Source organism: Rhyacophila brunnea, unplaced genomic scaffold (genome assembly GCF_057557595.1).
Source record: "Rhyacophila brunnea isolate RB1 unplaced genomic scaffold, BYU_Rbru_1.0 scaffold_67, whole genome shotgun sequence".
NCBI lineage: Eukaryota > Metazoa > Arthropoda > Insecta > Trichoptera > Rhyacophilidae > Rhyacophila > Rhyacophila brunnea.
In genome coordinates, this window is record NW_028233336.1 from 136203 (window position 1) to 280381 (window position 144179).

General features: G+C 26.0%; 1 protein-coding gene and 1 non-coding gene across 2 annotated transcripts; one reads left to right on the top strand and one right to left on the bottom strand.

The window, feature by feature from the left end:
* The first annotated feature begins 19971 nt into the window (after positions 1-19971).
* LOC147065018 (uncharacterized) lies at positions 19972-113940 on the top strand. The gene is made up of 6 exons (XM_085957352.1): positions 19972-19993; positions 40312-40484; positions 40650-40884; positions 107777-107949; positions 108115-108270; positions 113929-113940. The coding sequence occupies exons 1-6, from the start codon at positions 19972-19974 to the stop codon at positions 113938-113940; spliced, it is 771 nt and encodes a 256-aa protein (XP_085813478.1).
* Positions 113941-131343: 17403 nt separating this feature from the next.
* On the bottom strand, positions 131344-131415 carry TRNAE-UUC (transfer RNA glutamic acid (anticodon UUC)). Its single transcript has one exon. It is a non-coding gene; the product is annotated as a tRNA-Glu (tRNA).
* Positions 131416-144179: the final 12764 nt, after the last annotated feature.

A 144179-nucleotide genomic window follows, 5' to 3' on the forward strand; every position in this document is an offset into this window, starting at 1 on the left:
AACAAAAATTCGTTCTATAGTAATATGATCAAGAGATATAATAAAAGATGAATTTGTGAAAGAAACGAGGATTCCGTATATACTTCTAGATACACATGAAATTATGGTAAACAGGAAGTGTAAATTACTTTTTATAAGATAAACAAGTATGAAAAAAATAATGAATACATGTAACCAAATGCTGAAATTTATAAGAATAACATCTTTTAAAATAGAAACGGAATATTGAGACATATATTATTGCATATTTTCTGCGGTTATCACCACATATACTACGCAGAGTTAACCAAAATGTTAAAGATACGGAAAGCACGCATATTTTGTTAAAACCCCCGATATCAAGTTCATCTTGAAAATGGAATAAATGGAGAAATTGAAAAAAAATTCAGATAAGAAGTGTTACAAAAAACAAAGAGCACCTGTCGATAATTTATGGGGATCATGGAAATTGCGATCTTAGAAATTCGGTTTTTTGTCTTCTGTTGAGTACTGTATAAAATGACTAAAACAAATCGTATTCTTTGCCTATAATCGATAAGTAAACTCGTGTATAAATTTTTTCTATAATAGTTGCGGCATCGGCATTACATCAAATCGCTTTGGATATAATTAGAATTGAAAAAAAATAGCTGTAAGAGGGAACACTTAGAGTTCTTTTATTTGCTTCTGTGTTTAAAACTCACAGATGACATCTAAATACTTATGTTTACGTTCGTGGCATAGAGAACCTAAATACTAGTAAAACCTTCTTTAGACACTATCTTAATACTGTCGAAACCCCAAAAGTGCATAATAAGCCACTCGAAGACATTCTAAGTATACAAAAAAAATGCGGAACTCTTTAAAAAGACAAAAAGACAAGCTTTTATGAGCAAAAAATCCGTTTCTCATATATGAATTCTGCTGTAATATAATACATAGATGGAAATGTGTAAAATTCACCTAAAATACTTGGAAATATGACACCATTTAAAAGTTAAAGAACTTCTGCTCTTTATTAATACATAATCCCAAAATATCTTCTTTGGCATATTTACTCAAAGGTAATATCATGAAAAGCCAGAAGAAAATTTATAAAGTCAAAAGTGAGTGATAGAGCGTTGAATAACTAAAAAAAAAGCAAGCAAGAGCTAAAAAAAGACCTAACTATCAATAGAAAGGATTTTTTCAGCAGATACGAATGCGGCTTATGGCGTTATAGGCGTATTAGTATCACACTTAGATGACCAAGGGTGATAAAAATAGAATGGGTGTTACGATAAGAGTTTTTAAGGGTAAAAAAGCACTATAATATGTCAAGATTGCTGCTAATGCAAATTTAGGATACTAGAAAGCACAAATGTACTTGAAATATACATATGTAATGATATGTGTAAACCTGCACATAATATAGCGGACTTTATTAGCAAATTATTCGCAAGAAAGCAACACAAGTAAAGTCGAAATTATATAAGAAAAAAAAGGCAGTATCAAAATATTTCAAATATGTCAAACCAAAAAACACAAACTTATAGCTAAGAAAGAAACACATCGGGATAAAAATGCACAAGATGCCGAAAGTTTTCTAGAAAAAGTCGAAGTATGCTATAAAATCGGGTATTGTTAAAGACACACATAAAAACAGAGTGAATGAACTTAAATATGAACACCAAATATGTTATTATTTAATTAGCAGAATACTAGGAGAAGCAAGCACCAAGTAAATATTTATCTCTATATATCGCTTTAATCAATGAATGAAAACTTGAATTCTTATCGATAAGAGCATAAAAACGATGGAAAATCATTAGGAGATTTATAGCATATAATCCTGGAATATCGACTAGAATTATTACATAAACCATTAATAATTCAAAGACAGATAGATGAAAGGCTTGGTTAAAATTTATGCTAATATGTATGAATTTTAGTCACTAAGATACGAAGAGATAATAGTTTTGCTAGAAAGAGATTAACAAATACATATATGAATACGTACTAGTTGATAAACTGTAAAGATAAAAGTTGAGCACATCTTTTGGGATGGGAAAAAAAGCTCTTAAAATATATCATTTCAACTAACTATTCTTGCAATATATGATTCATATGAAAAAAAAACAGATACTATCGAAAAAAAGCAGTTTTAGGAAGGCTACTTATTCCATGGACGATATACAAATAAAAAGCGTTAAATTATAGAAATTCAAAAAACAATTATAAATGGGACGCAAAGTATTCCACATTAAAATAGGGCAAGTAAACCAGATTTTACCTCCATATATCTGGAAATATAAGAGCGAATTATTTGAAAGCTATAAATTAATTGGTTCTATGTACCGGATGCTTATAAAAGAGGAGGAAAAGCATACACAAAGGGTTAAATACACCAACGGCTTGTGTAAATTCACAAACGAAATATATTTTAGGCGGCGAGAGGTGGAATATTAAATAAAATCAAATAAAAATAAGCGAGACTATGAACAAATCTAATATACAATGCGTAAAGACATAATAAATACGATTTATATTTTTATCGGTTGTTTATTTGGCTTATTTTATCTGTTTTATATATTTGAATAAAATTTATAGGTTTTAATCAATAAATATATATTTAATCGCTATTTTATATTCAATCACAACCCTGTGCAAAAAATTGTAAATATCACACAAGTATAGTATTACCATTCTACATTTTTGGCATTTTATCATTTTATTTTTGATTGACTAATGTATTTTATCTACAGCATCTATATGAAGACATGGTTTTTTGTAATTACTTTTGTCAAAAAAGAATCCCGGTGTATATAAAAAAAGTTCAAATTCTTTTTTATGATGTTGCTCATAGTTTAATTATTAATAGCATTGATTAAAAAGATTTTAGCCATCTACTTATCGTGGAAACTTCTACATACAAACTTAGAGACAGAAAATTAAAAATTCAAATAATTTTTGCTTATTGTATTCATCTATAAGGAATATATATAAAAAAGTCTTTTATATATTTAAGAATCCAGATATGCATTTTAATACCATCTGAAAAGGTGACTTTATCAAAAAAATGTAATCGCAATATATATATGTTCAGAAACCTATATATCAATGATGTAAATTTCTTATATCTCATTATCTCATATATATTTTTTTACTTATTTATTTGAAAACGAAAATTATTTCGCTATTACGTAAATTGTAAGCATATAATTAGAATATCAATGCTTTTTGACTTCTTACCTGATATTCTTTGCATGAAGCTTGCTATTTTCGTAGGAATAAATTCTAAAACTAATACATTTATGCGGTAAAAAAGACTTTGTTCGGCTTTTCGAAGGCCTGAGGATTTTAATGTTGCATAAAATTTCAATTTGGTTTTTTGATTTTTTACGCACACTCATCAGTAGAAACTCTTTACACAACGCATTTGAAAATTGTACAGCATTACGACATTTTATTTTAAATTTATAATATAAGCCCAATTGATTTGATTGAATGCTAAGCTTATATAGAGAACGACAATAGATCATAAGAATTATATGTAATAGATGTTATAGATTTATAAATAAGTATTTCTACAGTTAAAATTAGATAAATAGCTTCAGAAGCTCTAAAAAGTATAAATTACTTATTATCTTTAAAATATAAATTATTATTTTTGGCTTAAATATTTTTTTATATAAGAAAATTAAAAATTTGAAATATTTTAAAACCTGAATTTAGACTGCTGCTAAATACTATAACTATACAGCTTTTAACCAAGAAAGCGTCTTTAAACGCGTTTTTAGCTGAACGAAATGTTTTCCAATATAAAAATATACGTAATTTTTATTGCAATATTTATGGGGAAAAAATTAAAGTTCATTAAAATTGGGGGAAAAAAACATTTAAAAAGCATCTTTATCGAGGAAATTTCTTTGTTGAGTTTAATAAAAATTCAAGTTCCAAGTAACTTATTTCAGAGAAAATGCATGAGTTGGTAAGCTTCTTCATTTAAAAATATTACATTCTCCAAGTAAATATCTAAAATATAGCATGTTTTCTTACTTATACGCTCTATTCTCTATAATAATTTCGTAAAAATGGCTAGATCAATACTCTCCCAAAACTTTACAAGAAGTAAAAAAAAGAAACAAAATATAGCCAAAATAGGTTTTATATTATGTTTGATATAGATCTTCAAAAACAATGTTAATAAGACAAAATTTTCGTATGTTTAATGAATAAAATATTTTTTAAAGCCATGTTTCATTTAAACGTTTTAGTAAGAAAGATTAAATGTAGAAAACATCATAAATACAATTAATTTTGATATAATAAATATATTATGATTTAGTAATAATTTTCAATGCAAAGTTCACATTTTCGAGAAAGTTACCAAAGTATTTATGGTAGAAAGTTTATCTAAAAAATCGATACCCAACACTTTTACACATCATCTGTGTATGTGGCGGCCTAAATATCTTTGCTAAAAATCGAAAAGAAAAATTACATCAAATCAATCTATTCAACATAATATTAAAAGAATTTACAAGAACAGGGCATAATGTATAAAAAAGACTGGGTATAAAAAGATTAAATTCTAAGTTCTGACAAAAGGTGTACATAAAAGATAAATTCAACATTAATGCATTTAAATATACAAAAAATACATTTTAAATCAGCATAAGGTTGAACCAGACCTCGTACATATGAAAAAATACTAAAAAAATACTAAAAAATTGTAATAAACTTGCTTCTTATAGACTTACTGTCGGTGAACAGCATTTAATTACAGGATTTAGGCTAAGATACTGTTTTTCTTATTTTAAAGAATAGTATAAAATACTATGCACCAACTCTTATTACTCGTTTTTATTAGCTCTGTTATATTTGTTCTATTTGTAAACAGCAAAAATTACCGCTCAGTAACAAAAGATTACGTCGAGCGTGCTCTTATTTTACCAGCATATGTTTTTATTAGGTGAGAATATTTGTATTTTGAAAATATAAACAGCTTCTGACTATCTATTTTAAGAATTATTTAATTGCTCTCAAAAATATAACTTAAAACTCTTAAAATACATTCTATACCGAATTTTATACACTTTTAAGTAATTTTTAAATTTAAATTTTGCCATATTTCACTTAATTTCGTGCATATTTCGCCCTTCTTTTTAGACCGCTCTATTTTAGTATACAATGCAACAGACATATTTGAATATTAAAATGGTATTTTTGCTTGATACTTGGTCATAAAATCTAATATTTTGTGTTTTTAGTAAATTACACAATAGATTAAGCATACTTGGAGAGTTACATCTAGAAGAAACATGGTTTTTTGAATTTATTCATATGATGAAAGGATTCTTAAAGGCATTAAAAATATTTTTTACTCTTAATTAAAAATGTTATATGATGCGTATAATGTATAAATTTATTTGCTTTTTACAATGATAGATAATTATAAATAACGGTATATAAAAAACACAATTTTATGTTTCGCCGAATAATGGGTTACTTATTGAAAATTCATGTTTCATAACTCTTTTTATAAATCAAATAACCATAAAAATCTCCAAAGATCGTGCAATATGCAACTAATTATGTGTACTGTAAATACTGTATATTATTATTTTGGCTGGTTTTATATTCTTTCTTTAGCCCATGCTTTTTTAGGGATATTTTCTTGAAATATAAATTTTTTGCCCCGCTTAAAATCCTTATACCATAAAGAAGAAAATTCTTGTTTTGCTTAATATGAAATTCCCTAATTTTCAAAATGATAAAAAATCCAGTTAAAAAGTATATACAAGCTATGTGATTCGATTTTGTGTTTTATAGTACTCTCAGAGAAGGTCATACATGATATAAATAATATTGATATTTGCAATATATTTCTAAAAATTTTTATGATTTTTTCGCCGTTAAATTTAAATGATTGACCATTTTTATAGATTTTACACCAATGACAGTCTTATTTCTTAGGGTCAATTCATGCTATTTTTACTTTAGTATTGGAAGAATATTATAAAATACATAATCCAAATCAATAATTCTTTTTTTAATTACTTCGACGTTGATTATGGATGAAAATTGAATTTGTATTCGTATTTTTATTATTTATTTTTGTAATCATCACGGACGCAAAAATTATGAATTAAAAGGGGGTGGCAATGGTCGAGATGTGTAAATATTTGGCCTGGAATCTTCAATTAATATGATTATAGATTCAAATAATCGTTTTATATGGCCTTTTTAAAGTTATCAAACTGGTAATTATTCCCGGGCAGATGCAAGAAATACATAAAACATTTTAAAACAGTCCCGTATTAAAAATAAGCTTCAGATTTATTATAAAATACCTGATTTAGATGCTAAGCAACTTAATTTCATTCCTAAATGCGTGTGCAACTAATAAAACTATTTTCATTATTAACGTGTTCTTTATATTGGCGGTACTTCGATGGAAATAGTCAGGGTATGACTTAAAATCCATTTTCATGAAATAATAGTTCAAGAACCATCAAGAAATAACTCATCGAAATTACGATGGAAATATGCAATTATTATGAAATTAGAATGATAAAAGGTTTTAAATATTTATAGATAACCTATAGAAATCTCTAATCAATTGTAAATCGTGCTTTATAGCTAAAATTAAATAAAAATATCCAAAATTAATAAAAATCATGTATATCAATACGGATACTATATATAAATTGACTTCTATAAAGAAGTAAAAAACGGAAAAAAGCTTGAAAAATGATTTTTTGTTGTTTTTGTGAATTGATAAATAATGTTTATATATAATGAAATTGACATTTCTAAATTAAAAAAACTATGATTTTGCTTTGATCTATTTTAAATATAATTTTTGCGTATTTAAGTGTTTTATGATAAAATACATTTAATTATGAATGGAAATACACGTTATGAAGGCAGAATTCGCAAGTAAAAGATAAAAATACAATTTTAATCCTTTCCTTATACATTTACAAGTTCTTCATATATATCAAATTATATAGAATATAAAAGTACTGATGATATGTAGCAAGAATTCAAATATTAAATTTTTTTTGTAGCATTGATATATTTAAATTGACAAAGCTTACTTATTTAATGGCAACTAAATTATCTATGATTTACACAAAAAAGTTTAGACAAAAATCTAAATGGAGAATGAAAACAGATTGATAAAGCATATTTATATGTATACTTATAATTTTGAGGATTTCATTTTTTTAGAAATGAAATTAAAAATATATGATACTCATTATACTATGCTTCAAAATTAAGTGTACCTGTAATAAAAAATTTATTTTTATCCTATTTTTTTTTTAATTTTATAAATATTTGATCTTCGTGCAGCCTAGAAAATTATTTTTAAGACATTAATATTCTGTAACTAAAGTATACACATGTATTCTAGAAAAAGTACAGAAAATCCTGGCGACTCTATAGATTGACCATTAAAAATTTCTATACATAAGCTGATAAGTTGATGTATTATAAAGAAGTTTTATATATTTTTATCCTTGTAAGCATTGGGTATTATATATATATATATTATTTAAATTATCTAATTAGATTTTTCCATGCTTAGTTAGCCGAAAATTCCGATGATTTTAAGTAGCTGTCCGTATTTATTGTTTTCTATCTCATTGTTTCGATAATAATACTATGCTCAAATTCTTTTTTACATAATTATAAGTGTTATTCCATTCCGTAATCATATTATGTGTATATGTGGCAATGCTTTCATAAAATTTAAATGCCCCTTAATGTACAAAATGGAGTTTTAACCTCGCCATCTTAATATAGCAATATTATTGTTCGAGTTTTAAAATTTTTTTATTGCATATATATGTGTATCTTGGTTTTGTGTTTTTCTTTCGAACATTTTTTAGGTTATCTATAAGGCAGACTCGATTTAAATAAGTGTAACTAAATTTTTCTAATTAATTTGAAAAAAAATATATGATCGGGATTCTGATAATTTTGAGGCTTCTCCCATAAAAATCACTCTTTAATGATTAAATCTGCTTTAAATTTGCTTACAGAAAGTATTTTCTAGCCTAAACTTTGAAATTCATAAATAATACTTTATTATGAGCAAACTAAAGCACCCTGGATTACCATAATTTGTCTATGTTTCTAATCATGACTCAGCATTCTTGGAAAAGTGCACAAGTGATTTATTGTTTTAAACTCGTCTTTAACGCGTTTAAAAACAAACTACTCTCAAAATGCTTAATTCTATTAGTTATGAAAAAGTGTGTTAAATTTTGTTTGCCTTTTGATTCAAGCTTCAGATAGTGCGATGAACCAACTCAAAACCCAGTAATTTCTAAAAAAATTTGGATAAAAATATTTATTTCTCTATTTTATGTATAACTATTTCATTTTCTTTCGCAAAAAATACCAATAAGTACTTATCTATGCGGGCACGAATAATGGGGATAATTAAAAAAATATATATTAAAAATATACACAATATCTTAAAGTAGAAAGTACTTTATATGCTTTTTTTGTGGTATAAAATATAGAAAATAGTGATAAATAACAATGAGTCATTTTATTAAATATAGAGAAATTAGATTTAAAAAATTTAAAAATCATTTATTGAGCTTATATGTCCCAGCTGATTTTAAGCGAAAAATAAATTATCTGTTAATATCATCCCGAATTAAAGAACCTTTAGCTGAAAGAACATCATAGATTTTTATGTTCTCATGGTTATTTTGAATATTTCCGAAGTGGCCTGCTCTGAATAAATAGCTATGTATTGTTAAATAGTTTTTTGTTATAAATTTTCATATTTATCGCAATCTCATCTTCCTTATAACACCAAATTAATAAAGAAAAAAATATTTTTGGAAAATGTTGTTGCCGTTGTATTTCGCTAGAAAAAAGTCCTTCTATATTGCATTTCTTATATATTTTGTTACTTTTGTTGTTAATATGTACCAAAAATGTATCTTATTCATTTCTTTGAATTTTTACGCACATATGTGCTTTTTGATTAGATTATTTTCATAGATTTAATGGCTTTTGTTGATTATATTTTTAGATGGTTTATTAAATTTTGTCTTTTATGATTCCAATTTTTCACTTAGCTTTTTATAAATGAATTTTATGAATAAAAATTTATGATTGTTGAATTTTTTCGCTAAAATAAATTTACTTCCATACGGGTAATTCGCTTACAATCAAGATCTTGATATTCTGCTATAATGCAAAATTTAATGGTTATTTTTACGAAATAATTCTTCTGTTGGCTGTATATTTCAGAAATTAGATTTTAAAAATTATTAAATGTGAATTTGACAGTAAAATCTAATTATAAGAATTTTCCAAAGCATTTCTTCGTTTTTTTTGAGATTTGGGTCTCTAGTTCAAAGTTAAAATGCACGAGAACAAAATTTTCGTGTTTTAAAACGAAAATTAGTTATAAATCGATATAAACTACCTTTTCTAAATTTACTTTGTACATAAAATCAGATGCATTAGCTTCATAATATATAGAAAGTGAATTTTATATGATGTATTTCACATTTTTGATAGTATTATATTTGTGAAACATCGTAGTCATAAAATAATTTGGGAGTTTTATGGAAAGAAGAGAATGTATTTTAGGCAATAAAATATGTTAAACGTATCAACACGAAAATTATAGCTGACAAAAAAGTTAAATTTATAGAGTGTTAGTTTTTCAACATATTTTTTTATCGATAATTATAAGCAAAAGAGGTAAAATACAGCGCCTTTATAAAAATTATGCCTTAATTTATAGATTTTAATAAAATAAAATAAAAGCTTTAATAGACACACATCTGTTGTGTTCGTATTTGGCAGAAAAGCAGTTGTAATCTTTCGAAAAAAAGTTGTCATGTAGTGGGTTTAATACCTAAACTAAATCCTAAAATAATTCAAAACTGGAATGAAGTGATTCGTAACCTGATAAATTATTTCTAAGATTTCTATAAAATCAAATGCGTATCATAATTTGTCAAGTATGTGTCAAAAGAAATATTTTTTTCTATGAATTCGAATCTTTTGACACGAACTTGATAGGTTTTTTATACCTTACTTTTTATAATTTTATCATTTTAAAAAAAAATTTAAAAGATGTATAAGTGAATTTTGCTGAAAAGCTTTGTACATAAGATATATGCACCACGTCAAATTATAACGGAACTCCATGTCAATGGGTTTGGATTAAAGAATTTGGTGTAGAGCCTGTGTGAGTAAAACTTAAATGTTAAATCGGTATAATGGATTCAAATTTATAATACAAAAAAAAATATGAAATGACCGTATATTTAAGGTGATTCTGTGTATTTTAAAATTAAGGGTATTCAAAAAAGTTACCAAATTATTTTAATTATACAAAAGGATTTCAAGTAAAAATCTTAAGATTAGTTAAATTTATTAAAAGAGATAATATCTTTAGATCATTTGATTTAAAATTCATATAAAGGGATATAATCAAGGGTTAAAATATATACCATATTTAAATTATCTTTTAGATGCTTTAATTAATAAGTTTAGGTATCTTTGCGAACATTCATATTTGGGCTAGATAATTACATTCTTAAGGGGATTGGAAATCATGTGTTATTTTCCCTGAAATCAAAAAAAATACAAATCTGGTGATTTTAAAATCATTTAGTTCTTAAATAAAATATAATAAGCTAATCAAAACTAGTTTATGCAACTTTTATGCGATTAAAAAAAAATTCGTGCAATATGTCTATAAATAACCAATATTTTATTAGCTGATGAATTTTTATATCATGTAGCCTTTGGTATTTATATGCGTTGAAAAACTTCGCTATTGGGATAAAACGGACTTCTTGCGTTTATTGAAGGAAAATAAAAATGATAGAGCTATCTAAAAATAAATTTGAGAAAAATCAAAAACGATTCGATATAATATATAAATTCTAATCGAATTTACTTTATGTATTTATGTTTTACTTCTATTGTTTTTATGAAGTTCGCTTTTTACTAATAGGAAATATTGCTTAACTGATGCGTCTCTCTGTGGAACTCCCCCAGCACTCATTGTCACCCGTAATCACCGTGGATTGGCCTTTCTCATAGGCGGCAGTCATTATGTGGAGGGAATGAGATTCTTTCTACTGTTCATCGCTAAGAGTTACAAGCTACATCCACACTCTACACTTACCTATATCCTTGCTGAACGGTGCGGAATCTTTGTCATTTTGGAGGCACAGTTCAACGGCTTACACAGCAACCTACTATTTCTCATGGCTTGTCAATGCTTTATGTTTATCTTCTATTGTTCACTGGAAGCCCCCTTGAGTATTTTTCTTTAGAGTAAATTCGTTTCGGAAATTAGTGGGGTGGGTGGAAGTGGAACCCGCGAATCTCACACTGGAGTCCGAATTGTAAACCACTTAACCATACCACCCCTTCGATATAATATATAAAAGATATTTTATATAAAAAAAATACTACTTTTATTTTACCACCATTATATACTATATTCTAATTTTTAAAAAAAATATTTTTTTTTAAATTTATGTTGTGATACTGAATTATTTTTTAAGTAAAAAAGTGCAAATATGACGCTATAATATAATTTTTTTTGTTTAATAATATTTCCAGAATGTTTAAAAAGTAGAGATTTCGATGATTTAAAATCAAGTTATAATTTAAGGGGATATAAAAATCAAAAACCAGTACAATTTATCTTACATTTTAGAGGTTCGGGGTTCAGTGCTATGTTTTATTTATATATTACTAAAATTCTAATTCCAACGACAAAGTACAAACGCTGGAGATAGAAACTATTATAAACCCTAATTCTTAATACTATAAATCTTTTTTTTTATTTTCACCAGGTAAAATTTTTGCTATAATAATCAAAATATATAAAACCAAAGTATTAAAAACAGAAAGTTTGAATATATATTGTAAACATATATTGAAATTTTATTTGCTATAATAGAAATAAAAATATTTATATTTAATATCTTTATTTTTTATGTATTTTTATGTGGATTTATTATCAATAAAAACATTTTTAGAGGCTTAATTATATATAATTAAAACACAGAATTGTATTTTTGAGGGTGCAACAACAATTTTTTATTTTTGTAATATCTGAATTGTTTAGAAAAAATGGACAGTTTTATTCTAATTGCCCTTTAATATTTATATTCAAAGTTTTAATTATTGTTTAATGAAAATTTAGAGATTTAAATATTTTTTTCGCATTATTTTATTTTATACCGTACTGTATTTTTATCATATTATTTAATAGAAGTATAATATACAGTGAAAATCTGCTATTAGTAGAATCTGTTTTGTTTTTATGAAGCAAAAAAACCGATTTCTTTTACTTTATCTCATTTTAAAAATGCGTGAGGTATTGGTAATAATATCTTCACTTTGCAAAAGTGCATATTTTTTATACCATTAAAATTCATGACGGCTTACTCAAAAACTCGAGTAAAGTTTATAAAATCGAAGTTTTTTTAATTTTAACTGCTTATCTCATTTCATTTCTGAATTTTATACCAAAGACCCAATATTATGTAAAATGTTGATCATAAAAAAATTATTTTAGGTAATTATCGAAATTTTTAATATGCAAAAAATTATAGCACATATAAATCTAGATTGAACGTATTTTCTTGCCTTCTATAAATGGATTTTTAAAGCATTAAAATTCTGGGCTTCCAATGTTTTTATAATATTCAGTGGATCTTTTAAGATCTTAACTGAAGAGAAAGTTGTCTTAAGGCTGTCTTTTAATTGTGTGAATTTAGAATCTTTTTGTGCTAAATGTTCAAGGGTCTTGTAATTCATTCTTTACTTCGACTTTTTATAGATTAACCAGTCCTATCTTAGCTTTGATTGGTTATAAGATTATATTTTATTGATAGAGGGATATATCCAGATACAATAAAAGATTTTTTTTGTGGAAAGGGGTTGATAAGACTGAAAATATTACTGTATGAATTGGTTTTCAGATAAAAATTATTTATGATATTCATGTGATTCTTACCGGATAAGAGCCAATTATGTATACTAAATATCTTGATCCCTAAAAACTATTAAAGTGATTTAATATATGCAGATTACTTTACTTATATTATAAATTTACTTAAAGACTATAAATATAGTTAAATAAAATACAATAACATCATACTGAAAAATGATAAAAAAGGTAAATATATTCAATTCGATTATAAATTATAGACATTTTAGCCAATGAATATTACAAAAAAACGGGAAAATACAGTAATTATATGAAAAAAAACAAAAAAATTGTGTAGATTTAAATGTTTATATAAAGAATTTTTAGTACATAAAGAGTGTCACTAAACTTGAGAACTATAAAAACTACTTGTTACCATGCAAAAGAATTTTTATCTGATATATATACATTTATTTAAAAATAATTCCTTTTTTGGCAAATATGGTGGTATCATATGCAATTTTTGCATTTTTTTCATAATAAAATCTTAATAATCGAGTTTTAAAAATATATTGCGAATTTTAGGTTTTGGGATCTAGACCAAACATAAATTTCTTTTTAATTTAAAAAAAATATCAAACACTAAAGCCTTTATAACATGTTAAATTTTGTTATATTCCATAATTACAAGATCCAATATTTTATTCTATGGTAATAATGGTGCTATTTCAAAGAAAAATAAAAGTTTTCGGGTATGTTTAGCTTTTAAATTTTGTTCATCTGCACCTTGCATGAAACTTGAATTTATTGTTTTTTCTGTCACCGGCGATTATTTTATTCATAAATGGCCACTAAATTTTCATAATTTCTTGCGGTTCAATTTTTTTTGAATTATTGGCTGTAAATATTGAATGTCGTTTTTTAAGACTTTTTAATAAATCATATAATATGTTTTTTCAAAATTTTTGATAATATTAAAAAAAAAAATTTTCTATAGTTTTAAATTTAGGGAATAAATTAAACGAATAAAGTTTACTCTCCTGTCATAAAATTAAAATTTACTGTATTTTGTAATTTTTTTCTTTCTATGAAAAATGTTCGACAATAAACCAAAAGAGAAATCTTGGGAAAAGGTTTTATAAAAAATAAGTCAATTCCTTAATCCTTGAAAATATAAGACATTACAGAAATAAATGGGTGTTCTAACTTAAGATAAAATAAATTTGCAATAAAATAGCAAAACAATCAATTTCTGTGTGTCTTATTAGATCTCATATGTTTTTATAAAAATATTTAAAGATCGGACAAAGCCTGCACATATTATTCGTCAATAGAGCACGAACGTAAATAAAAATATCTTTGTAATATAATATTTATAACAAATTTAAAAGGTATCGTAATAATTCAATGTGTAAATATATTATTTAAATCTTCTTAATACAAAAAAAATCATAAAAAAAATTTTCCTCGGTGACTTTTCTTTTTTAAAAATACTTTATACATTTTTTTATTCGTGTTAAAAGATTTTTTATATTAATTTTGTCATTATGAATGTAATTCTGTCGTAAAGACAGAGCAATTTAACACTATGGATATTTTTAAATCACCTAAATGGCAATTTCGAGTGAAAAACTCCCGATATGTTTTATAGTGTAGTGAAATAGAATGGTAAAAAAGGAACACAAGTATAACGATATGTGATATCAAAACACCAATGGAATTATTAGAATAGAAATTGTTAATTAGAAACTATAGAAAATGAACGAAATACCTCTTATTAATTAATTATTGTTGCCAATTTCATATTATACAAATTGTATTTTGAATTAGAAACACCATATGTAGATGCTTCTTGTTCATTTTAGAAATTTAAAGGCTCGAATGTATTTATTATTATAATTTTCAATTTTACATCCTTAGAAAATTTATCTTTTTCCTATATGTTTTAATGCCCGTGTTTTTATATCTTTTATCTTAAATGTAATTATTCCTTTAATATATGAAAAGTCGGTCTTTTATTTCTTATTTACACTCTAATTTTTCTAATTTCCACTTAGTTTTTTTAAATCATAAAATTACCGGAATGCAATACGAAACTAACATTTAACATCCCTTTAGTGATAATAGAACCCGATTTACGGGCACAATTATAAAATTAAATAAATTGATCGATGGGTTGAAATATACCAGGTTGATTTGGTAAGGTTTAATGCATTTCTTCGGCTCATATAAAAAAATGCCCAAAATATAAATATAAATAATTTGTATATCTCTTTTATATCTTTTAATGAGCAAAGTTTTTTTAAATCATTTGTGTTAGACTGTTCATTGATTAATATATTTGGTAGTGTTCATGAATTGAAGAAATTTCAAACTCGCAAATGCGTTATGTCAAAATATTAGTCTATAATTATGTATGTCAGATAGATTGAGGATCTATTTGTTTGATAAGCAAAATAATAACACTTGAAAGTAAAAATGTGAAATTCATATATCCATTCAACATATTTTTTATTTTGCTTTTTTTATCCAAATCAATTAAAAGACATACAAAAAGCGTTTAAAACATAGAGATGAAATAAAACTATATGAGTCTTCGGAGACCTTATTTTTCTCTATTTATTTTTTGCATTTCAGTTTAATTACCGAAATTTTTCTAAAATAGTTCATCAATCGTAATATTCATGTGTTTACATGATTAAACCTTTTTCAATTTATCACTTTATTTTATAACGACCAGTATTTAGAGTTTTCGTAGATAAATGAATAAATAGGATAAAAAATAAGTATTTCGATGAATGAATCCATTGTTTTTATTTTCAAAATTAAAATCCAAGAAAAAAAAACATGTATTCAAGGCATTATTTTACACCTAACCATGAATCTCCACATATTGATCAATTTTCTCAGATTTCTTAAATATCTCGGAAACTTTAACTCCGTTGGGTGCATTTGTTCGTGAAATATTTTCTAAATTTCTATAAAAATTAATGTAGTTCTTTTTGAAATCTCTTTCTTTACATATTTCGTCGCCAAATTCTTTTATTAATCTAAGAATAACACCGTTAGACCACCCGATTCCTATCTGAACTTCATATTCCCCATTTGCACCCTTTTTCTTCGAGTCTTCACAATCATATTTTTCATAAAATAGATTATTATTGCCTTTTTTATCGGTAGAATTCTTGACTATGTCATTATAAAAAGATTGTGCGACATGTAGTGCCATTTGTCTTAAGTTATTTTTAAGCAAAAATTCTATGAAAAATTGTTGGTGTGGAGCCCAAACATTTGGATAATCCCATTGTTGATCCTTGTTTTCCTTTTGACTTTTTGCATTACTCATTGTGTTTAAATCATATTCATCTGATAATGAAGTCGCTTTGGTATCAGTACTACCATTTTCAGGGTCTTCTCGTGAAGGGTCGAAATCAACATTTTTATCATGCCCACTCACGGGGATGCCTCCTTCATATCCAAATAACTCCTTTTTATAAAGATTGAGGATTTCGTAGATAGTTTTATCCCCAGGTGGTTTTATATCAACAATCATCGGCATAACGTTGGAAAAATAAAACCTAGTTTTCGTGTGGGTATTTTTCATGAAATTATAATCATACCAGGAATTTTCATCCCAAAGAACTGCATTTATTGCCGTTTTTCGTTCCTCTGCTTTTTCTTTATAATAATCAGATTTTTGTTTATCATCTAACTTTTCAAACATTTCTCCTAACAAAACTTCATTTTTGTACAAAATTGAATTTAAATCTACAGGTATAATATCATTTGTACAAATGGTATAGATATTTTCACCATCCCTAAAAAACCTTGATGAAAAATCCCATCCCGATTCAGCTGAGGATTTTAAATGAGAGAAAAGATCCTTTTCTATTTCCTTGACTTTATTTCGATATTTTGGATTGAAAACACCAGACTTAATCATTTCTTTAATCTCTGCAATTTCAGATTCATTTTAGATGTACTCGAATGCATCAATATTTTCTAATAATTTTTTCAAAGTGTCCATATCTTCTGTTAAAGATTCAGGCCTTGGATAATTTGATTCGACACAATATATGTTAAGCTTGTATTTTTTCTCTTCGTACTCAAATTCTTTGACTCTTTCCTCCATCCAGAACTTATATTCCGTTTCTAATGCCATTAAAATTCGAGGTAATTCATTTATGAATTCCTCCTTTCTTTTATATTTGAAGTAAAAATCATATATTATTTGTGTAAACATTGGTGGCTGTGATCTTTCCTTGTAATATTCTCTTGTTCCATTTGGAATAAATCCAATCTCTTCAATTAAATCCACAAAATTAAGAATGCTATTATAAACGGTTTTTTCCATTTCACAAGCAAGCATTCCATCATTTATCCAATAACTATCCCAATAGTAAATCTCTCGAAATCTTCCACCGGGAATAACAAACGGATGTTTTAGATAGATGAGGCTCGTTGTAAACCCCCTTTCATTCAGTTTGTCTTGTTTATTTTGTTTATATAATACTTTCCATAGTTGATTCAAGGATTTTACTAAATTCTTTAGTTCATCATTCTGCACATTTTCAAATTCAAAATTCTACATTTCTGTATCGGGAATTTCAGCCGGCTCAAAATCTTGGCCAGCCTTCAAAAAATTATCTGCTAAGAATTTATTAAAAAGTTCTACTGTTTTTGAACAAACACAATCTTTTTCATGACATTCATCACATTCTTTGTTTATATTGGAACAACGATCCCTATTTGGATTCTCTTCTACCGTTAATATTCTTGTATTGATATCATTGCTCGACTCGGGGCTGGCATCTTTGGTTTGTCTTATACTAGCTCGTTGAATATATTTTATTGGTATAACTTTTGGCATCAACAAATCAATCTCTAAATAACACATTTTTTCCACACCATTGATCAATTCTTCAGCGGCTTCTTTTTGTGATGTACTTGGTATTTTCGAAACTAGTTCTTTGAATTTGAAAGTTATTGTATCGAGATCATATTTGCATGCTGTATCAACAAATATCTTTGAATCTTCTTTCTGCATAAAGTACTGCATACAGAAAAGCATTGGCATGTATGTGTATTTAGAATCCGGTTTATTTTTTTCTTCTATCGACATTATGGGTCTTACTATCATTAATATATATAAAAACATTTTATTCTTCATAAAATCACAATTCTCTCTTTATATATTTTTTTACAATCTCCTTTTCCATAAATAAATGTATATCCACTTATCAATCAGAAAAATATTCTTTTGTGAATTTTACGAGAGATGGAAGTGTAAATCAATAATTTAAATAAAAAAGTTCGTATTTTATTCACTAATTAAATATTTTCATTCTAAAATTCAAAAAATAATTATAAAAAATTGCATAGTATAAATCCTTGAGTCTTCAAATAGTTCATTTATTTATTCGAATATGTGGGATTATGATTAGAATCCCGTTATCAATGAAATATAAACTTCAAAGTTCTTCAAATAGATTTATAAATCATAATACTTATAAAGGATTACGAATTCAAAAAAAAAAACTTTAAAATATGTTCATTTTATTGAACGAAATGATTTTATATCACCATTTTTTATATTAGTCTAGAGGCAGTTCGTGTAAAAAACTTAAACTCTGAAATTTATTCGTAAATCGTGTATAATGAGGCACTATAATGGTTTTTTTTATAGAAAATACATAAAGAAGTATAGTGAGAATTTAAAAAAAACCCACCTATTAAATTATACACATCTTCATATTTTCTGTTTTTGATTTTATCAATCGAACCAATGAAAAGAGTACAAATCACTACTTTGTATTTTTTGGGAAAAAATCCCCTTTTATATTGTGTTTTTGAGAATAAGTATTTAAATTATCATGACATATTCATTTAAAAAATAAAAAATATCTAGCCTTTCGTTATACCGCAATAGACTTAAATTTAAATCACAAAAAAATCATTCTTATAGATATAGTTTTTTTGTATAATGAGGTTTAATTTTCAAATATCTCAAATCTTGTAAAGAATCTATAACCGTAATTGGCTTGCTAGCATTTTTCTATAAATTTTCACCTTAGATCCATATCCTACAATTAGAAAATATGTTAATTTCAAATATAAAAGGCTATTGGTATGTCATTAAAAACGAGAAATAATAAATTATTCAAAGCTATTTTGTAGAAACGCGAAAAAGCTATACCCCGTAATATCTTTTTGCATATTTTTACCAACGAAAGTATAAAACCTTTATTAAAACACATAAATTGTAAATTAAATTAATAAAAAGCATTTTTTAATGCTTAAAGACGCTCCCTAAATCCCGCTGTGTCTTTTAAATTTAAATCTTTTTGACGTTTTCTATTTAATTCGCGCTGCCAAAAAAATTTAAGCATTATTTGTAATGTTTATCGAAACATCTACAGTCAAAATACGCCTTCGAAAAAAAGTAGAGAATCAAGCTAAAATATATCAAAAATGGTAAATTAAGGTATCCTATTCATAAATTCAAGCGAAAGCACGTAATTCTGTCGCTGACGTGGTTTACCGTTACATACACTCTGAAATAAATAATTTATACAGAATGAATATTAAAAGAAAAATTACACGTGTTGATTTTTTATAATCAACATAATCAACATAATCTTAATGATTCGAATAGAATATAAATTCAGTAAATTTACCCTTACATTTAAGTGTTACATATAGAGCATCCCTGTATATAACACGCTGGCATTTTAACTAAGCTACATATTTTTAAATGTTCATATTGCAATTTAAAACTTAAATAGTGTATCTATAACTTTTTTCTTTTAAATACAAACATATACAACTATCAGATATAAATATTCAAAAAAACAAATATTTGGTTTATGGTAAATAATCGTATTCGCTATAAAATATTCACGATATAATGATGTGTGTTGTAAATGTTTGTTTCATTCAAATAAAATGTCGAGTGTAAATGCTGTAGGAAAGAAATTCCGCCCACCTCCTCTTTTAATATAAATAAAGATATTAAAAATTGATTTTTTATAGAATTAAATACTCCTATTTACAGATGCAAAAAGATAATGGGGAAATATGACATGAAAGGTAAATTTTTGGGCTAAAAAATATCGCAAGTTGTATATAAGAGTTGAGGATTCCAACAGAAGCTCAAGCATACCAAAAAAATAATAGAATTGTGCTTGGCACGTGAATTTAAAAGTCATGAGGGAAGAAAATTGTAAAGACGATGAAATTAAAAGAATAATTTATTAAATGTGTTTTTTTAGAGGAATTTATAGTTTTGTTCGAGCTAAGAATAAAAAGCTAACTGGAAAAAAAAATATGTGAGTATACATGCAAATTACAGAAAAGCTTCAAATTTCATTTTAATTAACGTGAAATTCTTTATTAACTTGAATTTAAATCATGGATAAAATTAAATCCAAATTTTAAATATGTTTTATTGTGTCATTGCCATGTTTGGTATACTATAGAATAGTTTGTAATCATACAATTCTATTTTAAATGTTTAGAGGTAATTTATTTTCATAGCACCAGTTTTTGTGTTAAACTACAGAAATTCCGTCATTATATATTATTTGCGTTCTAAATAGATGATAACTAAAAATAACTTTGTTCATTGGGCCCATTCAGTAATTTTTTTAGTTAATCTACCAGTTCATCAGTAAGATATAGGAAAATTTGTTGATAAATTTGTAAGATTAAAAAACAACTAAGCATTAGACTACTAAATATATATAAGCATAATTTTTTTAATGCCGTGTTGCTCCTTTTAAAATAAAATTTATTATGGTATTGATTTTTAGTACGAGTTTAAAGTGCTAATTAGATAATCTAAGCACCAGATTTAAGTATACCGATTCCGACTTAAATCAAGAAGAAATTGCTAAAAAATTTGCCGCTTTAATAATTTACAGTAATTTTTATGTGTAGATGATAATTATATTTATTTGTAGATGAAGCTTATTTTAATTTATTTATGGGTTAAGTTTCTTTTTATCGATTTTATCTGTTTAGACGTGTTTAGCGTGTTGGGAATATTGCTCATCCTCTTGATGCGTCTTTTGACACCTTCCTCTGATCCATCTTCATCAACTGCTCTTCTTCTCTCAAATGAGATGAGTTCAAGTGTCTTGCGGAGTGTGAGAGCTTGCATGTATGCTTCTACTTCGTCCGGTATTTTTAACTCCTTAACATATTTTTTATGATATTTTGTGACCACCCCATCCCAAGTCATCACATATGGTATTATTTTATGTGTAGATGATAATTATATTTATGTAAAACGATAATTTCTGGAATATAATATTCGTATGTATTAATTATATAGCATATAAGGGGACTAAAGGATTATATAAGGATATTTAATATTATTCCAAAACCAAAATAAGTTTGCATTAATAATTTTTTGAACTAATACATTAATTTGTGGGATAAATACCCTTACCATTGACTGAAAAAATATATCGCTTATACAGTATAATTCCATCATTTTTACATAGAAACCGATTTTGGTTTAGATAAATGAAAGGGAAAAGCCTTTCTATGCCGTTTGATATTGAATATAATTTCTATTATTAGGTAAAAAGGATCCATTAATCCAAGAATTCCGATAAAATCACGGATTAAAGTTGAAACAAAAAATTCAGTTATGCGATCAGATATGTTTCATAGCATGCTATCTTTTTTATGTAAACACATGAGAAAGAATGAACATCATTTATTCTTAACAAGGTCGTTTTGGTTATGGTATGGAAGAGAAAAGCAAAAAATTCTTGTCTAACAATATTGGAAACATGAAAAAGAGATGTAAAATACGCTAAAGAAATATTTTATTGTTCTTTTATTTTTAATAAATATATTCTTATCGACAAATAGGCTCTAAAATATTATCATATATGATTGCTTTGTTTTTTTTCTTTATTTTTAAAGCATTCTATGTAAAAAATCAAGTAGCAATATTTATAAAATAAAATAATTAATTTAACATTATTCATTATATTTACTATCGATTATAGATATGCTAAATTAAACTTATTGCAATAAATTTGAACAAACAACAGGGGTTAGACTTCGCAAGTATATCAAAAATAGGTTTTATAAGAACATGTGTTTACATAAGAAAAAAATTATACCAGCAAAACCCTTCAGCTCATCATGTATTATTTTCTCTGTAAAGTCTATCATTTGTTATAGTTTTTTTTGATATATTATATTAAATCTTAATAAAATAGATATAATATGAATTTAGTAACTCTAGATTGTTTTTTTATTGATTTTTAGATAATTTTGTATGATATTTTCGTGAAGGATTTTAAAAATTGTTGGGTATGGTTCCTATGTAAATGGCTAGGTCAATTAAATATAAATTAATTATTATAAAATGAAAACAACTAGAATTTAATTATATCAAAATTAAAATATGTTTCATCGATTCTAATTAATTTTATTCCACATGCAAAGATAAATAACGAAAAATTCAAAAGTTTAACCCAGCAAAAATTGCAAAATGTCATAAAAAATGGAGTGAATATCTTATTATGTTTATTTAATTTATTGTATTTAAATAAATCTTAGAAAATTTACCGACATCTCTGTATGATAGCAGGGGATCTGGATATTTAGCATTTATTGTATCTAAAGGTATTTTTAAAAAAGCCCATCCCGAGATCTAAAGATATTTTACCGTAATTAGAGGCTTTTGGTTGAAAACGGAAGAATTTATAAACATCTTTATTGTTAGTTATAATCCTAATTTTTTAGAATTCTTTTTGTTTTATGATGAATATACATCCAACCGAATAAATGGAATGCTATCTCTGAAATATCCGTAATAAAGTGAAAATCAAAACAAGATTTGCTTTTTTATACATAATATATAATATGATTAAATTAACAGATATAATACACAAATATAAGCTTTTATTGGATTTAAAACCCTAGTTGATCAATGAATCTTTACATTTATATAAAAGTTGTATTTAATGCCATATGAATTGGTTCATTTAATACTTTAGATTGCTCTATCAAACATATTTGATTCAAAATTATCTCAGACTCTTCATCTTAACAACATTTCTCGATGATTTTCTTTCTTTCAATTTTTGCTATTCAAGTGTTTTTCTAAATTACATTGCTTGATATTTTTCTTCATTTTGTGCTACTAAGTTAATCCATACATAGATCTTACTTTAAATAAATGATTTTTGTCTTTTTAAACTTGCCTAAAGGTAGCCTACATAATTATTGGTGTATAAAATATCGAGAAACTGGTCTTTATCAAACTGTTTTCTCTGAGTTTCACCATTTTTTAAATTCAAATGGCAACTGTATCTACAAATGTCGAAGTATGAATTTAATTACAACTTTAAAATGTTACAAATAATTTTATTCCATCTAAATCCACCTTAAATTATTTAGAAGACCGTAAAAAAACAATATTTGGTGCTGAAAAATCAGAATATTTTTGAAATCTTAATATATTTTTTCTTTTCTGATTAAATGTGCATTTTATGGTATAAATTTTGTAAGTTATGAAATTTACACTAGTTACCGACTTATTTTCTATAAATAGTTTTATGGGATATTTATTAATGTTTACAGCGTCATGATATGGGATGTTTGAGGCCACAAAAACCAAAGTTGTTTAGAAAGAAGTCTATAATACTATGAAATCAATGGAATATATACAAGCATAGGATTAAAAAATATTTGAGAATTAATAAGCCCAATAAAAAAATGCTTGCACAGAATATTGAAAAGAGAATGTGATGCAAAAAAAAGTATTGATCTGATACATTCTTTAGCGCAATCTATATTTTTGATTCTACAAATACAAGAATGAAAGGTAAAATAACATCAATATACAAAATAACCGATCGGTGCCGATAAAATGCGATTTATATTTTTTGCATAAAAATAATAGTATAATGTCTATTATTTCTTATTTTTTGTTCTTTTTATTTCTGAGAAAATTAATATGTGATCAAAATTTTCTTAAGATGCTGGTGCGTCATCCCTCTCATAATTTTATAAATACCTTAATTTATTCATATAGCTCAAAAAATCTATCTTTATATGCTGTTCTTTAAGAGTTTGATTGGTGGATCCATTCGAAAATAAAATGTGTCTATTAACATTGCATATTTATCAATTCTACAACTAACGCATAGTAATACGATTTCCTATATAGTTTTTTTGTTTTTTTAATAAGTTATTCAATGTAAAAATTACTAAAATTATCATTAATGTGGTAATTGATTGATTTTCATTTTTAATTACGCATTTTTGGGTGCGTTTTTTATTTTTTAATTTATTTTTATTTAGCTATGAAAATACCGGAAAAAGTAACTTTTCATGCAAAACAATTCCATTCTAGACTTAACAAAATGCTCGACTAATTCCTTTGCCGGTTTTATTGGGGTGATTTAGGGTTTTTGACGTCTCAAAAATTTGTTAAGTGTACTTCTCGAAGGTGTATAAAGAAAGACAATATCTTTGGCTGTGTGTCATAAAATAAATCACACCAGCCAATAGTAAAAACATTATTTTCTATTAACTAACCATTTAATATGAAAAAATAAAGAGTACGACTATAATACTTAGGAGAACATTATTCAACAGAGACAACATCTTGAAAATGAATTTTTTTTCAAATATTACCGCTTGCCTAAAAATATTGTATCCGGGACCATCATTGAAATAGCAAATCAAAAATTGAAAACTGCAAAAACCACATTAGTCTGGACGGAAAAGAGGTTCTGCATAAAGAATAATTGATTAACACACCGGAAAATGTATGTACTTTACTTTATGGTATTAATTGTACATCTAATATAATTCGAAGTCCTATTTAACTTATTATTAAGCCAGTGTTTATGATATTTTTAGTTTGGTAGTGTAGTTATTCTATAATAAATGAATTTGGTTATACGCATTTTGCAACAAACCGCTACCGCACTTTTTTTTATATCTACCGAGACACAAATATATAATATTATGAAACAAATGTAGGGTTAAAATCCAATGTTTCAATGGGATATCGAAAAATAAACTAAATTGAGTTATTCTAGTGCTTAATCTACTTATAAGAAATCATAATCTCGACCCTAGAGGTTTTTAGTCGGAAATTTGAGGTCGTAACATATAAACGAGCTTTTTTGAATATTTTATGCAGAAAAAGTGTCTTCAAAAATTGGGTTTTATTAAATTATTTATTTGTTTTTTAAACAAAATCATTAGTATTTGAAAAATAAAAGTAATAGGAAAAGCAAGCCATTTTAATCAAGCCAGCTAATTTTTTCAATTACTATTTCTGTTTTTCAAAGATAACAATTAATTCGAGCTCACCATGTTAGAGGGTTTAAGGAGAATTTATTTAGTTTTTATAAATTTAAATGGGGTATTTGTAAAATAAGATATTTTTGATCAAGTAAAAAATTGTTATCAAAAACATACATTTAAATTCGAATTTACTTTTGGAAGTAAAAAATAATTTGAATTAAGACATATTTTGTGTTTTTTCTCTACTTTTACGGCCTCTAAGATGTAAACAATTCTATTAAAGCCTTTATAATATTTTTAAAAATATTTACTGTAATTTAAACCATACTTAGTCGCTTTACAAGATATAATTCTTTTTTATTTGTTAAAAAATTTGGTTTACATCTTTACGTATTTTTTTTAATATGAGAAATTAAATGAAAGAAGTATAAATTAATGTCTAATCTGTAGGTAATTTATTGTATATTTTTACACTATCATACTTAAATTAAAAAATTTAGTTTATTTGTAATTTACGACTTTATTGGTTTTTTCTAGAATAATATTTCAACCCTGTTATTTACCAGGGCGGAAAATGAATTGAATTCGGATATCACTAAACACAAAAAAATATTTTTGTGTAAAATTATCTATTAAAAATATTTTTACACGAATATTTTGACTTTAATTTTATACAAATAAACATAAGACATTGTAATGAAGCAAACAATGTAATCTGCGTCCATAGTTGAATATTTCATAAAAACCTAGTAAGACTGAGGCTATTAAATTCTGTTTGGCTCATGATATTATTTTATTATGCATAAAAAGACCATCAAATATTGTCAATTCCTATTATTACTACTATAACATGGTCATTTACTGCCAGAATTTTATTTCATATGCTAATTTATATTCGATTGAGAATGCAGATAGAAGTATTTTTATTTCAAATTATTCAGCATGCAAATTTTAATAATCACAAATTTTTCAATTGTGAAACCTTAATACGGTTCATTTAAATTTAAAAGCAAAAAAGTGAAAAGGAGAGTTTGAAAAATATTTCTGTTAAAATAACAATGTAGATAAACTCAATTATTAAGATAAAAAGGACAATATTAAAAGTAAATGATAGTTTAAGTGTATAAATTTAGAATAAGATCATATAAGAAATGTATATTATATTTTTTTGTGTAATTCATTGAACAATGACATATTTTTCCTAGGATTCTTTCCCGTTAATAAGAATTTTGACGTAGTAAGATGTGATAAATAAAAAGTGTTATGAAATGATGAAAATACAATTTCTTTGAAATACAGAAGCTGTTAATTCTTAAAAACCAGATTTTGGTTACGGCATCTAAATTCGAGGGTTATGGTGAATATTTTACAAGGAGTGGATATTTATAAAAAAATCTTGCTACAGCAGGAAAATAGAAAAATTAGTAATAGGAATGTGGTTAGTACACTTAAAAATATACCAAAGGGCGGTAAGGACGAATATAAGATTTTGGAATATTTTTATGAAGTTTTATAAATCTTTATTAACATATTTGTGTGTCAGTTTTCTAGATTTTAGTGCATTTTATAAAATTTTACTATTGTGAATGCAAAATTAAAGAAACCTTACAAGAGATTAAAATATAATTTATTAGTCTCGATCAACCAATTGAATCGATTGAATAAAAATAAAACATGAACCGGCTAGAAAAAGCTATAACTTAAAAATGAGTGCCAAATTTTTCTAGTTCAATTTAAGTATAGTATGCTTCGAAAACAGAATTTTTTTAATGGATTTTTTATAGGAAATTATTTCACTATGAAAATAATATCAAAAATGAATAAAAAAAGAATATAGCCTAAAATTTAATTTACAAGATATTTTTGAGGCTCTGTTCGTAAATATGTGAAAAATACAAACATGTTAAGCATTTTAATGGGTAAAATATAGAGAACAATAGGAATCAAATATAGAATTTTTATATTAAATCTGACTTTTATAGAGCAAAAAAAACTTCAGTCACCTAATTGTCGCTACTTTCTAAATTACGATGTCAATTTGAATTTTTAGGAATAATTAATATTTTCTTTTACGCTTCATTACATATAAAAATTTGTAAACAGTTTTCTGGTCGAATCAAACTTTGAACTTTATATATAAATATGTATAATATTTAAAAATTTTATAAATCTGTTTTTCTGAATTTTCCTGTTATTTGTATAAAATATATTCATAAACCGGATTTTTATGATAATTATAGTAGAAAGATGTTTTCGTTAGTATCTTGAATCTCCATTTTGATTATCCTGCCCTAATAGATAATTTTTTGATATAGTTACTCTTAGAATGCCTCACTTTGACGTGTGCATTAATTATTATTTCTTAACTTATACTGGTTTAGATTCTAGTAAATGCATTTTTTTTATTTCACTGATAAATAATTTTACGAATTTTTATACTTTTTAAGGCTATAAACACTTTTATTTTTATAGCCGAAACATATCGATTTTTTGTATCGAGCTTTTTATATGTTTCCTTCTACTTATTGTATCATGATGTTGCAATGATATTAGAATCAATTATATATTCTCAAAAAAAAATAAAGAAAACTATTTATGGTAATTTCATACTTATGTGCCTTTTTTCTTATATTCCTTGGGGCATTAAAAATCCTAAGTGTTTATTTGGCTGCGATACAATGCCTAAAAGCTTTGTTCTGATGATTTTAATCATATATAAATGCATAATTTTTGAATTTTCTCCTGATGGCGTCACTTTCTCTCAAGAGACGGAATATATAGAAATACAACATAGTCCAATTTTGTGTCCTCATTTATTTTTTGCGATTAAAAGATTTTTTATTATCATTTTTCAAAAATTACTATCCTTCCAATCCCTAGAATCTTATTTAGAGAAGTGCAAATAAGAAAAGGTGGAAAAAATTACTATTAAAAACAATAGTTAAACCTTAGCAGATTTTTTTAGAAAGTAAATTTTTTTGTATAACCTATTAAAATAGAAGAAAAATCGCGAGCAATGTAATTAAATATTACAAAAATAATTAATGTAGACAATAAAAAAAGCCCATATATTAGTGCGTTGTTTCTCGTGATTTTGCACAAAATTGAAATTATTTATCTATTTTTTACGGGTAAAAAAATTATATTGATTATTTCTTTTAATTTTATTCGTAACTAATATGATTCATACAACGCTAATTGAAATGGGGCGTGGGCGAGAAAAAAAAATTCAATCGATACTGGATCTCACTTAAATGTACCCCGCTCAAAAAATCACCGGACCATGGGTCCAAAAAATCGTAAATAGCGTGAGATACATTATGCAAAATAATGTGCATGTTTAGGTTGAAACTCTATATATGGTATTTCTGGAAAAACTGTGATTAACTTGCGGATCATTTTTACTACCTTGAAAGTATTTACATTTTTGCAAACTAAAACAATTAACATTTGAATCAGCATTTATATCTAGGAACTACGAGTGCAACGATTATATTATGTTTCAGGGATGTAACATAAAATATAAAAAATTCACTGAAGATTATGTTAAAAACCTTTATAATGCTTTTAAATTTCGTAAAATGTGACAAATTACTTTAACATTGTATATTTCACCAAGATAATTTCATGATCTGAATCACCTAATATATAAACCTTATGTTAACTTTTTAGAATGGTAAATAAGTAACAGAAAGAAAAATAAATACTATTTATATAACGTATAGACTTACTTGGATCGTAAATACCAGATTTAGTTTTTGATATGAAAATAACGGGGAAAAACATGTTATTTTAATACTTGTAGTCAGTCCAGCTGGATTTTTCAGATCTATTCAAAATGAGCAATCGAAAGCTAAAAATTATGATAAAAGTTAGTGAAATAGCTTAGATCTATTTTCCTAACTTCTTTGTTTTTGGTAAAATACTTGGTTGCTTATATACGATGATTATTATATAAATAATGATTGAACTTCAAATGTATTTTTACTGCTCTATTGAACATTTTTTCTGATTTATAATCCTTAGCGATGAGGTTTTTCAAATTCTATATAAATGAAAAAATATTAATAAGAGGCATATATTTTTTGAATCTGGGTAGGTGCTATATTCCATAATTTAAGAATTTTGCACGAAGTTAAAAACACGATGAAGCAATGTTTTTGAAAATACTGTCGATTTGTCTCTTTTATTGATATTTTTAGCGCGAATCTAAGAAAAATTCATGTCAGATATCTACATATATTTTCGGAAAGAGACTAGTGTTGGATTTCCCAATTTTCAACGTTTTTTTATGAATCTAAAAATATGATTAGACAAATAATCGCATGTATTTTCCACATCGAAGTTAGTGCTTTATTTTATATCTATTAAATTTAATTTTTAAAATATTATCTGTTCATCGGTAACGTTAAGAATATGTTTTAATTTCCGAGTGTAGAGTAGAATCCTAAATATATAAAATTACAATAACAAAATTAACCCATAAACAATTAAATATGACTTATAGGTTAATTTTCTATTATCAAATATATCTATTTAACATGTTCGGCTTATTAGTAATATTGCACAACACCTTGATACATCTTTTGACACCTTCGCCTGATCTATCTTCATCAACTGCTCCTCCTCTCTCAAATGAGATGAGTACAAGAATCTTGTAAGTGTGAGAGCTTGCATGTATGCTTCTACTTTGCCTAATATTTTATACTTCTTAACATTTTTTTTACAAAATTTTGTAACCAATCTATCCCAAGTCATTACATATAGCATACTTCTTGCTTTACATTTGTAAATTAAACCAATTTCATGCGCCAAGATGTCATACTTCCCATATTTTCATTCTCAACTTCTGTTAAGTCGTCAATTCTAGTTGTATCTATTTCAATCAACGTAATCTTCTTACATCAAATTCATAAAGGATCTTTATATGAGGCTTCAACCATTAATTGATCCATCAAGAAATAGAAATGTTCATTTATATGCATGATTAATTTAGAAAATATTTTTTTATGATCTACTGAAGATAAATTGATCGAGATATTTAGCTAAAATGATATTTCCGAAAAATTTAACACATTGTATATTTTTTTATATTATTTGATATATAATTTTTGTTTATGTTGATAAAATGAGATTATATGTAGATTAAACAGTCAATTTTGAAGTTTCTTGCCTGGAAAGCGATTATAGATAACATTATTCTTTTATTATAGGTAAGTACCATCTATCCGCGAAAATTCTCTCTTGATCAGACATTATATAAAATAGTCTCTCTATTAAATGCCTATCTTTTTAGACACCGGATAATAAAATTTAAAAGGCATATTTTTAATGGGATGGATCCAATTTCAATAGGGATTTATTTGTGGTTTATATTTCGACCGGTATTATTTATTCGATTTGTAATTTTTTTTATGAGTCAAATAAAATTTCCACTGCTAAATACATAAAATTTCACTATCTTTTGCAATCTTATCATCTTATAATTCTTCGTTTGTATATTTCCCCCTTTAACGTTAATTAATACATGGTTTTTCCTTTTATTCTATTGTTTAGAATATTTTTCAGAGTCACCTTGTATCTTGGCTCTAAGATATGCAATTGCATTATTATTTGTGTCGGACATGTCATTGCATTTTATGACTTATTATACTTTTATTGTTATGGATTTAACCATTAGTGATAATTTTAATAAAAACCAATTAATTATATAACACGATATCATATAAGGTACCTGAAGGAACTAGATGTCACTAATCAGGTTGAGGCATATATTCAAACCTTAGGATTGAGAAAAATCCTTGAATTAATAGGTCTTGAAAGAAGGAGGGGTATTGAAGAAGAAATTTGGAGAGGAGAAGATAGCCGAAACTATAAATACGCTGTGCGTACAGAGAATCAAGCAAGCTATGCCTGAAAACAAAAACTAAAATTAAGACTATAAATATGGCCCATAAATAATGAATTAATTTATTTAAATTAATTATATATAATTACGTTTAGGGTGGTATGGTATGGTGGTTTACAAGTCTGACCCCTAGGTCAGGGGTCGCGGGTTCCACTTCCACCCACCCCACTATTCTCCGATTTACTCATAAGAAAAATACTCAAGGGGGTGGCCAGTGAACCATAAAGCACTGACAAGCCATGAAAAATAGGAGGTTGCTGTGTAAGCCGTTGAACTGTGCCTTCAGTATGGAAAAAGAACCCACACCGTTCAGCAAGGATATAGGTAAGTGTAGAGTGTGGTTGTAGCTTGTATGCATTAGCGATGAAAAGTAGACATAATCACATTCCCTCCACATAATGATTGCCGCCTTTGAGAAAAGGCTTGATCCACGGTTTTTACGGGTGACAGAAGTACTGGTGGAGTCCCATAGAGAGACGCAGCAGTTAAGCAATAGTTCCTATTAAATAAAGCGAACCACATAAAAAGTAATAGAAGTAAAACATAAATAAATAAAGTAAATTCGATTAGAATTTCTATTAGTAGACCCTTAAAATGATGATATGATGATGATAATAATTATTGCATGCGCTTGTTGCCTATCTCAACAACAGACCACAACTTTTCTCGCCAGACTTTGTTACATTCCTTCTTTTTTGTATTTGCGTTTGGTTCGCTCTTTCTACTGAACCGACTGTCTCGGTGGTTAGAATTCCCATGGAATATTATACTTAAAACCAATATTCTTGTATTTGTATATTCCAGAACTCTAGTTTATTATCTGTAAGTATTTTAGTGGGTATTCCGTGCTTATCTAGTATGAATCTTATATTGCTTTTTCTATTGTTCCTCCACTCTTTTCTGTAATTTTTCTGGTTTCCATCTATTTGGTAAAGTAATCTATAGCGATAAATATATAAGAGCTGCTTGTGTCTTTGGGTATTCTACCAATTAAATTAATCACCCATTTTTCGTCGGGTATTTATGTTAGACCACTCTGTTTTTTGTGTTTCTTCTTGAATCCCGGCTTTACTGCATATTTCACATTTTTCTACAAAAATTAGACATCTTTATATGTACCACTTCAGTTGTGTTTTTTTCTTAGTGTAGAATTAGATGTTATTTGGCGACCCATGTTCTATTAAATTATGATATTGCCTTTCGATTTCCTCCTTTTCAGATGATTTTAGGATAACTTGTTTGGCGAGGTTTATTTTTTCTTTCTTGCTTGGTCTACTTAAGAAATTCGCTATATTCGATCGCCTTTATATATTAGTTTTTAGCTAATTCATGTAGTCTTAGTGCGATATTGATATTCTTCTATTTGTATTCATGGCTGTCTTGATATATTTTAGTGCTTTATGATCTGTTTTTCGTAAAAAGTGCTTTTCTCTTGATTAGTGATCAAATTTAAAATTTCTTTTTTCCCAGACCGATGTTTTTTTGTCTGTTGTAGGTTATAACTTGCTGTGCTTTGATAAACTTCTTACTCTAGAATGAAATATTTTTTATTCATTTGTCATCCAATTGTTATAACAAGGTTCCCATTGCTACATCAGAAGCTCCTTTTTTACGATAAATTCTTTTCCTATCGTGGTTAGGCTCATCTTTTATTGTCTCTATATCTTCTTCAGTTTCTTGAACCCTTATTCTGTCTCTTTTGACCATTCAATTTTCTTCTGACTCTTCATATCATTGCTTTTGGGTAAATCTATCAGAAGATATGCTATGGTCGCGTAACTTTGAATCAAATTGTTGCTGATGTTTGAATATCCTAATAATGAACGTATCTCTCATAGTGTATTTAGTTTTTTAAACTCTCTAATCGCTATGTTTTTTTTGTCAAGCTTTATTATTCTATTTGAAATTATATTTCCTAGAAACCTTACTTCTGTTTTAAAGAACTTGCTTTTCTGTTTGTTGGGAGACATTCTGCCGGTTTTAAAATTTCCTAGAATAACTTCTATATGTTTCTTGTGCTCTTCGGTGTTTTCCGCGAATACTATGATATCGTCTAGATACGAAATCGCGACTATAAAGTATTCCCTTTTTTAAATACAGTATATATAAATAATTGAAATATCATAGACGCTTTGAATATCTCAAAAGGCATTCTTGTATAATCAAAAAGCAAACCTTTTCGGTTAAAAGCTGTTTTCTCATCTTTTTTACATCTTAAGCGATTTGATGATATTCCGTAAACGCATTCATGGTACAAAGATCGTTTCTCTTGCTAGCTTATCAATGATTTCGTCGATTCTAGGCTGCGGATATGTGTTTTTCTTTGTTTTTTCATTTAGTGCCCTATAATCCACGCATAACCGAATTTTTTTCTATAATTCTGGTACTATCACAAAGGGCTTTTTGGGTTATGTAATACTCAGTTTTTTTTCGATAGCCGCATCTACTTTATTTTCTAGATTAACTCGGATTCTGTGGTTTATTTATTAGGTTGGTGCTTGTATTCCTGTATTAACTACGTCTATTTTAATTGTATATAGTCTATTCGGGGTGTAAGTTGTAAATATGCCGGAAAAGCCTTTCTTAATCTCCAGTTATAAGCCAAAAGATATTCTTCTTTATCATTGGCTGCACAAGAGCTGATTTATCCATATTTTTTGTCCCTTTTTATATATTTATATTAACTTAGCATTAACAATTCTGAATTCGTTATAATTTCCTGTGTAATAAGTGATATAGAATGCATTCTTGCTTCTGCTACAAAAGCCTTTTTAATTTACATTCATGATCGCGGATCTTATATGCTATATTGACTATTCAACCCCTAATTTTTATTTCTATATTTTTTTGCTGCTTTTGTTTATTGTTAGTTGGATGTATTTTAGCCTGCTTTTAATCAATATTCTCTGGTAATATCGTAATATCAGCTTCCGTATTAAGGAGTATTTGTGATTTTTTATTGTAGATATAGCCAAATTCGATGAAACTTTTTTCACTTGTTTTTTTAAAATTTGAATTTGTGCAGAAGAAATATATATTTGCTTCATTAGATTCGTTATTATATGTTTCGACCTTTTCAACCTTCTTCTTTTCTGCATAATTCTATCCTTTTTCTTTATATTTTTTTAACACCCATCATTCATCTTTTGCATGGTATTTTCCATGAATATTGCAGTGTTTATCTTATTTCTTGTTTCATGATATTCTTTTACTTTGTAATTTTTCATTTTCGTGCATGCACTTTGCAGCTATGATATTTTTGGATTTTATTTGTATAATCTTGTCAGCCTGTGCTCTCTGCGTCCAGCCATCTCTTTCATATTCTAATGTAATAACTTTCTCTACATACTTGCTGAAACTATAGAAGTTATGAGCGTTACCTGCTATATACAGAATGCGATTCTTATTTCCGGCTGGGGATCTCGGATGGCCCTGTCAATTAAAGCCTGAAGTGACAGAAACAGGCTATCAAATGGATAACCTGCTTCTCTCATCATCTCGAAGAACTTCTCCGACTCTGGGGTGCCATTTTACAGGAATTGGATGGGCTGTTTTAGGGATCTTTATTTTCTAAGGAAACGTTTGCCTAGTTGCTTAAGGATCTTTGATATATAGTTAGTTTTTAATCTCTCGCCTAGTCAAATGGTGTATTTATGAGCGCGGACTAGACTATTCGCCTAAAGGGCTTCTTATTTAGGTGCATAATGTCAGCATGAATTCGGTATTGGATATCTATGTTATGATATTCTCTTGAGGTTCTCCCCGAATGGAGGTACATGCAATGTAATATCTGCTGCTGTCCCGATGTCGTTTCGGTACTGTTAATTACATTGATCCATCGTCTTCTTTTATGGTACTATAATCATATATAATATACGACAATAATGATTTGGATAAATAGAAATCGGCCTGATTAAACGTTAATATAGCTATTGATATTTAATCTGATGCAAATTCAACACCAAGAAAATAACTTAATTTTAAACACACAAGCTAAATACATATTTTAAAAAAATACGGCTAAATGTAAGTTTTTATAATATCGAATATCTTCTTTTAATAGATGTGTTCAAATGTATATCTTATTCCTGCGCTAAATTTATAGTTTTAATTTTAATTTTTGTTCTCAGGCACAGCTTGCTTGATTCTCTGTACGCACGGCGTATTTCTACTTTCGGCTTTATTCTCCTCATCAAAGCCTTCTTCAATACCCCACATTCTTATCAGACCTATTAATTCAAAGGTTATTCACATTCCAAGGTTTGTATATATGCCTCAACCTGGTTTGTGAATCTAGTTCCTTCGGGCACCTTTTATGATATGTTCCCCACACCGTCCCATGTTTTAACATATGGGGTAATTTTTAACTTGTTGATGTAATCAAGTTATAATATTTAATTATAATAAATCAAGTCTCACTAAAATAAAATGACCTATATATTTAAATTATAACCCTGTTGCATGTTTTCTATATCATCTAATGTTTATAATTAGACTCTCATTATACATAAAATTTTATTCTATGATTTTTATAAAGAATTACTATGCATATCAATACACATTTTTATGTACTTTAAAGCCCTTCACTATCTACCATAATAAAAAATTACTTTTTTAATTTTGGTTGACGGTGTGGTGACACGATATCATAGTAGGTACCTGAAGGAACTAGATGTCACGAACCAGGTTAGGGCATATATTCAAACCTTGGGATTGATAAAAACCCTTGAATTAATAGGTCTCGAAAGAAGGAGGGGTATTGAAGAAGACTTTGGAGAGGAGAAGATAGCCGAAAGTATAAATACGCTGTGTGTACAGAGAATCAAGCAAGCTGTGCCTGAGAACAAAAAATATAATTACAACTATAAATATGGCCAATAAATAAAAAAATAAGTGGTACATTAAATTAAAACTAAAAACGATTTCGCCATTAAGTTCTCCAGAATTTGATTTTTATGACATATTAAATAAGATAAAATATATATAATAATCGAATAAATTTCTTTAAAATGAAGTGTGGGACATTTAAGAAATCATGGAAAACACAAAAGAAGCATTAAAAATTCTAAAACGTAATTGTAAATTTAGAATCAAGAATATTTGCCAAATTCTGTATAAGTCACTATTATATGTGAAAAATAAACAATAAAGGTGAAAAACGAACGGCAAGACAAGTACTATAATAGGAAGCGGTACAATTTTCATGATATATGCTAGAAAATAGATGGGCTTCTTTTAATATTTTACAAAAATACTTCTAAAACCAGTTACAGGAATTAAAGTGGTGCTGGATGCTGTTCAAATAGTATTTTAAATGAACTTAGAAATTCAACAATATGTGGAAGCCAAGTAGAAAGAGAGAAAAATAAAATATGGGCTGTATATATAAACCTTGGAGTTTACGATTAAAATAATAGCAAAAGAAAATAAAATCGGGGACATCGAGTTAAAGGTTTATAATTGAAATAGACATATACTGAATACATGAAATTGACGCTAAGAAAATTGACTATAAAGCTTCAAAGGTAAAATATTTCGTAAATTATAAAATCGGCTTCCCTTAAATATACCGATGGGTTGAAATTCCATAAGCTAAATGCAAAAAATTAAAGTTTGAATGCAAAATTGTCAAATAAAGTAAAGATTTTATATATCTAATTAGCTGGTTTTTATATGAACACTACTGAAGGCCGAAATATTGTGTTGAAAATGAGAATAACAGCGAGTTATTTAATTCAAAGGGAAATAAAGGTATTCTTGCAGTAAATAATTCGGAATATTAATTGAAAAGGATATATGTTTGAATTTTTTGCAATGTAAAGGTAATATATAAAATTATTGAATTTTTTCACATTTAATTTGTTATTTATTATTAAAATAGAAACAAACAGCTATAAATTTTTTGGTTTATAATATAAAAAAAAAACCAGAAAACGGTGTTTTCCACCTTTTCATTTAGGCTCAAAATCTGATATATTCACCGAATTTAAATCATTCGCCATTTTAAATACCTTTAAGCAAAAATTTTAAAAATTATCATTAAAATTCATAAGTATCATATTAAAAAAATAATATACCCTTTTCTTTTCTTAAATTTTTATTAATTCATTTTATACACTAAATATCCAACTTTGAATTATAAGTGTAGATTTTGTTACTTAAATACTATATTCCTGCATTTTTTTGATTAAAAACAGAGTATATTGTGCTTACTCAGATCTTTTCTTTGCAAATAAGGTACATTTTGTTGTTCTTGGGAAAAACATGCAATTAAAGATAAATGCTTAATATTTCTAATCATTTCTTTTGCGGCCCATAGATAGCTATATAAAGCAATCATAATCTGATCATATCTTTTTTAAAATGAGAAAACTATATTTCAGCAGAAAAAATGCACAACCACATAAGTGATGCAATTATGTTTGTTATACTACCTTCAAGGCTTTAAAATGTATATAGTGTTCATTCTACGATTAAATTTATTTTATATAATCGTATAAATCCCTCCCGGGAAAAAAAAAGATAACTACTGCTATCAGACTACATCAATTGGGTTGTTGCTTCGAATAAAATTCAAATCATGCTGTTTTTACCTTTTATTACTTACACTTACGTTCAGGAATCAAGTCATTTGTTTTAATTATACATCAAGTGTATGTTTGAGTCTATAAGCTTTCGTTTACTTTAGATCTGCCTACCAGTGTCTACTATATATCTTAAACTAAAACGGCACTGATTGCTTATTGTGTAAGATAACAATGCTTTGCATATAAGAAATTCGAATATTCGATATTTATATTGAGATTTTTGGTTGAAATATCAGACTACACAATCATCACTGCTTTTTATTATAAAATATTAAAAAAATAGGTTTAATTTCAAATAAATTATGAGTTTTATTAAAAGTTTAATCTTATTTAGATTTATAAAATATGAAAAATAAAAATCATAGAAGTTTCACTTTGGTTAGTTAAAAAAATTGAAGTGTTAAGAAACGCGTTATTATTCTATGTATATTAGAAGAAAATGTAATGATTTTGCTTCTTTGAGTAATAATTTAAAAATTAAACTAAAAAAACGTTTAAGTTTAAGCTTAAACTTTTATTACTTTGATACTCTAATCTGGATTTGTTCTGTAATGCTTATCATTTATTAAGCATAAACCAAGAATTAAGAATTATTTATAAGCACATGATTCAATTGAATTTTTTTATAGATATTTAGAAATATCAATATTTTATATCGCTTTAAAATAAATAATTTAAATTTTCTTCTTTGGGATTGAGAAAAACCCTTGAATTAATAGGTCTTGAAAGAAGAAGGGGTATTGAAGAAGACTTTGGAAAGGAGAAGATAGCCTAAAGTATAAATACGCTGTGTGTACAGAGAATCAAGCAAGCAGTGCCTGAGAACAAAAACTAAAATTACGACTATAAAAATAGCCCTTAAATAAAAAAATAATTAGTTTTCTATATTATCTTTACCTCTATTTTAAATATTGGACGAGCTTTTGAAAATATAAAATCCTAACTGTAATGTAAAAAAAATCTCAAGAACAGGTAAAATACAATAGCAAACCCACTTATTTATACATTATTTATGTCCGATAAATGTAAATTTTTTGTTTAAATCCCCGGTTTTCGAACAAAAAATAAAAAAACTTTAGAATTTAATTGGTCGTGCTTTCTTCATGTTTACGTATTTTTTCACGACTTTATTTTTTTTAATATTTAGAATCCTTTTATATATTATTTGTGTCTAAAACGGTTGAGATGTATTAAAAATATATTTAATTAAATTGGAAATTCATTGGGTCAGAGAAAGTCTCCCTTTTTATTGCATAATTAAATTTCAATGAGGTGTCTAAATTATTAATTTTATAATAAGCAGTATTTTTAGAAGATTATATCTATTTTTGTATATTTTTTATATTATATTATATATAACTATAAGATTCAGATATCGATAGTTAATTATAGAAATCATGGCTCTCTTTAAAAAACCACATGATATTTTTTTACTAAATCCCGATATATATTATTTATTTTGCGCCGAGAGGAAGAAATATTATAAATAATAAAGATCTTCTAACAATTTACATATATTAACTCACTTAATTATCAAAAAGGCAGAGTATTTCGTACAAGATACTTATACTATATCAAGTTTTCAAAAAAAGACAATTTTCTTGGTAATTAATATCTTAAAACAAATTTATCGATGGACAATAATCTTTAATTAAAAAAAATTATACTGATCTTATGCATTTAAATTTTTTAAAATTAAAAAATCTTGTATACATACCATATTTAATTTCTCCCTTTTTAGTCCATAACACAAATGGTTCTTTGCCCTAAAAAATTATAGCAATCTAATTAAATTGGAGTTTTTTGACATTTTAAATAAAAATTCATGTATTCTTTCATACGAACCAATTAATTGTATAGAATGATAAGGATAATATTAATATCATATCAGTTTTGCGTAAATAATGCAATTTTAATTTTAAAATAGTTTTTAAATAACCGATAGCAATAGAATGCGGTTTTTTTAGTTTGATATAGAGGCAATTTTCATAATAATATTCGCCTTGATATTTGAAATATTTTATATGAAAATCATAACAAATAAAGTCAATGGAAATTTATTTTCATTTAAAGCTACCAATTATAATAAGAAGCTTTATAATAACATTTGAGTTTAATTAATTTTAGTTTTTATCGTGTAATTATAAAATGTATTTTGCATTCATATTGATTCTTTGTAAAATTATTTTATCATATACACTTGTAGAAATCCTTATATTTTACATAAAATTTTTCACTAAAAATATCACGGGCATTAAATATTTTGAAGTCAATAAATTGAAATTTCACTTCTTATAAACTATATATTTTTGAATTTTTAAATAACTAGAGAGTATTATATCATTGTTTATAGTATATAAAAATGTTAAAATCACCTGTCAAAAATGTAGATTTTTTATTTGGTAATGTGATTAAAACTCGATATGGTATTTGAAAATCACATATATCCGGGCTACAATTGGGTAGATTAAAAAAAAAGAATTTATATGAACCATAATGTGCTTTTAATATGACTTTAAAATGGGAAAATATACATATCAAGCTTAAGAATATAAAAAGAACAACAGATGTTGGACGAACAGACTTTAACATATTAAATGGATGTAATGGTGAAGCTAATCCAGGTGAGTTATTTGCAATCATAGGGCCATCCGGTGGCGGGAAATCAACACTTCTAAATTCACTTGTTGGTAGAGTTACACCCAAGGCGATTACTACTGGAAAAATTACATATAATGGAGTGCCAAGAAACGAAGATACATGGATGAATGAAGCTGGATTTGTTGATCAAGATGACGTTATATACGAAGAATTAACTGTTTTAGACACACTTCGGTATGCCGCAAAATTTAGATTATCATCTAAGCCTTTTAAAAGCGATCAAAAAATTTCTTTCAATCAAATGATAGAGGAAAAAATCGACAATTTGTTGGGCGTATTACATTTAAAACATTGTTGCGAGTCTTTAATGGTGAAAATTTCTGGGGGAGAGAGAAAAAGGGTAATGATAGGAATAGAGCTCATTAGTGATCCGAAAATAATATTCCTTGACGAACCAACGAGTGGCTTGGACTCATCTATAGCTTTTGATGTTTGCAAAGTACTCAAGGACTTGGCAGTAAAGGATAATAAAATCATTATTCTTTCGATTCATCAGCCAAGTTCAAAAATATTTGATCTTTTTGATAAAATTCTTTGTCTTTCAAAAGGAAAAGAAATATACAATGGCGTTATATCCGAGATTGACAATTTTATAGCCGATTCTGGCATGAAAAAAAGACCAGATGTTACTTATCCCGAGTTTTTAATAGAAATGTGTCATACCGGAGCTCGTCATATTAGTAGTTTAACAGAAAAAGATGGCATCTTAAAAAATTGTGTAAAAGAAAACAAAACAAGGGTTTCTTTCGGCTTTAGTTTTTTCCACATTTATATCTTGATTCAAAGACAACTGCAGATTATTTCAAAAAAGAAATTCGCTTTCTTAAAAAGTATTTTAGGCCCATTTCTAATTTACTTGTTTATCTTGTACTTAATTTATGCATTAAAAGAAAAGATCGAAAAAGACGCTGAGCAGATAATCATGAGTTGGGGTCTTAATGCTATAGATTTTACAAAATATAAGCGAATGCGAATTTTAAATCCTTTATTACAATTATTTTCTACAAATTTAAGCCTAGTCATGGTGTTTCCTGCATATTTAAGAGTTTCCGCTTTGAGTTTTCTTGATGTTTTTTTGATTTCAAAGCGAGAAATAGGGGTTGGGACATACACTGTAACGAGTTTTTACTTAGGAATCTTTTTTTTAAATAATATGATTAATAATGTGATGTCTTTCATATTTTTTTGTTTGCTCAGGTATCTTGTACCCGAAATCGCCACGAAGAGTTATTTCGGTAGTTTGCTAGCATCTAACATTTTCGCGACCGTCGTAGGATTATTTTTCGGCTCTGCTTTGTCTAATAAGAAACTTATTATCGGGGTCTTATCAATTTATGGCTTTTTCTGTTTTGTAGTTCCTCCGCTATACTCATATTTTCTACTTATTTTAGAAAAAACAATGCCCGACTTGAAATCATCCTTTTTTCTGCAGAAAGTTATACCTTGTGTTATTTCTACATTTCCAACCTCTCATATTTCAAGTATTTTTAGTTACTTCATAGTGAAAGGTCTGATTGATGAACTTAAGGGACAACGAGAATTTAATTTGGTTATGAATAACTTAAAAATTATTCTCTACACTATTTTAAATTACTTACCAGGCATAGGAGGAAAGCTATGGGTGTTCTTTATATTCATTGTCTTTCTGTTTGTGATGTATTTTATCACCGGAATTTTCCTTCTGGGTAAAAGAATATTACCAGATGTAAGATATGACCTAGAAAAAAAGAATAAGAAAATAGCTTAGGATATATAAATAGAAAGAAAATCATGAATCTTTACTTTTTTTCAAATTTTGCATGCAACTTTTGTTATATCTAAATTATTTTTTGGCAAAAGTATTTTTATGATCTCAAATATAACACATAAAGCATATCATAGTTGAAAATATTTAAATCGATTTTATATAAAAAAGTTTATAATTAAATACAAAAGACTCAAATTTGCACTAAAATCTGAAGGATTTTTTATATAAGCAATTCATTTTTAAAAAAATAAAACTCGATTCTCTGTGAAATATGCATTTATAGTAACGAGAAATAAACTAAAAAATCTAGTATTTTTGGTAAATTCGTGCTCTTGAATATATAGAAAAAATAACCATAAAAAACATACATATTAATACCTGGAAATATCCAGAATTTAATACTGCTAAAAATCAAAGAGAAATATACCACAATAATAAAAAATAAAACACAACCTTTAACTCTCCCCCCAGATCTCTATTTTTGCCCTTAAATTATTAAAAAGGAAAGAATAGTCAATTTAAGGCTTTAAACCCCACATAATCAAAAAATGTGTATAATTATTCCCTCTTTTATATTTAATATTTCCTGTATTTTCAAAAGAAATTTTGTTTTAGAAACTAAAATATGCATAAATAGTGTTGTATTTGCCTAATTTCATCAATAAAATGGATTTAAAAAATCCTTGGTATCATATTTGAAACAATTTTCTGTATGTTTGGATTGTTATATTTAGAATGCTGCGTATTATAGAATTTCAAAATATTGAGCAACTATCTACGTTAAATATATAACTTATTTTTATGTGATTTAGCATTAAGATATTAAGTTTTTTTCTAATTTAGTCAGTACCAGTAATTTATATATTATAGTTATGAAACAAAGAAGCATAGGTTTATTACTTTGTAACATCATTTACATAAAAAATCACGATTTTCTAGATTTCTGAATGAAACTTGTTTTACTTTGGGTGCTTTAAATACTATAAAATGACCTTCTTTTTCTAAAAAATTAGCATTTGACCTGTTAAAAATTAATTTTTTAATCTATAAATATAATATTTGCCTATAAAATCACAGCTCATATCGGGTCGTGTATATTTAAAGTGACTCAAAAAGGCAAATTTCTTTCTATATGTTCATATTCGACTAGAGGCTTCATAAAGGTAAAATTACTTTCGAACCTTTTTGAACAGATTTAGGCACCATTAAATGTTTTAAATTGATTTTTAAAAGCTGATGTATCTAGAATATTATAAAATCATGCTAAGTTTATAGTAGAATTGCATTTCTTCGACATATGCATATTTTAATTTACTATAAATTGAACAAATAGGGCCTTTACCGACATAAACCGAAAATATAAAAAATAAATTTTAGACTGATTATAAATTATTTTAAAAATAACAAATGTTGTTTGTGCAATATTCAACTTAGTTTAAACTTAAATTTTCGGATAAAATGAAAAAAATATAGATACATGAAAGGAAATGCTAAATTATTCAGCAGGTGTAAACCGTGTAAAAATAAATTAAATATTGCCTTTAAATTTATTTACAATATTTTCAGCGATAAAAATCTATTGAATTATTATGAAATGTTATATAAGAATCATTAATTTCTTAATTAAATTCATATTCAGCATATAACAATATGGTATGTATATAAATATGACCAAATACTAGGCTTTTGTATTCTGAATTTTGATTGTATGTAAAGGATGTAGTAATTGGAACATTATTCATTATAATCAAAAGACATAAAAAAATTATACATAAAAATACCGCAAAACAAACGATTATACAGTATGAAATATATTCAACTTTCATGTCAAAGAATATAAAATTACAAAAAATATCAATATCCGATTGACAATTAGACATAAAAAACATAATCAGATGGCATAAATAAAGGTAAATTTTATATCTAAGGGTTATTTTTTTCTTTAACTTTTCATGTTTGCATGCGCAAAACCTTATGTTGACCTGTATTAACCGATCTAATGTATATTCTTATAAGAAAATCGTCCTTAAAGTCTTCCTGAATATATATTCTACTTTCAAGGCTTATAAATTGTGTTTTTCTCAATACTGTTGTTTATGCATGTGCTTCAGCTTCCGTTGTCATCTTGAATTCCTTAATATACAACTTTTGATAAAGGAAAAAATATATAAATAACATATAAAAAAGATGGGATATATAAAACAAGAAAATCCTAGTTTTACAGTGCTGAATATATTTTATTTGTGGAATTGAATAAAATAATAATATTGAATCAACCAAACTCTTAAGTATTGGGGGAAGAAGAGTCATTGAATAAGGTTATAAACATAATGTGGTGAAAAAAGGTAAAAGGCAAATCTATCATAAAAACAATCTTAGGTTCTGATTGAAAAACTACGTATAGCTATATAATAAATTAAATCCAAAATAAAATACTATTTGTGTCAACTGATTAAAATGAAACTTCAATTGAATTAACTCATTGATTAAAATAGGAAAAATAGATATAAAAATCCCCAAGTGACCATAATTTTATACTTATGGAATAAAAGCAAGAAATTATATTAGATGGTAAACACTAAATTTAATTTTGTGATGCATATTTCATTAAAGAAAAAGATTACACCATTGAATTGATATAATATCACTGAATTCAAGATCATTTTAATTTTTTTCATTTATGAAATATTGATTTAATCGATATTCTTGAGATCTTTGTGGCTGATAACATTTTCATTTTTTCCTTGAAATTTATTTAATAGTTAAAACACACAAATCTCGTAAATCAGCGATAATATAATGGATATGTTATCGTTTATTTAGGTTTAATGTTTGAATAAGTATATTTGATTTTTTGATCAATATTTGATCATAATTAGTTAATATAATTATTCTTAAACGACTATTATATTTTAGAAAATATTAATTTAACTAAATTTATGTTATAATTTTTCACAACAATTCTATAACCTTAAAATATTTTGTTTTTATATCCAAATTTGACTTTTGATTTGAATTTAATTTGCAAAATACGTATTTTTTTATCTGCCGGTTTTTATACACCACCCCATCTTTATATGTTTTTATAATCTAGTTTTTTTTATAATTTGTATGTTCTATCATTTACCACTAAAATTTGATATGAGTCCGTTTAAATCCTTTTTCAATATAATTTTTTAGATTGTTTAAATTCCATTTTTTTTGTGAAAATTTTACAAAATTCTATTGTATTTTATTTTTGTAAAATTGCGAATATACCTAAAAAATGATATTATCTTTTAATTAATTAGCTTGGCATATAATGATAATGGCTTGAATATGGGTCTTCCATGTTTCTTTTTTATATTTTTCATAATTCGAATATGCCTTATTTGTTTTAAAACATAATAATATTTCTTAAATTTTGCAGACAAATAAATTCCGCATAATTGTATATCGAAAATATTTGATATATGAAGCAAAATTTTCTATGATAAATTATAATGCAAAAAAAATTGTAAATTATTATTTTAAATCAAAATAACTTTAAAAGCTATAATCTAAAAAGGGGGAGCATTGGGATTTATGTTTTAGAAAAACTACTTACGAACGTATGCGATTTGTATAAAAATCACGCCTAATTACTAAAGACATCAAATATTATATCGCTGTATTTTTAATAACACATTTCAAATTTAAAACTTAAATATGTGATTTGCTCAATGCTACTAATAATAATTGCAGATATGACTAATCCAATCGTGTTTTTTTAATGATTTAGATATACTCTTCACTTATTAACTATTTAAATTAAAGAATTCTTTTTTTTAGCTACAACATCGAATCATAAAATATGAGCGTACATCGGCTTTTGCAATAAAATGATTTCTATAAAAATAGTTTCACAAAAATCTTAACTAAATTCAAGTATATATAGATCTATACATTTATATTTTAAAATGAGTTCCTATAAATAACTTTCTCTGGCAGAAATTAAGTGTCACAAGTGGTTTTTTCTTTTGAAACCTTCATAATATACATTTATAAAAAAATTTGCTCATATATATTTAACAACGGAAGCTTCAAGTATGTGAAACTAATATTTTGTATAAAATAAGCTGTAGCGAACTCTCTTGAATTTTTAATACAATAAAATGCCACACTATCTTGTTACAATTTTTTTATAAAACTTTACCATTTATTATCATCTAAATCTAACAAATTTTGCATTTTAAGCATCTTTAAAGATTATTTTATCCATAGACATCCTCCACCTATCTTCAATCTGCTAAATCCTGTCTAGTAAACTTTCAATAATATGTTAATATTGAATCTTGGCATTAATAAATCTGCATGCTCATATCTTTTTTTACTTAAATAGGAATACAAGTAAAAGTTTTCCAATATGATGTAGTAACACTTGCTTAATTAGATTTGAATAGTATTAAAATGGTTTAAAATATCCGTAAATGCTTGTATTTTGCCATCAAAACCCTTCCAATCATGATTTAGAACGGCAAACGTATTTTAATGATAATATAAGAATTAGACTAAGCAATGTATAGTATTCCTGCTTTTTACATCTGCAATATTATAAGTTTAAAAGAAAAATAGTAAAAAAAACAAGTTTATGGGTCAAACTAGATATAAATATTCTTGTTTCGTTAGCATATGTAAAGATTCATTCTTATTCTAATAAATTAAATTATTTGTAAATTATTCATTACAAGATCGATTTCAAAATAATATCATAATTTAATGTATAAAGTAGAAATTTTTGACTTAAATCTGTTATTCGGGATTTAAAAAGTGATGTCTTTTTTTTGTTTTCTTGTAATTTATTCCATGATTGAAAAGCGCAAATAAAATCCCATAAACTTTTTTTTAAAAAATATATTCGAAAATTTTTTTATCGTAATAAATCCCTTTTTTAAATATGAAAAAACAACAGAGAATTATACATATTATAAAATAATGGTGAAATGCAAATTTCAGCCCTAAGTAAAAAAATACGTCTGAATTCTATGCATTAATTTACTTTTTAAAAAATAGACCAAGTTAAATTTAAATAATCATTAAATAAAAACCAAATGGTATTTATTTATATATAAGATCATTTGAAAAGATTTATTGTAAATATTTATGAATTCTATTTCAAGTGAGTATATTTTCTGGATGGGGGCTATAATATTACTAGCCATACTTATTTACAAAAAGTATTGCAGTCAATACTACACACAGCTGATTTTAGTTTTTTTGCGAAAATTGTAGATAACGAAGACAAATATCCGTCGTTTTTGAAAAATGATTATTAAGCGTGGCTTTCTATAAAACACTAAATTTTAATGTGTTTAGATAAGACAAAAGCGAAATTTTCCATTAAATATCCGTTATTTATAATTATAAAACTAAAATAAAATCCAATTTGAATTTCTTCAATTAGACATCATGAAATACGTCGCAATCCCGAATTTTGGAGCTAGAGAGAAATTTTTTACATAATTTTTGCCAATCGAACCATTAGTTGATATATAAAAATCAATTTCTATTTTATAAACTTTAGTGCATGAAATTTCGATTTTTTATTTTATTTTTACATGGTAAAGCAGAAAAATAACTATATTCTAGTGATGATTTTAATAAATTAAAGGTAGAAACTTTATCATTTAAAATACCTTTAATAATAATATTCACGCAATTTCTTTGTCAATTGATATAGATCACATTTTTTCTCTAAATATTTTCGACTAAAAATTTAATTCAATATTAAAATTGTAATCCTTTTTAAAGTTAAAAAAGAATTTTCATTAACAATTTGTTGTAATATTATACATTTAAATTTTATATTATCGGTTTAACTAGATATTTTAATTCTTACTTTATAAATATTTTTTGAACAAAAGTAAATTTATATTTACACCAATAGTATTGTATCAGATATATCACATTAATATATAATAAAGTAATGCACAATTCGTTTTTATATATGGGGTTGCATTAAAACTGTATTTTTTAAAAAAATGCTAATAGTTTTTTTTAAGTTGTTTGTTATAAAACACCTTATAATTGCTATGGAATACAATTTTCATGCGCTTTATTTCACGCGAATTTTTTTATATCAAACTTCTATACATCATAATACTTTTTGATTTAAATTAGCTCTTTTGCTGCCCTTTTAGAGCCAGATTGCAAATAGAAGAAGTGTCGATTGGGGTTTTATGCATAAAAAATTCCTCTTTCTTAACAATTAAAATATTTATGATCCCAATATTATGCAAAAAAATAAAATTATAATAAAATTACTTTAATTTTCGCCATAAATTTCCTAATTAAACATGTTTATTGATAAAGGTTTTTTAGTTTTCTTTGATTCCGAGCCACAAAGCAAATGCCAGACCATTAAAACTTAGAAATTATATTGTTTATAGAGCTATAATATACTTCTAAAATATACTATTATCGCTACGACAAATTTTTATATTATTTGATTCTAGTTTCAAAATATTTATAAAAGGTTTCTCGTGATTATAAATTATTGTTCTAAGGTACTAAGATACACTTAAAATCTTTGGTTCGGTACCTTTGCATTGTCCAAATATTGGTCTTATATTGTTTTTATGCTTATCTATAAAAAATGACAATAAAAGCACAGCATTTTAACATACAAAATATATTTTTTAAATTTTTTAGAATCTTGAAATTGCATTTATAATACACGAAATAATGCAAATAAATAAATGTAATATTTCTGATGTTTTTAAAAAAACAATATTATAATTTTATTCAAAAAAAAAGCACATAATTATTTTTAGATAAAAGTAATATATAACCTAAAAAAGTGAGATTTTTTTATAAAACCAGCGCAGCAACCTTTAAACTAAAGTTACTTTTGTTTAACCTAAATTCTTAGTTTAAAAACAAAATATGGTGATTTTTGGTTATTTAATTTAATATATATTTTTAGTATAATTAGTAGACATTTTTACTAAAGCCACTATATTATGAATCTTAATATAATTAGCTAAAATATTTATAGATCTTAATTTGCAGGAAATATTTTATTTATGTTTAATTATCACCTAAATTACTCGTATTTTCATCATTTTCTAAATCCAGAACAAATTCATACACACTGTTTCCTTTAACAATAAACCGATCTTGTATTTTTTTAAAAAATACCTGCTTTATTTTATAAGTAATTCCATCATCAAAAGTGCAATGTTTTATTAAATATTCTAAGCAAATTTTCAATTCACCTTTTATTTCGTCTTTTTTGCTTTTTAAATCACTTATTCTATCAAATATTGCCCTGTTAACAATTTCATCGTGATTGTTATGCAAAGTATTTTTTTCATTAAGATGTGTACTGTCATGGTTAGAATAACTATATAAAAGATTTTCATTTTCTATGTTTTGACTCTCTTTAATCTGCAAAGAGCCTTTTGTATGAATAATTTCTGCTTTGTTGTCTTTTGACCACTTATAGTTGTTGTATATCTTGTTTTTTCTGTTTCTTTCGTTTTTCCCCATACGACATCCCTCGCATCGATAATTCCATGTAAATTCCATATTTTCAAATTTTTTTTTAGATCAGTAAAAATATAATTATCATTCACATCAGATCGGGGGGTTATGATTTTCAAGTCTGATTTTTTTGGACTTTGCGCTTGAAAGGATTTGTTTTCAAGCAGAACACTTCGTATGCCTTCATTGTAATCTTGTGAATTCTTTTCAGACCACTGAATACGTTCGGATGCATTGGCATGAATCATAATAGAAATTCCTATTTTTGATTTTTGGAGCAAGTATAAAATTACTTTAATTTTAGAAAATCTAAATTTGTAGTGGCAAAACATCAATTTTTCACATATTACAGAAAAGAGAATTGAGAAATTCATTACATAATCGTATTTTATCAACCTGATATCTTTAGACCGGTTTTTTGTGCTTTCATAAACAATAGAGTTGCGAGATGTAGCTTCCAGATTACATTTGTAATCTCCAAAATAAAACTTAAACTCTTTTCTGCCCGCTAGAAATCTGCAAGGCACATCAAAGCAATTTGAATACTTTAAATAAAAGTCTATGGTGGTTCTGTTATCTATTATAATTTTATCTTCTTCTAAAGGCTCTTCTTTATCAATAGATTCAACATTATTAATTTCACGGGTTTCCAATTTGGTTTTCACTTTCGTGGTTTGATTTTTGCTTATCGGGATGGTATTGAATTTGAGTTAAATTGTTACTTAAGCCTTGATCATCAGAATGTTTCAAAGCATGCATGTACATTATATTGTATATACCAATGATGTATGGAATACTTTTGGGCACATTTAAATCTGTAGAATCTATGTGATTTCCATTAAATTTTGATTTTACGGCAGATACAGATATCTCGCCTGTTTTATTGGATGCAACTTTAGTATTTGTTGCCTTTCTTTTAGTAAACCTAGATAACCAGGAAAGTAATCTTGATAGTAGTGTTCTCGATACTTCATCATTCTAAAAACCTAATTTATACTCATAATCTGATGAAATTGTTCTCTTTTCTACTGTATCAGTGGCTGCTATGTGTTGAATTTCCGGATAATTAAGAGACTTATTTGTTTTTTCTTTATCAATACAAGAGTTATCATGTATTTCAACGGCTGAAAATTCAGAAGGTGTGTTTATTTCAACATGAGTATGCGACATGTATGGTATTTTGGAAGAATACAACTACACCTGAAATTTTTTTATGTATCTTATGCAACAGTCATTAAGAAAATTATATTCCAATTGCATTTTATTGATGAGAGAACAATATTTAAGATAAACTTCCCTTCATTCCTTTCGATCAATAATTTTAAACGTGCTTAAACATTTATAGCAAGCAGTTTCTGTCAAAAATTTCTCTTGATTATCGTATACTTTAAGAATTACATTCATTTCTTTTTGAAGATCTGCTTTCAATTTTTCAATTTTTACGTTAAAATGTGTGATTTCTGCTATGAATTCGCTCTCAACAACGTTTAAAATAGAATTGAATTCTTTGAAAAATACTCTTTGTTGGATATCTAAACCCTCACGGCTGAAGCGTAACTCAGCAATGTGTAAACGACAGCTTATTTCTCTAGCATTTGAAATGAAAAATATTTCAAGCATTTTCAACTGTATTTGATTCTCGAAGAGGTCCGAAACCAAACGATTCTTATAAATAACCAACCTAATGCGACTTTCATAAATGTATGCACATAAACGATCTCGTTTGATCTTATTCTCAAAAATATTTACCAGAATACACATATCTATGCAAAGAAATTCATCCGAAAAATCTTTAGATTTTTATTTTTCAGAAAACCTTACCGTAAAATGCTTTTTGCATAGTTTTAGGTCTAAATATATACAGAAAATATGTGTTTTGAAATCTTCGTCTGGAATTTTTTTCTTAAATGTTTTTAAAGTAACATATGGACAGGAAAGATTTTTACGAATATGTAATCCATGGCGCATCTCTTCTCTTATCGACCACAATAGACTATCTTCAAGTCTCACAGTATCATTATTTTCTAGAAAACTTCCCTTGGTACGATTGTTTTTTATATTTAGCACATTTAAATGCTTAAAATTCTTGTAGTAAATACGAATATTTGCGATTTCTGATCAAAATCTGCTTTCATCACTATCTGGGTCATTGGTACTAATATTATTCATGGTTCTAGGATTTAGTGATGTAGTATCAACCGAAATATTGCTTCTTTTTCAAAATTTTTCTATCTTTTCAATTATAATCAAATGTTTCATTTGTGTGAAGTTACTACTAGTGTTATGATGATTGTTTTGTATATTATTTTCGCTTGAAATAGGATCTCTATTCGTTGTTTGGATTCCTTTTATAAAGTTGAATTTCTAAGTATGGATCGCTCGTTTATACATCTTATCGCTTATTTAGAAAATATTCTATTAATTTAATACTTTATAGATTAAAAATGTAGATTTTTTATGTCCATAAAATGTGAATACGGTGATATTCATCCAATAAAAATTTTTTATCCTTTTTTGATTTGAATCAAGCTCAGATTACAAAATGGTGTCTACGGTATATATATTGTGTATAAATACATGTTTTAAACGATAGGCAAGTATCGATTGATTGTCATCTCACTCAACTTTACATGGCGTTATGAGATCGAAGCTTTAAAAATCACATTCTAATCAGAAATTATTCTCAGTTTTATAACATTTCATGAAAAGAATAACCTACCATCTAGCTGGGATACCGACGGATTTGAGTAATAGATACGCTCAGAAAATCAGCAACTGTGTGTCTATATATTACTCCTAAAAATCCAATAAAGTTTATGTGTTCAAAAATTTTCGGATACATTGAAAGATCGATTTTTGCTTCGAATTATCTTTCTTATCAGGAGAATTTTTAAATTTGTATCTTACATGCATGTTTATTAGAGTTATCTCACTACTGTCCAATAAAATGCATTTACTTAATTTTCTTACTATTGTTCAGAAATTATTGGTTAATCATTATATTTTGAAAAAGTCTGATGATTGGGTAAAATTATGAGTCACTGTTTTTTTGTAGAATTTTTTATTCATTTAAATAAAACCAATTTTCTCATTTTCTTTGGTGGATAATTAGGTTTTGATATTAAATTGTTGTGGAGGAGAATTTCAATATGTAATTTTTTTTGTGCCACATTAGAACATTAGAACCCTATGTTTTGATATAGTTTAAATCCACGCGATTAAATAAAATGAAATTCAAATTTCATAAACGTAAGTGTAATGGAACCATCAAAATTAACAAACCTTTGCTCACAATGAAGTTTTATTGTAATAACCATGCAACATAACATTCTAATTTGTGGAAAAATGGTTTTTCTTCTGGTTGGATATATTTCCAAAGCTTAATTCCAAATTAAATTAATGTTTTTAAATGCTTTCAAATTTTTACAATTTAATTATATTGGCGCTTAAATTACAACTTAATTGATTCTTACAGATTATTTTTGCAAAAAAATGTATAAAAAAACCATTTCTTAAAGTTTTGGATATTTTAATTTATCATCGCAAAATTTCAGTAGGCAAGAGTCAATTTATCAATCATCTTTGATCGAAATTAAAAATTACAAAAATGCTGCAATTTTATATTTATAAGTAAAATATATGATGTAAAAACATCATGTATGAATTATTTTTATTTTTTAGAATCGATTGACCCGATTTGTATCAAAAAAACAAGTATTTACTTATCTTACTTATATTTATAATAGTTTTGTCGACTGTAATAACCATAATATTATTTAAACATGATAGATAAGAATTAATTTATTTTTACTGATACGCCTTTATTTAAATCTTCTGCGATATGCTTTCACCGAGCATCCCATAAAAAATAATATGGATCTTACCCTTACATGTGTAATAAAATATATTTTGCTTGATATTATCTCTTTGATTAAAATATAAGATTTAAATTCATATATTCACAACGTTGAATTTCTTGGATAAAAGTTCATAAGCATTATCTTAAAATAATATAAACGATAACAAAAAGTTAAAAAAATATCAAACTATAAAATTATTGGCCCAAAATCTTTAAAGATTGGGATTGGTTGTTTATACGGTCAAAATAAGAATTATAAGAATCTACACAAATGAAACTAAATTTTATTGGGAAATAAATAAAAATATGCTTCGAATTAGCATAGTTTATTCATATATATGATTATTTTTATATATAATTAATTTTTAGAAGTAATTACCATTCAATGGATCACAAAGGTGATAATTTATGATGAATGCCTGATTATGTGTATTATGGTCCAACTATTATCCTTTATTAGCGTGTGATTTTATTATAATTCTATTATATTCGTTAAAAAATTTATTTAGCATATTAGATGACGTAAATCGCTCACCATTAAAAGTAAACACCCCATAATAATATGAATTTCTTGATAACTCGCACTTGGTTCAAGATTCGATTTCTATTCATATCTTTAAAATCAAGTATGTGTTTAAATGTTGTTTTAATTTTACTGTGGGTTGTACAATAGCGTTTAATTTTACCCTTGCAGCTATGCGGCATTAATTATCCCTGTTGATTTAATAATGGTTTTGCAGGTTGTATATTTGTGCCATCGTCATGTAATTTGAAGCTAATAAGCCTGATATGTGCAGCTAGAAACCGCCGTCAATATAAAATCATTAAATTTTTTAATTTTTGATATTTTATTGATAAATAATAGAGTTTTTTTGTTTGTGTATTTTAAATATCATTTATTGGTAGTTATCGTTAAAATTATGCCTTTAGAATCATTAAGTTATTATTTTAATCAAATATAACGTTATATTTATATAATAAAAGGCTTTATTATTTAATAAATAGGTCTATAAAATGGAACATCTGTTTATTGGATTATTCAATTGCAAAGAATTAATCTATTTTATAACTATTCTCGTAGAATCTTTTAAATATTTTATATGACATTTCAAGCAATAATTTTTGTCGCTCAAAGTTTTTACTGTTTAATGATTTGATTATTCTGCATTATCTTCTTTTCTGTGTATAATTATCGACCTCTTCATTGGTTTGGCTATCCCAGCAAAGAATTATTCAACCATTCAGTCATTTTAGGATTTGATTAAATATCGCTAAAAAACACAAATATTATATTATCTGAGTTTATTTATCTGCTTATTAACTAGAAATTGATTTTATTTTAAATAAACCCTAGGCATATCTTTTAGTTAATTCAACACATTTCTAATATTAAATTAATAATATTTTTTACTTAAAATTATGCGTACCAACTATAAACAATACTTGTTTGTCTATCAATTTTATTATTATTGGAGTTAAATTATTTATTTACGTAATCTCTAATCATTTAATCACCCAATATACATTTTTCAAATTATACAGTTTTTTAGTTGTTCATAAAATTTATATTGGAAGATTATTCAGCAATGAATATTTGTATTTTAGGCTATTTCTTAGACTAATTCCTTCAACTTTTTAATCATATAAGTCATTGTATTATTAAATAGCTTATGCCTAAATTATTTTTGCCCGTGTAGTATATTATTTAGCTAACGAATTTTATAATAATAGCTTTTTGAATAAGTAGATCCTTAGCATATTATTGAAAGTATAAATTATTAATTTTTTATTTATGGGCCATATTTATAGTCGTAATTTAAGTTTTTGTTCTCAGGCACAACTTGCTTGATTCTCTGTACCCACAGCGCATTTATACTTTCGGCTATCTTCTCCTCTCCAAAGTCTTCTTCAATACCCCTCCTTCTTTCGAGACCTATTAATTCAAGGATTTTTCTCAATCTCAAGGTTTGAATATATGCCTCAACCTGGTTCGTGACATCTAGTTACTTTTGAATTTTTTATATGAAGATTTATATTATATTAAACCCTTAATTATATTCAGATCTGATTACGATAAATTAAATGTTCGTGGGCCACATATTATGTTCTTCGTGGGAGATAATAATCAAGATCTAAATAATATAATGTGGATTGAGATATATATTATTTTACCGAATAAAACTTTTATTATATTAACCACTAATTTATGTATAAACCACAACCGAGATTTATCTTGGGATGAAATTAAAAATTTTTCAAATTATTTATGCAGAAATTCATAAATATATTCACTTCTTTAACAAAGTTTTTTGATTATTTAGATATAAATTCTAAATATATGGACATTTCGTGTGTGCTATCATCGCAAGTACAGCTCATATCGTCTTATTTATATTTTCGCTGTAATTATATAGTAGTTTATTATTCAATTTGTATTTTTTTGCGGAATAAAATGCATCGAAACACTATTTATGGCAAAAACTATGATAATGACATCGACAATTTGCAGAAAGAGTCACAATATAGGATTCAAATATTATATAAAAAGTAAATGGTGACAAAATACACAATGTGTAATTAAAAATTACTTGAATAAATTACCAATAGCATTAACACACAGTATAAAAGTAACATATTTTCACTAGTTTTTATAAACACATCTGAAAATTAAAACAAAAACTAAAAATGCTAACATATATGAGGTAATTGTCTTTGGTTGTATTTTTTTTGATACTTACCAATATTTAAAAAACTGAAATTGGTCCGAATTGATACAATGGGAATCCCTGAAACAGAGTAAAAATAAATAATTTATAGGTACAGAATATAAGATAAGACATTTATTATGGTTTTTAAACTTTTTTGTAATTTTTAATCGTATTTAGTCATATTTGGATAGATGTATCACGAAATAAATTTTGCAAAGAATAATCTATTAACGCCTAATTTTCAACACTTACATATGAAAGACCCATAATAGTCTTAAAATTTATATAAACACAATAAATTTCCAAACTACACATATATTTTTCTTTTTTCCATAGATAGTTTTATAGGACCGGAATTATACTAAATTCTGAATTTCAATTATAAGAGTACAAGTAAAAGTTTTATGTCTTATTTATAACTTTTTATTTCGAAATTAATAACTGGTTTTGATCTTTTTAAGTTGTGATTCTGCTTGTTCGGTGTTTAACTATTGTTAAAAAAGAAAATTATATTATTATATAGCTATAAGAACTCTTTTCATAGCCAAAGGCAAAATATCAGCAGTAAAAGGTCAATAAAATTTATAAAACACATTATAATCATTTAAACCTATAAATACCCGAAATAATTTTCGCTTTTTATATAAATTTCATTGTAATTTTAATAAATATAATAGTATATAAATAGAATAAAATTAATGTATTTTTGATAAGGTAAATGATAATCTATGCGTTTTTTATGTTTTTTGTGTCCTCTTTTTTGTTATATTTCTTGTTTTTTAATATTAAACTTGAATTTTACACGACTTTTTTTAAAACTTATTCATTATAGTATGATTAAAGAAATTTAAAAAAACAATCTTAAGATCGATATACAAATAAATGAATTTTAAAGCAATGATATGTAACTTTAGTGAATAAAATGTATTTTAAAACGGTTTTATAGGGAATTAAACTAAAAATTGCATAATAAATTTATCTATTTTCTATAAAAGTATAAAGTCAATTTCTGTATTGTTTCGATAGTCGTGAACTGGATGAGAAAATATAAATAGATAGAATTTCTCAAACTAAGTTTGTGAATGTTCTAAAAAAAATTAAATAATATAATCGTGGAATGCCTATGTAAAAAAAAACTTAAAAAAATCATACGGCTATACTCTTCATGTTCCGTATATAACTTCAAGGCTTTTTTGCACAGACTCATATAAAATAAGAAACCTTTATCGATTGCTTTCTTTTATGAATATACTACGATGATAATTTATTCTTATTTTGTATAAAGGGGGTACAAAGCTTTCATCGCTTCTAATCTTTAATTATTTTGCATCTCTTCTACTTTCACTCTCATATCTGTGTAAATATAATTTTATGTATCTCAAATTTTTTCTCGATATCTTTGGTCAAAATTAAAATTCATTGAAAAAACCCGTAAAATAACTTACGATGCCAAAATCATTAGTGATATTGAATCTATTGGATTAACTCAAATCGATAATTAAGCGCTTTATCTTTATGCGTTCGTTTTTGACGCATAAAATCTAACTTGAGGATTAATTAGAAGAGTTTTAACTATATTAAATTTTTTTTCAACTTAATTTCGTTTAATCTTTTTGAAACAGAATTAATTTTATATAAGATACTGATAAAATTTTGATTTGGTTTTTGAAAATTGGATTTTAGTTCCATAGAATAGAAAATTATGGAAAAAAAAGATAAGCACAATCAAAAAAATCTGGGAATTAATAAGTGTACGAAGACGAAAAGAACTCGCATCGGTAGATCGAGTGCTTAAGATAAATATAAAAATAATTTCTTCTATTATTAATTTATAAAAAACATGGGGAGAGTTCGGAAAATCAGCTTCAGAAGAATATGATAATTTAAATTACTTTTAAAACAAATTAACAGATAATATAATAAATTATGAATTTAATAACCAAAAAAAGTAAAAAAAATAAGTTTTTGTGGCGAATTACTATATATAACTGTGAATCGATACTAAAAAGAAGTGGATAGATACAAGCTAGTTCCTTTAAATAACAAGTTAGTTGAAACACAAAAAATATAAAGCAGATATACCTAATATCTGAATATTTCAACGTATTTTGTACTTTTTATGATGATAAAAAGGTGTTCTTTTATGTATTCGGAATGTTTATATCTATGAAAAAAACATACAGAATTATCGTATATAGCACCAATATTTATTTTCAAAACCATGTGATTTGAAATTAATATTCGATGTCATTATGTGAGATAGAAATTTCATCAATATAGAATTAAGAAATTGGCCTCTACAAAAAGACACTTAAAATCTACGTAAGCGAGCTATTTAGAAATTTCTGTTAAATAGATATGGTGGGTTCTCAAGTTTTAGTAATTATGCATATGCACATATAGATTTGTTGCTGTTGTATTTCATCGAAGAATCTGAACATGTATTGCTTTTTGAATTGTATAGTTCACATTGTGCCCAATATGAATGTATTCTTCAACTTTAAGTCTTTGATTGTAATGCAAAATTTAAACTAGAAAATGGGATTTATACGGCTGTTGGAAATCCTATATTCGAATTGTCGGAATCAGACTCCTGAATGTTTAAAATCATATATGAAATATGCTGTTAAGGGTACAAGATTGGTTATTTATGCATAAAATTGGCTCTAACATACACTTAAGTTCGTTTTTATATTTATTCTATATATTTGGGGTCTGAAATATTCATGGGTTAAATAAAGTTAAAAATGTATCAATATAATTTGCAACAGAATTTAAAAGCAAAACTTATTCGTATACTTTCACTCGATTCCTATTCATTATATAATTGTCGTATATATATAGTACTTTATAATCAAGACCATAAACCAAATCCAACAACTAGTACACAAAATACATGGCGACAGCAGCAGAGAAATAATTTCACCTACTTTCATTCGATTGAGACCACAAAAGAATTTCACAGCATGTCTATTTAATAGAAAATTCGTGTTGTTATTATGCGGAAAAACTGGGAAGTCATATTGCTGTAAAGTCTGTTTAGCGCTTATAAACACAGTATATGGCTTGTTGACGGTAAAACTGAAGTAAAATAGGAATTCACTGATTGTGGTGCCGTGCTAGATATGATACCGCTTTTTCAGCATAAAGAAATCATCATTAAATTATTTTTACAAGGTATCCTAGTTTCGTCGGTGAAGTTCTTTGAAATGATGAGAGGAGCAGGTTAATATCTTGTAATTGGTATATTCCGCTTCGCTTTAGTTGACAAGATATCTTTGATTCCCCGCTGGAAATAATAATTTCTTGATATGTAATACAGGATCTTGCATTATTTCTTCAAGTTTCTGTAAGTCCGCAGAGAAACTAATTTCATTTGCATATAAAAAAGAAAGCTGGATGCAGAGACACATATTGAAAAAACTGGTACATTAATGGATATAAAATATCACAGGGACTTAGCGCATGCTCAAAAAATAAAAAATTAGAAAAATAAGGAATATTAAGAAACAAGAAAGAGGATAAATAAGCGACCTTAATGAAAAAAAGGAACCATACCACTGTTCAATGTTAAGTGCTGATAAAATTCAAGAAACTATATGGCATTGTGCTAAAAACACGAAGGTATAAAAAAGTTAAAAGGGATAATAAGGAATTTTATGGAAAAAAAAAATTTTATACACAAATTCAAATCATTCAAATAAGAGTATAACCTATCTCCTGCATATTGGTTCTATCAAATATAAAAAAATATAGTGCTCCTTTATTACAGGCAGATATCACACTAATACCAGATATCCATAATTCAATTAGGTTCAAATATTCTCAACAACCAAAGAGCAAAATACATAATCAATATGAAATGAAACCATGGGAAGGAACATACAATTCTTTTGCAAGTATACCCAAGAGATAAAAATAAAAAAACGAATTTATGACAGAAACAAGAATTCCGTATACACTACAGGTACACCCGAAATATGGTAAACACGAGGTGTATATTATATGTTACAAGATGTACGAATATGAACTCAATAATTAATACATATAACAAAATGCAGATAATTCAAAGAAGTCCATCTTTTGAGTCAGAAACGAAAGATTGAGATAATATTATACTTCATATTTTCTGCAGATATCACCACATATACTATTCAGAATAAATCGAGATGTTATAGATACAGAAATGCAAGCATATTCTGCTAAAAAAACTTAGATATCAAGTTCATCATGAAAATGAAATAAATGCAGAAATTAAAAAATAATATAGATAGGAAGCCTGACATAACACAAAGAGCACTTGCAGAAGATTTATAGTGATCATGTCGATTGAGAGTTTAAAAATTCTGTTTTTGTATTCTGAATACTGTTTAAAATGGGTAAAAACTCGTGTTATTTGCCTAGAATCGATAATCAAACTGGTGCATAAATTTTATCTATAATAGTTGCAGAATTGGATTTACATTAAATCGCGTTTTATATAATGAAAATTGAAAAAAAAACAGCTAATAGCTAGAAGGGGGAACACTTGGAAAATACTGAACTTCCTTCTGCGTTCAAAACTCGCCGGTGACATCTAAATCTTTTATGTTTACTCATGTGCTGAAAAGAATCTAAATACTAGCAAAACCTTCTTTTGACACTATCTTGTATTCTTCAAAACCTCAGAAGAGCGCCAAAGGCATCCCGAAGACATCTTATATATACAAAAAAAATTGCAAAATGTCTTTAAAAAGACAGAAGCAGGCTTTATGAGTAAAAAAGAAATTAAAATGAAAGAATACTGCCGGAACTTAAATTATTGCATTAAAATGAGTTGAAAGACCTAAAACCTTAGACATATGATATTATTCATGAGTTTATGGACTTTTGCTGTTCATTTATTATTATTTCAATCCTAAAACACCATATTTGATAATCTAATTAAAGGTGATGATATGAAAAGCCAGAAGAAAATATAAAAGGTTAAATGCGGGTGAGAAGCGTTTAAAAACCATAAAAAAAGTCAAAACAACTTATAAATTGGCCTAAATACCAATAGAAAGTTATAGGAATATATAAGGAGGTTTCTGAAGCAGTCATAGGTGAATTAGTTGTAGAGATAGATGACCAAGGGGATAAAAAAAGCTGAGTGCTACAGTAATAAGTTTTTAAAAGTAAAACAAGCATGTACCGCAGAGAAAGGAATCCTATATTATTATTACATTTTATGGGGAAAACACATACGCTAAAAGCAGAACATAAAGCACTACAAAAAATCAAGACAGCTTCGAATGTAAAAGTATGGATACTAGCAGGCAAAATTAGATTTTCAATATACATAATTACTGATATAATATTTGAGTCCAATATAGCGGATTTTTTGAGTAGATCAACAAGAAAGAAAGAAATAATTACACGAGTAAGTCGAACTTAAATAAGAGCAGATCGAAAACATAAAACATTTTTAAATTTCTCAAATTCGAACAAAGAAAAAAAACACTAACTTTCAGCTAAGAAAGAAACACACTGGATTACTATGCACAAATATGTCGAAATTTTTCTAGAAAAAGGCGAAGCTTGATAAAAAACGGGTATCGTTAAAGACCACATAAAAACAGGGCAAATGAACCTAAATATAAACACAAAATAAAATATTCTTTAATTAGCTGAATACTAGAAGACACAAACACGAAGTTAATATTTATCTTTTTAATTCACAATAACTAATGAATGAAAACACGTATTATTATCGATAAGAGTATAGAAACGATGGAAAAGCATTTAAAGGGTTTTTATAATAGAGAATCCTGGAATATTCTCAATAATTATTACATACGCATAAAACTATTCAAAAATAGACAGATTTAGACTTGGTTAAGATTTATGCTAATATGTATAGATTTTAGTCACATAGACACCAAGATATAGTAGATTCGGTAGAAAGAGATTATCAAATGTGCATGAATACTAAAGAAGGTGACAAACTTTGAAGATAAAAGCAGGGCACATCTATTGGAGAGTAAAAAAAAAGCTCTTAAAATATATCTTTTCACTAAACTATTTTTGCAATATATATGATTCATATGAAAAAAATCAGATACGCGAAAAAACAGCAATTTAAGGTAGGATTTTTATTCTATGAGCGGATACAAAGAAAAAGCTTTAAATTTTATAATTTTAAATTAGAAATCATAAAAGAGACACAAAGTATAAAAAATTAAAATAGGGCAATCAGTACTGATTTTAATTTCTTATAATCTGGAAACATAAGAGCAATTTGTTAGAAGTCTATAAAGTAATTGGTTTTATTCACCAGATGCTTATAAAGTAGAAAAAAGTAAACTTATAGGGTTGATAGCACCAACGGCTTGTGAGAATTCACAAACCAAATATATTTTAGGCGGTGAGAGGTTGTATATTAAATAAAATTACCATTTAGCGAAACTATGAACCATCCAAAAAAAATGTACGTAAAAGCCAATATAAAAAAGATTTAAGTTTTTTAAATTTTTTATTTGACTTATTTTATCTGTTTTTTTATGTTTGAAATTAAAATTTATGGGTTTAAATTAACAAATTCAGATTTAATGACTATTTTATATATTATCACAGCCCTGTGCAAAAAAATTGGAAATATAAATAAGCATTGTATTTCCGATTACTATTTTATTTAAAATATATGCATAAAGACATGGTTTTTTGAATTATATTTGTCAAAAAAGAAGCTCGTTATAAATAAAAAATGTTAAAATTCTAATTTTTAATGCTACTCATAGTTCTATGAAAATAGCATTGATCAAAAAAGATTGGAGCTATCTAGTTATCATGGAACCTTCTACATACAAACTAAGAGAAAGGAAAATTAAAAATATAAATGATTTTTACTTACGATAATCAATCTATAAGGAATTTATATAAAAAAGTCTTTTTGTATATATAAGCACTAAGATACGCATTTATATAGTATCAGAAAAAGTGATTTTTTTAAAAAATCCAATTACAAAATCTATCTGTTCAGAAATCTGTATATCAATGATGTAAATCTCCTAATATCTCATCATATTCTATACATTTTTTTACAAATTTATTAGAGAACGACAATTATGTCGCTATTACGTAAGGTTTGATCACATAATTAGAAGATAAAAGCCTTTTTATTTTTTATTTGATATTATTTGTATGTAATCTTGATATTCTTAAGGTTCTAGATACTAACACTCATACATTTATACATTAAAAAATATTTGTTGGGCTTTCTGGAGGCGTGAAGATTTGAATATTTCTTATAATTTCAATTCAATTTTTTGATTTTTTACGCACATTTCCCCAGTAGAAACCAGCATGCAACGCATCAAATCTTGTACAGCATTATGAAATTTTCAGTATAAGCCCAATAATCAAATTGGATGCTAAGCTATTATAGAGAACGGCGATAGATCATGAGAATCATATGTAATAGACGGTATATATATATAAATTAGTATTTCTACATTTTAAAAATAAAAAAAAACTTCAAAGCTTTAAAAAGTTATAATACATTATAATTAATATAACATTTAAAAAATTTTCAATGATCTAATGTAGAGAAAATTTAAATCAACTTATTTATAAAGTATAAATTTTTATTACAAGTTTATATTTTTTTTATATAAGATTTGTAAAAATTCTTTATATTTAAAATCATATTTTTAGGATCAGAATACAATAGGTAAGTAAATACTTAAACTATAGAGCTCGATACTAAGAAAGCGTTTTTTAACGCGTTTTTAGATAAACAAAAGGTTTATCAATATATAAATAAAAATGATTTTTATTGCAATATTTATTAAAAAATCATTAAGGTTCATGAAAACTGGGGCAAAAAAAACATTTATAAAGCATCTTTCTTGATATATTTCTTTTTTAAATTATATTAAAATAAAACTTATAAGGAACTTTTTTCAGATGTAATGCATGAATTAGGATGGTCTATTCCTTTAATAATTTTTCATTATCCAAGAAAGTACGCAAAATATAGCATAGTATTCTACCCGTACGCTATAATCTTAAAAAAATTCCGTAAAAATGGTTAGGTCAAAACTCAGAGTACTTTATAAAAAAAACGAACGAAAAATGAACGAAAAATTAAATTAATCAACAAAAATCAATTTATATTATGTTTGATGAAAATCGCCGTCAAAAAAAATGTTTAAATAACAATATTGCCATATGTTTTTTCGATAAATATATTTTCATTTACCATAACTCATTAAAAAGGTTGAGTAGGAAAATTTTAATGTAGAAACCATCATAAGTACAAAATATTTTGATGTAATAAAATCCAGTAAAATTTTAAGTAATTTTTATAAATTAATAGTTCTCATTTCCCACAAAGTTGCCAAAGTATTAATGTGTAAAGTATATAAAGAAATCAGTAACCAACACTTTTGTATATCATCTGTGTATGCCACAGCCTAAATAACTCCCACAGACAATAAAATAAATCAGATCCAATTAATCTATATAACACAACATCAAAAGAATTTTTAAGGAAAAAAGACAGGATATGAAAAGTTTAAATTTTCTTGTTAAGACAAAAAGGGTACATAAGAAGAAAATGCAAAATTAGTGCATTGAATTGGTCAAAAAACCCAATTTAAGTTATTAAATATTTGCGAAAAACCTTTTCTTATAAACTTACTGCTGCCGAGCAGCATAATATTACGGAGTAAAGGCTGAAAATTTATGATTCTACTATAAAAAAATATACATTAGGAAAACTATCCATCAACTTTTATTCATTGTCTTTTATAAATCTGTTATTTGATCTATTATTAGTAAAAATGATTTAATTACCGCTAATTAGCATAAGATTTCTTGAAGAAACTTTTTTTAATAGACATATGCTACTATTAGAACTAAAGTTTTGAATTATACAAATAAAAACATGCAACTGAGTTTATTTTAAAGATAATATTAAATCGAATCTTCAAAATATTGCTCAGAATTTTTTAAATACATTTTTTTCATAATTTATACTTTTTGTAGTAATTATTAAATTTTAATTTTGCCATATTTTATTTTATTTCGTACATATTTTCTCCCTTCTTTTTAGCCCTTTCAGTTTAGGGCACAATGTAACAGACATATTTGAATATTAAAATGGTATTGTTGCTTGATACTTATACATAAAATGTAATATTTCATGTTTTTAGTGAATTTCACAATAGATTTAGCATACTTTATAAATTATATCTAAAAGAATCATGGTTTTTGAATTTTTTTAATATTAAAAATTATTCAAAAATATTTTTTTGTCCCTTAATGAAAAATGTTATGTGTTTCGTATGGTTTATAAATTTATTTGCCTTACACAATGATAGATAATATAAATAATGCATATAAAAACACAATAATTTTTTTTTGTTGCTGAATATTGGGTTACTTATTGAAGAATCATGTTTCATAACATTTTTTATTAATGTAATATATACAAACATTTGCAAATCTCGTGTCATATTCAGCTAATTCTGACTTATTTAAATATTTAAATTTTAATATTTCGTCAGCTTTTAAAATCTTTCTTTAGCCCATGCCTTCGTTCGTGATATTTTCTCGATATATAAATTTTGTTCCCGTTTTAAATCCCTAAACTATAAAGAATAAAATTCTTGTGTTGCTTAATATTAATGCCCTAATTTATAAAATAATAAAAAGTTCTGATAAATATTATAAATAAGCTTAGCAACTTTGTTATTGTGTTTTATGTGCTCCCAGAGAAGGAAATACGAGATATAAATAATATTAAAACAATGATATTTGCAATGTATCGATTAAATTTTTTCTAAACCTATTTTTTTTTATGATTTTGTCGCTGTTAAATTGAAATGATTGATTATTTTTGAAGGTTTTCGTCAATAACGGTCACAATACTGTGGATCAATTCATTCTATTTTTACTTTTACCATTGGAAGAATAATATAAAATACATGATCAAAATAACTAATTTTCGTATTTTTAATTACTTTGACGTTGATAGTAGATGAAAATCAGATTCATATAATATTTTGTTTATAATCGTTACGGACGCAAAAATTATGAATTATCAGGGGGTGGCGATGATCGATATGTGTAAATATTTAGTCAAGAATCGCCAATTTGTGTGATATAGGATTCGAAGAATCTTTATCTGGGTTTTATATAATTATCAAACTGTTAAGTACTACCGGGCAGAGGCAAGAGATACATCAAACATTTTAAGACAGACCCACTGTAAAAATTACCTTAGAACTATAATAAAAATACCTAGTTTAGGCGCTAAAACAACCTGATTCGATTTCTTTGCGCGTGTAAAAGCAATAAAACCCATTATCATTATTAACTGGATTTTCAATTAGCTTTGTTGTGTATGAATTGTCGGGGTATAATTTGAGATCTTTTTATGAACAATTAGTTTAAGAATCATCAAGAGAAAATCGATCGAAATTACGGTGAAAAATGCAATTATCATGAAATTAGAATTATAAAATGTTGTAAATATTGATAGACAACCTATAGGAGAGCTCTAATCTTATGTGAATCGGGATTTATAGGTAAAACTAAATAAAAATATATAAAATAAATATTAAATCATAGATATCAATACGGCTGCTATATTTAAATTGAATTGTCTGTTTTTTGTAAATTGATATAGCATTTTATAATATAATGAAATCATAAGCTCTAAATTGAATTCATTAAAAAAATTATAATTGTGCTTCAATCTATTTTAAATATATTTTCTGCGCTTTGGAATGTTTTATGATACATTTATTTAATTATAAATAGAAATGCACCATACGAGAGCAAAATAAATGATAAAAATACGATTTTATTTTTTTCTTATACATTTACAAGTTTTTCATATACAAATCAAATTATATAGAATATAAAGTGCAGAAAATATGTAAAAAGGATTCTTCTAGCAGAAAATTGTACAGATTGATTATTTATTTGGTAAAGGCTTACTTGTTTGATGACAACTAAATTATCTGGGATTTTCCAAAAAATATAGAATAAAATTAGATTGATAAAAGATGGTTACAATTGTGTATTTATAATTATTAGGATTTCATTTTTTGGAAATATAATAGAAAATATATGATACTAATAATACTATGCTTTGAAAATGAGTGTGCCTGCACTAAAAAATGTATTTTTATCATAAAAATATTTTGCATTTTATAGGTATTTGATCTTCGTTCAGCCTAGCGAATTATTTTTAAGATATTAATATTCTGTAACTAAAATATACACATGTAGTCTAAAACAGTATAGAAAATCCTTGAGACGCTAAAGATTGACCATAAAAAAATTCTATTCATAAGCTGATAAGTTTATGTGTTATAAAGAAGTCTTTTTATATTTTTATCCGGATAAGCATTAAGTATCATATGTATTAATTTTATGTAAATTATCACTTTAAATTTCTTATTTGTGGTACAAGAACAAATAATAAACAATTTAAATTTTCTTATTAGCTTTTTTCATTTTTAGTTAATCAATAATTTAGATGATTATATAGAGCAAACTGTATATACTCTTCTCTATCTCATTGTTTCGACACTATTACTTTTTACAAATTCTTCTGTACAAAATAATAAGTGTAATTGCCTTCCTTAATAATATTATCTGTGTATATGGCACTGCTTTCATAAAATTTACATACCCCTTAATATAAGGCATGGAGGTTGTAACCTGTTCATTTTATGTGTGGCAATATTCTTGTTCAAGTTTTAAATATTTTTATTGTTTTTATATGTGTATTTTGTTTTCGTGATTTTCCACAAATATTTATACGTTAAATATAGAGAAGATTCGATTTCAATAAGTGTAAAAAAATTTTCTTCTAATAGAAAAGTTATATGATCGCGATTCTGATATTTTTGAGGCTACTTATAAATAAATCACACTTATTTATGCAAATCTGCTTTTCGTGAGCTTACATAATGTATGCTCACAGCTAACCTACACATTTGAAAACCATACTTTATTATGAGCAAAAAATTAATGCCCTTGATTGCCATACTTTATCTATGTTTCTAATTATGACGCAGCATTCTTGGAAAAAAAGTAACCAAGTTATCTATTGTTTAAAATTGTCTTTATCATGTTTAATTACGAACTGCACTCGAAAGGCTTAATTCTATTCTATATAAAACAGTGAGCCAAATTCTGTTTCGATTTTTGATTCTAACTTCAAATATTGTAATGACCAATTCAAACACAGTAAATTTCTGTAAATTCTGAATAAATTTGTATATAATATTTATTTTATTATTTCAACCATTAGTATTTCATTTCCTTTCGTAAAAATACTTAAAAGAACTTATCTATACGGGTACAAATAGCAAGCATAAACTTTAAAAAAAAGCAAGTTTTAATTTAATAACATCTTAATGTTGGAAAGATACTTTATACACTTTTGCGCGGTATAACAAATAGAAAAAACGGAATACATAAAAGTGTGTCATTCTATTAAATACCATGAGATTAGATTTAAATCATTTATCATGCTTATTAAAGCCAGCAACCTTTAAAGGACAAAAATTAAATTCACTATTATTATCATCCCAAAATATATCAAACTTAATTGCCAGAACATCATAGATTATATGATCTCTTAGTTATTTTGAATATTTCAGAAGTTCTCAGCTCTTATACATAGCTCTGCAAGTTAAATTGAATTGTGCTTTATGATTTAAAATATTGAATGTGCATATGATATAAATTTTTATATTTATTATAAGCTTCTCTTCCTTATAACACTATATTGTTAACGAAAAAAAAAAATTCACCAAACTTGCATTTCTGAGTAAATCCAAAGTTGTGTTGCTAATATTTACCAAAAATGTATCTTATCCCTTTCTTTGAATTTTTCTGCGTATATGTGTTTTTGATATTAGATTATTTTTCAAGTTTAATAGCTGTTATTGGTTCATATTTTTGAATTTCTATTTAATTGGCTCTTTTAGTTCCAATAAAGAATTTTTATTTATTTATGGGTTAATTTTCTTTTTATCGATTTTATCTATTTAGACGTGTTCAGCGTGTTGGGAATATTGCACATCCTCTTGATGCGTCTTTTGACACCTTCCTCTGATCTATCTTCATCAACTGCTCTTCTTCTCTCAAATGAGATGAGTTCAAGTGTCTTGCGGAGTGTGAGAGCTTGCATGTATGCTTCTACTTCGTCCGGTATTTTTAACTCCTAACATATTTTTTATGATATTTTGTGACCACCCCATCCCAAGTCATCACATATGGTATAATTCTTGTTTTGCATTTGTACATAAAACCAAGTTCATTTGCCAAGATGTTATATTTCCTATATTTTCCATTCTGTTCCAATAAAGAAAATGTATTTTATTAAATTAATTTTGTGCATAAAAATTTATGATTGATGTGTTTTTTTTGCTAAAATGAATTTACTTCTATACTAGTAGTTTCCTTACAATCCAGATCTTGATATTCTATTTAAATACAAGTCTTAATGGTCATATTTAGGAATAATTCTTCATCGGCGTGTATCCTTTAGAAAAAGGTTTTCTAAAGACTTAATTATAATTGATACGCAAATGTAAAATTGTCAAGGTCTATATCTAGCTTTTTATATAATGCGAAATTAAATAGGCTACCCTGTAAAATCTAATCATAATAATTTTCTTAAGTATTGTTTCGTTTATATATGATTTCAATCTCTAGTTCAAAGTAAAAACACCAGAGAACAATAATTTGTGTTTTAAAAAAGAATATTCGTTCTGCATCGATTATAATACAATTCTAAATTTAGTTCATGCATGAAATCAGAAATAGTTAGTTATATAATATAAATAGTTAATTTTATTAAATACATGCAATATTGTTGATGGTGTGATTTTTGTGCAACATCGCAGTTATAATATAAGTTTGTGTGTTTTATAGAAGGAAGAGACTGAATTATAGGCAATTAATCATGTTTAACTATTAAAACGAGAATTTTAGCTAACAATAAACGCAAATTTTTTTGATATTTAGTGTTTCAACTAATTTTTACATAATAAAAGTTTATATTTCATGCTGTATCGAGAATTGTAATCAAATAAAAGTAAAATTCTGCATCTTTATAAACACTACGCTTTAATTTCTAGATTTAAACAGAATAAAAAAAAACAAAAATTAGACACAGATCTGTTGTATCTTTATTTGGCAAAAAAGGTGTTATAATCTTGCGAAAAAAGGTTTTCGTATATAAGGGGTTTATTTTCTGGACTAAATCATAAAAACAATTCAAACTGGCATATATAACTACAAAACATGATATATTATTCCCATGGTTTCTAGTAATACTAATTTATTCCTTAATTTGTGGTTATGCGACAAAAGAAATATTTTTTGAAATTGAATTTGGATTTTTTGACATTGAACTTTATAGGTTGTTCTTATATTTTTCTTTTGGCCATTTTATCATTATAAAATGTAAAAAATTTTAAATATATATATAAATTGTGTTGAAAACCCGCGTAAGTAAATATATGTACCATGCGAATTATAAGGAACCCCATGTAAATGGGTTTTGGACAAATAATTGTTTGAAGATAGCTTGTGTGAGTAAAACTTAATTGTTAAATCGTTAAAATGTATTCAAATTTTAATTAAAAAAATATATATGAAATGACTGTTCATTTTGGGTAATTCTGTGGATTTCAAACGATTAAAGGTATTCAAAAAATAAACCAAAGTCTTTTTATTAAAAACAGAATTTAGAGTAAAAATCAACAGATTATTTATATTTTTAATTCATATAGAGATATACTCAAGGGTTAAAACATCCACGATATATAAAAACATCTTTTTAAATGTTATAAAGTATAAATTGAGTTTGCTTGCAAATATTCGCAATTGGGCTAAATAATTTTATTCTTATTGGGATTATAAATCGATTTTTTTTTCTTTCCAACGGAATCGAAACTAAAAAGAACAAATATGGTGAGTTTAAAATCATTCAGTAGTAAAAGATTATTACTCAAACTAATAAAAACTAGTAAATGGAACTTTTACGCGTTACAAAAAAAACATTCATGCAATATTTACATAAATAATCTGTGTTTTTTATTAGCTGATGAAAATTTATCGCATATAGAAGTTGGTATTTACATAATATTTTATTTGTATTTAAAAAACTTTACTATTCGAAAAAAAACAGACTTCTGCCGTTAATTAAGGAAAATAAAAATAGTAGCTATTCAAGTGATAAATTTGAAAAAATCAAAACAAAGCTGATCCAATATATAAGGGATCTTTTATAAAAAACAATCAAAAAAATTTTAATTCAATTTTACAACTTCTATCTTTCATATTCTCATTTAAAATTTTTTTTTTCAATTTCAAATTTATGTTGTGATACTGAATTATGTTTTAAGCAGAAAAGTGCAAATATTAAACTATAATATAACTTTTTTTTGTTAATTAAATAACCAGACTGGCAAAAAGAGGAGGTTTCGATGATTTATAATAAAGTTGTAATTTAAGTGGTTATAAAAATCAAATATCTGAATAATTTATCCTATATTCTAAAATTTCGGGGCTCATTACTATGTTTTATTCATTAAGTACCATTATAATTTTAATTCCAACGACATAGTACAAACACTGGCGATATAAATTATGATACATCCTAATTCTTATTAATATAAATCAGATCGTTTCAAATATTAAATCTAAAGTTTGTAATAATATCAAAATATATTACATCAAAGCATTAAAACAAGAAAGTTTGAATATATGGTGTAAACATATATTATAATTTTATTTGATATATTGGAGATAAAAAACCTATACAGTAAATATCTGTATTTTTTATGTATATCTTGTGAATTAATTATCAATACAAAACATTTTTAGAGATTTAATTATAAATATTCAAAACTCGGAATTGTACTTTGAAATTCGCCAAATCTATTCTTTTATTTATTGTTTGTTTTTGTAATATCATAATTTCTTTACAAGAATCGTAATATTCTAGTCTAAATTTGTCTATTAATATTTATTTTCAAGTTTTTGAATATATAATAATATAAAATTCTTTTCTCTGATCATTTTATTTTAAACCTGGCTCAATTTTTATCATATTAATTTGATGAAAGTATAATATATAATGAAAATCTGCTATAAGTAGAATTAGATTTATTTTTAAGAAGCAAAAAAATTCGTTTAAAGTAATTAAATTTTTGTAAAAATGCAAGAGGCATTGATAATAATATTTTCTTCTTGCAAAAGGTGCCAATTTTTAATACCATAAATAAATTCATGGCGACTTACACAAAAATATTGTGCTAACTTTTTTAAAATCAATAATTTTTTACATTAAACTGCTTAATTAATTTTAAATTTTTATATCGAATTCCACCATTATCTAAAATATAAATCACAAAAATTCGATTTTTGGTAATTATCGAAATTTTTAATGTTCAAAAAATATTTAGCATAAAAAATTTCGACTGATCGTGTTTTTTTCTTTTATAAAATTGGTTTTTGAAAATTCAAAATTCTGATCCTCTAATGTTTTCATATTGCTTAGGTCTTCAAGTAAGATGTTCATTGAAAAGAAAGTTACCTAAAGGCTTTCTTCTTTAGTGTGTGAATTCGGTATCGATTTTAATGAGCTATATATTGAAAATCCTGTATTTCATCCCCTACTTCGACTTTTTTTCTAGATTGACTAATTCTATATTGCCTTTGATTAGTTGGCAGATTATATTTTATTAAATAAGCGAAAAATTTAGATACAAAAATAATTTTTTATATAGAAAAGATAGAAAAGACTGGTATTGGTGCTATATGAATAGGTTTCCAGAAAACATTCAATATACTATTCATGTAATTCTTACCGGATTAGTGCCAACTGTATATACTACACATATTCATACCTAAAAAACATCAACGAGCGATTACATATATACAGATGACTTTACTTATTTTATAAATTTTCTTAAAAATTATAATTATAGCTTTATAAATTACAATAACATCATCGCGCTAAATAATAAAAAAGGTAAACTTATAATTCGATATTAAATTATAGGCATTTTACCTAATAAATATCACAAAAAGGCAATAAAAATACAGCGATGATATGAAAAAAATCAAAAAATCGTGTTTATTTATATATTTATCTAAAGAATTTTTAGAGCATAAAAAGTGACACATAACGTGAGAAAATAAAAACTAAATGTTGCCATGCAAAAGAATTTTTATCTGATTCATATACACTTATTTTTAAATAATTTTTTTTTCGGCTAATATGGTGGTATCATATTTAATTTTTGCATTTTTTCCATAATAACACCGTAATAGAGTTTTAAAAATATATTGCGAATTTTAGGTTTCAGGATCTAGACCAAACATGAATTTTCTTTTATATTTATAAAAATCAAATCAAACACTAAAGTCTTAAAATATTTGTTAATGTTTTGTTATATTACATAATTAAAAGATCTAATATTTTTATATGGTAATAATAGTGCTATTTCAAAAAAAACATAATTTTTCGGGTATGTTTTGCTTTTAAAATTTGCTCATCTGCACACTTATATGGAACTTGAATTTATTGTTTTTTATTTCACCGGCGATTATTTTATATATCAATATACTCTAAATTTTACTTTTTTCTTGTAGTTCAATTTTTTTTGATATTATTGGCTGTAAATATAGAATATTGTTTTTTCAAAATTTTTAATATAACATTAAAAAAATAATTTTTTGTATAATTTTAGATCTAGGTAATATATTAAACGAATAGGGCTTTATATACTGTCCCTTATTTGATTTTACTGTGATTGGTGATTCTATTTTATGAAAAATGTTCGACAATAAACCAAAAGAGAAATCTTGGGAAAAGGTTTTATAAAAAATAAGTCAAGTCCTTAATCCTTGAAAATATAAGACATTACATAAATAAATAAGTGTTCTAATCTTAAGATAAAATAAATTTGCAATAAAATAGCAAAACAATCAATTTCTGTGTGTCTTATTAGATCTCATATGTTTTTATAAAAATATTTAAAGATCGGACAAAGCCTGCACATATTATTCGTCAATAGAGCCCGAACGTAAATAAAAATATCTTTGTAATATAATATTTATAACAAATTTAAAAGGTATCGTAATAATTCAATGTGTAAATATATTATTTAAATCTTCTTAATACAAAAAAAATCATAAAAAAAATTTTCCTCGGTGACTTTTCTTTTTTAAAAATACTTTATACATTTTTTTATTCGTGTTAAAAGATTTTTTATATATATTTTGTCATTATGAATGTAATTCTGTCGTAAAGACAGAGCAATTTAACACTATGGATATTTTTAAATCACCTAAATGGCAATTTCCAGTGAAAAACTCCCGATATGTTTTATAGTGTAGTAAAATAGAATGGTAAAAAAGGAACACAAGTATAACGATATGTGATATCAAAACACCAATGGAATTATTAGAATAGAAATTGTTAATTAGAAACTATAGAAAATGAACGAAATACCTCTTATTAATTAATTATTGTTTCCAATTTCATATTATACAAATTGTGTTTTGAATTAGAAACACCATATGTAGATGCTTCTTGTTCATTTTAGAAATTTAAAGGCTCGAATGTATTTATTATTATAATTTTCAATTTTACATCCTTAGAAAATTTATCTTTTTCCTATATGTTTTAATGCCCGTGTTTTTATATCTTTTATCTTAAATGTAATTATTCCTTTAATATATGAAAAGTCGGTCTTTTATTTCTTATTTACACTCTAATTTTTCTAATTTCCACTTGGTTTTTTTAAATCATAAAATTACCGGAATGCAATACGAAACTAACATTTAACATCCCTTTAGTGATAATAGAACCCGATTTATGGGCACAATTTTAAAATTAAATAAATTGATCGATGGGTTGAAATATACCAGGTTAATTTGGTAAGGTTGAATGCATTTCTTCGGCTCATATAAAAAAATGCCCAAAATATAAATATAAATAATTTGTATATCTCTTTTATATCTTTTAATGAGCAAAGTTTTTTTAAATCATTTGTGTTAGACTGTGCATTGATTAATATATTTGGTAGTGTTCATGAATTGAAGAAATTTCAAACTCGCAAATGCGTTATGTCAAAATATTAGTCTATAATTATGTATGTCAGATAGATTGAGGATCTATTTGTTTGATAAGCAAAATAATAACACTTGAAATTAAAAGTGTTAAATTCATATATCCATTCAACATATTTTTTATTTTGCTTTTTTTATCCAAATCAATTAAAAGACATACAAAAAGCGTTTAAAACATAGAGATGAAATAAAACTATATGAGTCTTCGGAGACCTTATTTTTCTCTATTTATTTTTTGCATTTCAGTTTAATTACCGAAATTTTTCTAAAATAGTTCATCAATCGTAATATTCATGTGTTTACATGATTAAACCTTTTTCAATTTATCACTTTATTTTATAACGACCAGTATATAGAGTTTTCGTAGATAAATGAATAAATAGGATAAAAAATAAGTATTTCGATGAATGAATCCATTGTTTTTATTTTCAAAATTAAAATCCAAGAAAAAAAAACATATATTCAAGGCATTATTTTACACCTAACCGGGAATCTCCACATATTGATCAATTTTCTCAGATTTCTTAAATATCTCTGAAACTTTACCTCCGTTGGGTGCATTTGTTCGTGAAGTATTTTCTAGATTTTTATAAAACTCAATGTAGTTCTTTTTGAAATCTCTTTCTTTACATATTTCGTCGCCAAATTCTTTTATTAATCTAAGAATAACACCGTTAGACCACCCGAATCCTATCTGAACTTCATATTCTCCATTCGCACCTTTTTTCTTCGAGTCTTCACAATCATATTTTTCATAAAATAGATTATTATTGCCTTTTTTATCGGTAGAATTCTTGACTATGTCATTATAAAAAGATTGTGCGACATGTAGTGCCATTTGTCTTAAGTTATTTTTAAGCAAAAATTCTATGAAAAATTGTTGGTGTGGAGCCCAAACATTTGGATAATCCCATTGTTGATCCTTGTTTTCCTTTTGACTTTTTGCATTACTCATTGTGTTTAAATCATATTCATCTGATAATGAAGTCGCTTTGGTATCAGTACTACCATTTTCAGGGTCTTCTCGTGAAGGGTCGAAATCAACATTTTTATCATGCCCACTCACGGGGATGCCTCCTTCATATCCAAATAACTCCTTTTTATAAAGATTGAGGATTTCGTAGATAGTTTTATCCCCAGGTGGTTTTATATCAACAATCATCGGCATAACGTTGGAAAAATAAAACCTAGTTTTCGTGTGGGTATTTTTCATGAAATTATAATCATACCAGGAATTTTCATCCCAAAGAACTGCATTTATTGCCGTTTTTCGTTCCTCTGCTTTTTCTTTATAATAATCAGATTTTTGTTTATCATCTAACTTTTCAAACATTTCTCCTAACAAAACTTCATTTTTGTACAAAATTGAATTTAAATCTACAGGTATAATATCATTTGTACAAATGGTATAGATATTTTCACCATCCCTAAAAAACCTTGATGAAAAATCCCATCCCGATTCAGCTGAGGATTTTAAATGAGAGAAAAGATCCTTTTCTATTTCCTTGACTTTATTCCGATATTTTGGATTGAAAACACCAGACTTAATCATTTCTTTAATCTCTGCAATTTCAGATTCATTTTTGATGTACTCGAATGCATCAATATTTTCTAATAATTTTTTCAAAGTGTCCATATCTTCTGTTAAAGATTCAGGCCTTGGATAATTTGATTCGACACAATATATGTTAAGCTTGTATTTTTTCTCTTCGTACTCAAATTCTTTGACTCTTTCCTCCATCCAGAACTTATATTCCGTTTCTAATGCCATTAAAATTCGAGGTAATTCATTTATGAATTCCTCCTTTCTTTTATATTTGAAGTAAAAATCATATACTATTTGTGTAAACATTGGTGGCTGTGATCTTTCCTTGTAATATTCTCTTGTTCCATTTGGAATAAATCCAATCTCTTCAATTAAATCCACAAAATTAAGAATGCTATTATAAACGGTTTTTTCCATTTCACAAGCAAGCATTCCATCATTTATCCAATAACTATCCCAATAGTAAATCTCTCGAAATCTTCCACCGGGAATAACAAACGGATGTTTTAGATAGATGAGGCTCGTTGTAAACCCCCTTTCATTCAGTTTGTCTTGTTTATTTTGTTTATATAATACTTTCCATAGTTGATTCAAGGATTTTACTAAATTCTTTAGTTCATCATTCTGCACATTTTCAAATTCAAAATTGTCCATTTCTGTATCGGGAATTTCAGCCGGCTCAAAATCTTGGCCAGCCTTCAAAAAATTATCTGCTAAGAATTTATTAAAAAGTTCTACTGTTTTTGAACAAACACAATCTTTTTCATGACATTCATCACATTCTTTGTTTATATTGGAACAACGATCCCTATTTGGATTCTCTTCTACCGTTAATATTCTTGTATTGATATCATTGCTCGACTCGGGGCTGGCATCTTTGGTTTGTCTTATACTAGCTCGTTGAATATATTTTATTGGTATAACTTTTGGCATCAACAAATCAATCTCTAAATAACACATTTTTTCCACACCATTGATCAATTCTTCAGCGGCTTCTTTTTGTGATGTACTTGGTATTTTCGAAACTAGTTCTTTGAATTTGAAAGTTATTGTGTCGAGATCATATTTGCATGCTGTATCAACAAATATCTTTGAATCTTCTTTCTGCATAAAGTACTGCATACAGAAAAGCATTGGCATGTATGTGTATTTAGAATCCGGTTTATTTTTTTCTTCTATCGACATTATGGGTCTTACTATCATTAATATGTATAAAAACATTTTATTCTTCATAAAATCTCAATTCTCTTTTTATATATTTTTTTACAATCTCCTTTTCCATAAATAAATGTATATCCACTTATCAATCAGTTATCAATCAGAAAAATATTATTCTGTGAATTTTAAGAGGATGGAAATGTCAATCAATAATTTAAATAAAAAAGTTTGAATTTTATTCACTAATTAAATATTTTCATTTTAAAATTCAAAAAATAATTATAAAAAATTGCATAGTATAAATCCTTGAGTCTTCAAATAGTTCATTTATTTATTCGGATACGTGGGATTATGATGTAATCCCGTTATCAATGAAATATAAACTTCAAAGTTCTTCAAATTAATTTATAAATCATAATACTCATAAAGGATTACGAATTCAAAAAAAAAACTTTAAAATATGTTCATTTTATTGAACGAAATGATTTTATATCACCATTTTTTATATTAGTCTAGAGGAAGTTCGTGTAAAAAACTTAAACTCTGAAATTTATTCGTAAATCGTGTATAATGAGGCACTATAATGGTTTTTTTATAGAAAATAGATAAAGACGTATAGGGAGAATTTTAAAAAAAACCCACCTATTAAATTATACACATCTTCATATTTTCTGTTTTTGATTTTATCAATCGAACCAATGAAAAGAGTACAAATCACTACTTTGTACTTTTTGGGAAAAAATCCCCTTTTATATTGTGTTCTTGAGAATAAGTATTTAAATTATCGAGACATATTCATTTAAAAAATAAAAAATATCTAGCCTTTCATTATACGCCAATAGACTTAAATTTAAATTACAAAAAAATCATTGTTATAGATAAGTTTTTTTGTATAATGAGGTTTAATTTTCAAATATCTTAAATCTTGTGAAAATTATATAACTTTAAATGAACTATAGCATTTTTATATAAACTTTCGCCCTAAGATATACATCCTACAATTAGAAAATATGTTAATTTCAAATATAAAAGGCTATTGGTATGGCATTAAAAACGAGAAATAATAAATTATTCAAAGCGTTTTTGTATGAACGCGAAAAATATATACCACATATATCTTTTTGCATTTTACTATCAACGAAAGTATAAAACCCGTATTAAAACACATAAATTGTACTTAAAATGTGTATAAATGGTTTTTTAATACTTGAAGGCGCACCCAAATCCTTCAGTCTCTTTATAATTTAAACCTTTTTGAGGTTATCTTTAAATTCGCGCAGCCAAAAAAATTTAAGCATCATTTGCTATATTTATGTAAAATATACCTTTCGAAAAAAAAATTATGGATCAAGCTAAAATATCACCAAAAAAAGGTAATTTAGAGTATACTATTCATAACTTAACGTGAAAACATGTAATTCTGACGCTGACAAAATTTACCGTTACATACACTCCGAAATAAATATTACAATCATGATTGAATATAAAAAGAAAAATTTTACGTGTTAATTTTTTTGATAAACTTAATCTTAATTATTCGAAAAGGATATAAATTTAGTAAATTTACCCTTACATTTAAGTTTTATATATAAAGCACCCCTGTATATAACACACTGGCTTTTTAACAAAGCTATATATTTTTCATGCTTCGTATTTTGATTTATAACTTAAATAGTGTATCTATAACGTTTTTCTTATAACTACAAACATATTAAAGTATCAGATATTTATAATCAAAAAAACAAAGATTTGGCCTAAGGTAAATAATAGTATTCGCTATAATAACTGCACTATATAGTGATTTGTGCTATAAACTTTGTTTCATTCAAATAAAAATGACGAGTGTAAATGCTTTTTCAACAAAAATTCGCCCACCTCTTCTTTTAATATTAATAAAGATATTAAACATTGCATTTTTTACTGAATTAAATCCTATAATTTACAGTTACAAATAGAGAATAGTAAAATATAATATGAAAAAGTGTATTTTTAAGTCAAAAATACCGCAAGTCGTATATAAGAGTTGAGGATTCCGATGGAAGCTCAAGCATACTTCAAAATAATAGAATTACGCTTGGCACGTAAATTTAGAAGTCTTGACCGAAGAAATCAACAGAATAGTTTATTAAATATGATTTTTTAAAGGAATATAAAGTTTTGTAGGAGCTAGAATAAAAAGCTAACTGGAAAAATAATTTCTTGTGTATATAAATAAAATTTGAGAACAGTTTAAATTTATTTTTAATTGTCGTGAAATCCTTTATTAACTCGAATTTAGACATTGTGAAAAAACTATATCCAAATTTAAATTTGTTTTATTGTGTCATTACCATGTTTGGTATACTATAGAATTGTAGGTAATCATACAGCTATATATTAAATGTGCGTAGATTATTTATTTCCATTGTACCTATTTCTGTGCGTAACTACAGAAAATTTGTCATTTTTTATATATTTGTGTTCTAAATAGATTTTTTTCTAAAATAAACTTTATTCACAGGACCCTCTGAAATTTTTTAGCTAATATAAAAGTTTATCCAGTAAAATAAAGGACATGTTTTGATATATTTCGAGGTTTAAAAAACAACTAAGCATTAGATTTCTAAAAATATATATAAGCATAATGCTTTTAATGCCGTGCTGCTCCTTTTAAAATATAATTTAATATTTTATTGATTTTTATTGTGATTCAAAGTACTATTACGAAAATCTAAGCATTGGATTTACTAAACCGATTCCGACTTAAATCAAGGAGAAATCGAAAAAAAAATTGCTGATTTAAAAATTTACTGTGATTTTTATCAGTAGATGATAATTATATCTATGTAAAACGGAATTTCTCGAATATAATATTCGTGTGTATTGGTTATATAGTATATAAGGGGTCGAAAGGATTATTTAAGGATATTTAATATTATTTCAAAACCAAAATAAGTTCGAATTATAATTTTTTGCCCTAATACATAAATTTAACAGATAAATACCTTTCCCATTAACTGAAAAATAAATCGCTTATAATTTATAATTCCATCGTTTTTACATAGGAATTGATTTAGGTTTTTATCAATGAAAGGGACAAGCTAATCTATGCCGTTTAATATTGAATATGCTTTCTATTCTTGGGACAAAAAGAATCTTTTAATCCAGAGAAAGCCATGGATTAAAGTTGAAACAAAAAATGCATTTGTGCGATCTGATATGTTTCATAGCATGCTATCTTTTTTTTATAAAAACATATGGTAAAGAATAAACATCATCCATTCGAAAAAGGTTTTTTTGGTTATGGTATGGAAGAGAAAGGTGAAAAATTATCGTCTAACAGAAATGGAATCATATAAAAAAGATGTTAAATACCTAAAATAATATTTTTATATTAGTTTATTTTTTATGCATATATTCTTATCGACAAATAGTCTTTTAAACCTTTTTTAAAAAACACACCATGAATAATAATAATTTTTTTTTATAGGGTCGAAAATAAAATCATATATTATTAAATTACATTTTATTTCTTATTTTCAATGCATTATATGTAAAAAATCTAGTAGCGATGTTTATAAAATAAAACATCAATTAATCTGAATATCTTTCATCATTATATTTACCATCGATTATAAATATGCTAACCTATATTCTAATTTAAATAAATTTCAACAAACAATAGGGGTTAGACTTGCAAGTAATTTCAACATAGATTTTATAAGAATTTTTTATGTTCGTTGGTGCATTTTATTGTTAAATAAACTAATAATACATACATAACGATATGATGAAAAAAAAAATTTAAGTGCATATATACATAAGAAAAGAAAAAAATTTTACTGTTAAAATCCTTCCTCTCATTATGTATTTTTTTCTTCAATAAAGTCCAACATTTGTTTTAGTCTTTTTTCTTTCATTAAATTAGATTTAAATAATATAGATATTATATTGTTTTTAGAATTTGTTGATTATTTTTTATTGATTTTTAGATAATTTTCTTTTTAATTTTTTTTATTTGTCAAGTATTTTAGAAATTGTTGGGTATGGTTCCTATGTAAATGGCCAGGTCAATTAAATTTAAATTTGTTATTAAAAAATTTAAACAACTCGAATTTAATCTAATCAAAATGAAAATATGTTTCATTGATTCTATTGAATTTTATGTGACATGCAAAGATAAATATCGAAAAATTCATTAGTTTAACCTAGCAAAAATTGCTTAGTGGCATAAAAAATGGAGTGAATGTGTTTTTTATGTTTATTCAATTTTTTATATTATAAATAAACCTTACATAATTTACCGGCATCTCCGTATGATAGCAGTTAATCTGGATATTTAGTATTTATTGTATATAAAAGTATTTTTAAAAAAGCCCATCCCAATCCCTAAAATTTTTTAAAGTATTTAGAGGTTTTTAGTTTAAAACGAATGAATGTTCAGACACTTTTATCAATAGTTATGATCATAATTTTTATTGAATTCCTTTGATTTTATGATGAATATAGACCCGACCGAATAAATTGAATGCAATCTCTATTATATCTATCATAAAGTCGAAGTAAACCAATATTTGCTTTTTTTTATACTAAATATAAAATATATTTAAATTTACAGATATAATCTTTGAATATAAGTTTTATTTTTAATCTTAAACCTAGTTGATCAATGAATCTTTACATTTATGAGTTAGTTGGATTTAATGACATATAAAATTGTTCTGGTAATACTTACGATTGCTCCTTCGAACATATTTATTTCAAAATTATTCAAGACTTTTCATCTTTACAACATTTCTCGATACTTTTCTTTCTTTTGATTTCTGCTATTCAAGTTTTTTTTCTAAATTTCATTGCTTGTGATTTTGCTTCATTTTGAGATACTAAGTTCATCAATATCTAGATCTTACTTTTAATAAAATATTTTTGTCTTTTGAAACTCACTTAAAGGTAGCATACACAGAATTATTGGTGTATAAAATATCGGAAATCTGGTCTTTGACAAACTTTTTTCTTGAAGTTTAACCATTTTCTAAATTCAAACGGCAACTGTACCTACAGAATTCCAAATTATAAATTTAATTAGAACCTCAAAATTTTACAAATGATTTTATTCCATCATAATCTACCTTAGATTATCGTGAAAGCCGTAAAATAACAGAATTCGGTGCAGAAAAGGCTGGATATTTTTGAAATATAAATCTATATTCCCTGTCTTCTATAATATGTGTTTTATGGTATAAAGGTGTAAGTTACGAAATTCATTCTACTTACCAACTTTTTTTTCTATAAATGGTTTTATGGGATATTTATTAATTTTTACAGCGTCATGATATGGGATGTTTGAGGCACAACAACCAAAGTTGTATAAAAAGAAGTCTAATATACCATGAAATCTGAGTAATACACAAACATATATCAAAAAATATTTGTGAATGTATAAGCCCATAAAGAAAATTGCTAGCACAGATGTTGCAAAGAGAGTGAGATACAAAAAAATATTGTTCTGATATATTCTATAGCGGAATCTAAATTTTTGATTTCACAAATACAAGAATGATAGGTAAAATAACCGATCGGTGCCGATAAAATACGATTTATATCTTTTAGATAAAAATAATTAGATAGTGTATATTCTTTCTTATTTTTTGTGTCTTTTATTCTGAGAAAATTAATATGTGATCTAATTTTCTTAAAGATGCAGGTGCATCATCCCGCCTATAATTTTACAAATACATTTTTTTATTCTTATAGTTCATTAAATTTATCTATTACGGTGTTCTTTAGGTGTTTAATTGGTGGGTTTATTCGATAATTGAATTTAGCTAATTAACATTGCATATGTATCAATTCTACAATTTACGCATAGATATACAATTTCCTATATGTTTTTTTTTATTCTTTTAATAAGTTATTGAATGTCAAAAAATACTAAAATAAACATTAATGTGGTTTTTGATTGATTTCCGTTTTAAATGACGCATTTTTGGCATGTCTTTTATTTTTTAAATTATTATTTTTAGTTATTAAAATACCAGAAAAAGTAACTTTTGTACGGAACAATTCAATTCTAGACTTAAAAAGATACTCGATCAATTCCTTTGCCGATTTTATTGGGGTTGGATCCATTTCCGAAATACGTTAAGTGTACTTCGCGAAGGTGTAGAAAGAAAGACAATGTCTTTCACTATGTGTCATATAATAAATCACACCACTTAATAGTAAAAACATAATTGTCAATTAACTAACTATCATAAAAATTTTAATATGAAAAAATAAATAGTATAATTAAAATACTATAGAAAACATTCTTCTTCTGAGGCAAGATAAAAAATGAACTATTTAAAAAATATTACCGCTTGCCTAAAAATATCGCTGGTCCAGGAATCATCGTTGAAATTAGCAAATCTAAATTTGGAAAATGCAAAAACCACATTAATCAGTGCGGGAAAGAGGTTTAAGCATAGTTTAATATACCAGAAAACGTATTTACCTTACTTGTATGTTTAAACTGTACGTCTAAGACAATTCAGAGTCCTATTAAACTACATATTAAGCCAGAGCGTATGTTTTTTTTAGTTTATTAGGGCAGTTATTCTATAATAAATTAATTTGGTTACATGCATTCTGCAGTAAACTGCTACAGCACTTTGTTTATCCATTAACCGGGACACAAACGAATGATACCATGGAAAATTAAGAGGTTTAAAATCCAATTTGTCAATGAGATATCGAAAATTAAACGAACTTGACTTATTCTAGTCGTCGATCTGCTTATAAGAAACCATAATGTCGACCCTTTTGGTTCTTAATAAAAATTTAGGTTCATAAGATATAAAAGAGCTATTTTGAATAAGTATTTTGTATATAATATGCAGAAAAGGTATCTTAAAGAAATTGGGTTTTGTTAAATTATTTATTGATTTTTTAACCAAAATCATTAGTATTCGAAAAATAAAAGTAATAGGAAAGGAAAGCCATTTTAATCAAACCAGCTTCTTGTTTTTTAATTAGTAGTTTATATTTTTCAAAATTAACGCTATATTCGAGCTCACCATGTTAGGGGCAATAAGAATTTATTTTTTTTTCTTAAATTTAAATGGGATATTATGTAAAATAAGATATTTTTGATCAAGTGAAAAATTTTTAGCAAAAACGTGCATTTTCATTCGAAATATTTTTTTGCTGTAAATAATATAATAAATTAAGACATATTTTTTTCTGCTTTTACGGGCTCTTCAATATAAAAAAATCCTACTTAAACCTTTATAATAATTAATAAGACATTCACTGTAATTTAAACCTAATTTTATTTGCTTTAAAAGATAGAATTCCTTTTTATTGTTAAAAAAGTTAGTTTGCATGTTTATGTATTTTTTTCTAATATGAGAAATGAAATAAAAGAAGTATAAATTAATGTAAAATCTGTAAGTAATCTACAGAAAAACATTATATCATCATACTTAAATTTAAAAATTTAGTTTATTTGTAATTTAAGACATTACTGGTTTTTCTACAATAATATTTCAACCCTGTTATTTACCAGGGTGAAAAACAAATTGAAATTCGAGATCATTAAACATAAAAAAAAAATTTCATGTAAAATTATCTACTAAAAATCTTTTTAACTTGAATATTTTCTCTATAATTTTATAAATGAAAACATAAGGCATTGTAATAAAACAAACAATGTAATCTATGTACATAGTTGAATATTTCATGTAAACCTAGTAACCCCGAGGCTATTAAAATCCTGTTTGGCTAATTATATTATTCCATTTTGCAATAAAGGACCGAAAAATAACGAACATTTCTATTATTCCTGATATACCATGGCCACTACTACCAAAATTTCATTTCATATGCTCAATATTATATTTGTTTATTAATACAGATAGAAGTATTTTTATTTCAAGTTATTCGGCATGCAAATTTTAATAATCTGAAATTTTGCAACTTAGAATTCTAATTATGCACATTTTGATTTACATACGAAAAGATGACAAAGAAAAATTTGAAAAACTTTTCTATTAAAAAAAATAAAGATAGACTGGATTTTTTCGATAAAAAAGACAATATTAAAAATAAATTATACTTTAAGTGTAGAAATTTGCAATCTGATCATATATGAAATGGATATTATATTTTTTTGTGTAATTCATCAAACAACGACATATTTTCTAGATTCTTGTCTATTAATAAGAATTTTGACGTAGTAAGATGTATTAAATTACAAGTAATATGAAATAATGAAAATAAAATTTCCCTGAAATATAGAAGTTGTTAGTTCTTCAAAACCCAAATATGGTTACGGCATCGAATTTAGGGACATGGTGAATATTTTACAAGAAGTGAATATTTATAAGAAAATATTGCTACTGCAGGAAAATGGAAAAATGTGTAATAGGTATGTAGTTAATACACTTAAAAATATACCAAAAAGCGGTAACAGTTAATATAATATTTTGTAATATGTTTCAGAAGTTTTATGTATCTTTAATATCATATTTGTACGACGGTTTTCAAGATTTTAGTGCATTTTAATAAAATTTATCATTGGGAATGCAAAATTAAAGAAACCTTTAGAAAATTACAATATAGTAAAATGATTCTAATCACCAAGTGATTTGATTGAATAAAAATAAAATATGATGTAGCTATAAGATTTTATAGGTGCAAGTTTTCTTCCCAATTTAAGTATAGTTCGCTTCGAAAACATATGTATTTTTAATTGAATTTTCTATAGCAAATTATTTCACCATGAAAAAAATATTAAATTTGAATATATAATGAAAATAACCTAATATTATATTAACAGCTAAATTTATTAATTTTTTAAGTCTAAAAGATATTTTGGAGGCTCTGTTCGTAAATATGTTAAGCATTTTCATGTGTAAAATATAGAGAACAATAACAATCAAAAATACAACTTTTCTATTTAATCTGACTTTTATGGCGTAAAAAAATATTATGGTCACTCAATTGGTCGCAACTTTCTGAATTACGCTTTTAAATATGTATCTTTAGGAATCATTAATGTTTTCTTTTACGCATCATTACATATAAATATTTGTAAATAGTTTTCCGGTCCAATCACACTTTGCACTCCATTTATAAATATGAATAATATTTAAAATAATAAAAATAAAGTTTTTGTAAATTATCATCTTATTATATATAAAATTATTTATAAAACGGATTTTAATGATAAATATAGTGGAAAGATGTATTCGTTAGTATCTTTAATTTCCTATTGGTTATCCAGCCCCAATAGATAATCTTTTGGTAAGTTAATTTTAGAATGCCTCATTTGAGATGTGCATTAATTATTCTGTTATAAGTTATTACTGATTAAGATTTCAGTAAATAGATTTTTATGGTTTTACAGCTTATGATTTTAAGAATTTTTATACGTTTCAATCTATATAAACTTTTTTTGATATACTATATTTTTATAGTCTAAACATAATGATTTTTTTTGGAGATTTTTATATAGTTCCTTTTGCTTTTTGTATGATGATGTTGAAATGACATTAGAATCAATTATATATTCTTGAAAAAAAGAAAAAAAATATGATTTTTAGTAATTTTATCGAGCTTATGATTTTATCTTTATAAGACTTTTTACTTATATGCCTTGTGGCCTATAAATATCTAAAGTGATTATTTGGCTGTAATACAATGCCTGAAAATTTTTTTCTGATGATTTTAATCATATCTAAATCCTTGATTTTTGAATTTTCTTGATGGCTATACTTATTTTGAAGAGACGAAATAAATAGAAATACACCACTATATTTTAATTTTATATTCTCATTTATGTTTTGTGATAAAAGATTTGAAATTTTTTTGTATTATCAAAGCAAAAGACTTTGAATTTTGATTTTTTAAAAATTACTATCCTCTAATCTATAAAATCTTATTGTGAGAATTGTAAATAAAAAAAGGAGAAAAGGCATCTATGACAAACAATAGTTAAACCATGGCAGATTTTTTTGTTATAACCTTCTAATATTAGAGGGAAACTCGCGAGTAATATATGTTTCATAGTACAAAAAATAATTTACCTCTGTCTAAATTTTTTTAATAGTTTGCCTTCTTTGATTTCAAATCTTTAATTATATATATTTATGCAAGAAAAAAACCTTACAAAAATAATAAATGTCGACAATAAAAAAAGTCCATATATTAAAAGAGTTGTTTCGAGGGATTTTGCACGAAATCGAAAGTATTTATCTATGTTTATGCGGGTATAAAATTCTTTTCATCATTTTGTTTTTCCTTTTGATTTTACACGTATATTATATGATTATTGTAACGTTAATTGAAATGTGTCGTAGTTTGAAAAAAAATCTAAATCGATACTGGATCACAGTTAAATGTACCACGCTCTAAAAATAACTGGGCCATGGGTGCAAAAAATCGAAAATAACGTGGCGTACATCATGCAAATAAATGTGCATGTATGGTATGCAATACTAAATCCTGTATTTCTGTAAAGCTGTGATTAACTGGCGGATCATTTTTACCAACTTGAAAGTATTATTAATTTTTCAAATTAAGCCAATTAACATTGGAATCGGCATTGATATCTAGGTACTATGAGTGCAACCATTAGATTCTATTTCTGGGATAAAATATAGAAAATTCACTGAAGATGACGTTAAAAATCTATATAATGTTTTCAAATATTCAAAATTTGACAAATAGATATAACATTATATATTTCACCAAGATAATTTCATGATCTGAATCACCGAAAATATAAACCATATGATCAAATTTTAGAATGCTAACTAAGTTAAAGAAAGAATAAAATACGATTTAGGGAACATATATACTTACTTGGGTTGAAAATACCAGATTTAGCTTTGAATATGAAAATAACGGGGAAAATCAAGCTATTTTTTATACTTGTAGCCAGTCTAGCAGGATTTACTACATCCATTCAACATTAGTAATTGAAAGCTAAAAATTATGATAAAAGTCAGTGAAATGGCTTAAATTTATTTTCCCAACTTCTTTATCTTTGGTATAATACTTGGTGGCTCATATACGATAATTAGTGTATATTCAATGATTAAACTTCAAATGTATTTATACTGCTCTATCGAACATTTTATAAAATTTCTATCTTTATCGATGAGGTTTTCAAAATTATATATAAATGAAAAAACATTAATAAGAGGTATATATTATTTGAATCTGGGTAGGTGCTGTATTCCACAATTTAAGTATTTTACACGAATTTTAAAATGCGATGGGTTCCATATTTGCTAATATTTTTGAAAATACTTTCGGTGTGTTATATTAATTCATACTTTTAGCCCGAATCTTTGAATATTTTATGTCCGATATTTACATATTTTGTCGGAAAGAGACTAGTGTTGTATTATTCAATTTTTAACGTTTTTTTCTGAATCTAAACACGTGATTAGACAAATACTAGCATTTATTTTCCGTCCTGAAGTTATTGTTTTATTTTTAATCACTTAATTTTAATTTTTTTAATATTATCTGTTCATCAGCAACGTTAAGAATATGTTTAAATTTCCGAGTTTAGAGTAAAATTCTAAATATAAAAAATTACAATTACAGAACTAACCCATAAATAATTAAATATGATTTATGGGTTAAGTTTCTTTTTATCAATGCTATTTTTTTAGACGTATTCAGCCCACCTGGGAATATTGCACAACTCCTTGATGCATCTTTTGACACCTTCCCCGATCTATCTTCATCAACTGCTCTTCTTCTCTCAAATGAGATGAGTACAAGTATCTTGTGGAGTGTGAGAGCTTGCATGTATGCTTCTACTTCGTCTAGGATTTTTAACTTCTTAGCATATTTTATATGGAATTTTGTAATTAATCCATCCCAAGTCATTACATATGGTATTATTCTTGTTTTACATTTGACAATTAAACCAAATTCATTAGCTAAGATGTCAAGATAATTATATTTTTCATTCACAACTTCTGTTAAGTTGTCAAGGTTAGTTATACCTATTTCAATCAACGTAATCATATTATATCAAAATTCATAAAACATCTTTATATAAGGCTTCAACCATTAATTGATAAATCGAGAAATAGAAATGTTCATTTATATGCATAATTCATTTACAAAATGATTTTTTTATGTTCCACTGAAGAAATATTGATCAAGATATTTAGCAAAAAATATATCTCCGAAAAATTTAACACATTATATATTTTTTCTTATGATTTGATAAATAATTTTTGTTTATGCTGATGGAATGAGATTATAATTTTGATTAAACAGTCAATTGTATTGTTTCTTGCCTGAAAATTGATTATAGATAACATTATTCTTTTATTTAAAGCGAGTACCATCTATCCATAAATATTCTCGCCTGATCGGGCATTATATTAAATAGCATCTCCAATGAATGTCTTTTCCTTTTAGATACCGCATAAGAAAATTTAAAAGTGTATTTTTTAACGGGGTAGATCCGATTTTATCAAGGATTTATCCATGGTTTATATTTCGACAACTTTTATTTATTTGATTTTAACTTATTTGTATTATATCAAATAAAATTCTCAACTGCTCTATACATAAGATTTGACTATTTTTTGCTATCTCATAAACTTCTTTCGTATATTTCCTCCTTCAACGCTTATTAATACATGGTTTCTTTCTCTATTCTATTGTTTAGCATATTTTCCAGAGTCGGCTTGTATCTTGACTCTTAGATATGCAATTGCATTATTATTTGTGGTCGGTCATGTAATTACATGTTATGACTTATTAAACTATTATTATTATGCATTTAACTATTGGTGATAATTTTAATTAAAAATTAATTCATTATACATAATTGGGTTTAATATACAAATTTAAAACTGGAATAATACCATATGTAATGACATGGGATGCAGTGGTTGAAAAATTTTATAGAAAATATGCTAAGGAGTTAAAAATCCCGGACGAAGTAAGAGCATGCATGCAATCTCTCACACTCCACAAGACACTTATACTCAACTCATTTGAGAGAAGAAGAGCAGTTAATTAATGAAGATAGATCAGGGGAAGGTGTAAAAAGATGTAACAAGGATTTTTGAAATATTCCCAGTGGAATGAGCACGTCTGAATAGATATAATTGATAAAAGAAACTCAACGCATGAATAAATAATAAATACTTAATTGTATAAAAACTCTATTTTAAAATTTTCCATCTTTAAATACATATTATACGTCCGACTCACGGGGGTGGTATGGTTGAGTGCTTTACAAGTCGAACCCCAGTGAAGGGTCGCGGTTTCCACTTCCACCCACCCCACTAATTTGAAACGAATTTACTCTAAAGAAAAATACCAAAGTAGGCGGCCAGTGATAAATAAAAGATAAAGCATTGACAAGCCATGAGAAATAGAAGGTTGCTGTGTAAGCCGTTAAACTATGCCACCAGTATTGGAAAAGGATCCCACACCGTACAACAAGGATATAGGAAGTGCAGAGTGTGGTTGTAGCTTGTAGCTCTTTGCGATGAAAAGTAGACAGAATCTTATTACCTCCATAGAATGACTGCCGTCTATGAGAAATGGCCCAAACCACGGTGATTTCGGGTTACAAGAAGTGCTGGGGGTGCTTCAAAGAGAGACGCAGCAGTTAAGAAATAGTTCCTATTAAGATAAAACGAAGTTCCTAGAAGCAAAAACATAAATAAATGAATAAAGTAAATTCGATTGGAATTTTATACATCCGACCCACTTTTATATCCAGTAAATTCTTTTAAGACGAAATATGCAATACAAATATTTTTTTTTTGATTTAATTAAAAGATATTTTTGGGATGACAAATGTAAAACACGAAAGTACCATATGTGATGACTTAGGATGGGATGGTCACAAAATATCATAAAAAATATTTTAAAGAGTTAAAAATCCCGGACGAAGTAGAAGCATACATGCAAGCTCGTACACTCCGCAAGACACTTGAACTCATCTCATTTGAGAGAAGAAGAGCAGTTGATGAAGATAGATCGGGGAAGGTGTTAAAAGATGCATCAAGGAGTTGTGCAATATTCCCAGTGGGATGAGCACGTCTAAATAGATAAAATCGATAAAAAGAAAATCAACCCATAAACAAATATCACAATTTTTGGGATGATATTTAATTTATTTAAATGTGCATTTTCTTCTTTTAAAGTTTATATACCAAGTAAGTAATTTATATTTCAGCTTTTGGTTGATAGTTTAAATATTATTCGTCTAATTTTCATATTCAAAAATACAATTTAGGTTTATTGAAATTTTAAAAATAATTGATTCAAATAAATATATGTGTTGCTGTGTAATTTATATTTTTTAATTTCATTAATGCTATACTTGTATTGAACAAAAATCAAAATATTTTTGTCTTTTCTTAATTTATGTTGTAAATAATGATAAGAGGTAAATTCAAAGTATTTAACATCATAACATCAAAATATGGGGAAATATAATCAGTAATTTAGTGAAATACATGAATCTTTATGTATTTAATGAGCTTTAAAAAATATAATGGTATGGAAAAGGTGTTTGTAGCATCAGTAATAGTCGATTATTTTCTATACACTATGGATATAAATTATTTTATTGGACCTATTTTGTATTTAAATATATCAGATGATGGCTATTCGAATTAGTATATCATGAAAAATAGTAATTCATAATATTTATATTTTTATTTATTTTAATACCTCCTTATTTTAAAATTTAGTTATGATTGTAACTTTTTAGCTTCAATTTCAAATAATTAAAATTAAAATTTTTGTACTACCCCATATAATATATGGCGTCAAAAAAGAATAAGAATAAAAAATCGAGGATAAAAAATTCAAAAGAAAGTGGTAATGATGTTAATTTGAGTATACCTTTGGTTGATGTTTTAGAGAAAATAGACTGCCTAGTGAATGATACTTTGAAATCTGGTGTAATCAATGAGCCAAATGTTAATACTTCTGAACCTACAGATTTGATTAAACATGTGTCATACAGTAAACTAGATGAAAAACTTGAGAATGGATTTAATATTGATGAGGGATTTAGCAGTAGATTGAATAGTGATAAATCTGATATAAAACTAGATGAAGAAGTTAGGAATGGGTTTAATACTGAAGAGGGATTTAATAGTGGATTAAATGATGATAAATCTGGTATAAAACTAGATGAAGAAGTTAGATATGAATGTAAAGATGGTCAAGCTATAATTAATCTAGATAAAGAATTAAATACACTAAAGGCTGAGATTAAATTGGATGAGAAATTTAGCAATGGATTGAATAATACTATATTAAATGAAAATGTTGAGGCTGAAAATAAAATTACCGATGAATTTAACACTAGTTTGAAAAATATCACAATAAATAATATTGATGATGAGTTTGATAACAATAGATTAAATTGTAATGAAATCGATAGTAAAGTTAGCAATGATGCAATTGAGGCACCAAAATACAATTTACGTATATTTTCTCTTACTCTTCACAACTTCAAGTCCTTTAAAGGTACACATACGATCTCGAACATCGATCCACATTTCATGCCCATAGTTGGTCCTAATGGTAGTGGAAAATCGAATTTGATAGATGGTCTCTTGTTTGTTCTTGGTTTTTCGGCCCGAAAAATGCGACACAAAGTCACGAGTGATTTAATATACAGTGATAAAAACACAAAAGAAACAAATTGTTCGGTTGAAGTTCATTTTGTTCGTGACATTTTTGGATCATCACAAAAAGAGTCTTATAAATTAAAACGTGTTTTAAAGGGATCTAAGTCCACGTATTTTCTTGATGGAAAAGAAGTTTTATGTTCATGTGTTCAAACTTTTCTTGTGGAAAATGGTATTGATGTGATTACTTCGCGTTTTCTTATTCAACAAGGTGAGATTGAGAATGTTAGTTTGATGAAACCACATTATGGTGGCATGCTGGATTATCTTGAAGAAGTTATTGGGACTAAGCATTATAGGGACCTTAAATCAGACCTTGATATCAAGTTAAAGGAGTTATCTGAGGTGAGTGAGCTCAAATTAACAAGCTTCAAGTTTTATGAAAAGGAGTACATTTACATAAAAGAAAAGGTGGATCATGTTCTGGACTGTATAAACATCTATATAAAAAGAATCATGTTAATTAATGAGTGTAACAAACTCAAAAGCAGCGTTAAATCTTTTTATCACAAAGAATTAATGCAAAAAATCGCCAAAAATATCAAAATTTTAAAAGAAATAGGAAATAAAAATAATGAACGAAGAGATTTTTTACAATTAAAAGAAAGTGAATGTATAGTTCTAAGAAAAAACATGTTGGTTTGTGAAAGTAAAGTCAAAACACTTCAAAAAGGATATTTCGAAGCAGATAAAAAAAATTATTTGGTTATCGAGAAGAGAAAAAATCTCGAGAAAAGTTTAAAAGGGTATACAGAAATGGTAAAAAATAAAAAGGAAATGAATACGGTTCGAAAAAAGGAAATAGAAATTTCTACAACAGAAATAAATCAAAATTTAGAAGAAATTAAAAGGTACAAAACAGAAAGCGACAATATTAAACAATTTATTAAGCAAAATGAAAATAAAATTGATGTTAATGGGAAGAGTATTTTCCAACAAAGAGAAATAATGCAAGATGAAATAAGTAGCCTTGAATCTAAACTTGTTCCACTTTTTAGCGAAAGATCACATCTTCAACATGAAATAAATATAATAGCCTCGAAAAATAAGTCTCTGGAAGAAATGAAAAATAAATTAATTGAAATTAATGAAGAACTGAAATTAGTCAATAAATCCGAAGAAAGAAAAAATGAAGAAATTGCAGATAAAGAAAGTGAATACAAAAAATTAAAGTCTAAACTTGATAACATCGAAAAAGATATTTTAGAAACAGAAAACGAAATACAAAGCAGGAAAAACAAATTCGATGATCTTCTTTATAATGAAAATAATAAAAAAACGGGAAATAAAATTTATAATGTTTTGGGAAATGTAAAAGGGTTTCATGGAAGATTGGGCGACCTTGGTAATGTAGATAAAATATATGGGTTGAGTGTGAGTACAGCTGGAAAATCTCATCTAAATTCTTATGTCGTTGAAAATGAAAGCGATGCGGAAAAGTGCGTTGAGTTGGTCAAAAAACACGGCATCGAAAGAACTTCTTTTATTGTCATAAACAAAATTAAAAATCATAGCAACAATAATAATAATGATAATAATAATAATAACAATGAAGGTGTTCTATTAGTTGATCTCATCAATTGCGACGATAAATATAAAAAGCTGTTCTATTTTGTTTTCGGTGATACTCTGCTATGTAAAAATATTGAATCGGCCAATAAAATTGCGTTTGGGAACAAAAGAAGAAAGGTTGTTACTCTCGATGGAAAAATGATTGATAAAAGCGGATTAATGAGTGGTGGTGGAACTGTCAATGGCCTTATAAACACTTCCACCCCAAAAGAAAACTACATTGACGGTAATAATTACAAACACAATAATGAGAGTTGCAATAAAGAAAATACAGACAACAATGGAAATAGAGAAAGTGTAGAAATTAAGATTGAAAAATATAAAAATAATATTGAAATGCTAAAAAGTGCCCTTGAAAAAATGAAAGAAAAACGTTCAGCCATATTAAATGACTTAAAATTAACAGAAACACAGATAAACTCATTAAAAAACAACGAAATAAAAATGAACATCCTAATAAAACAATCAAAATCAATAAAAGCAAACATTAAAGATATTGAAGAATCTTTAAATTCACAAAAATCATTCATAAAAGAAAAAAATCACATCTCAATATCACAAGAAATCGAAAAAATTCAAAATAAAATAAAAAATGTTCAAGAAAAAATTGATGACACCGATTCAATCGAGATAAAACACAAAAAAGGCATTTTAGGAACATTGATAGACAAAACGATGTACTTGGAACAACGGAATTCAAGTTTGGAAAACAAAATAAGAGAAAATTGTGAAGAAAATATCGAAAAATTGGAAAGGGAAATTGAAAGAATTAAAAATGAAATTGATAAAAATGTAGATGATGGAAACTTTGAGATTAGAAAAAAAGAATTGGAAGGGGCTCGAAAGGAATATGAAAAGGTTGTCGGCAAAGTTAAGGAAATTAACAGAGAAATTACCGAGATTAAAGAAGAAATCGGTGATGATTTTGGAAAGGAAATCGAGGTAAAGGGAATAATAGCTGATAATGAAGAAGATGCAAAAAAACTTAAATCGGAGATTCAAGCTTTGGTAAAGGAAATTAAACAAAATAATAAGGATATAAATAGAATGAAAAAATATATTGATAAATATAATAATGATATAAAAGAGAGTGAAAATAGGAACCAGAAAGAACTAGAAACTAATAGTAGCATTGATGATAGTGGAACAAAAGAAAATTCAAATTGTACTGAGATAAAAGAAGAAAATCGCCATGATCTAGAAAAAGATGATTATAATAGCGAAGACGATGATGATATAGAAGATAATATGGAAAAAGATGATATGGAAAGAGATAGTAATAATAGCCAAGATGATGATGATAGAGAAGATGATGAATTTGCGATTGAAGAAACAAAAGAAATTTTATTAAGAAAAGAAAAAGAGCTTAAAAACATCGAAGACAAATCATCAGCAATTAATATGTCCCTCTTCAAAGAGTACAGCATAAAAAAATCGGAATTCATCACGAACAAAAAAATTTACACACTTCACATCTCAAAAATAAAAAAAATATCACAAAAGATTGAGAAAATTAAAGCCGTTCACTACGAAACGTTCATGAACGGATTCAACACAATAAACAAACACCTTAAACTAATATACCAAATGATCACTTTCGGGGGTAACGCAGAACTCGAAATGGTTGACCACATGGACCCCTTCTCTAGCGGCATAGTTCTTACTGTTATGCCTCCAAAAAAATCTTGGGTCCCTACTTCTAACCTCTCAGGCGGCGAAAAAACACTCGCATCACTGTCATTGGTATTCGCTATACACGCATTTAAACCCTCTCCATTCTACATCCTCGACGAAATCGATGCCGCCTTGGATTACAGAAATGTTTCGGTTATTGCGGAATACTTCATCAATCAAAACAGAAATGGAAGTGGCGTACAATTTTTGGTTATTAGCTTGAGAGGTGAAATGTTCGAAAAATCTTCAAAAATGATTGGCGTTTTTAGAAACAATGGGCTGAGTAAAACTGCGGTTTTTGATATCGCTAAAATGATTAAGTAAATCGTGAAAAGGGGATAAACCTCTTGATATAGCATGACTAATATCTGTGAATGTCTTTTAAAATAAACTATGGTATTGTTAAATTGTATTTTTTTCTTCTTATCACCAATATATCGGTTTGTACCTAATAGACACTTTAATAATACTATGCATCTGGTGATTTATTTAACTAAAAGCCTACATAATGGAATCTTAATACGATATAATATATATTTCATATACATTCCTTTTCTATACACACAAATTGATTATTTCACTTCGCAGAATACTTCTTTAACCACATAGAAGAATCATATTCTACATTATAACGAGGATTAAAACACAAAAATAATTGGTGATAATTTATTTAAGAACATTATAAACACATTTTTACATGTTAATTTAAACTATGAATAATCAAAACGACATAATAAATATAATAAAAACCTTTTACAATAGGGGGAATTTTCTATGTTAAACAAGCAAGCAATTAAAAATAAGTAAAACAAATTATTATGCTTTTAGTGGTATAAATTGTATAAAATAATATATGTCTGATTTGGGAATCCTTGATACCAAAAACAAGAAAATTTAAATGAGTATAAAGAAATTATTATGTTTTTGGTGGTATAAATTATATAAAATAATATATGGCTGATTTGGGAATCCTTGATACCAAAAACAAGAAAATTTAAATGAGTATAAAGAAATTATTATGTTTTTGGTGGTATAAATTATATAAAATAATATATGGCTGATTTGGGAATCCTTGATACCTAAAACAAGAAAATTTAAATGAGTATAAAGAAATTATTATGTTTTTGGTGGTATAAATTGTATAAAATAATATATGGCTGATTTGGGAATCCTTGATACATAAAACAAGAAAATTTAAATGAGTATAAAGAAATTATTATGTTTTTAGTGGTATAAATTGTATAAAATGATATATGGCTGATTTGGGAATCCTTGATACCAAAAACAAGAAAATATAAATGATTATATACAAATATTTATGTTTTCTACCGTAAACGACAATATTTATTTCAAAAAAATAAAAATTGATGACTATTATTGTCCTTTTGGCACTGTTTATTATATTATTCCATCGTCTCATTTTAATGTACTATAATTATATATCATATACGACACCTCCCCACCTAACATTTTGGTCGTTCGTGCATTCTCTTTTTAAATGTGTCTTATTAAACCTGTAGGTTTAGCTTTTTTTATCGACTTTATAAGCATCTGTAAAAGAACCCATTTACTTTGCAATCTTCCTGTCAATTTTGCCGATAAAAGGGGGGGGGGTTTAATATCGGAACTGCTTCCCCTATTTTAATATTTAATGGGATTCCCTGTTTTCCTTTTATGATTGCTTTTTTGTATTTTAAAAAATTTGTGCCCTTTTTATTTGATGATTTGTCTATGGAATGAGCTAACTCCTTTATTTTATCGGTTTTATCCAGTGTTGGCTTTTTTCCATATTTTAGAATAAATGGTGATGTATTAATAGCCCCTTAAAATGATATTATTATCTTGTATTAGCTTGTTACTCATCCCAATAACAGACCCCAACTTTTCTTGCCATAACATAAAACCTTATTTTGTATTCCTATGAGCGTTTGGTTCGCTTTTTCTACCGCACCTACTGTTCCGGTGATGAGAATTCCCATGGAATATTATACTTATAATCAACCAATTCTTGTATTTGTATATTCTAGAATTCTAGTTCATTATCTCTAAGGATTATAGTGGGTATTCTGTGCTTCTCACTATAAATCTTTTATTGCTTTTTCTATTGTTCCTCCACTCTTATCTGTAATTCTTCTGGTTTCCATCTATTTGGTAAAGAGATCTAGAACTAGAAATATATAAGTGTTGCTTGTGTCTCCAGGTATTCTACCAATAAAATCAATCTCCCATATTTCATTTGTGTATTTATGTTCAATGTCCCTTTTTTTTTGTGCTTTTCCTGAATTACGGCCTTACTGCATATTTCGCATTTTTCTACAAAAATTTAGAAACCCTTGTGTATACCACTTCAGTTGAGTTTTCTTTTTAGCGAAATTTCATGTTATTTGGTGACGTATGTTCTAATAAATTATAATATTGCCTTTCGATTTCCTCTTTTTCGGATGATTCTAGTACAACTTGTTTGGCGAGGTTTATTTGTTCTTCCTTGCTTGGTCTACTAAAGAAATCCGCTATATTCGACTCCCCCTTATAGTTTTATTCTTGTAGCCTTTGTGGGATTTTCGTATTCTGCTATATGTATTCGAGGCTGTCTTGATATATTATTGTTCTTTATGATCTTGTTTAGTAAAAGGTGCTTTTCTCTTAAATAGTGATTAAATGTATAATTTTTTTCTCCACGGCCAATTCTTCTTTATCTGTTGTAGAAGATAATTGCTGTGCTTTGATAAACTTCTTACTGTAGAATGAAGTAATTTTTTCTACCTTGGTCATGCAATTGTGATAACAAGGTGCCCATTGCTGCATCAGAAACTCCTTTGTTATGATGAATTCTTTTCTTATTTTGGTGTGGCTCTTCTGTTATTGTGGCTATGTCTTATTCAGTTTCCTGAACGCTTCTTCTGCCTCTTTTAGCCATTCAATTTTCTTCTGACTCTTCATATCATTGCCTTTGAGTAAATCTGTCAGAAGATATGCTATAGTCACGTAACTTTGCATCAATTTGTTGCAGATGTTTGAATAGCCTAATAATGAACGCATCTCTCACGGTGTTTTTAGTTTATTAAACTCTCTAATTGCTATTTTTTGTCAAGATTTACTATTTCATGTGAAATTAAATATCCTAAAAACTCCACTTCTGTTCGTTGTGAGACAGTCCGCAGGCTTTTAATTTTCATAGAAAAACTTCTTGATGTTTCTTGTGCTCCTCGGTGTTTTCTGAGAATACAATGATGATATCGCCTAGATATGAAATCGCGAATATCAGTTTTCTTTTTGAAAGCAGTATTCATAATCTATTGAAATATCATGCGCGCGTTGCGTATTAAAAGGCATTCTGGTATAATCCAAAAGTAAACCTTTCCAGCTAAAAGCTGTTTTTTCCTTTTCCTATACATCTGATGTCATTTGACTATATCCCGATGTCGCATTCATTAAGACGATTAGGTTTCACCTGCTGGCATATCATCAATTATTTTGTCGATTCTAGGCTGCGTATATATGTTTTTCTTTTTATTCATTTAGTGACCTATAATCCACGTATAACCGAATTTTTCATTTATCTTTTTAAACGATCTTCAGATACATCGCCATGTGCTTTCTGAGTTTTGTAACATTCCTTGTTTTTTTTTGATATCTGCATCTAATTTATTTTCTAGATGAACTTGGGTTCTGCGGCTTCTTTGGTAGTTTGGTTCTTGTGCTTAAGTATCAATTACGTGTCTTTTTACCATACATTGTCATTTGGAGGTGATATCAGTTGTTAATATGCTAGAGGATGTATTCTTAATATCCTTTTTCCCGGCTCAAAAGATGTTCTTCTTTAAAATTGACTGCATAAGAACTGATCGGTCTGTAATTTCGTCTCTTTTTATTTATTTTAAATTAATATTTAACACTTCTAGATTTTCTATGATTTTCGATGTACCCAGTGGTATATACGGCATTCTTGCTTCTGTTACAAAAGCTTCTTTGATTTTTATTCATAATTATGTATCTTTAAGACTAGATTTTATATTCTTCCTCGAATTTTTATTTCTATAATTTTTGTTGCTTTTGCTTTCTGTTAGTTGGTAGTATTTTAACCTGCTTTTCTACGATATTCTCCTGTATTATTGTGATAACTGCTCTCTTACAAGGAGTACCCGTGATTTTTTATTGATAGAGCCAAATCGTATATAAGGGTTTTTACTTGTACATTTATAATTAGAATTGTGTAAAATTTATTATAATTTGCTTCATTGGATTCGTTATTATCTGTTTACACCTTTTCAGCATAATGCCATCCTTTTTCTTTATAGACTTTTGGCACCCAAAATTCATCTGTTGTCTGTTTTTTTCCATGAATTTCGCTGTATTTATCTTATTTCTAGTTTCATGATATTCTTTTACTTTGCAATTTTTACTTTTTTTGTGCATGCACCCGCCCCTATGATCTTTTTGCATTTTATTTGTATATATATATATATATACCTTGCCAACCTTTGCTCTCTGCATCCAGCTATATCTTCCATGTGTATAAAGAAAAACTTTCTCTTTAGACTTGCTGAACCGGAAGAAGTTATGATTGTTACCTTCTATATCCAGAATGCAATTCTTATTTCCGGCTTAGGATCTCGAGATGACTCTGTCAATTAAAGCCTGAAGTGACAGAAACAGGCCATCACAATGATAACCTGTTTCTCATATCATCTCGAAGAACATCTCCGACGACTCTGGGATGCCATTTGAGAGGAATTGTAGGGCTGTTATGAGAATCTTCATTTTACTAAAGAAGCGTGCGTCTAGTTACATTAGGAGCTCTGATATAGTTGTTGCTGATTTTTCGTCAGTGTTTCTCTCTCCCAGTAAAATGCTGTATTTCTGAGCGTGAAGCTGACTATTCGCCTACAGGACTTCCCATTTAGGTTGTAGAATGACAGCTTCGATATCCAATTATAAATACATGCTGTTTCATCATCTTGAGGTTCTCTTCGAGTGAAGGTGGTTTTTACGTTTTCTCACCCGCTGTCGATATTTCTTTTTGGTACTGTTTATTAGATTGATCCATCGTCTTCCTTTATGGTACTATAACATATATTATATACGACAATAATGATTTGGATAAATAGAAATTGGCCTGATTAAACGTTAATATAGCTATTGATATTCAATTTGATGCAAATTTACCGCTAATAAAATAACTTAATTTAAACATACAAGCTAAATACATATTTTAAAAAAAATACGACGCAATGCAAGTTTTTATAATATCGTGAATCTTCTTTTTATTGATGTATTCAATTATATTTTTTATTTATGGGCTAAATTTATATTCGTAATTTTAGTTTTTGTTCTCAGACACAGCTTTCTTGATTCTCTGTACACACAGCGTATTTCTACTTTCGCCTTTCTTCTCCTCTTCAAAGTCTTCTTCAATACCGCTCCTTCTTTCGAGAACTATTAATTCAAGGGTTTTTCTCAATTCCAAGGTTTGTATATATGCCTCAACCTGGTTTGTGAATCTAGTTCCTTTAGGTACTTTTTATGATATCGTCTCCACACCGTCCCATGTTATAACATATGGGGTAATTTTTAACTTGTTTTTGTATTCAAGATAAAAAATTCTAATCGAATTTACTTTATTTATTTATGTTTTACTTCTATTACTTTTTAGGAAGTTCGCTTTATATACATAGGAACTATTGCTTAACTGCTGCGTCTCTCTGTGGGACTCCTCCAGCACTTCTTGTCACCCGTAATCACCGTGAATTGGGCCCTTTCTCATAGGCGGCAGTCATTATGTGGAGGGAATGAGATTCTGTCTACTGTTCATCGCTACAAGTTACAAGCTACAACCACACTCTACACTTACCTATATCCTTGCTGAACGGTGTGGGATCTTTTTCAATACTGAAGGCACAGTTCAACGGCTTACACAGCAACCTCCTTTTTCTCATGGCTTGTCAGTGCTTTATGGTTTATCTTTTATGGTCCACTGGCCGCCCCCTTGGGTATTTTTCTTTAGAGTAAATTCGTTTCGGAAATTAGTGGGGTGGGTGGAAATGGAACCCGCGAGCCCTGACCTAGGGGTCAGACTTGTAAACCACTCAACCACACCACCCCTAACTTGTTTTTGTATTCAAGATACTATATTTAATTATAATAAATCGAGTCACAATAAAATAAAATGACCTATATATTTAAACTAAAAACGAAAAATTGAGAAAATATGACCTGCTAGCATCTGAACTGTCATTAATATACAAATACAAGACAAAAATTATTCCATATGTTATAACATGGGACGGTGTGGTGACACGATATCATAGAAGGTACCTGAAGGAACTAGAAGTCACGAACCAGGTTGAGACATATATACAAAACTTGGAATTGAGAAAAACCCTTGAATTAATAGTTCTCGAAAGAAGGAGCGGTATTGAAGAAGACTTTGAAGAGGAGAAGAAAGGCGAAAGTATAAATACGCTGTGTGTACAGAGAATCAAGAAAGCTGTGCCTGAGAATAAAAACTAAAATTACGACTATAAATATAGCCCTTAAATAAAAAATACATATTTAAACTATAACTCTGTTGCATGTTTTGTATATCATCTAATATTTATAATCAGAATCTACAATATTTATAAAATTTCATTCTATGATTATTATAAATAATTACTGTGCATATCAATACATATTTTCATATGTACTTTGAAGTCGTTCACCATCTACCATATAAAAAAATTACTTTTTTAATTTTATTTAAATTTCCCTTTATTAGAGACATTCAAATTTGTCAAACTATAATTTTGGGCACGATAAATATTAAAATATATGTTGAAGCTGTGCATTAAATTAAAACTAAAGACGATTTCGCCATTAAGTTCTCCAGAATTTGATTTTTATGACACATATAAATTAGATAAAACATGTATAATAATTGAATGAATTTCTTTAAAATGAAGTGTGGGACATTTAAGAAATCATGGAAAACACAAAAGCAGCATTAAAATATCTAAAACGTATTTTTAAATTTAGAATCAAGATAATTTGCCAAATTTCGGTATAAGTCACTATTATATGTGAAAAATAAACAATGAAGGTGGAAAACGAACTCCAAGAAAATTACTATAATAGGAAGCGCACAATTTTCATATTATGAACTAGAAAATAGATGGGCTTCTTTTAATATTTTAGATAAATACTTTTAAAACCAGTTACAGGAATTAAAAGTAAAGTCGGATGCTGTTCATGCAGTATTTTAAATGAACTAAGAAATTCGAAAATTTGTGGAAGGCAAGTAGAAAGAGAGAAAAATAAAATTACGGCCGTTAATATAAACCTTGAAGTTTATGATGAAAATATAGTAAAAGAAAATAAAATTGGGGACATCGAGTTAAAGGTATATAAGTGAATTAGATATATACTATATACATGAAATTGACGTTAATAAAATAGACTAAAAAGCTTTGAAGAAAATATTTCGTAAATTATAAAATCGGGCCCCTTACCGATGGGTAGAAATCCTATAAGAAATATGCAAAAAATTAAAGTTTGAACACAAAATTGACAAATAAAGTAAAGATTTTATATATCTAATTGGTTGGTTTTTATATGAACACTGCTGAAGGTCGAAATATTATGTTGAAAATGAGAATAACAGTGAGTTATTGAATTTAAAAGAAAATAAAACAGTTTTGCAATAAATAATTCGCAATATTAATTAAAAAGGATATATGTTTGAATTTTTGGCAATGTAAATGTAATAATGAAAATTATTAATTTTTTTCACACGAAATTTGTTATTTATTACTTAATATACAAACAAACAGCTATAAATTAATTTTTGGGGAAAAAAATTATCCGTTTAAAATATAGATAAAAACCAGAAAACGATGGTTTACCGTCTTATCATTTGGGCTCAAAATTATATATATTCACCGAATATTTATCATCCGCTGTCTAAAATACCTTTAAGCAAAATTTCCAAAAATTATCATAAAAATTCTTAAGTATTTATTTAAAACAATAATTTATCCCTTTCTTTTCTTAAATTTTTATCAATTCATTTTATACAATAAATATCCAAATTCGAATTATACTTGTAGATTTACATTTACTTACATACTATATTCAAGTATTTGTTTGATTTTAAACTATGTTTTATTGTACTTACTCAGATCTTTTCTTTTCAATAAAGCTACCTAGTGTTATTCTTAGGAAAACCAGGCAATTGTAGATAAATGCCTAAGATTTGAGATCATTTATTTTAATATAAAAAAACTATATTTTAGAAGAAAAAATGCACAACCACATAAGTGATTCAATTGTGTCTTTTATACAACCTTCAAGGCTTAAAAAAGTATTAAATGGATATTCTACGATTAAATTAATTTTATATAATCGTAAAAACCCCTCACGGGAAAAAAAAGATAACTGCTGCTATGAGAATACATCAATTGGATTATTGCTTCAAATAAAATTCAAATCATGCTAATTATACCTTTTATTACTTACACTAACGTCAGGAATCGAGTCATTTGTGTTAAATATACAATCAAGTGTATGTTTGACCCTATAAACTTTCGTTTACTTTGGATCGTCCTACCCCTGTTTACTATATATCTTTAACCAAAGTGGTACTGATTACTTGTTGTATAAGTTAACAATGCTTTACATATGTGAAATTCATATCATCGATTTTTATATTAAGATTCTTGGTTGAAATTTCAGACGGAACAACCATCACAGCTTTTTATTTTAAAATATTAAAAAGTAAGTATGATTCCAATTTAAAATTATGAGGTTTATTGATAGTTTAATCTTATTTTTTACATTTATAAAATATGAAAAATAAAAATTGTAGATGTTTGACTTTGCTTTATTTAAAAAAAAATTAAAGTGTTAAGAATACGCGTTAGTATTCTTCGTATATTTAAAGAAAATATAATGATTTTGCTTCTTGCAGTATATTTAAAAATTAAACTAAAAAAACGTTTAAGTTTAAGCTTAAATTATATTACTTTGATACTTTAATCTGGATTTGTTCTGTAATGCTTCTCATTTATTAGACATAAACCAATAATTATTTATAAGCACATGATTCAATTTAATATTTTATAGATATTTTATATCGCTTTAATAAATAAATAATTTTAATTTTCTTTATTAACTTTACTTTTATTTTTAATATTTGACGAGCTTTTGAAAATATAAAATACTAACTGTAATGTATTAAAATGACAAGATTACGTAAAACACAAGAGCAAAACCACTTATTTATGCATTAAAATACGAGTTCTATAATTTTTTATGTTCGATAAATGTAAACGTTTTATTTAAAACCCCGGTTTTCATACAACAAATAAAAAAACTTTAGAATTTAATTGGTCATGTTTTTTTCATGTTTACGCATTTTTTTTTGATATTCAGATTCCTTTTATATATTATTTGTGTCTAAAACGGTTGAGATGTATTTAAAATATATTTAATTGGATTGGAAACTCATTGGGTCAGAGTAAGGACCCTTTTTTTTATTAAATTGAATTTTAATGAAGTGTGTAGAACATTTATTTTATAATAAGCAGTATTTTTATATGATTGTATCTATTTTTTAAATTATATTTATAAATAACTATGTTATTCTGATATCGATAGTTACTTATAGACGTCATGGCTCTCTTTAATACCCACATGCCATTTTTTTTTACTAAATCCCGATATATTATTTATTTTGCCCAGAAGAGGGAGAAATATTATAAATATGTAAGATCTTCTAACAATTTACTAATATTAAGTCACTTGATTATCAAAAAGACAAAGTATTTCGTACAAGATACTTATACCATATCAAGTTTTCAAAAAAACAGACACCTTTCTTGGCAATTAATATATTTAAACAAATTTATCGATGGACAATAATCTTTTTTTTAAAAAAAAATTGCTGATCTTTCACATTAAAATTTTCTAACATTAAAAAATTCTATATGCATACATTATTTAGTTTCTTCTTTTTCAGTCTATAACGCATATGATTCTTTGCTCTAAAAAATTATATCAATCTAATTAAGATAGAGTTTTTTGGCATTTAAAAAAAAATTTTCATGTATTCTTATATATGAACCAATTAGCTATATAGAATGATAAGCATAATATTAATATCATATCAGTTTTACGTAGATTATGCAATTTTAATTTTATCCTAGTTTTCAAATAACTAATAGCAATAGAATGCGGTTTTTTTAGTTTGATATAGAGGCAATTTATATAATTATATTCGCCTTTATATTTGAAATATTTTGTATGGAAATCATTCCAAATAAAGTCAATGGAAATTTATTTTTATTTAAAGCTACCAATTATAATAAGCAATTTTATAACAACATTTAAGTTTAATTAATATTAGTTTTTGCGTCTAATTATAAAATAAATTGTAAATTCATATTAATTCCTTGTAAAGTTTTTTTTCATAATTTAAAATAATTAGGAATGCTATATTGTACATAAAATTTTCACTCGGTACAAACTATTTTTTATTAAATTTTAAAATAACTAGGAAAATTATATTACATTGTTTTTAATATATTAGCATATAAAATTCCAAATTTTTCCATAATTTAAATATTTATTCGTCAAAACCACCTGTCAAAAACGTAGATTTTTTATTTTGTAATGAGATAAAATACCAATTAAGTATATTAAAAGAAAAATAAAGGTGTTACAAATTGGGTAAATCAATAATAAAGTATTTATATGAACTAAAATTGCTTATAATATGACTTTAAAATGGGAGAATATACATATCAAGCTTAAGAATATAAAAAGAACGTCTAATGTTGGAACGACTGACTTTAACATATTAAATGGATGTAATGGTGAAGCTAATCCAGGTGAGTTATTTGCAATCATAGGGCCATCTGGTGGCGGGAAATCAACTCTTCTAAATTCACTTGTTGGTAGAGTTACACCCAAGGCAATTACCACTGGAAAAATTACATATAATGGAGAGCCAAGAAACGAAGATACGTGGATGAATGAGGCTGGGTTTGTTGATCAAGATGACGTTATATATGAAGAATTAACTGTTTTAGACACGCTTCGGTATGCCGCAAAATTTAGATTATCATCTAAGCCTATTAAAAACGATCAAAATATTTCTTTTAATCAAATGATAGAGGAAAGAATCGATAATTTGATAAATTTATTACATTTAAAACATTGTTGCGAGTCTTTAATGGTGAAAATTTCTGGGGGAGAGAGAAAAAGGGTAATGATAGGAATAGAGCTCATTAGTGATCCAAAAATAATATTTCTTGACGAACCAACGAGTGGCTTGGACTCATCTATAGCTTTTGATGTTTGCAAGGTACTCAAGGACTTGGCAGTAAAAGAAAATAAAATCATTATTCTTTCGATTCATCAGCCAAGTTCAAAAATATTTGATCTTTTTGATAAAATTCTATGTCTTTCAAAAGGAAAGGAAATATACAATGGTGTTATATCCGAGATTGATAATTTTATAGCCGATTCTGGTATGCAAAAAAGACCAGATGTTACTTATCCCGAGTTTTTAATAGAAATGTGTAATACCGAAGCTCTTAATATCATTAGTATAGCAGAAAAAGATGACATCTTAAAAAATTGTGTAAAAGAAAACAAAAAAAGGGTTTCTTTCGGCTTTAGTTTTTTTCACATCTATATCTTGATTCAAAGACAACTGCAGATTATTTCAAAAAAGAAATTCGCTTTCTTAAAAAGTATTTTAGGCCCATTGATAATTTACTTGTTTATCTTGGCCTTAATTTATGCAATAAAAGAAAACATCGAAAAAGACGCTGAGACGATAATCATGAGTTGGGGTCTTAGTGCTATAGATTTTACAAAATATCAGCGAATGCGAATTTTACATCCTTTTATACTATTATTTTCTACAAATTTAAGCCTAGTCATGGTGTTTCCTGCAAATTTAAGAGCTTCCGCTTTGAGCTTTCTTGATGTTTTTTTGATTTCAAAGAGAGAAATAGGGGTTGGGACTTACACTGTAACTAGTTTTTACTTGGGAATATTTTTTTTAAATAATATGATAAACATTGTGGTTTCTGTCATATTTTTTTGTTTCCTCAGGTATCTTGTACCCGAACTCGCCACGAATAGTTATTTCGGTAGTTTACTAACATCCAACATTTTCGCGACTGTCGTAGGATTATTTTTCGCATCTACTTTGTCTAATAAGAAACTTATTATTGGGGTTGTATCAATTTATGGCTTTTTCTGTTTTGTAGTTCCTCCCCTATACTCTTATTTTCTATTTATTTTAGAACTAGAAATGCCAAATATAAAATCCCTGTTTTTGCTACGGAAAGTTCTACCTTGTGTTATTTCTACATTTCCAACCTCTCATATTGCAAGTATTTTTAGTTACTTCATAGTGAAAGGTTCGATTGATGAATTTAAGGGAAAAAGTGAATTTAACTTGGTTCGGAATAACTTAAAAAGTATTCTCTGCACCATTTTAAATTACTTACCAGGCATAAGAGGAAAGCTATGGGTGTTCTTTCTAATTGTTGTCTTTCTGTTTGTGATGTATTTTATCGCCGGAATTTTCCTTTTGGGTCAAAGAATATTACCAGATGTAAGATATGACCTAGAAAAAAAAGAATGAGAAAATAGTTTATATGAATAAATAAAGAAATTCATGAATCTTCGTTTCTTTCATGAAAATTTTGCAAGTTACTTTTGTTATATCTAAATAATTATTTAGCAAATATATTTTTATGATCTCAAATATAACTCATACAAACATTACATGGTTAGAAATATTTAATTCGATTTTATATGAAAAAATTTTATATTAAATACAAAAGAGCTAAATTTGCACTAAAATCTAAAGAATATTTTTTATAAGCAATTCATAAAAAAAAATAAAACTCGATTCTCTGTGAAACATGCATTTGTATTAACGAGAAAAAAAGTAATAAATCTATTATTTTTGGTAAATTTGTGCTCTTAAATATATAGAAAAATGACTATAAAAAGCATACATATTAAATACTTGGAAATATCCAGAATTTAATACAGCTAAAAATCAAAGAGAAATATACCAAAATAATAAAAAATAAAAAACGAACATTAACTCCCCCCAGATCTCTAATTTTGCTCTTAAATTATAAAAAAGGAAAGAATAGGTCGATTTAAGGCTTTAAACCCCACTAAATCCAACATTATGTATAATTATTCCCTACTTTTATAATTAATATTTTTTAAATTTTTCAAAAGAAATTTTGTTATAGAAACTCAAATATGCATAAATAGTTTATTATTTGCTTAATTTGATCAGTAAAATGTATTTAAAAAATCCTTGGTATTCTATTTGAAATAATTTTCTCATAAATTTGGATTACTATATTATATTATAGAATGCAGCAGAATTAGAAAATTAAAGATATCTAGCAACATCTACGTTAAATGTCTGACCTTTTTTATATGATTTAGTATAAAAATATAAATATTCTTCTGATATAGTTAGACTCCAGTAATTTATATATTACAGTTATGAAACGAAGAAGCATTGGTTTAATACTTTGTAAAATCATTTACATAAAAAATCACGATTTTCTAGATTTCCAAATGAAACTTGTTTTACTTTGGGTACTTTAAATGCTATAAAATGTCCTTCTTTTCTAAAAATTAGAATTTAACCTGTTTAAAATTAAATCGATAATTTATAAATATGATATTTGCGTATAAAATCAAAGTCCCTATCGGTTCGTGTATATCTAAAGTGATTTAAAGAGGCAAATCAGTTTCTATAGTTCATATTAGACCAGAGGCTTCATCAAGGTAAAATTACTTTCGAAAATTTTTGAACAGATTTAGGCACCATAATTGTTTTATCGATTTTTAAAAGCTTATGTATCTAGAATATTATAAAATCATGCTAAGTTTATAATAGAATTGCATTTTTCGACATATGCATATTTTAATTTACTATAAATTGAACAAATAGGGCCTTTACCGACATAAACCGAAAATATAAAAAATAAATTATAGACTGATTATAAATCATTTTAAAAATAACAAATGTTGTTTGTGCAATATTCAACTTAGTTTTAATGTCAATAGTTCGGTCAAATAAATAAAATATAGTACACATGAAAGGAAATGTAAAATTATGTAGTTGATGTAAACCGTGAAAAAATATAATAAACATTGTTTTTATTTGAATTTTAAATGTTTTCACCGATGAAAATTCTTTGAATTATATTTGAATGCTATGCCATGGAAGAATCATTAATTTCTTAATTACATTTATTTTCCTACAATAACAAGTTATGGTATGCATATAAATATGTTCGAATACTAGGCTTATGAATTCAAGATTTTTATTGTGTGTAAAGGATGCAATAATATGAACATTATAATCAATAGGCATAAAAAAAATGATATGTAAAAATAACATAAAATGAATGCTTATAAAGTCTATAATATATTCAAATTTCATATAGAAGACAATAAAATTATAAAAATAATAGAATCGCCCAATTGTCAAGGAGGATTAGAAAACACGTTCAGATGGCATAAATAATTGACAGGCGATTATTTAGTAGCTAATTTTTCCTTTAACTTTTCATTTTTGCTCGGTTAAAACTTTAGATTGCTCTGTATTACAGATTTATTGTATATTCTTATAAGTACATCGTCCTTACAGTCTTCCTGAATATATCTTCTACTTTAAAGGCTTATAAATTCTGTGTTTTTCTCAATATTGTTGTTGATGCATGTGCTTCCGCTTCCGTTGTCATCCCAAATTCCTTAATATACGACTTATGATAAAAGACAAAAATCTATAAATAACATATAAAAAAGATGGGGTATATAAAATAAGAATTCCTAGTTTTACAGTGCTGAATAAATTACATCTGTGGAATTGATTAAAATATTAATATTGAATCAACCAAACTCTTAAGTATTCAAAGAAGAAGAGTCATTGAACAATATTATAAACATAATTAGCTGGAAAAGGGTATGAGCCAAATCTATAATAAAAAACAATCTAAGTTTCTGATTGAAAAAATATAAATATCCATAGATCAAATAAAATGAAATTTGAGTCGACCATATTTTAATGAAACTTTAATCGAATTAATAACTTGATTGAGATTGGATAAAAAAAATATAATAATCGCCAATTGACCATTATTTTTTATTTATGGAATAAAAGCAAGAAAGTGTATTAGATGGTAAACACTAAATTTAATTTTGTGATTAATATTTCATTAAAGAAAAAGATTACACCATTGAATTGTAATAATATCACTGGATTCAAGATCTTTTCATTTTTTTCATCTATGAATATCGATCTAATCGATGTTCTTGAGATCTTTGTGGCTATCTGCATTTTCATTTTATCTTTGAAATTTATTCAATCGTTAAAATACACTAATCTCGTAAATCAGCGATAATATAGTATTCATGTTATCTTTTATTTGGTTTGAATGTTTGAATAAGTTTATTTGATTTTTGGATCAATATTTGATCATAATTGGTCATAATAATTATTTTTAAACGACTATTCTATGTTAATAATCATTAATCTAACTAATTTTAATGCTATGATTTTTCACAACAATTCTATAACCTTAAAATATTTTGTTTTTATATCCGAATTTGACTTTTGATTTGAATTTAATATGCAAAATACGTATTTTTTTATCTGCCAGTTTTTATACACTACTCCATCTTGATATGTTTTTATAATCTAGTTTTTTTTATAATTTGTATGTTCTATCATTTACCACTAAAATTAGATATGAGTCCGTTTAAATCCTTTTTCAATATAATTTAATAAAATTTTTTAGATTGTTTAAATTCCATTTCTTTTGTGAAAATTTTACAAAATTCTATTGTATTTTATTTTTGTAAAACCGCGAATATACCTAAAAAAATGATATAATCTTTTAATTAATTAGCTTGGCATATAATGATAATGGCTTGAATATGGGTCTTCCACGTTTCTTTTTTATATTTTTCATAATTAAAATATGCCTTATTTGTTTTAAAACATAATAATATTTCTATAATTTTGCAGATAAATTAATTCCGCAAAATAAAATTTCAAAAATGGTTTGATATATGATGCAAAATTTTCTATGATAAATTTCAATGTAAAAAAAATTGTAAATTATTATTTTAAATCAAAATAACTTTAAAAGCTATAATCTAAAAATGGCGAGCATTGGGATTTATGTGTTAGAAAAACCACTTACGAACGTATGCGATTTGTATAAAAATCACGCCTAATTACTAAAGACATCAAATATTATATCGCTGTATTTTTAATAACACATTTCAAATTTAAAACTTAAATATGTGATTTGCTCAATGCTACTAATAATAATTGCAGATATGACTAATCCAATCGTGTTTTTTTAATGATTTAGATATACTCTTCACTTATTAACTATTTAAATTAAAGAATTCTTTTTTTTAGCTACAACATCGAATCATAAAATATGAGCGTACATCGGCTTTTGCAATAAAATGATTTCTATAAAAATAGTTTCACAAAAATCTTAACTAAATTCAAGTATATATAGATCTATACATTTATATTTTAAAATGAGTTCCTATAAATAACTTTCTCTGGCAGAAATTAAGTGTCACAAGTGGTTTTTTCTTTTGAAACCTTCATAATATACATTTATAAAAAAATTTGCTCAAATATATTTAACAACGGAAGCTGCAAGTATGTGAAACTAATATTATGTATAAAATAAGCTGTAGCGAACTCTCTTGAATTTTTAATACAATAAAATGCCACACTATCTTGTTACAATTTTTTTATAAAACTTTACCATTTATTATCATCTAGATCCACTAAATCTTGTATTTTAAGCATCTGTTTAAAGATTATTTTATCCATAGACATCCTCCACCTATCTTCAATCTGCTAAATTCTATCTAGTAAACTTTAAATAATATGTTAATATTGAATCTTGGCATTAATAAATCTGTATGCTCATATCTTTTTTTACTTAAATAGGAATACAAGTAAAAGTTTTCCAATATGATGTAGTAACACTTGCTTAATTGGATTTGAATAGTATTAAAATGGTTTAAAATATCCGTAAATGCTTGTATTTTGCCATCAAAACCCTTCCAATCATGATTTAGAACGGCAAACGTATTTTAATGATAATATAAGAATTAGACTAAGCAATGTATAGTATTCCTGCTTTTTACATCTGCAATATTATAAGTTTAAACAGAAAAATAGTGAAAAAAAACACGTTTATGTGTCAAACTAGGTATAAATATTCTGGTTTCGTTAGTATATGTAAAGATTCATTCTTATTCTAATAATTTAAATTATTTGTAAATTATCCATTACAAGATCGATTTCAAAATAATATCATAATTTAATGTTTAAAGTAGGTATTTTTGACTTAAATCTGTTATTCGGTATTTAAAAAGTGATGGATTTTATTTGTTTTCAGATAATTTATTTCATGATTGCAAATTGCAAATCGCAAAAAGAAGATGCCATAAACTTTTTTTTTGGTAATTAATCTCTTTTTCTAATATGAAAAAACAACAGAGAATTATACATATTATAAAATAATGGTGAAATGCAAATTTTAGCCCTAAGTAAAAAAATACGTCTGAATTCTATACATTAATTTACTTTTTAAAAAATAGACCAAGTTAAATTTAAATAATCATTAAATAAAAACCAAATGGTATTTATTTATATGAAAGATCATTTGAAAAGATTTATTGTAAATATTTATGAATTTTATTTCAAGTAAGTATATTTTCTGGATGGGGGCTATTTTATTACTAGCCATACTTATTTCCAAAAAGTATTGCAGTCAATACTACACACAGCTGATTTTAGTTTTTTTGCGAAAATTGTAGATAACGAAGACAAAAATCTGTCGTTTTTGAAAAATGATTAATAAGCGTGGCTTTCTATAAAACACAAAATTTTAATAGGTTTAGATAAGACAAAAGCGAAATTTTCCATGAAATATCCGTTATTTATAATAATAAAACTAAAATAAACTCTGCAGTTTGAATTTCTTCAATTAGACATCATGAAATACGTCGCAATCCCGAATTTTGGAGCTAGAGAGAAATTTTTTACATAATTTTTGCCAATCGAACCATAAGTTGATATATAAAAATCAATTTCTATTTTATAAACTTTAGTGCATGAAATTTCGATTTTTTATTTTATTTTTACATGGTAAAGCAGAAAAATAACTATATTCTAGTGATGATTTTAATAAATTAAAGGTAGAAACTTTATCATTTAAAATACCTTTAATAATAATATTCAGGCAATTTCTTTGTCAATTGATATATATCACATTTTTTCTCTAAATATTTTCGACTAAAAATTTAATTCAATATTAAAATTGTAATCCTTTTTAAAGTTAAAAGAGAATTTTCATTAACAATTTGTTGTAATATTATACATTTAAATTTTATATTATCGGTTTAAATAGATATTTTAATTTTTACTTTATAAATATTTTATGAACAATAGTAAATTAATATTTACACTAATAGTATTGATTCGGATTTATCACATTAATATATAATAAATTAATGCACAATTCGTTTTTATATATGGGGTTGCATTAAAACTGTATTTTTAAAAAAAAATGCTAATAGTTTTTTTTAAGTTGTTTGTTATGAAACACCTTATAATTGCTATGAAATACAATTTTCATACGCTTTATTTCACGCGAATTATTTTATATCAAACTTCTATACATCATAATACTTTTTGATTTAAATTAGCTCTTTTGCTGCCCTTTTAGAGCCAGATTGAAAATAGAAGAAGTGTCGATTGGGGTTTTATGCATAAATCATACCTCTTTCTTAACAATTAAAATATTTATGATCCCAATATTATGCAAAAAAATAAAATTATAATAAAATTACTTTAATTTTCGCCATAAATTTCCTAATTAAACATGTTTATTGATAAAAGTTTTTTAGTTTTCTTTAATTCCGAGCCACAAAGCAAATGTCAGACCATTGAAACTTAGAAATTATATTGTATTTAGAGCTATAATATACTTCAAAAATATACTATTATCGCTACGACAAATTTTTATATTATTTGATTCTAGTTTCAAAATATTTATAAAAGGTTTCTTGTGATTATAAATTATTATTATAAGATACTAAGATACACTTAAAATCTTTGGTTCGGTACCTTTGCATTGTCCAAATATTGGTCTTATATTTTTTTTATGCTTATCTATAAAAAATGACAATAAAAGCACAGAATTTTAACATACAAATATATTTTTTAAATTTTTTAGAATCTTGAAATTGCATTTATAATACACGAAATAATGCAAATAAATAAATGTAATGTTTCTGATGTTTTAAAAAAACGATATTATAATTTTATTCAAAAAAAAGCACATAATCATTTTTAGATAAAAGTAATATATAACCTAAAAAAGTGTGATTTTTTTATAAAACCAGCGCAGCAACTTTTAAACTAAATTTATTTTTGTTTAACCTAAATTCTTAGTTTAAGAAACAAAAAATGGTGATTTTTGGTTATTTAATTTAATATACATTTTTAGTATAATTAGTAGACATTTTTACTAAGCCCACTGTATTATGAATCTAAATATAATTAGCTAAAATATTTATAGATCTTAATTTGCAAGAAATATTTTAGTTATGTTTAATTATCACCTAAATTACTCGTATTTTCATCATTTTCTAAATCCAGAACAAATTCATACACACTGTTTCCTTTAACAATAAACCGATCTTGTATTTTTTTTAAAAATACCTGCTTCATTTTATAAGTAATTCCATCATCAAAAATGCTATGTTTTATTAAATATTCTAAGCAAATTTTCAATTCACTTTTTATTTCGACTTTTTTGCTTTTTAAATCACTTATTCTATCAAATATTGCCCTGTTAACAATTTCATCGTGATTGTTATGCAAAGTATTTTTTTCATTAAGATGTGTTCTGTCATGGTTAGAATAACCATATAAAAGATTTTCATTTTCTATGTTTTGACTCTCTTTATTCTGCAAAGAGCTTTTTGTATGAATAATTTCTGCTTTGTTGTCTTTTGACCACTTATAGTTGTTGTATATCTTGTTTTTTCTGTTTCTTTTGTTTTTCCCCATACGACATCCCTCGCATCGATAATTCCATGTAAATTCCATATTTTCAAATTTTTTTTTTAGATCAGTAAAAATATAATAATCATTCACATCAGATCGGGGGGTTATGATTTTCAAGTCTGATTTTTTTGGACTTTGCGCTTGAAAGGATTTGTTTTCTCGCAGAACACTTCGTATGCCTTCATTGTAATCTTGTGAATTCTTTTCAGACCACTGAATACGTTCGGATGAATTGGCATGAATCATAATAGAAATTCCGATTTTTGATTTTTGGAGCAAGTAACAAATTACTTTAATTTTAGAAAATCTAAATTTGTAGTGGCAAAACATCAATTTTTCACATATTACAGAAAATAGAACTGAGAAATTCATTACATAATCGTATTTTATCAACCTGATATCTTTAGACCGGTTTTTTGTGCTTTCATAAACAATAGAGTTGCGAGATGTAGCTTCCAGATTACATTTGTAATCATCAAAATAAAACTTAAACTCTTTTCTGCCCGCTAGAAATCTGCAAGGCACATCAAAGCAATTTGAATACTTTAAATAAAAGTCTATGATGGTTCTGTTATCTATTATAATTTTATCTTCTTCTAAAGGCTCTTCTTTATCAATAGATTCAACATTATTAATTTCACGGGTTTCCAATTTGGTTTTGACTTTCGTGGTTTGATTTTTGCTATCTTGATGGTAATGAATTTGAGTATAATTGGTACTTAAGCCTTGATCATCAGAATGTTTCAAAGCATGCATGTACATTATATTGTCTATACCAATGATGTATGGAATACTTTTGGGCACATTTAAATCTGTAGAATCTATGTGATTTTCATTAAATTTTGATTTTACGGCACATACAGATATCTCGCTTGTTTTATTGGATGCAACTTTAGTATTTGTTGCCTTTCTTTTAGTAAACCTAGATAACCAGGAAAGTAATCTTGATACTAGTGTTCTCGATACCTCATCATTTGAAAAACCTAATTTATACTCATAATCTGATGAAATTGTTCTCTTTTCTACTGTATCAGTGGCTGCTATGTGTTGAATTTCTGGATAATTAAGAGACTTATTTGTTTTTTCTTTATCAATACAAGAGTTATCATGTATTTCAACGGCTGAAAATTCAGAAGGTGTGTTTATTTCAACATGAGTATGCGGCATGTATGGTATTTTGGAAGAATACAACTTGACCTGAAATTTTTTTATGTATCTTATGCAACATTCTTCAAAAAAATTATAATTCAAGTGCATTTCATTCATGAATGAACGATATTTACGATCAACTGCTCTTAGGTCTTTCCGATCAACAATTTTAAAGGTGTTTAAACATTCATAACAAGCAGTTTCCATCAAAAGTTTCTCTTGATTATCGTATACTTTAAGAATTACATTCATTTCTTTTTGAAGATCTATTTTCAATTTTAAATTTTTTTCGTTAAAATGTGTGATTTCTGCTATGAATTCGCTCTCAACAACGTTTAAAACAGATTTGAATTCTTTGAAAAATACTATTTGTTGAGTATCTAAACCCTCACGGCTGAAGCGTAACTCAGCAATGTGTAAACGATAGCTTATTTCTCTAGCATTTGAAATGAAAAATATTTCAAGCATTTCCAACTTTATTTGATTCTCGAAGAGGTCCGAAACCAAACGATTCTTATAAATATTCAATCTAATACGACTTTCATTTATGTATGCAGATAAACAATTCCGTTTGATCTTCTGTTCTAAAATATTTGATAGCATACACATATCTATGCAAGGAAATTCATCCGAAGGATCTTTTAGCGTCATGATTTCAGAAAACCTTTCCGTAAAATGCTATTTGCATAGTTTTAGGTCTAAATATATACAGAAAATATGTGTTTTGAAATCTTCGTCTGGAATTTTTTTCTTAAATGTTTTTTTAGTAACATATGGACAGGAAAGATTATTACGAATATGTAATCCATGGCGCATCTCTTTCTTTATCGACCACATACGATTATCTTCAAGTTTCTTTGCATCAGTATTTTCTAGAAAACTCCCCTCGATACGATTTTTTTTGATATTTAGTACATTTACATGCTTGAAATTCTTGTAGTAATTACGAATATTTGCGATTTTTACCCAAAAGCTTCTTTTATCACTATCTGGGTCATTTGTACTAATATTATTCATGGTATTAGGATTTAGTAATGTAGTATCAACCGAAATATTGCTTATTTTTTGAATTGTTTCTATCATTTCAATAGCAATCAAATGTTTCATTTCTGTGAAAGTACTACTAGTGTTATGATGATTGTTTTGTATATTATTTTCGCTTGAAATAGGATATCTATTGGTTGTCTGGATTTCTTTAAAAAAGTTGATCATTAAAGCATGGATCGCTCGTTTATACATATTATCGCTTATTTAGAAAATACTTAATTAATTTTATACCTTATAGATTAAAAATATAGATTTTTTATGTTCATAAAATGCAATTCAGCAATTTCATCCAATAAAAATCAGGTATCTTTTTTTTGATAAAATTCATGCTCAGAGTACATAACGGTGTCTACAGTTTAGATATTGTATATGGATAAATGTTTTAAACGATAGATAAGTACCGATTGATTGTCATCATACATAATTTTGTCATGCACAACTTTACATGGAGTTATGAGATCGAAGCTTTAAAAATCACATTCTAATCGAAGGTTATTCTCAGTTTTATACCTTTTCTGGAAAGAATATTCCACCATCTAGCTGGGATACCGACGGATTTGAGCAATGGATACGTTCAAAAATCAGCAACTTTGTGTGTATATATTACTTCTATAACATCAATAAAGTTTATGTGTTCAAAAATTTTCGGATACATTGAAATATCGATTTTTGCTTGAATTATCTGTCTTATCTGTTAAATTTTTTAATTTGTATCTCCCATACATTTTTTATAAGAAATATAACAATGCTGTCCAATAAAATGTATTTGCTCAATTTTCTCACAATTGTATATAAATCATTGGTTGATCATTATATTTTATAAAAGTCTGATGATTGGGTAAAATTATGAGTCACTGATTTTTGTAGAATTTTTTATTCATTTAAATAAAACCAATTTTCTTATTTTCTTTGTGGGTAATTAGCTTTTGATATTAAATTGTTGTAGAGGAGAATTTCAATATGTAACCTTTTATGTGCCAATTAGAACTCAATATATTGATTTAGTTCGTATCCAGGCGCTTGAAGATAATGAAATTAATTTTATGAACTAAGTGTATTGGACAATCAAAATTAAAAAACCTATGCTGTTATTGAAATTTTATTTCAAAAAATATGCAATATAACGTTCTGATTTGTGAAAAAAATAGCTTTTCTTTTGGTCATATATATTTCCAAAGCTTTATTCAAAATTAAATTAATGCTTCTAATTACTTTTAAATTATTACACTTTAATTGTTATATGCACTTAAATTACAACTTAATTGATTCTTACAGACTAATTTTGCAAAAAAAAATGTATGTAAAATCTATTTCTTAAAGTTTTGTTTTTTTAAATTTATCTCCTCAAAACTTCTGGAGGCAAGAGTCAATTTTATAATCATCTTCGATTGGAATTCAAATTGCAAAAATACCACAATTTAAAATTTATCCGTAGAAATAATTGATTTAAAAACATCATGTATGAATTATTTTTACTTTTTAGGATCGATTCGCCGAATTTATATTAAAAAAACAAGTAATTACTTATCTTACTTAAATTTATAATAATGCTGTCAACTGTAATAACCATAATAAAATTTTAACATGATGGATAATAATTCATTTTTTTTAAGATACGTCTTTATTTAAATCTAATGCGAAATGTGTTTACCAGCATCACATTCAAAAAAATATCGATCTTAATCTTATATTGTACAAAAATATATTTTGCTTCATATTATCTCTTTGATTTAAATATAAGATTTAAATTCATATATTCAAAACGTTGAATTTCTTGGATAAACGTTTATAAGCATTATCTTAAAATAATATAAACGATAACAAAAAGTTAAAAAAGTATCTCACGATAAAATTATTAGCTCAAAAAGCCTTAAAAGAGTGGAAGTGGTTGTTTGTGTGGTCGAAATAAAGATAAAAATGATCTATACAAATGAAACTGAATTTTATTTAGAAATAGAGTAAAATATGCTTCGCATTAGCATAATATGTTCATATTTTGATTATTTTTATGGAGAAAGGATTTATTTTTAGAAGTAATTATCATTTAATCGATCACAAAAGTGATGTTTTATAATGATTTTTTATGATGAATGCCAGAATATGTTTATTATGAACCAACAATTGTAAATTTATTAGCGTGTGTTTTTATTTTTTTTAGATTATATTCATATTTTAGATGACAAAACTGATGATTAATGCTCTTCTAGCATCGCTTTGATAAAAAGTCATATATTTTAATAAAATAATTACGAGTGTTTATAATTTCAACTAACTTCTATACATATTGTCATAAAAATTATTAAAATTTTTATTTCTCTCTGTTTTCTTCTATATGGGGATGTTTTACGAAAATTTTTTTTTACAAATTCTATAATGCGAAATAAACTGATGCAACTTTAGCTTATCTTTAAATTAAAATTGAAGGTGTTGATATATACTGTCAAAGTTTTCTTGATTATATATTAATAATAATATGATTATGCAACATAGTAATCTCTGTTTTATTTTAAAAATGAATTTCGCAATATGTTTCTATGTACAACTCAAATAACGTTCCTAAAAGACCATATTTATATAAAAATGAATATTTAGATGGAAAAAGACTTTACACATATAAAAATGGTGCATAGTGAAAAATTAAACACGTACAAATTTACGTTGACATAATTATGTGCATGACAAGGATTTTAAATGCCCATTTTTAGAAACTATTAATACTAATTGGCCATCCAAAGTAAATTTACTCTAAAAAACATGCAGTATTTTGTTTTAATTTTATATTTGTGATTTCTATGTGAGTAAAATTCTCTTAAAAGAGCGGACTCTAGAAATAAAACAGAAAATTTTATAAGCATGTGTTCTCTTTTTTAATAATATAATATATTTCATTATCCGCATATTGAAAAAATAAAAAATATATTTGATGCAATATATTTATGATTCTGTTTATAGAAATGTGACATAATTTTATAAGTTTATTTCCCCCTTAAGTGTTTATGCGGAATATTACATTTTTTTGATAATTTACATGCATTATTATGAATTCAAGTTCGAATAAATACTTTAAAACTCTTAAAATTTCTTGAAATTTGTATAAAAAATCGATTATACATTTTAATCTTAGTTAATGTTTAAATAGTATATAAATTTCTATTATTTTTATATGACCGTTCATTTGTATATGATATCAGTGTCTTTATGGATAGCTATCTATTTTCAATAGAAAACAAAGTTGACTTTTTTTAAAGCATCATAATAAATTTAAATTTGAATGTCAGTAGAGGACATGATCATGAAAGGTTTCTATTGATTGAATTATTTTTTTGCTTAAAAATTGCGCATAATTTTTTAATATCAAAATAAATGAAAGAAAATATATGTTTTGCCCCTGAAATATCATATTCTCAAAAATATTTGGAACATTATACCGTAAACTTAATAATATAACCTAAATTCTAATGCAAAAGGACATAAATATGATACAAAAATTCTTTTATCAATAAGTTTTGGCGTAAACTAGAGTTTTTTTGGCTAGTGACCTGGAAAATACAGATTGCTGAATCGATAATTTATTGAAAAAAAGAATGATACTTTAAATACGATTAAATGAAAATGACAGAAATTTTATTTTAAGAAAATAAAAAATTAAAATTCTATTAAATATATTATAATAAATTATCCTATATTATAATCATATATGCAGGCACGTTGATGATGAATAGTTCTTTATATGTCTATTAACCATGCATCTTAATTGCAAAAAAATTAAACGAAACCATATCGTTAATATGTTTACATTTTACGCGTTTTTAATCAGTATTTCATTAAAAAGAAATGCTATATAATGTTTGAAATTTTATTTTATGTTAAAGGCCAAAAATAATCAAATCTTAAAACTATAACGTAATTATCTGCATTTTATATTTTTAACATATATTTATTGACCTCTTCTAAACGCTAGTTTTACAAGAGTCATTATGAAATTATAATTTTTGCTTTGTATCTCAAGATTTACAGATTTTTGCAACAATATGATTTCGATATTTATATCAAAAGAATTTTCGCCTTCAAGCTTATGTTTATAATTTAGAAAAAGGTATATTGAGCACAGTTTAATTGTTATAAATGTAAAAAAAAGCTTCATTTATATTTTTTTATAAATCACGTTTGTATATACAAAGGACACATCAATATACTTTAAATTACTTCGAAAAAAACTAATCAATGATATACATATTTATAAACTACAACAAATAGAAGATAGAATCTAATATATCTATTCAGATAATATATTCACGCGGATCAATAACGATAATCAAAGGATTATATGCCATTTCTGTTCAATTAAATAAATATTTTAGCGAATTCTGAAATTAATGCATATCTTTGTCTTATAATATTACATTGCAAAAAATTTCAAATTTACCTAATTTCATCAATTATAGGCCTCGAATTTCTTTCATGCAAAAAATTAAAGTCTATGGAATATCCTATATAATCAGTAAATATTTTCTTCTAGAATGCTGCTTTTTATCAAAAAAAAATAATAGTTGCATGGGCCAAGAAAGTTTTTTTAATAAAAATTGATCTTTTTGCATCTTTCAAATCCTATTTTTATTTTCACTATCCAGAAATGCTGTTAATTTACTAAAAAAATAAATATTCTAACCGGCTGGTGAACAAAAGCTTCTTTAATATTTATAATGAAAGTTTTTTTCTTGTATACATTAGCTATAACGAATCGTTTATTGCAGAAATTTTTTTCAAAGTTAAAATTAAGAATCGCAGTTTCGACTGAAATTTTTTAAATGTCGATGATCCATAAAAACACAAATAACCCACAATTAATAATGCTGTTTTTGAGGAAAAATGGCAGTGAAGGTTTTACTTCTCATACATTCAAGTTCAAATCTCCAAAAAAAATTCTGCTTCTAATAATAATTCGGGAACTTTAAATAATATCAAGTCAACGATATCCAATAACTAGTCCGTTTTAGATTATTTTTTTGACGGAATATCATTCAAATGAATTTTTAAAATATGTGAATATATCGGAAGCGTTTATTGGCTATAGAATATTTATTGAAACAATTCAATAAATGCTGCTTTTTTATTTAATTCTATATCGTTAGACAAAATTAAAGTAATATATAGCTTCAAAAAAAAATCTGATTAAATGTTTTATACAGTCTAAGAGTCGAATTGTGATGTTTCTAGACCTTTATAATCGTTAAATATAAAAAAAATAACATCAAGAATAATTAAATAGATAAATCATGATATAAAGGTCACCAATCTATGTTAAATGCAAAAAGTCTTTATATGAGTTTTCTAATCAATTTCGAATTCAAATTTGTCTAAAACACACGTTTCTTCACATTTTTTGCATCTTAACAACGTATTTTGTTTTCTATGATCTTTTGGAGACATTCATGAACTTGGATTTTATGATAAATCATATATTAATATTTGAAATAAAAATAAATTTCCGTATCTTTTTCGCAATAAATTTTCACGAAAGTAGTATAATTCTATAATCTATGATTTTTTTATTTAATATAGCTACATTTTAATCGTGCTTGTTTCACATTCGGTATATTTAGCTAAAGTAGTGTAGCTTCTGCTGGGATTTTTTAACAATCTATATCATTATGAAGAAAATTTTACTTAGGTTTCTTAATATAAATATAAGCTACATTTTGAAATTCTATGCATTTTAATTATACATAAAATATTATATATTTCTATATTGCGTCATTTTTACAGAATTTATTTATTCAAAAATGATATTTGCTGGATTTTCTATTAGGCCTGATATATTGCTTAAAGTTTGTGAATTTGGCTGTAAATCAATATAATTTTTTTCTAATACGCAATAAATTATGAATTTCAATAGCAGAAAGAATTTATTTAAACAGTTAAAACTGCAAATTTGATACATATCTAATTTATTAAACAACGGGTTTTTAATTTTGATATCTTTTTGTTTTGTCTAAATAGACGCATTGATTTCCATTCGATTCAGTAGATTTTTATAGCCTGATATTTTCATTTTTATTTTTAAATGCTGCAAAAATATTGCAAGAATTATATAAGATATTTTTTTTCTATAATAAGAAACAGACCAGATCAATATGAATTTTATGAAAAAAAAACATTAGAGTATTATTATTTTGCCTGCTTGATACGTAGGTTGATAAATAATTGTATGGCCTCCAAATTGCGTTTAATTATTCCTTTTTATAATATATAAATGGTTTTGCATAGAATGCATTTTTGCAACAAAAAAAAATTGCATGCACCATTTCAAATGATTCCAAGAGTCGAAGGTGTTTGTATTACCACGAGGTATATAAAAATTATATTTGGTTTATTACAGCATGTTTTCCATTAATTATACTAATATTTTGTTTTTATGGCATATATTAAATATATATTGCTTAAAAGTTCCTTTAAATTTCTTGTAGTTTTTATACAAGCCTAGGCTTTTTACTTTTGACATTCTAAATGCCTTTATCGATATTTTTGGATGAAAAAATATGAAATTTTTAATTTCATATAGCTCATTACTTATGATAATTGGTGCCAATCTGTAAAAAACATTTAGACTATATCGAAGATAGTGCTATTTTATTAATTCTGGGTTATCTAATAAACCCTTTTAAAATTAGTCTGATTATGGATTTAACATGGTAGTTCTAAATAAAAAGACTTTTTGGCATATTATAAGGTTCTTTTGATTATTTTGTGTGTAATTTCTACAATTAAGCATTATGCACACCTTAAAACTTGTTTTATTTATGCGAATTATGTTCCTTGAAAATATAACCCATTTATTTAAAGAATGGCAATATATTGGTTAGGATTATCTCACCAATTAAAACCAAAAATTTTCGTGTAAATGATCAAAATATTGAAAAATCAAATTTGAATATAATGGATTTAAATTTCGTAACTACGGAGATACATAATTATATTATTTTATGAAGAAGAAGCATTATAAAAATTAACGTGTATGTGTTTATAACTTTTTTACAATTTAAAGAGCCATAAAAAAAATATGTGATTTGTGCAATGATTCCCTGGAAATTCAATTTTTTATTTTTAATAATATATCCTATTTTATTTATTGATAAATGTTCTTATTATCAATTTTATTTATCTAGACGTGGCTAACCCCTTGGGAATATTGTACAACTCCTTGATGAATCTTTTGACACCTTCCCCTGATCTATCTTTATCAACTGCTCTTCTCTCTCAAATGAGATGAGTTCAAGTGTCTTTCGTGGTGTGAGAGCTTGCATATATGCTTCTACTTCGTCTAGGGTTTTTAACTACTTAACATATTTTTTATGGAATTTTGTAATCAAGCAATCCCAAGTCATTACATATGGTATTATTCTTGTTTTACATTTGTAAATTAAACTAAATTATCCTTTATTATAGATTTTTATATAAACAATATGCATTATATGGGTGAATTAATGCTTGAAAAATAAACAATAGGCATTAATGTGTCAAAAAATTGCATATCTTTGTAGTAATTATAATGATATAAAATACTATAGATGTTAACGTTTTTAAATGGGTTTTACTACTTTTTGATTATTATATCTAAAATTATATTTACCATTTAAAATTGCAATTACCGGCTGTTTTTTGAAATAATTATTAAATATGCTGTCCTTGATTTTCTACAAAGATATGTGATTACATGGATAATTGTTATTTTTGTAACCATATTACAACTTTGAAGCAGTAAATATATAATTATTTTATTTTGTGCGCCTAATTGTTTATTTTCACGGAACATACTTTAGAATAATAGAGTTCTTGTTCTAAATCCATATAGTTCTATTATCTGAAATATTATTTTTAAAATGCGCTTTTATGACATGGCTGATTCAAAATTTATTTTATTCTCGTGTGATTTTTCATTAATATCGCATCTAAAAATTCATTTACACCAGGAAGAATATATTCATTTATATTACAAGTTATTGTAAAAAATATTCATGTATTTTAAAAAAAATTCGGCCTCATACCATTTGATTCGGCACTCTGTTTGAATATATTTTTATAATATTGTAAAAAAAGAATTGTTAATTTTTTACATCTCTAACCATATAATCATATTAACGCGTTTTAAATTGATTCGTATTTTTTTAAGTCTATAAACCTTCGCAAAAGAACGAGGTGAAAATTTTAAATTTTTTTTACGTGATATAAAAACGATAGACTAGATAACATAAAAATTAAGGGAAATTATATTTTAAAAGCATCTATTATAAACAATTTAATTTATTTTATATTGGTATTTATCATGATCTTCATGCTTGAATGCAACAATAATTAGATCTAAGGTTTTTAAAGCTAAAATACTGCTATTTTGATGAGAAATTCTGGCATATTATTTTTGAAATGCATTTTATGTTTCTATATCCGTTTTAACAACTGAAATTATAAAAAATAAATCCGATAGAAACATCTGATATATATAATTTTGTCGTCTTAAAAAAATCTTAGCGTGTAAAAACCATAGATAAACATAATGGTCATTAAATATTATAAAAATCCACATATTAAGGCCACTATCGACTTGGAGTCTGGATAACCTTTTTAGAAAAGATGTTGATTGCTTTCTATACCGATTTACCCAAAAAACTATGTTCCAATATTTTTAAAAGGTTCTTCAAAAATCTAAAAATAATCATAAATTAATTCATAAGGTAGTTTTAATATGAAATTTTTGCTTATTTTTCAACAAATAAAATTTGTGGGATGAATCTATAGAGCTAACCAAATTATCAATGCAACTTATAAACAAAATTTTTATAACCGTGCTTAAAAACGTATTTATTACCTGTATCTCAAAACCCTTAAAATTTGTGTATGTCTCCGCTTCCATGATAATTCTATTCCTATAATTGCGAGTTACGATTTTTTATATCTAGAAACCTCACAAAATCAAAATAATTATTGTTCTTGTTATTAAATTGTTGATTTAGAGTGCTTTTTACTATCTAGGTATTTTTCTTTTTTTATGAAGCGAATTTGATATTTATTTTTGCGAATTTATGTGTAGCTTGGGCATAACTCTTGCCAAAATATGCATGTAGAATATATTTGTAAAGGTTTTGTGCGTTCATAAAAGAAACCCAAACTTTAATTGTCAGAATCAATACCTGTAAAAAAATTAATTTGACTATATTTTTATAAAATCTAAATTATAATAAAGTCCAATGAATCAGGATAATGTGACCTTTGATTGGAGCAAAAATTCATTATTCAATTTGTAATAAGTAATAGTATTTTGTTAAATAATGAAACGTTTTATGATTTTTACTACGTTTTTATATTAAGGTCTCATGCAATGTGTATTTGAGATACCAATATTGATTTTAAAATATTAGTGAGCATGAACGTATTGCTTAATATAATTATAAAATTATTTTTCGCCATACAGGACAACGAGCAAACAGTTAATCTATAGGAACAATATTATATGGTATTTAAGTATTAAGTCATAGGAGAACTATATATAATTTTTTTTGTTAGCACTATCAACAGAATCTTAGGTACATGTAGACGACAAAAAATCAAAGTTATATGAATACAGTGGCCGGGAACTTTGATTTCTAATTTATGGCGTTTTTTTTTCATGTGGATCTTATATTTTTTTGTGTTGATTTAAACTAAATTACAATACATTCGGTTTTCCTTCAATTATTTTATGGTCAGTTGTAATCTTCTAGCTTGAAAGTCGAATATTGGACCGCAATTTTTTTACTAAAAATAGGGATAATTATATTTGTTTTGTTTTATATATCCATAAAATCATTTAAACTTTTTACCCTCGTAAATAAAAACATATTTTATGTTTTAAATTTTTATACGGAAGCAATGTTTAAGATTATGTAAAAATTGATTAACTTTATGACATCATTTAGTATTAATTTAATCATCAATGTCAGATATGTTTGGTTTTGTATCAAGGGCTGATCTTAAGACTGCTAACTTGATTCTATGTAAAACTTAACAATAGGTTAAGACTTCTACGAAGCTACTAAAATAAAACTATTTATGTGGCATGTTGTTAATAAAATGGCTCAAATAATTAACACAAGCATTCAAAGTCTTTAAAATTGTGATATACCGAGTACTTAAATGATATGATCGATAATAGCGATAATATGTCCATCAAATTATATGATAGTAATCTGTGGAATCTTTTAAAAAAAATAACTGTTTTGACGTATCTTTGTCTCCTTTTTTGGCAATATAGAGCATAACTTATATGAAATGAAAATAGTAATGAGTACTAAAGCGAAACTATGGGAATAGAGAGACGATTTAAACAAGTTTACCTGTAATTTTATGTGTTGTGCGAAAAAATAGTTTAATATATTTCAATTATTTTCTGGGATAAATTTTTGTTTTATTTTTTTTGTGGATAAAACAACATTTATCCCAGAAAATAAGTAAAATCTATGGAAATTATAAGAAGACCTGGTGGTTAAAAATAATATATTGCGGAAATATAAATGATAGCTTGCGCATTATATATAAAAAACGTCGGGATATAAAAATAATCAAAATATAATTTTACAAAAAAATTCATAGTTGGATTAAAAGTACGACACTAAATAAAATAAAATAATTTAAATGTGGAATAGTGAATAGTGAATCTTAAGAAATAAAGCCCACTAATAAACCAACAAAATATGAAGCATAATCAATATATTATATTAAATCGATAATAGTGGTAGTTTTTAAATATTACCCATCACATAAAAAATTTTGATCTCTAAAAAGGTTTTAAAGGATAATTAATCTGAAGAAATCTGATATTTGATGAAAATTCTAAAATTGAGCAAAAAAATTTCCCGTAAAAAAATAATTATGACAAAATACAAATTTAAATACAAACTTCAATAAAAAAGAGAATAAAAACAAAATTAACGTATCATATAAAAAATTACCCGAAAAAAAATATATAATTTAAGTCGAAAATAAAGCTTTATAAATATTCAAATAATTTCTTTTGAATATAAAAAAATCATATTTAAAATTCAAATAATATGCTTTAAAATTATTTATAAAAACAATAAAACACAAACGACAACTAAATTTAAACCAAGAAAATTTTCTGAATAAAAAAACAAATTAATCAGCTTCAAAAAAAACAAGGCGCAAAGAAAACCACAAAGCATAATTATTTTTTTAACAACATCGTCATATGGAACCAAGGGACAACAAAAATTGCCAAAATAAAAATGTGATGTTAATACATGACATGAAGTGGGTTTAAAATAAAGCAAGAGATAAAAACAGATGATTTGTTTAAACTAATGGGGGTGGTTTGAAATCAAAATAAATAGCCGATGTGTTGTTTATATTATATGAAGCTAATTTTCTTAAAAAAAAATAAAAACCAAACATATATCAATTTTTTGCTATTAAAAAATTAACAAAACATACATTGTAAATATTCTCTGAATATCCCAGATGAAATTATTTTGCAAAGCCTCCATGAAATATTAGTTAATATTTTCTCTACCTTTTAAATTTTTAATTAGGAATTACGAACATTTTAATGATTTAAAATCATTATTCGCAGATAAGTCTTATTATAATTTATTTTCATGCTGTCTTTTGTATGAAATAGACATTATTCACTTTAATTATATATCCTTCATTCCTATCACCCATTGAAAATAATTAAATTTATAATCACGTCATTAGAATTCAGAAATATTGAAAACTTATGTTTTTTAAGCGTATCACCAACCCACCACTGTATATATTCTAAACAAAAGAGTAGGGTGAAAAATATATGGTTGCTGATCGTAATTTCTATGGTGTACCATTCTATTAATAAATCACATTATATCAAAATATTTGATTGACAGAACTTTATAGAAAATCCGCTTTCTAATAATGTTATCTAAAGTATCTGAAAGACTTAATCAAAAATACCTTGAATTATTAGAAGATTCATTGTATTTCAACATCAAAATAAAATATGATATTCATTTTATCCTTATCATAACTAAGAATCAATAAAATACTTGAAAAAGTAAAATATTCCCTCTCCGAGAATCGAACTCGGGCCTTGTGAGTGAAAGTCACATATCCTCACCACTGGACCAAGAGGGATATCAGAGATAAAAGATAAATATTTATTATCAAATTTAAATTCTATAATTACTTGTTATTTTCTCCTTTTAAGAAGCCAATAAGATAATTCAGACATATATACATGAAATATAAAGGAGATGTATAGGATGAAGAACATAGAAATAAATGATAACATTTCGATAGATAATTCCGAAGTTCCCATCACGATTAGTAGAATAGAAAACAGTATTATTGACCATGGTAAGCGAAACATGCCACATATCCCGATACCTGCATACCATTTTGTTGAGGAAGAGCTCTTTCGCGATCAAGTTAAAGATGTCTTAGATTATAGAGTGTTACTAGAGCATTTTTATAACGAAGGTAGAATTTCAAAATCCAATATAAATCATATCATCAATGTTTCGAAAGACATCCTAACAAAAGAACCAAATCTACTGAAAATTGATAAACCAGTAGAAGAAGATGTTTATATTATTGGTGATATCCATGGTCAATACTATGATCTTATCAATATATTAAGCGAATATGACCTTAAGAAAGGGACGTTTCTCTTTCTTGGTGATTATGTTGATAGAGGAAAGTTTTCTTTTGAAGTTTATTTTTTACTTTTGTCGCTTAAAATTTACTATCCTAATAATATTTTTTTATTGCGTGGTAATCATGAGACTCTTCGGATGACCCGTTATTTCACTTTTTGAGAAGAGTGTATTCATAAGTACGATGAAAATGTTTATCATTTCTGTTGTGACTCTTTCCAAACTTTGCCTATAGCGGCAGTTGTAAACCAAAGTTTTTTCTGTTCACATGGTGGTATATCACCCCTCATTGATAATCTTGAACTGATAAACTCGTTCGATAGAAAATGTGAACCACCTCTATCTGGTATGTTCTGTGATATACTTTGGTCTGACCCCCATCCAAACTATGACACGATGTCATGGCATGGTAAAGAATATTTAGCCAATGTTCAAAGAAACTGTTCGTATTTTTATACACCCAAAGCCGTAAAAAATTTTTTAACTAAAAATAAATTGGTTTGTTTGATTAGAGGCCATGAAGTTCAACTCAATGGATACAGAATACAACAAAATACAAGAAATGGCTCAATAATTTCAGGATTGACAAAGAAATTTCAGGAAAAAAAAGAAGAGCAACCATCTGTGATCACCATATTTTCCGCTCCGAATTATTGTGATGCCTATAACAACTATGGAGCTGTAATAAAAGCAAATGGTGAACGAATCCAAATTAAAAAATTTGGATCGGTCGATCATCCTTTCTACCTACCAAACTTTCTTGATGGAGTAAATTGGAGTTTTCCCTTTATTGGAGAAAAAACAAGTGAATTTTTTATGGATCTATTAAAGCATTTGGGCGATCAAGAGTCAATATCTTCTGATTCAACGATATCTTCATCTCTAATAGAAGAAACGATAGCTCCAAAGTTATCTGGTTACGAAAAGGAGATAGAAAATGCACGTTTGTTCTCTGGCGCAATGGGCATAATGAGGACAGAAAGAGAGTGTATAAATGAGCTGGATGATGAAGAAAGCTCGGAACTCCCTTGTTGTTCGATTAAAGTTATTGAAAATCAGGAGTTGACTTTTGACGAGGCTAAAGACAAAGATCATATGAATGAGAAAATAAAATGCAAGGATAATATTGTTGAAGGGAGTTCGGTCAGTAACCCCTCGAGTGTGGCTCCTGATTTAAGTAGAATTTTAGAAAGAGTTGATCTTAAAGAAACTATTAAGGAAACAGAACTTAGTGTAGATGAGAAAAAATTAGTTTTCGATGTTAAACTTAACCCAAAAAGAAAACCAAATAAAAATGCACTTTGTTGTTGGGCTATAAAAAAATAACTGTGGTTTTACAAAAATATATGCATATTTGAAGTTGTGAAACAAAGAAAATACTTGGGCATGAAATTGGTTGCATATGCATTATTCCCAAGTGAATGGGCAATAAAAATTAAAAATAAAATTTTATTTCATTCTTATTAAATATAGAATTTAAAGGTTTTGAAGTTATTTTATCTTTAATCCTATTGTAAAAAAAGACATGGTTTTACAATTATAGAATTTTTATCTATGCTCATATATGCCTATTGGTTCGTTAAATATATTATTACACTGGTGAATAGTTTTTTTACCGTAAAACATGGAATTCCGAAACTTATCTTTACCATTATACACATTTATATTAAGTAAATAAATAAATTTTTGCATGGTGTAACAAAAGAGCTATTATTTAAAATTTGAGTTTTAAATGAAAATATTGAAAAACAAATAACGATATTTTTTTAGGTCTAATAAATTTTTTATGTAGATTAATGATTCTTTTGATCAATTTGTTTCTGCTGGCTGTATATTATAGCATATAGATATTTAACTTTACGGAAAGTGGTATATTTGCATATAAACAGGAATTCATAAATCTTCTGATTGTTTTAAAAAAATGCAAACGCGGAAGATTTTTTTTCATAATATTTTATATTAGCAACTGATGCGAAGTTTTATAAAGAAACTGATCCTTTTATTGCTTAGATTTTTTTTATGTGGTATTTGAATATTATATAACACATTTTTAAAAATAAATATTCATATTTCAATTAGCGGATTGCTTTTTATGATAATAAATACATGTTCATATTTCTTTTAATATGAAATTGGATCAAAAAAGATGCATTAGCATTGATTTTTAGTTCTGATAAATATAAAAATTGTTTAAATTTTTTTTCTTTGTACTAAATTTTATTCTTCAATAAATATGCAAAGATATAGAAAATTACAATTTTTAGATATATAGCAACTTACTTAGATCTAAAAAACAATATTCATATTAAATTCATGATAAGAGTTGTAAAAAATACGAGGCCTACATGATGTGTGATAAATGGCATAATAAAGATATCTAATACCATTCAAGCTGTTCTTTAAAAAAATAGCCTGTTTCTTTGGGAAAAAATAATGGAATAATAATTTAATTTGAACTGAGTTTAGCTGATTAGATATGGTTGTAATTAGAATATTATTTTCTAAAAAAAGATACCTCTAAATTATCGTAATATTAATATGAAAATACATCTATCGAGCTTCAAAATCGATTATATTAACAAGTTATCTAAATTTAATTAACTTATGATCAATAAAACATCATTTGAAAATTTTATTTAATTATTTTAAAAAAAATCTACCATTCTTTCATAATTAAAATATATTGCTTCTTAATATCTTGAAAAATAAATTGTATTTTTGTGTACAGGTTATTAAACTATGGCTTTTTGATTAATATTTTTTTATAATATGATTTTTGTTGCCCCTTTATGTATTTCCGCACGATAAATTCATGGATTATTTTGTGTACAGGTTATTGAACTATGGCTTTTTGATTAATATTTTCTTAGAATTGTATTTTTGTTGCTTCTCTATGTATATACGCACAAAACATTCATCAATTATTTCGTGTACAGGTTATTAATCTATGGCTTTTTGATTAATATTATCTTAGAATGGTATTTTTGTTGCCCCTTTATGTATTATCGCACAATACATTCATGGGTTATAAGTTTTTACTTCATTATTCGAATAAGCAGTCTTAATGCTTTTATATTGTTATGTGTTTAAAGAAATAAAAAAGGAAATTTACAAAAATGGTGTATTTTTCGGTTTAGTATCGATGTTCGACCTAGAATCTTTAATTTAAATGATTGAAGGTTCGAATTCTTCATGTGTAATGGCTTATTAAATTAAATAAGGGTAATTAATACCACCTAGAAGCAATGGATATAGAAAACACTGGTTAGGATCATTCCACAGTAAAATAATGATTTGGGTTTTAAAATAAACTTGATTGGGGTGCTATAATAAAATGAATCAATTCCAGAACGCAATTGCAAGTAATCAAATTTTGTTTCGTATAATGAATATGTTTCACAGAATTAGTGACTTGATTGAAGTGTTCAAATACTTACTGTTGAGCTCTTCCGTGAATTTAAATGACGAAAGATTAAGATTAGGCCCTTAATGTATCAAGACAAAAATTAGCGAACGAACTGAAAATTATTTTTGTTTAAAAAATTATATTAAATGGAAAAAAAAGAAGCAAAACGAATTTTATATAAACTTTGTGTATTTTTAAGATATAGAGAAGAATTCATAAATCAATAATTATTTGGGTTTATAGTAGTTTTTTTTCTTAATCCAAACTATTTTTTAGATGATATGCAGCAATCTAGTTAAATTTATGCCGGGTTCTTTCAAAAACAGATTACGTTATTCTATTTAATTCGTAGAGACTGAAGTTTTTTTCACAATAATATCGTTATAAAAAAAATCCAGTACGACTTTAAAACTTAAATGCCAAGAAGTTATCGAGATATAATTCACAATAAAAAAATATTAATCATAACTGGCTTTGAGAATATTAGAAAGACCACTAGCTAAATACTTCAAAAAAAATTAATTTCCATTGATATTTTTTATTTCAATTATTTACTAATTATATATTTATTTATAGAATATATAGTGAATATATTTATTGTAATTTAACTAAACATTTTTATCTTTGACTAGAATTTCTATAATTCATTTTTTTTACCATTTCTCCATAATATCCACTAAATTTTACGGAAACACCAAAATAAATCTTACTAAAAATATTTAACTATAATTTTTTTTTAAATATTAATATCTTTACTATACATTTTGATTTGGGTGGTTTTAGTTACAATAAATATCGCTTAGATTAATGTTCGTAATACTTTTGTCTTTTAATCTAAATATATCTACTTAATTTTATACAGTAATAAATTAGTTAGCTGAATACCATTGGCATTAATATTTTCAAAAAAAAATAAAAATGTGGCTTCAAATACAAAAGTGAATACTATTTTTATTTTATCATATTAAAAAATAAAAAATATCTATATATTTTTATTTAAATTTAGAAAATAAGCATCATTAATTAAATTTATTAATGTTTGTCGGCTATTTTTTTTATTTTCAAGCACTCGGTTTTCTTTATATATTTTTTCTTAAAATTACAAAAAAAAACGTTTTGAACCGGATCTATTATTTTTATGTTGCTGTTTCCCTTTTTAATTTTATTTTCATTCAACTATAAAAATTGAAAATATATCTTTGCCCTATTTCAACCAAAAAAACTTTAAATGTGACTATAAAACAGGAATTTTTTAATATATTTATGTATAAAATACAATTTGAATTTAGGGGTTAGTTTTATCTTAATACTTTTTATTCTATTCCAACTGACAAAACTTTAAGTGTTACTTTGAAGGGGAAAATTATAATATTTGTGACTTAAATAATTAATTTTAATTTATAGGTTGGTTATATCTTTTTTGTTCTCTATCGGCTAACTTGCCTTACTTAGATTTTTAGAGCATATCATATTTATACTCATCTTCTTTACAACCCGCTTATAAATAGCTTATCTTTTCAAGACTTATTGTTTCGAGTATCTAACATAACCCCATTATTCGTGCCTCTGCTTTTTAGCATGCCAAACTTTTTAGTATACGACTTATACGATTTTATTATTGTTTTAAATTTACATTTGAACTATTAAAATTTAAAGTGAATTACTTTACAATATCGTTTTATCTATGGGCTAATTTTTGTATTGTGATTTTAGATCTTCTCTTCAAGCATAACGTGATTGATTTCTATGGGCAAATCATGTCTATGTACTTGGCTATATCCTTTTCTCTTACATCTTCTCCATACCTCACCTCTTTTCAGGTCTTACTAGTTCAAGAGTTTTCCTCAATGCTATAGCTTGGGTAAATTACTTCATTTAGTTTGCGACATCAAGTTCTTTCAGATATCTTATATGATATTGTGTTGCCACACCATCCCATGTTACGACATATGGCATAAATTACTTTTAAATATAATATATTCTGTTCTAAGCTAAGACAGACAAATAAATTTCAATTGTAAATGACAATTGTCCAGTTGATCTAAGTCCAAACCAAATTGAAATATCTAAAAGAATTATATATTAGAAATTAAAAAATAATTATATTACAGTATGGAGAATTTAAATATAATTTAAGTTTAAAATTATGTGCTTTTGATTCATACTTTTTTACTCAAGAATTAATATATTTAATATAAAAAAATACAAATTTTTATTTTTTAATGAGCCATTGAAATTAAATATTTATTGTTAACGTTAGAATTATAAATTAATTAACAAATAGAAAATGGACTTTTCCTATTCATATTAAATAAATCATAAATAGTTGAAGTAAAAATATACATATCAGAACCAAATAAACTATAAAAAATCAAATCTTTATTCTTCAAACAGGTTTAATAACAATATAAAAAATTAGAAAATGCATAATTCTTATTAAGATCTAATAATTCATAAAAAATCAAATCAATATTCTTCAAACAAGTTTAATAAAAATATAAAAAATTAGAAAATGTATAATTCATAAAAAATTGATTACATTATTCTTCAAACAGGTTTAATAACAATGTAAAAATTAGAAAATGCATAATTCTTATTAAGATCTAATAATTCATAAAAAATTGATTACATTATTCTCCAGACAGGTTTAATAACAGTATAAAAAATCAGAAAATGCATAATAAATATTAAGATTAAATAATTCATAGATAGTTGATTACATTATTCCCCGTACAACAATGATAAATTACTAAATTAAACGCTTAACAAGTTCATCCCATGTCTTTAAATAATTCATAAAAGCAAAATTGTATTTTCAAAAAAAACTAAAGATAGATAAACGTCTTATTAAAGATTTAAGATTTAAAATATTATTTAGGAAATTTATTTATCCCCATATGAACAAGAGAGTATCAACAAATTTCGACAGTTATCTCGAGGTGGCCAAAACAACAACAGCACCAGTAATACTTTTCAAAGAAATAATACAAAACTCTGATACGCTTCCAGAGACTTTACATCTTCTATACACCCTCGTTTCTCGCCACACGACGCTTAGCCACGATATAGTCAAATATATAAAATCTGCCGTCTTCGTATCCAAGTTCAAAATTGATGGAGAAACCAAAGATGATAAAAATCCAGAGATACAAATAGAAAGTGAAGATTTTTCAGTACGCGAATGGACCATAAAAATTTTATTTCTTGTGCTTGAAAAAGTAAAAAAAGATGAATCATTAAAATATGAGTGTATGTATCTGATAAAGAAGACAGATTTTGAAATACTTAATTTTATACTCAATATGTTGAATGACGAATCTTGTGTTGATGTTTGTAAAGAATTGATTGAAATGACTAAGATGCAGCAAAATGTTGTAAATGCTATACTTTTGGATGTAAAAAATAATCGGCCGTTTGTTAAAAATTCTTCTCCTATTATTTTGCATTTTTCGCATTTTTTTGATATTAAAGATTTTGAATGTTTGATTGAAAGTGAAAATTATTTTTTGAGAAACTGTTATTTGGAGGTTCTTGCAAAAAATGCATTGGGTTTAAAACTTGTTTATGATACAAAATCACAAGAAAATGCAGGAATGGAAGCCTTAGAAAAGGATAAAGATTGTTCGTTGGTTGATTCCAATATTTTATACGTTTTTCTAGAAAGATTGAATGATGTCAATTTTTATGTTCGTGTGAAATCTGTTCATCTTTTAGGGGTTTTATTTAATGAAGGTCTTATAAAAAATAAAATCGTGGATGTTATTGAAGCAATAGGCAGTAAAATTTTTGATAAAACTGTTAATGTAAGAAAACGCGCGATTTGTTTTTTCAACAATTTTTTGATGGTGAATGATAAAAACATTTGTGCGGATACGAAATTAGGTGAAAGTATCGCTTCAAATCTTAAAAAATGTATTCTTCTACTTAAATCAAAAATAACAACTGAGTTAAACGAAATCTTACATTTCGTAAAATTATCGTATTTTTACAAAGTAGAAGAATCAAAAGAAGCCTATGAATATATTTTCAATCTGATATGGGACAACAAAAACAAAAAAAAGGTTTTGGAATGCATCAAAGAAATCATCGAAAGAACAGACTCTGTCGACTTTTTCTATACATTTAGCACAGAAAATGAAAGCTTTAAAAGAATCATTCAAAATTTTAGGTTTAAGAAAAATTGGGTTGATAGAATTACGAGCGATTTTTTTAACAACAAAAATACCTTGCAATCTTCTTTTATTCTTCAAAATATCAGAAACATATATTTCGATTTGAATTTTGCTATTTTTGCTTCTAAAACCGTTTTTGAATCTAAAAATGAAGAAGAACTGAAACATAACATACAGATATATAAAAATATTTTAAATATGATGATAAAGGCAAAACCAAAAGCTTGTTTATGCAACAAAAATGAAAATTCATGTGATGTATGCATCAGTTCTAAGAAAATAATCGACATTTTTATTAAAAACATGGCAAAATTTAACTTCTACGACTTCGAAGTATTCGATTTGACCATAAAAATATTGTTCAAAAATAAGAATTTTGAAGGAAATATCATGAAAATGCTTGAATTATTCAAGTGTAAAAACGATAACTTGAAAATAGTATACTGCTTAGGCTCTGTTTGCATGCAAGTCTCAAATTACTTGGAATTTATTGAAAAAAAATTAAGAAAATTAAATAACGAAAACGAAAAAAACAATGAAAATGGATCAAGACCAAGAAGAACAAGCTTAAACAGAATATCAAATAGAAGAAATAGCATAAACACAACTTTCTATGAAAATACGATAATGGAAAACACGTTTGTTGACAACACACTCATCGATTGCACGTTAATAAATAACCTCAAAGAAAAAAAAGAAGAAGCTTCAGATTTCGTGTTTTTCTTGAAAGAAAGAGAAATGTTATTCAATAAAAACTCAGTGTTTAAGGAATACGATTCAATAATAAAGGAAATGACAGAAGATGAAAATGAAAATGTACGAAACATTGCATATATTACTATTTATAAAATGATGCTGTGTAGCTCTGAATATTTCCTGGAAAACACAGAGTACTTGAAAAAAGGACTTGAAAGCACTTCTGTAAAGATTAAAAATTCTGCGATATTCGCTCTTGGTGATTTTATAATCACATACTCTGCATGGGTCGAAAAATACACAAAAATGGTATTTGATATTTTCGAGGAAGAAAAACAAACTGAAGGCTACGATATTTTAAGAAAAAATGCTATTCTTATCGTGTTCAACCTCATCATAAACAATCTGTTGAAACTTAAAGGAAACGGTAAGTCTGTTGCATTCCTCATAAAGGACAAAAAACTCGGGTTGATTGTTAAAAAGTTACTTACTCATGTCAACGAAAACGATATTTCAACACTTTTCTATGAAACGGCATGCGCAGCAGTGGGTGAAAAAGAAAAAAACGATATTATAAGCGTTTTAAATGAAATAACCGGATTTTTCGAGAAAGATAAAACCAAGGAATCTTTACTTGAAAAAATTAATAGTGCTATTAAAGGTGGTTCTTACAGGGATATGCTCAAGGAAATATTATCGGGGGAAAAGCCTAGTATTCAGAATGTCTAAAATTATGTTATTAAATGCTGAAAAACAACTTACTAATTTAAAAAATAATTCTCTTAAATTTAAAAAATTTATAAGTTTACTTCATTAACCATAAAAACACATCATAGTTCTTAGCCTGTAGTTTCCTAGCAGTGGGGTAAATTAGTAAAGACTCTATTTCTTCAATAACACTATTCGCGTAAGGTACCTATCATATATTTGGTTTATTTAATAACTTCATTCGATTTTTCCGTTTAAATCAAAATCTGTTTAGAAAAATCCATAAGTATTTGTTTCTTGAATATCTTTGCGAATAAGATACATTTAAGTATGCAAGAAAGTTTATATACTCAGAAATATAATCGGTTTAAATTTGTTAGGGGTATTTATTATAAAATAGATGCCCTGACCAATAAATTGTTTAAAATTTTGTTTCATTTTGCATCATCCGTAAGAAAAGGTAAAATTATTTTCTTTATTTCAACTTTTTTTTAGGAAAATGGGGCTTTTTAATTTGAATTCTTCGTCCATGTTATTATCCAACCTTAAAATAGTACTAAATTCATTTTATTAAAAACGATATTGAATATGTTTATGAGATGAAGCACTGGTATAAGAAAGGGATTTTTTTCTTTTAATTCATAATAGATGAAAAAAATTAAAGAAATTTACTGCAAAATATATGTGGTAAAATTTGTGTTACATAAATTTATATTTTGGAATTTCCTTGAGTGAATTACTCTAATTTCCCCTAGTATTTATTTTGCATCCATTTTGTTATAACAATTTTTCTGTCCGATTACATAACTAAATAGATTTTTTTTCTTGCTATATTTCATCGGCGGTGTTACCTCTGTGATTTTAATACTTGCCGACTTCATCTCGTCTTGCAATACAGCGTTTAATTATATTCTCAAGGAAATTATATTATTTATATTTCCATATCTATATATTTATCTAGTTTTAGATCTATATCGGACTTCGATGGTGTTTTTACAAGCTAAATATCTTGTGTTTTTAAAATTCGTTTTTCTAGTCACTGAAACTAAAAGCCCAGAGTTATGCCTTATGTGCTCGAAAAAAAAGATTCATTAAAGCGCAATGTTTATCCTTAAAATTATTTTTTCCCAGCTTATCGTAATTTTTATTTTTTACATTTCGTCATTCACCCTTATATTATTATATACTTTGGATAAAAAATATATTGAAAATCTGCTTCTATCTGCATCGGTTATCTTTAATTATAAACCCTATATTATTCATCTCATTTTTATTTTTGCTTAAAATTTATAAAAAAATAAATTTCAGAAATATTTTCACCCCCTTTTTATTAATTATAAAAAGATCATTTAAACTAAATATTAATGCAAATATTTTTAGAAGAATACATTCAAAAAATTATTCGCCCGAGACAAAAAAATAAAACCAACCCCGAAAGATTTTAAAGCATGAAAACATACATAAATAACATATTAAAGCCCATCAAAGAATATCACATATTTGATCACACAAAAAATGAACTGTTGAATTTTTTTTATAGATCTTAACATTTTATATCGGATTTTTAAATGGCTAAAATATAGTTGAAATAGGATCTCAATGAATTGAATGTTTTTCTACAGAAATATATCACAAGTGTTTAATTTTGCTGGACGCCTAAATACAAAATAATTTTTTAAATGTCGTAAGTCGGTCAATAACGCTCAAAATAATTTATAAAGGATAATATTTGCTTATAAAATAAACTTAAGGGTAAAAAAAGACTCTTTTTCAAAGTTTTCGGCTATGATACATTCAATTTTGATTTAAAAATGTAAAGTTGTTTTAGGAATAATCTTTTATTTGGTTATACCATCTTCGTGATTTTAGATATATAAAAAAATTATGGATTTCTGATACAATTTAAATCATGATAATGCCTATAATTTGCTTGTGAATATAATAGTAACCAAAGAAACAAATTCTATACGAAGTGGGGTATACAGAAGCACAAGTAATCAAAATTTATCCATTATATATAAGCGCTACTATATGTTTATCGTTCTTGAACTTGTGGATTTGAATTTTTTTAATCATAGCTTTGTTTTATTTAAAAAGATTCCCAATTATAAATGATTATTGGATCTTGAATGGGTGCATTTCGAATTTTTTTAATCAATAGATTTGTTTTATTCGAAAAGATACCCAAAAATAAATGATTATTGGATTTGATATAATATATTACTTAGCATATCAAATGTTTTTATTCCGGAAAAGCTTGTAAATTTTTGAAAACCCTAATAATTTTTCACAGTGTAGATTAATTTTTGTTGTCATTTCTTTACATAAACTTTATATTTATTGCTTACTAGATTATCAATTCTAAATGTATATTACGCTAGCCATATATTTTATTTATTTTTTTTGTTTTTTAGAAAACTTATTTTACTGTTCTTCCAAATTTCAATAACTTTAATATTATGTTTAACCTCAAATTTCAATTTTTGTGACGGATTATAAACCCACTTGCTTTTTTAATTGATTTTTACATTTATATTCTCTTCTAATTTGTTTATTATAATTTATTTCGGATAACCAAGAACGAGTGGCATATGTTCAATATATTTTCGAAAAATTGAACCCTAAATATGCAACCGATAGATTCTTTCTAGATTGCATAATACATTTTTGTAGTTTAAAAAAAACGAAAAATATTTTTTTAATCTTATGTCAAAGATTTGTCTTCTATATATTTATAATAATTAGTGCATGATGCGTTACTTAGAAAGAAAGATACATATTATGGATTTTATATTAGATAAAAGCCCATAATTAATTTATATATATTTTCCTGCACACATATTCTAAACCCTAACTAATATAGATTCTATATTTACAGGTAAATTGCAATTTCATTTTTTTATTTTAAACCCTACCGCGATTTGATTGTTTTTTATTTAATATAATAAATAGATTATCAAATTTTTGATTAATTTTAACAGTAAAAAACATTTTCGTGTGTTTATATGTAGCATTCAAATATTTTCACCTAAATGTCGTTTTAATATATAATCTCCTATAAGAAATTGGCGATTTTCTCTTTTTCGATCTTTGCCTCCTCCATTTTTATAATAAAATTTGTATCTTTGGTTGATAAATTATTGAAAAATGTTAAATAGGCAATTATTTTATATTTTTAGATTTCAAATCGCTCAAAATCATGGTAAATATTAGCATTGAAAACTATAATTATATTTTATATTTGCCCAAGTGCAATTTTAT

Bases quoted from the DNA above. Each gene is read 5' to 3' on its own strand.
- LOC147065018 (XM_085957352.1), top strand. From the start codon at position 19,972: ATGGGGAAATATGACATGAAAG. The intron at 40,885-107,776 runs GTCTTTCAAAAG...AAGCTAATCCAG, and splicing joins TCTTTTTGATAAAATTCTTT to GTGAGTTATTTGCAATCATA. The intron at 107,950-108,114 runs GTTATATATGAA...CATTGTTGCGAG, and splicing joins GGTTTGTTGATCAAGATGAC to TCTTTAATGGTGAAAATTTC.